The sequence below is a fragment of the Podarcis melisellensis genome, assembly GCF_964234715.1.
Source record: "Podarcis melisellensis genome assembly, chromosome: 12".
Lineage (NCBI taxonomy): Eukaryota > Metazoa > Chordata > Lepidosauria > Squamata > Lacertidae > Podarcis > Podarcis melisellensis.
In genome coordinates this window covers 8,126,948-8,271,126 of record NC_138544.1, presented here as the reverse complement: position 1 = coordinate 8,271,126, position 144,179 = coordinate 8,126,948, and positions in this window count along the sequence as shown.

Below are 144,179 nucleotides of genomic sequence, written 5' to 3'. Positions count from 1 at the left end.
CTGACTTTCGGCAATTGACTCAAAAATGGTGCCAAACGGTTGCAAATGCTCCCTAGAAGGCTTTGGCGGTCGAAACCGAAGGCTTTTTATCATAGGAAAAGAAATCAGGCCTCGCCAACTTAGCCGGCAGAAAAATATTTTTTTTGAAAAAATCCCTAAGAAAATATCACAATTTCATCAAAAATCTGACTTTTGGCAATTGACTCAAACGTGGTGTCGAACGGTTGCAAATGCTCCCCTGACGGGTTTGGCGGTCGAAACAGAAGGCTTTTTATCACAGGAAAAGAAATAAGCCCTCAACCACTTAACCGGCAGAAAAATATTTTTTTGAAAAAATCCCTAAGCCCCGGGGTCACAATTTCATAAAAAACCTGACTTTTGGCAATTCACTCAAAAATGGTGCCAAACGGCTGCAAATGCTCTAAGCCACAAGCCCTAAGGTCACAATTTCATCAAAAACCTGACTTTCGGCAATTGACTCAAAAATGGTGCCAAACGGTTGTAAAGTGTGTTCTCATTAAAGGAGAGCATGGGTTGCGGATGGGACCAAACAAGACACCCTCATGGTTATCAGGCAAGTTAGGATCAAGGGCTTGGATCAGATTGGTGGATGTTGTTACTGGGGTAAAATTGATGTTGCCAATTTTAGGGGTGGGATCAGAGGTTATTTAAGCAAGGTCCACAGCTTGTTCTTTCTCTTTCGCTGTGGACACCGGATCTCCCGTCCGCCCTCCCTTGCTTGGGCTTCGCTTGACCTTGCTATGCCTGTCATGGGGTCGTTCGCATTGGTGCGGGGGCCTGGTAGGAATTTTTCCTTTTGGCTGATTAGTGTGTGCCAATTGGGTTTTGCCTACTGCGTAGCAAATCGTCACAACTTGTAAGGTTGGCGGTTAGGCATTGGTTAAAATTGGTTGGTGGAGGGGTATGGATTGGCTGTGCCTGCCCCTCCAATGCTGCTGCTGCACGGGTATTCTGTTAAAGGAATTCTGGAGCTTACCATCCCCTTCGTCCAAACCCTTGGTGCAGGGTGCGGGCCGCGTATGTTCCAAGGAGCATGTGGGGATTAGCTGAGGGTCTGTGTCGCAGCTCCAGTTGACCCTGATCTTGTTCCTCCGCACTGACTAGGGAGTCAGTGCTGTCCCCCAAGGCGGGGGGGGGGTGCAGCTAGTCATAACGAATGCCTAAGCAACCACTCACAATTTGTATGATAATAAAGTTGTGGCCAAAATTATGCCAAAAACCTTAAACAAAAATAATGCGTGATGTGTGGGTTATTGGGTTGGGGTGTCTTGGGGACCTCAGCACGCAAATGCTCCCCTGAAAGGTTTGGCAGTCGAAACAGAAGCCTTTTTATCACAGGACACAAAATCAGCCCTCAACAAATTAACCGTCAGAAAAATATTTTTTTGAAAAAATCCGGAAAAATTGTGATCCCCGGGGTCACAATTTCATCAAAACTCTGACTTTCGGCAATTGACTCAAAAATGGTGCCAAACGGTTGCAAATGCTCCCCTGAAAGGTTTGGCGGTCGAAAGAAAAGTCTTTTTATTGCAGGAAAAGAAATCAGCCCTCGACAACTTAACCGGCAGAAAAATATTTTTTTGAAAAAATCCCTAAGCCCCGGGGTCACAATTTCATCGAAATTTTACTTTTGGCAATTGACTCAAAAATGATGCCAAACGGTTGCAAATGCTCCCCTGAAAGGTTTGGCGGCCGAAACAGAAGGTTTTTCATCACAGGAAAAGAAATCAGCCCTTGACAACTTAAACGGCAGAAAAATATATTTTTGAAAAAATCCCTAACCCCTGGGGTCACAATTTCATCAAAACTCTGACTTTCGGCAATTCACTCAAAAAATGGTGCCAAACGGTTGCTAATGTTCCCGTGAAAGGTTTGGCGGTCGAAACAGAAGCCTTTTTATCACCGTACAGAAAATCAGACCTCGACAACTTAACCGGCAGAAAAATATTTTTTTTTAAAAAAAATCCCTAAGCCCCGGGACATTTGGCAATTCACTCAAAAATGGTGCCAAACGGTTGCAAATGCTCCCCTGAAAGGTTTGGCGGTCGAAACAGAAGCCTTTTTATCACAGGACACAAAATCAGCCGTCAACAAATTAACCGTCAGAAAAAGATTTTTTTGAAAAAATCCCTAAGCCCCGGGATCACAATTTCATCAAAACTCTGACTTTCGGCAATTGAGTCAAAAATGGTGCCAAACGGTTGCAAATGCTCCCCTGAAAGGTTTGGCGGTCGAAACAGAAGCCTTTTTATCACAGGACACAAAATCAGCCGTCAACAAATTAACCGTCAGAAAAAGATTTTTTTGAAAAAATCCCTAAGCCCCGGGGTCACAATTTCATCAAAACTCTGACTTTCGGCAATTGAGTCAAAAATGGTGCCAAACGGTTGCAAATGCTCCCCTGAAAGGTTTGGCGGTCGAAACAGAAGGCTTTTTATCACAGGAAAAGAAATAAGCCCTCGACAACTTAACCGGCAGAAAAATATTTTTTTGAAAAAATCCCTAACCCCTGGGGTCACAATTTCATCAAAACTCTGACTTTCGGCAATTCCCTCAAAAATGGTGCCAAACGGTTGCTAATGTTCCCGTGAAAGGTTTGGCGGTCGAAACAGAAGCCTTTTTATCACCGTACAGAAAATCAGACCTCGACAACTTAACCGGCAGAAAAATATTTTTAAAAAAAAAATCCCTAAGCCCCGAGACATTTGGCAATTCACTCAAAAATGGTGCCAAACGGTTGCAAACGCTCCCCTGAAAGGTTTGGCGGTCGAAACAGAAGCCTTTTTATCACAGGACACAAAATCAGCCCTCAACAAATTAACCGTCAGAAAAAGATTTTTTTGAAAAAATCCCTAAGCCCCGGTGTCACAATTTCATCAAAACTCTGACTTTCGGCAATTGAGTCAAAAATGGTGCCAAACGGTTGCAAATGCTCCTCTGAAAGGTTTGGCGATCGAAACAGAAGTCTTTTTATGACAGGAAAAGAAATCATCCCTCGACAACTTAACAGGCAGAAAAAGATATTTTTGAAAAAATCCCTAAGCCCCGGGGTCACAATTTCATCAAAACTCTGACTTTTGGCAATTGACTCAAAAATGATGCCAAACGGTTGCAAATGCTCCCCTGAAAGGTTTGGCGGTCGAAACAGAAGTCTTTTTATCACGAGAAAAGAAATCAGCCCTCGACCACTTAAACGGCAGAAAAATATTTTTTTGAAAAAATACCTAAGCCCCGGGGTCACAATTTCATCAAAAATCTGACTTTCGGCAATAGACTCAGAAATGGTGACCAACGGTTGCAAATGCTCCTCTGAAAGGTTTGGCGGTCGAAATAGATGTCTTTTTATCACAGGAAAAGAATTCAGCCCTCGACAACTTTACCGGCAGAAAAATATTTTTTTGAAAAAATCCCTAAGCCCCGGGGTCACAATTTCATCAAAAATCTGACTTTCGGCAATTGACTCAAAAATGGTGCAAAAAGGTTGAAAATGCTCCTCTGAAAGGTTGGCGGTCGAAATAGATGTCTTTTTATCACAGGAAAAGAAATCAGCCATCGACAACTTTACCGGCAGAAAAATATTTTTTTGAAAAAATCCCTAAGCCCCGGGGTCACAATTTCGTCAAAAATCTGACTTTCGGCAATTGACTCCGAAATGGTGCCCAACGGTTGCCAATGCTCCTCTGAAAGGTTTGGCGGTCGAAACCGAAGTCTTTTTATTACAGGAAAAGAAATCAGCCCTCGACAACTTTACCAGCAGAAAAATATTTTTTTGAAAAAATCCCTAAGCCCCGCCCGGGGTCACAATTTCATCAAAAATCTGACTTTCTGCAATTGACTCCGAAATGGTGCCCAACGGTTGCAAATGCTCCTCTGAAAGGTTTGGCGGTCGAAATAGATGTCTTTTTATCACAGGAAAAGAAATCAGCCCTCGACAACTTTACCGGCAGAAAAATATTTTTTTGAAAAAATCCCTAAGCCCCGGGGTCACAATTTCATCAAAAATCTGACTTTCGGCAATTGACTCAGAAATGGTGCCCAACGGTTGCAAATGCTCCCCTGAAAAGTTTGGCGGTCGAAAGAGAATGCTTTTTATCACAGGAAAAGAAATCATCCCTCGACAACTTAACCGGCAGAAAGATACTTTTTTGAAAAAATCCCTAAGCCCCGGGGTCACAATTTCATCAAAACTTTGACTTTCGGCAATTGACTCAGAAATGGTGCCCAACGGTTGCAAATGCTCCCCTGAAAGGTTTGACGGTCGAAATAGATGTCTTTTTATCACAGGAAAAGAATTCAGCCATCGACAACTTTACTGGCAGAAAAATATTTTTTTGAAAAAATCCCTAAGCCCCGGGGTCACAATTTCGTCAAAAATCTGACTTTCGGCAATTGATTCCGAAATGGTTCCCAACGGTTGCCAATGCTCCTCTGAAAGGTTTGGCGGTCGAAACCGAAGTCTTTTTATTACAGGAAAAGAAATCAGCCCTCGACAACTTTACCGGCAGAAAAATATTTTTTTGAAAAAATCCCTAAGCCCCGCCCGGGGTCACAATTTCATCAAAAATCTGACTTTCTGCAATTGACTCCGAAATGGTGCCCAACGGTTGCAAATGCTCCTCTGAAAGGTTTGGCGGTCGAAATAGATGTCTTTTTATCACAGGAAAAGAAATCAGCCCTCGACAACTTTACCGGCAGAAAAATATTTTTTTGAAAAAGTCCCTAAGCCCTGGGGTCACAATTTCATCAAAAATCTGACTTTCGTCAATTGACTCCGAAATGGTGCCCAACGGTTGCCAATGCTCCTCTGAAAGGTTTGGCGGTCGAAAGAGAAGTCTTTTTATCACAGGAAAAGAAATCAGCCCTCGACAACTTTACCGGAAGAAAAATATTTTTTTGAAAAAATCCCTAAGCCCCGGGGTCACAATTTCATCAAAAATCAGACTTTCGGCAATTGACTCAAAAATAGTGCAAAAAGGTTGCAAATGCTCCTCTGAAAGGTTTGGCGGTCGAAACAGAAGTCTTTTTATTACAGGAAAAGAAATCAGCCCTCGACAACTTTACCGGCAGAAAAATTTTTTTTTGAAAAAATCCCTAAGCCCCGGGGTCACAATTTCATCAAAAATCTGACTTTCAGCAATTGACTCCGAAATGGTGACCAACGGTTGCAAATGCTCCTCTGAAAGGTTTGGCGGTCGAAATAGATGTCTTTTTATCACAGGAAAAGAATTCTGCCCTCGACAACTTTACCGGCAGAAAAATATTTTTTTGAAAAAATCTCTAAGCCCCGGGATCACAATTTCGTCAAAAATCTGACTTTCGGCAATTGACTCCGAAATGGTGCCCAACGGTTGCCAATGCTCCTCTGAAAGGTTTGGTGGTCGAAACCGAAGTCTTTTTATTACAGGAAAAGAAATCAGCCCTCGACAACTTTACCGGCAGAAAAATATTTTTTTGAAAAAATCCCTAAGCCCCGCCCGGGGTCACAATTTCATCAAAAATCTGACTTTCTGCAATTGACTCCGAAATGGTGCCCAACGGTTGCAAATGCTCCTCTGAAAGCTTTGGCGGTCGAAATAGATGTCTTTTTATCACAGGAAAAGAAATCAGCCCTCGACAACTTAACCGGCAGAAAAAGATTTTTTTGAAAAAATCCCTAAGCCCCGGGGTCACAATTTCATCAAAAATCTGACTTTCGGCAATTGACTCAGAAATTGTGCCCAACGGTTGCAAATGCTCCTCTGAAAGGTTTGGCGGTCGAAATAGATGTCTTTTTATCACAGGAAAAGAAATCAGCCCTCGACAACTTTACCGGCAGAAAAATATTTTTTTGAAAAAATCCCTAAGACCCGGGGTCACAATTTCATCAAAAATCTGACTTTCGGCAATTGACTCAAAAATGGTGCAAAAAGGTTGAAAATGCTCCTCTGAAAGGTTTGGCGGTCGAAATAGATGTCTTTTTATCACAGGAAAAGAAATCAGCCCTCGACAACTTTACCGGCAGAAAAATATTTTTTTGAAAAAGTCCCTAAGCCCTGGGGTCACAATTTCATCAAAAATCTGACTTTCGTCAATTGACTCCGAAATGGTGCCCAACGGTTGCCAATGCTCCTCTGAAAGGTTTGGCGGTCGAAAGAGAAGTCTTTTTATCACAGGAAAAGAAATCAGCCCTCGACAACTTTACCGGCAGAAAAATATTTTTTTGAAAAAATCCCTAAGCCCTGGGGTCACAATTTCATCAAAAATCAGACTTTCGGCAATTGACTCAAAAATAGTGCAAAAAGGTTGCAAATGCTCCTCTGAAAGGTTTGGCGGTCGAAACAGAAGTCTTTTTATTACAGGAAAAGAAATCAGCCCTCGACAACTTTACCGGCAGAAAAATATTTTTTTGAAAAAATCCCTAAGCCCCGGGGTCACAATTTCATCAAAAATCTGACTTTCAGCAATTGACTCCGAAATGGTGACCAACGGTTGCAAATGCTCCTCTGAAAGGTTTGGCGGTCGAAATAGATGTCTTTTTATCACAGGAAAAGAATTCTGCCCTCGACAACTTTACCGGCAGAAAAATATTTTTTTGAAAAAATCCCTAAGCCCCGGGGTCACAATTTCATCAAAAATCTGACTTTCTGCAATTGACTCCGAAATGGTGTCCAACGGTTGCAAATGCTCCTCTGAAAGGTTTGGCGGTCGAAATAGATGTCTTTTTATCACAGGAAAAGTAATCAGCCCTCGACAACTTAACCGGCAGAAAAATATTTTTTTGAAAAAATCCCTAAGCCCCGGGGTCACAATTTCATCAAAAATCTGACTTTCAGCAATTGACTCCGAAATGGTGACCAACGGTTGCAAATGCTCCTCTGAAAGGTTTGGCGGTCGAAATAGATGTCTTTTTATCACAGGAAAAGAAATCAGCCCTCGACAACTTTACCGGCAGAAAAATATTTTTTTGAAAAAAGCCCTAAGCCCCGGGGTCACAATTTCATCAAAAATCTGACTTTCGGCAATTGACTCAAAAATGGTGCAAAAAGGTTGAAAATGCTCCTCTGAAAGGTTTGGCGGTCGAAACAGAAGTCTTTTTATCACAGGAAAAGATATCAGCCGTCGAGAACTTTAACGGCAGAAAAAGATTTTTTTGAAAAAATCCCTAAGCCCCGGGGTCACAATTTCATCAAAAATCTGACTTTCGGTAATTGAATCAAAAATGGTGTAAAAAGGTAGAAAATGCTCCTCTGAAAGGTTTGGCGATCGAAATAGATGTCTTTTTATCACAGGAAAAGAAATCAGCCCTTGACAACTTTACCGGCGGAAAAATATTTTTTTGAAAAAATCCCTAAGCCCCGGGGTCACAATTTCATCAAAAATCTGACTTTCGGCAATTGACTCAAAAATAGTGCAAAAAGGTTGCAAATGCTCCTCTGAAAGGTTTGGCGGTCGAAACAGAAGTCTTTTTATTACAGGAAAAGAAATCAGCCCTCGACAACTTTACCGGCAGAAAAATATTTTTTTGAAAAAATACCTAAGCCCCGGGGTCACAATTTCATCAAAAATCTGACTTTCGGCAATTGACTCCGAAATGGTGCCCAACGGTTGCAAATGCTCCTCTGAAAGGTTTGGCGGTCGAAACAGAAGTCTTTTTATCACAGGAAAAGAAATCAGCCCTCGACAACTTTACCGGCAGAAAAATATTTTTTTGAAAAAAGCCCTAAGCCCCGGGGTCACAATTTCATCAAAAATCTGACTTTCGGCAATTGACTCAAAAATGGTGCAAAAAGGTTGAAAATGCTCCTCTGAAAGGTTTGGCGGTCGAAACAGAAGTCTTTTTATCACAGGAAAAGATATCAGCCGTCGAGAACTTTAACGGCAGAAAAAGATTTTTTTGAAAAAATCCCTAAGCCCCGGGGTCACAATTTCATCAAAAATCTGACTTTCGGTAATTGAATCAAAAATGGTGCAAAAAGGTAGAAAATGCTCCTCTGAAAGGTTTGGCGATCGAAATAGATGTCTTTTTATCACAGGAAAAGAAATCAGCCCTTGACAACTTTACCGGCGGAAAAATATTTTTTTGAAAAAATCCCTAAGCCCCGGGGTCACAATTTCATCAAAAATCTGACTTTCGGCAATTGACTCAAAAATAGTGCAAAAAGGTTGCAAATGCTCCTCTGAAAGGTTTGGCGGTCGAAACAGAAGTCTTTTTATTACAGGAAAAGAAATCAGCCCTCGACAACTTTACCGGCAGAAAAATATTTTTTTGAAAAAATACCTAAGCCCCGGGGTCACAATTTCATCAAAAATCTGACTTTCGGCAATTGACTCAGAAATTGTGCCCAACGGTTGCAAATGCTCCTCTGAAAGGTTTGGCGGTCGAAATAGATGTCTTTTTATCACAGGAAAAGAAATCAGCCCTTGACAACTTTAACGGCGGAAAAATATTTTTTTGAAAAAATCCCTAAGCCCCGCCCAGGGTCACAATTTCATCAAAAATCTGACTTTCGGTAATTGACTCAAAAATGGTGCAAGAAGGTTGAAAATGCTCCTCTGAAAGGTTTGGCGGTCGAAATAGATGTCTTTTTATCACAGGAAAAGAAATCAGCCCTCGACAACTTTACCGGCAGAAAAATATTTTTTTGAAAAAATCCCTAAGCCCCGCCCAGGGTCACAATTTCATCAAAAATCTGACTTTCAGCAATTGACTCCGAAATGGTGACCAACGGTTGCAAATGCTCCTCTGAAAGGTTTGGCGGTCGAAATAGATGTCTTTTTATTACAGGAAAAGAAATCAGCCCTCGACAACTTTACCGGCGGAAAAATATTTTTTTGAAAAAATCCCTAAGCCCCGGGGTCACAATTTCATCAAAAATCTGACTTTCGGCAATTGACTCAAAAATGGTGCAAAAAGGTTGAAAATGCTCCTCTGAAAGGTTTGGCGGTCGAAATAGATGTCTTTTTATCACAGGAAAAGAAATCAGCCCTCGACAACTTTACCGGCAGAAAAATATTTTTTTGAAAAAATCCCTAAGCCCCGGGGTCACAATTTCATCAAAAATCTGACTTTCGGCAATTGACTCAGAAATGGTGACCAACGGTTGCCAATGCTCCTCTGAAAGGTTTGGCGGTCGAAACCGAAGTCTTTTTATTACAGGAAAAGAAATCAGCCCTCGACAACTTTACCGGCAGAAAAATATTTTTTTGAAAAAGTCCCTAAGCCCTGGGGTCACAATTTCATCAAAAATCTGACTTTCGTCAATTGACTCCGAAATGGTGCCCAACGGTTGCCAATGCTCCTCTGAAAGGTTTGGCGGTCGAAACAGAAGTCTTTTTATTACAGGAAAAGAAATCAGCCCTCGACAACTTTACCGGCATAAAAATATTTTTTTGAAAAGATCCCTAAGCCCCGGGGTCACAATTTCATCAAAAATCTGACTTTCGGCAATTGACTCAAAAATGGTGCAAAAAGGTTGAAAATGCTCCTCTGAAAGGTTTGGTGGTCGAAACAGAAGTCTTTTTATCACAGGAAAAGATATCAGCCGTCGAGAACTTTAACGGCAGAAAAAGATTTTTTTGAAAAAATGCCTAAGCCCCGGAGTCACAATTTCATCAAAAATCTGACTTTCGGAAATTGAATCAAAAATGGTGCAAAAAGGTAGAAAATGCTCCTCTGAAAGGTTTGGCGATCGAAATAGATGTCTTTTTATCACAGGAAAAGAAATCAGCCCTTGACAACTTTACCGGCGGAAAAATATTTTTTTGAAAAAATCCCTAAGGCCCGGGGTCACAATTTCATCAAAAATCTGACTTTCGGCAATTGACTCAAAAATAGTGCAAAAAGGTTGCAAATGCTCCTCTGAAAGGTTTGGCGGTCGAAACAGAAGTCTTTTTATTACAGGAAAAGAAATCAGCCCTCGACAACTTTACCGGCAGAAAAATATTTTTTTGAAAAAATCTCTAAGCCCCGGGGTTACAATTTCATCAAAAATCTGACTTTCTGCAATTGACTCCGAAATGGTGCCCAACGGTTGCAAATGCTCCTCTGAAAGGTTTGGCGGTCGAAATAGATGTCTTTTTATCACAGGAAAAGAAATCAGCCGTCGACAACTTTAACGGCGGAAAAATTTTTTTTTGAAAAAATCCCTAAGCCCCGGCGTCACAATTTCGTCAAAAATCTGACTTTCAGCAATTGACTCCGAAATGGTGACCAACGGTTGCAAATGCTCCTCTGAAAGGTTTGGCGGTCGAAATAGATGTCTTTTTATCACAGGAAAAGAATTCAGCCCTCGACAACTTTACCGGCAGAAAAATATTTTTTTGAAAAAATCCCTAAGCCCCGGCGTCACAATTTCGTCAAAAATCTGACTTTCGGCAATTGACTCAAAAATGGTGCAAAAAGGTTGAAAATGCTCCTCTGAAAGGTTTGGCGGTCGAAATAGATGTCTTTTTATCACAGGAAAAGAAATCAGCCCTCGACAACTTTACCGGCAGAAAAATATTTTTTTGAAAAAATCCCTAAGCCCCGGGGTCACAATTTCATCAAAAATCTGACTTTCGGCAATTGACTCAGAAATTGTGCGCAACGGTTGCCAATGCTCCTCTGAAAGGTTTGGCGGTCGAAACCGAAGTCTTTTTATTACAGGAAAAGAAATCAGCCCTCGACAACTTTACCGGCAGAAAAATATTTTTTTGAAAAAGTCCCTAAGCCCTGGGGTCACAATTTCATCAAAAATCTGACTTTCAGCAATTGACTCCGAAATGGTGCCCAACGGTTGCCAATGCTCCTCTGAAAGGTTTGGCGGTCGAAACAGAAGTCTTTTTATTACAGGAAAAGAAATCAGCCCTCGACAACTTTACCGGCAGAAAAATATTTTTTTGAAAAGATCCCTAAGCCCCGGGGTCACAATTTCATCAAAAATCTGACATTCGGCAATTGACTCAAAAATGGTGCAAAAAGGTTGAAAATGCTCCTCTGAAAGGTTTGGCGGTCGAAACAGAAGTCTTTTTATCACAGGAAAAGATATCAGCCGTCGAGAACTTTAACGGCAGAAAAAGATTTTTTTGAAAAAATCCCTAAGCCCCGGGGTCACAATTTCATCAAAAATCTGACTTTCGGAAATTGAATCAAAAATGGTGCAAAAAGGTAGAAAATGCTCCTCTGAAAGGTTTGGCGATCGAAATAGATGTCTTTTTATCACAGGAAAAGAAATCAGCCCTTGACAACTTTACCGGCGGAAAAATATTTTTTTGAAAAAATCCCTAAGGCCCGGGGTCACAATTTCATCAAAAATCTGACTTTCGGCAATTGACTCAAAAATAGTGCAAAAAGGTTGCAAATGCTCCTCTGAAAGGTTTGGCGGTCGAAACAGAAGTCTTTTTATTACAGGAAAAGAAATCAGCCCTCGACAACTTTACCGGCAGAAAAATATTTTTTTGAAAAAATACCTCAGCCCCGGGGTCACAATTTCATCAAAAATCTGACTTTCGGCAATTGACTCCGAAATGGTGCCCAACGGTTGCAAATGCTCCTCTGAAAGGTTTGGCGGTCGAAATAGATGTCTTTTTATCACAGGAAAAGAAATCAGCCGTCGACAACTTTAACGGCGGAAAAATATTTTTTTGAAAAAATCCCTAAGCCCCGCCCAGGGTCACAATTTCATCAAAAATCTGACTTTCGGTAATTGACTCAAAAATGGTGCAAGAAGGTTGAAAATGCTCCTCTGAAAGGTTTGGCGGTCGAAATAGATGTCTTTTTATCACAGGAAAAGAAATCAGCCCTCGACAACTTTACCGGCAGAAAAATATTTTTTTGAAAAAATCCCTAAGCCCCGCCCAGGGTCACAATTTCATCAAAAATCTGACTTTCAGCAATTGACTCCGAAATGGTGACCAACGGTTGCAAATGCTCCTCTGAAAGGTTTGGCGGTCGAAATAGATGTCTTTTTATTACAGGAAAAGAAATCAGCCCTCGACAACTTTACCGGCGGAAAAATATTTTTTTGAAAAAATCCCTAAGCCCCGGGGTCACAATTTCATCAAAAATCTGACTTTCGGCAATTGACTCAAAAATGGTGCAAAAAGGTTGAAAATGCTCCTCTGAAAGGTTTGGCGGTCGAAATAGATGTCTTTTTATCACAGGAAAAGAAATCAGCCCTCGACAACTTTACCGGCAGAAAAATATTTTTTTGAAAAAATCCCTAAGCCCCGGGGTCACAATTTCATCAAAAATCTGACTTTCGGCAATTGACTCAGAAATGGTGACCAACGGTTGCCAATGCTCCTCTGAAAGGTTTGGCGGTCGAAACCGAAGTCTTTTTATTACAGGAAAAGAAATCAGCCCTCGACAACTTTACCGGCAGAAAAATATTTTTTTGAAAAAGTCCCTAAGCCCTGGGGTCACAATTTCATCAAAAATCTGACTTTCGTCAATTGACTCCGAAATGGTGCCCAACGGTTGCCAATGCTCCTCTGAAAGGTTTGGCGGTCGAAACAGAAGTCTTTTTATTACAGGAAAAGAAATCAGCCCTCGACAACTTTACCGGCATAAAAATATTTTTTTGAAAAGATCCCTAAGCCCCGGGGTCACAATTTCATCAAAAATCTGACTTTCGGCAATTGACTCAAAAATGGTGCAAAAAGGTTGAAAATGCTCCTCTGAAAGGTTTGGTGGTCGAAACAGAAGTCTTTTTATCACAGGAAAAGATATCAGCCGTCGAGAACTTTAACGGCAGAAAAAGATTTTTTTGAAAAAATGCCTAAGCCCCGGAGTCACAATTTCATCAAAAATCTGACTTTCGGAAATTGAATCAAAAATGGTGCAAAAAGGTAGAAAATGCTCCTCTGAAAGGTTTGGCGATCGAAATAGATGTCTTTTTATCACAGGAAAAGAAATCAGCCCTTGACAACTTTACCGGCGGAAAAATATTTTTTTGAAAAAATCCCTAAGGCCCGGGGTCACAATTTCATCAAAAATCTGACTTTCGGCAATTGACTCAAAAATAGTGCAAAAAGGTTGCAAATGCTCCTCTGAAAGGTTTGGCGGTCGAAACAGAAGTCTTTTTATTACAGGAAAAGAAATCAGCCCTCGACAACTTTACCGGCAGAAAAATATTTTTTTGAAAAAATCTCTAAGCCCCGGGGTTACAATTTCATCAAAAATCTGACTTTCTGCAATTGACTCCGAAATGGTGCCCAACGGTTGCAAATGCTCCTCTGAAAGGTTTGGCGGTCGAAATAGATGTCTTTTTATCACAGGAAAAGAAATCAGCCGTCGACAACTTTAACGGCGGAAAAATTTTTTTTTGAAAAAATCCCTAAGCCCCGGCGTCACAATTTCGTCAAAAATCTGACTTTCAGCAATTGACTCCGAAATGGTGACCAACGGTTGCAAATGCTCCTCTGAAAGGTTTGGCGGTCGAAATAGATGTCTTTTTATCACAGGAAAAGAATTCAGCCCTCGACAACTTTACCGGCAGAAAAATATTTTTTTGAAAAAATCCCTAAGCCCCGGCGTCACAATTTCGTCAAAAATCTGACTTTCGGCAATTGACTCAAAAATGGTGCAAAAAGGTTGAAAATGCTCCTCTGAAAGGTTTGGCGGTCGAAATAGATGTCTTTTTATCACAGGAAAAGAAATCAGCCCTCGACAACTTTACCGGCAGAAAAATATTTTTTTGAAAAAATCCCTAAGCCCCGGGGTCACAATTTCATCAAAAATCTGACTTTCGGCAATTGACTCAGAAATTGTGCGCAACGGTTGCCAATGCTCCTCTGAAAGGTTTGGCGGTCGAAACCGAAGTCTTTTTATTACAGGAAAAGAAATCAGCCCTCGACAACTTTACCGGCAGAAAAATATTTTTTTGAAAAAGTCCCTAAGCCCTGGGGTCACAATTTCATCAAAAATCTGACTTTCAGCAATTGACTCCGAAATGGTGCCCAACGGTTGCCAATGCTCCTCTGAAAGGTTTGGCGGTCGAAACAGAAGTCTTTTTATTACAGGAAAAGAAATCAGCCCTCGACAACTTTACCGGCAGAAAAATATTTTTTTGAAAAGATCCCTAAGCCCCGGGGTCACAATTTCATCAAAAATCTGACATTCGGCAATTGACTCAAAAATGGTGCAAAAAGGTTGAAAATGCTCCTCTGAAAGGTTTGGCGGTCGAAACAGAAGTCTTTTTATCACAGGAAAAGATATCAGCCGTCGAGAACTTTAACGGCAGAAAAAGATTTTTTTGAAAAAATCCCTAAGCCCCGGGGTCACAATTTCATCAAAAATCTGACTTTCGGAAATTGAATCAAAAATGGTGCAAAAAGGTAGAAAATGCTCCTCTGAAAGGTTTGGCGATCGAAATAGATGTCTTTTTATCACAGGAAAAGAAATCAGCCCTTGACAACTTTACCGGCGGAAAAATATTTTTTTGAAAAAATCCCTAAGGCCCGGGGTCACAATTTCATCAAAAATCTGACTTTCGGCAATTGACTCAAAAATAGTGCAAAAAGGTTGCAAATGCTCCTCTGAAAGGTTTGGCGGTCGAAACAGAAGTCTTTTTATTACAGGAAAAGAAATCAGCCCTCGACAACTTTACCGGCAGAAAAATATTTTTTTGAAAAAATACCTCAGCCCCGGGGTCACAATTTCATCAAAAATCTGACTTTCGGCAATTGACTCCGAAATGGTGCCCAACGGTTGCAAATGCTCCTCTGAAAGGTTTGGCGGTCGAAATAGATGTCTTTTTATCACAGGAAAAGAAATCAGCCCTCGACAACTTTAACGGCGGAAAAATATTTTTTTGAAAAAATCCCTAAGCCCCGCCCAGGGTCACAATTTCATCAAAAATCTGACTTTCGGTAATTGACTCAAAAATGGTGCAAGAAGGTTGAAAATGCTCCTCTGAAAGGTTTGGCGGTCGAAATAGATGTCTTTTTATCACAGGAAAAGAAATCAGCCCTCGACAACTTTACCGGCAGAAAAATATTTTTTTGAAAAAATCCCTAAGCCCCGCCCAGGGTCACAATTTCATCAAAAATCTGACTTTCAGCAATTGACTCCGAAATGGTGACCAACGGTTGCAAATGCTCCTCTGAAAGGTTTGGCGGTCGAAATAGATGTCTTTTTATTACAGGAAAAGAAATCAGCCCTCGACAACTTTACCGGCGGAAAAATATTTTTTTGAAAAAATCCCTAAGCCCCGGGGTCACAATTTCATCAAAAATCTGACTTTCGGCAATTGACTCAAAAATGGTGCAAAAAGGTTGAAAATGCTCCTCTGAAAGGTTTGGCGGTCGAAATAGATGTCTTTTTATCACAGGAAAAGAAATCAGCCCTCGACAACTTTACCGGCAGAAAAATATTTTTTTGAAAAAATCCCTAAGCCCCGGGGTCACAATTTCATCAAAAATCTGACTTTCGGCAATTGACTCAGAAATGGTGACCAACGGTTGCCAATGCTCCTCTGAAAGGTTTGGCGGTCGAAACCGAAGTCTTTTTATTACAGGAAAAGAAATCAGCCCTCGACAACTTTACCGGCAGAAAAATATTTTTTTGAAAAAGTCCCTAAGCCCTGGGGTCACAATTTCATCAAAAATCTGACTTTCGTCAATTGACTCCGAAATGGTGCCCAACGGTTGCCAATGCTCCTCTGAAAGGTTTGGCGGTCGAAACAGAAGTCTTTTTATTACAGGAAAAGAAATCAGCCCTCGACAACTTTACCGGCATAAAAATATTTTTTTGAAAAGATCCCTAAGCCCCGGGGTCACAATTTCATCAAAAATCTGACTTTCGGCAATTGACTCAAAAATGGTGCAAAAAGGTTGAAAATGCTCCTCTGAAAGGTTTGGTGGTCGAAACAGAAGTCTTTTTATCACAGGAAAAGATATCAGCCGTCGAGAACTTTAACGGCAGAAAAAGATTTTTTTGAAAAAATGCCTAAGCCCCGGAGTCACAATTTCATCAAAAATCTGACTTTCGGAAATTGAATCAAAAATGGTGCAAAAAGGTAGAAAATGCTCCTCTGAAAGGTTTGGCGATCGAAATAGATGTCTTTTTATCACAGGAAAAGAAATCAGCCCTTGACAACTTTACCGGCGGAAAAATATTTTTTTGAAAAAATCCCTAAGGCCCGGGGTCACAATTTCATCAAAAATCTGACTTTCGGCAATTGACTCAAAAATAGTGCAAAAAGGTTGCAAATGCTCCTCTGAAAGGTTTGGCGGTCGAAACAGAAGTCTTTTTATTACAGGAAAAGAAATCAGCCCTCGACAACTTTACCGGCAGAAAAATATTTTTTTGAAAAAATCTCTAAGCCCCGGGGTCACAATTTCATCAAAAATCTGACTTTCTGCAATTGACTCCGAAATGGTGCCCAACGGTTGCAAATGCTCCTCTGAAAGGTTTGGCGGTCGAAATAGATGTCTTTTTATCACAGGAAAAGAAATCAGCCGTCGACAACTTTAACGGCGGAAAAATTTTTTTTTGAAAAAATCCCTAAGCCCCGCCCAGGGTCACAATTTCATCAAAAATCTGACTTTCAGCAATTGACTCCGAAATGGTGACCAACGGTTGCAAATGCTCCTCTGAAAGGTTTGGCGGTCGAAATAGATGTCTTTTTATCACAGGAAAAGAATTCAGCCCTCGACAACTTTACCGGCGGAAAAATATTTTTTTGAAAAAATCCCTAAGCCCCGGCGTCACAATTTCGTCAAAAATCTGACTTTCGGCAATTGACTCAAAAATGGTGCAAAAAGGTTGAAAATGCTCCTCTGAAAGGTTTGGCGGTCGAAATAGATGTCTTTTTATCACAGGAAAAGAAATCAGCCCTCGACAACTTTACCGGCAGAAAAATATTTTTTTGAAAAAATCCCTAAGCCCCGGGGTCACAATTTCATCAAAAATCTGACTTTCGGCAATTGACTCAGAAATTGTGCGCAACGGTTGCCAATGCTCCTCTGAAAGGTTTGGCGGTCGAAACCGAAGTCTTTTTATTACAGGAAAAGAAATCAGCCCTCGACAACTTTACCGGCAGAAAAATATTTTTTTGAAAAAGTCCCTAAGCCCTGGGGTCACAATTTCATCAAAAATCTGACTTTCAGCAATTGACTCCGAAATGGTGCCCAACGGTTGCCAATGCTCCTCTGAAAGGTTTGGCGGTCGAAACAGAAGTCTTTTTATTACAGGAAAAGAAATCAGCCCTCGACAACTTTACCGGCAGAAAAATATTTTTTTGAAAAGATCCCTAAGCCCCGGGGTCACAATTTCATCAAAAATCTGACATTCGGCAATTGACTCAAAAATGGTGCAAAAAGGTTGAAAATGCTCCTCTGAAAGGTTTGGCGGTCGAAACAGAAGTCTTTTTATCACAGGAAAAGATATCAGCCGTCGAGAACTTTAACGGCAGAAAAAGATTTTTTTGAAAAAATCCCTAAGCCCCGGGGTCACAATTTCATCAAAAATCTGACTTTCGGAAATTGAATCAAAAATGGTGCAAAAAGGTAGAAAATGCTCCTCTGAAAGGTTTGGCGATCGAAATAGATGTCTTTTTATCACAGGAAAAGAAATCAGCCCTTGACAACTTTACCGGCGGAAAAATATTTTTTTGAAAAAATCCCTAAGGCCCGGGGTCACAATTTCATCAAAAATCTGACTTTCGGCAATTGACTCAAAAATAGTGCAAAAAGGTTGCAAATGCTCCTCTGAAAGGTTTGGCGGTCGAAACAGAAGTCTTTTTATTACAGGAAAAGAAATCAGCCCTCGACAACTTTACCGACAGAAAAATATTTTTTTGAAAAAATCCCTAAGCCCCGGGGTCACAATTTCATCAAAAATCTGACTTTCGGCAATTGACTCCGAAATGGTGTCCAACGGTTGCAAATGCTCCTCTGAAAGGTTTGGCGGTCGAAATAGATGTCTTTTTATCACAGGAAAAGAAATCAGCCCTCGACAACTTTAACGGCGGAAAAATATTTTTTTGAAAAAATCCCTAAGCCCCCGGGGTCACAATTTCATCAAAAATCTGACTTTTGGTAATTGACTCAGAAATGGTGCCCAACGGTTGCAAATGCTCCTCTGAAAGGTTTGGCGGTCGAAATAGATGTCTTTTTATCACAGGAAAAGAATTCAGCCCTCGACAACTTTACCGGCGGAAAAATATTTTTTTGAAAAAATCCCTAAGCCCCGCCCGGGGTCACAATTTCATCAAAAATCTGACTTTCAGCAATTGAATCCGAAATGGTGACCAACGGTTGCAAATGCTCCTCTGAAAGGTTTGGCGGTCGAAATAGATGTCTTTTTATCACAGGAAAAGAATTCAGCCCTCGACAACTTTACCGGCAGAAAAATATTTTTTTGAAAAAATCCCTAAGCCCCGGGGTCACAATTTCATCAAAAATCTGACTTTCTGCAATTGACTCCGAAATGGTGCCCAACGGTTGCACATGCTCCTCTGAAAGGTTTGGCGGTCGCAATAGATGTCTTTTTATCACAGGAAAAGCAATCAGCCCTCGACAACTTTACCGGCAGAAAAATATTTTTTTGAAAAAATCTCTAAGCCCCGGGGTCACAATTTCGTCAAAAATCTGACTTTCGGCAATTGACTCCGAAATGGTGCCCAACGGTTGCCAATGCTCCTCTGAAAGGTTTGGCGGTCGAAACCGAAGTCTTTTTATTACAGGAAAAGAAATCAGCCCTCGACAACTTTACCGGCAGAAAAATATTTTTTTGAAAAAATCCCTAAGCCCCGGGGTCACAATTTCATCAAAAATCTGACTTTCGGCAATTGACTCCGAAATGGTGCAAAAAGGTTGAAAATGCTCCTCTGAAAGGTTTGGCGGTCGAAATAGATGTCTTTTTATCACAGGAAAAGAAATCAGCCCTTGACAACTTTACCGGCGGAAAAATATTTTTTTGAAAAAATCCCTAAGCCCCGGGGTCACAATTTCATCAAAAATCTGACTTTCGGCAATTGACTCAAAAATGGTGCAAAAAGGTTGAAAATGCTCCTCTGAAAGGTTTGGCGGTCGAAATAGATGTCTTTTTATCACAGGAAAAGAAATCAGCCCTCGACAACTTTACCAGCAGAAAAATATTTTTTTGAAAAAATCCCTAAGCCCCGGGGTCACAATTTCATCAAAAATCTGACTTTCGGCAATTGACTCAGAAATGGTGACCAACGGTTGCCAATGCTCCTCTGAAAGGTTTGGCGGTCGAAACCGAAGTCTTTTTATCACAGGAAAAGATATCAGCCGTCGAGAACTTTAACGGCAGAAAAAGATTTTTTTGAAAAAATCCCTAAGCCCCGGGGTCACAATTTCATCAAAAATCTGACTTTCGGAAATTGAATCAAAAATGGTGCAAAAAGGTAGAAAATGCTCCTCTGAAAGGTTTGGCGATCGAAATAGATGTCTTTTTATCACAGGAAAAGAAATCAGCCCTTGACAACTTTACCGGCGGAAAAATATTTTTTTGAAAAAATCCCTAAGCCCCGGGGTCACAATTTCATCAAAAATCTGACTTTCGGCAATTGACTCAAAAATAGTGCAAAAAGGTTGCAAATGCTCCTCTGAAAGGTTTGGCGGTCGAAACAGAAGTCTTTTTATTACAGGAAAAGAAATCAGCCCTCGACAACTTTACCGACAGAAAAATATTTTTTTGAAAAAATCCCTAAGCCCCGGGGTCACAATTTCATCAAAAATCTGACTTTCAGCAATTGACTCCGAAATGGTGCCCAACGGTTGCCAATGCTCCTCTGAAAGGTTTGGCGGTCGAAACAGAAGTCTTTTTATTACAGGAAAAGAAATCAGCCCTCGACAACTTTACCGGCATAAAAATATTTTTTTGAAAAGATCCCTAAGCCCCGGGGTCACAATTTCATCAAAAATCTGACATTCGGCAATTGACTCAAAAATGGTGCAAAAAGGTTGAAAATGCTCCTCTGAAAGGTTTGGCGGTCGAAACAGAAGTCTTTTTATCACAGGAAAAGATATCAGCCGTCGAGAACTTTAACGGCAGAAAAAGATTTTTTTGAAAAAATCCCTAAGCCCCGGGGTCACAATTTCATCAAAAATCTGACTTTCGGAAATTGAATCAAAAATGGTGCAAAAAGGTAGAAAATGCTCCTCTGAAAGGTTTGGCGATCGAAATAGATGTCTTTTTATCACAGGAAAAGAAATTAGCCCTTGACAACTTTACCGGCGGAAAAATATTTTTTTGAAAAAATCCCTAAGCCCCGGGGTCACAATTTCATCAAAAATCTGACTTTCGGCAATTGACTCAAAAATAGTGCAAAAAGGTTGCAAATGCTCCTCTGAAAGGTTTGGCGGTCGAAACAGAAGTCTTTTTATTACAGGAAAAGAAATCAGCCCTCGACAACTTTACCGACAGAAAAATATTTTTTTGAAAAAATCCCTAAGCCCCGGGGTCACAATTTCATCAAAAATCTGACTTTCGGCAATTGACTCCGAAATGGTGTCCAACGGTTGCAAATGCTCCTCTGAAAGGTTTGGCGGTCGAAATAGATGTCTTTTTATCACAGGAAAAGAAATCAGCCCTCGACAACTTTAACGGCGGAAAAATATTTTTTTGAAAAAATCCCTAAGCCCCCGGGGTCACAATTTCATCAAAAATCTGACTTTCGGTAATTGACTCAGAAATGGTGCCCAACGGTTGCAAATGCTCCTCTGAAAGGTTTGGCGGTCGAAATAGATGTCTTTTTATCACAGGAAAAGAATTCAGCCCTCGACAACTTTACCGGCGGAAAAATATTTTTTTGAAAAAATCCCTAAGCCCCGCCCGGGGTCACAATTTCATCAAAAATCTGACTTTCAGCAATTGAATCCGAAATGGTGACCAACGGTTGCAAATGCTCCTCTGAAAGGTTTGGCGGTCGAAATAGATGTCTTTTTATCACAGGAAAAGAATTCAGCCCTCGACAACTTTACCGGCAGAAAAATATTTTTTTGAAAAAATCCCTAAGCCCCGGGGTCACAATTTCATCAAAAATCTGACTTTCTGCAATTGACTCCGAAATGGTGCCCAACGGTTGCACATGCTCCTCTGAAAGGTTTGGCGGTCGCAATAGATGTCTTTTTATCACAGGAAAAGCAATCAGCCCTCGACAACTTTACCGGCAGAAAAATATTTTTTTGAAAAAATCTCTAAGCCCCGGGGTCACAATTTCGTCAAAAAGCTGACTTTCGGCAATTGACTCCGAAATGGTGCCCAACGGTTGCCAATGCTCCTCTGAAAGGTTTGGCGGTCGAAACCGAAGTCGTTTTATTACAGGAAAAGAAATCAGCCCTCGACAACTTTACCGGCAGAAAAATATTTTTTTGAAAAAATCCCTAAGCCCCGGGGTCACAATTTCATCAAAAATCTGACTTTCGGCAATTGACTCCGAAATGGTGCAAAAAGGTTGAAAATGCTCCTCTGAAAGGTTTGGCGGTCGAAATAGATGTCTTTTTATCACAGGAAAAGAAATCAGCCCTTGACAACTTTACCGGCGGAAAAATATTTTTTTGAAAAAATCCCTAAGCCCCGGGGTCACAATTTCATCAAAAATCTGACTTTCGGCAATTGACTCCGAAATGGTGCCCAACGGTTGCAAATGCTCCTCTGAAAGGTTTGGCGGTCGAAACAGAAGTCTTTTTATCACAGGAAAAGATATCAGCCGTCGAGAACTTTAACGGCAGAAAAAGATTTTTTTGAAAAAATCCCTAAGCCCCGGGGTCACAATTTCATCAAAAATCTGACTTTCGGCAATTGACTCCGAAACGGTGCTCAACGGTTGCAAATGCTCCTCTGAAAGGTTTGGCGGTCGAAACAGAAGTCTTTTTATTACAGGAAAAGAAATCAGCCCTCGACAACTTTACCGGCGGAAAAATATTTTTTTGAAAAAATCCCTAAGCCCCGGGGTCACAATTTCATCAAAAATCTGACTTTCGGCAATTGACTCAAAAATGGTGCAAAAAGGTTGAAAATGCTCCTCTGAAAGGTTTGGCGGTCGAAATAGATGTCTTTTTATCACAGGAAAAGAAATCAGCCCTCGACAACTTTACCGGCAGAAAAATATTTTTTTGAAAAAATCCCTAAGCCCCGGGGTCACCATTTCATCAAAAATCTGACTTTCGGCAATTGACTCCGAAATGGTGCCCAACGGTTGCAAATGCTCCTCTGAAAGGTTTGGCGGTCGAAACAGAAGTCTTTTTATCACAGGAAAAGATATCAGCCGTCGAGAACTTTAACGGCAGAAAAATATTTTTTTGAAAAAATCCCTAAGCCCCCGGGGTCACAATTTCATCAAAAATCTGACTTTCGGTAATTGACTCAGAAATGGTGCCCAACGGTTGCAAATGCTCCTCTGAAAGGTTTGGCGGTCGAAATAGATGTCTTTTTATCACAGGAAAAGAATTCAGCCCTCGACAACTTTACCGGCGGAAAAATATTTTTTTGAAAAAATCCCTAAGCCCCGCCCGGGGTCACAATTTCATCAAAAATCTGACTTTCAGCAATTGAATCCGAAATGGTGACCAACGGTTGCAAATGCTCCTCTGAAAGGTTTGGCGGTCGAAATAGATGTCTTTTTATCACAGGAAAAGAATTCAGCCCTCGACAACTTTACCGGCAGAAAAATATTTTTTTGAAAAAATCCCTAAGCCCCGGGGTCACAATTTCATCAAAAATCTGACTTTCTGCAATTGACTCCGAAATGGTGCCCAACGGTTGCACATGCTCCTCTGAAAGGTTTGGCGGTCGCAATAGATGTCTTTTTATCACAGGAAAAGCAATCAGCCCTCGACAACTTTACCGGCAGAAAAATATTTTTTTGAAAAAATCTCTAAGCCCCGGGGTCACAATTTCGTCAAAAATCTGACGTTCGGCAATTGACTCCGAAATGGTGCCCAACGGTTGCCAATGCTCCTCTGAAAGGTTTGGCGGTCGAAACCGAAGTCTTTTTATTACAGGAAAAGAAATCTGCCCTCGACAACTTTACCGGCAGAAAAATATTTTTTTGAAAAAATCCCTAAGCCCCGGGGTCACAATTTCATCAAAAATCTGACTTTCGGCAATTGACTCCGAAATGGTGCAAAAAGGTTGAAAATGCTCCTCTGAAAGGTTTGGCGGTCGAAATAGATGTCTTTTTATCACAGGAAAAGAAATCAGCCCTTGACAACTTTACCGGCGGAAAAATATTTTTTTGAAAAAATCCCTAAGCCCCGGGGTCACAATTTCATCAAAAATCTGACTTTCGGCAATTGACTCCGAAATGGTGCCCAACGGTTGCAAATGCTCCTCTGAAAGGTTTGGCGGTCGAAACAGAAGTCTTTTTATCACAGGAAAAGATATCAGCCGTCGAGAACTTTAACGGCAGAAAAAGATTTTTTTGAAAAAATCCCTAAGCCCCGGGGTCACAATTTCATCAAAAATCTGACTTTCAGCAATTGACTCCGAAACGGTGCCCAACGGTTGCAAATGCTCCTCTGAAAGGTTTGGCGGTCGAAACAGAAGTCTTTTTATTACAGGAAAAGAAATCAGCCCTCGACAACTTTACCGGCGGAAAAATATTTTTTTGAAAAAATCCCTAAGCCCCGGGGTCACAATTTCATCAAAAATCTGACTTTCGGCAATTGACTCAAAAATGGTGCAAAAAGGTTGAAAATGCTCCTCTGAAAGTTTGGCGGTCGAAATAGATGTCTTTTTATCACAGGAAAAGAAATCAGCCCTCGACAACTTTACCGGCAGAAAAATATTTTTTTGAAAAAATCCCTAAGCCCCGGGGTCACAATTTCATCAAAAATCTGACTTTCGGCAATTGACTCCGAAATGGTGCCCAACGGTTGCAAATGCTCCTCTGAAAGGTTTGGCGGTCGAAACAGAAGTCTTTTTATCACAGGAAAAGATATCAGCCGTCGAGAACTTTAACGGCAGAAAAAGATTTTTTTGAAAAAATCCCTAAGCCCCGGGGTCACAATTTCATCAAAAATCTGACTTTCGGCAATTGACTCCGAAACGGTGCCCAACGGTTGCAAATGCTCCTCTGAAAGGTTTGGCAGTCGAAACAGAAGTCTTTTTATTACAGGAAAAGAAATCAGCCCTCGACAACTTTACCGGCGGAAAAATATTTTTTTGAAAAAATCCCTAAGCCCCGGGGTCACAATTTCATCAAAAATCTGACTTTCGGCAATTGACTCAAAAATGGTGCAAAAAGGTTGAAAATGCTCCTCTGAAAGGTTTGGCGGTCGAAATAGATGTCTTTTTATCACAGGAAAAGAAATCAGCCCTCGACAACTTTACCGGCAGAAAAATATTTTTTTGAAAAAATCCCTAAGCCCCGGGGTCACAATTTCATCAAAAATCTGACTTTCGGCAATTGACTCAGAAACGGTGACCAACGGTTGCCAATGCTCCTCTGAAAGGTTTGGCGGTCGAAACCGAAGTCTTTTTATTACAGGAAAAGAAATCAGCCCTCGACAACTTTACCGGCAGAAAAATATTTTTTTGAAAAAATCCCTAAGCCCCGGGGTCACAATTTCATCAAAAATCTGACTTTCGGCAATTGACTCAAAAATAGTGCAAAAAGGTTGCAAATGCTCCTCTGAAAGGTTTGGCGGTCGAAACAGAAGTCTTTTTATTACAGGAAAAGAAATCAGCCCTCGACAACTTTACCGACAGAAAAATATTTTTTTAAAAAAATCCCTAAGCCCCGGGGTCACAATTTCATCAAAAATCTGACTTTCGGCAATTGACTCCGAAATGGTGTCCAACGGTTGCAAATGCTCCTCTGAAAGGTTTGGCGGTCGAAATAGATGTCTTTTTATCACAGGAAAAGAATTCAGCCCTCGACAACTTTACCGGCGGAAAAATATTTTTTTGAAAAAATCCCTAAGCCCCGCCCGGGGTCACAATTTCATCAAAAATCTGACTTTCAGCAATTGAATCCGAAATGGTGACCAACGGTTGCAAATGCTCCTCTGAAAGGTTTGGCGGTCGAAATAGATGTCTTTTTATCACAGGAAAAGAATTCAGCCCTCGACAACTTTACCGGCAGAAAAATATTTTTTTGAAAAAATCCCTAAGCCCCGGGGTCACAATTTCATCAAAAATCTGACTTTCTGCAATTGACTCCGAAATGGTGCCCAACGGTTGCACATGCTCCTCTGAAAGGTTTGGCGGTCGAAATAGATGTCTTTTTATCACAGGAAAAGCAATCAGCCCTCGACAACTTTACCGGCAGAAAAATATTTTTTTGAAAAAATCTCTAAGCCCCGGGGTCACAATTTCGTCAAAAATCTGACTTTCGGCAATTGACTCCGAAATGGTGCCCAACGGTTGCCAATGCTCCTCTGAAAGGTTTGGCGGTCGAAACCGAAGTCTTTTTATTACAGGAAAAGAAATCAGCCCTCGACAACTTTACCGGCAGAAAAATATTTTTTTAAAAAAATCCCTAAGCCCCGGGGTCACAATTTCATCAAAAATCTGACTTTCGGCAATTGACTCCGAAACGGTGCCCAACGGTTGCAAATGCTCCTCTGAAAGGTTTGGCGGTCGAAATAGATGTCTTTTTATCACAGGAAAAGAAATCAGCCCTCGACAACTTTACCGGCAGAAAAATATTTTTTTGAAAAAATCCCTAAGCCCCGGGGTCACAATTTCATCAAAAATCTGACTTTCGGCAATTGACTCCGAAATGGTGCCCAACGGTTGCAAATGCTCCTCTGAAAGGTTTGGCGGTCGAAACAGAAGTCTTTTTATCACAGGAAAAGATATCAGCCGTCGAGAACTTTAACGGCAGAAAAAGATTTTTTTGAAAAAATCCCTAAGCCCCGGGGTCACAATTTCATCAAAAATCTGACTTTCGGCAATTGACTCCGAAACGGTGCCCAACGGTTGCAAATGCTCCTCTGAAAGGTTTGGCGGTCGAAACAGAAGTCTTTTTATTACAGGAAAAGAAATCAGCCCTCGACAACTTTACCGGCGGAAAAATATTTTTTTGAAAAAATCCCTAAGCCCCGGGGTCACAATTTCATCAAAAATCTGACTTTCGGCAATTGACTCAAAAATGGTGCAAAAAGGTTGAAAATGCTCCTCTGAAAGGTTTGGCGGTCGAAATAGATGTCTTTTTATCACAGGAAAAGAAATCAGCCCTCGACAACTTTACCGGCAGAAAAATATTTTTTTGAAAAAATCCCTAAGCCCCGGGGTCACAATTTCATCAAAAATCTGACTTTCGGCAATTGACTCAAAAATAGTGCAAAAAGGTTGCAAATGCTCCTCTGAAAGGTTTGGCGGTCGAAACAGAAGTCTTTTTATTACAGGAAAAGAAATCAGCCCTCGACAACTTTACCGACAGAAAAATATTTTTTTAAAAAAATCCCTAAGCCCCGGGGTCACAATTTCATCAAAAATCTGACTTTCGGCAATTGACTCCGAAATGGTGTCCAACGGTTGCAAATGCTCCTCTGAAAGGTTTGGCGGTCGAAATAGATGTCTTTTTATCACAGGAAAAGAATTCAGCCCTCGACAACTTTACCGGCGGAAAAATATTTTTTTGAAAAAATCCCTAAGCCCCGCCCGGGGTCACAATTTCATCAAAAATCTGACTTTCAGCAATTGAATCCGAAATGGTGACCAACGGTTGCAAATGCTCCTCTGAAAGGTTTGGCGGTCGAAATAGATGTCTTTTTATCACAGGAAAAGAATTCAGCCCTCGACAACTTTACCGGCAGAAAAATATTTTTTTGAAAAAATCCCTAAGCCCCGGGGTCACAATTTCATCAAAAATCTGACTTTCTGCAATTGACTCCGAAATGGTGCCCAACGGTTGCACATGCTCCTCTGAAAGGTTTGGCGGTCGAAATAGATGTCTTTTTATCACAGGAAAAGCAATCAGCCCTCGACAACTTTACCGGCAGAAAAATATTTTTTTGAAAAAATCTCTAAGCCCCGGGGTCACAATTTCATCAAAAATCTGACTTTCGGCAATTGACTCCGAAATGGTGCCCAACGGTTGCCAATGCTCCTCTGAAAGGTTTGGCGGTCGAAACCGAAGTCTTTTTATTACAGGAAAAGAAATCAGCCCTCGACAACTTTACCGGCAGAAAAATATTTTTTTAAAAAAATCCCTAAGCCCCGGGGTCACAATTTCATCAAAAATCTGACTTTCGGTAATTGACTCCGAAATGGTGTCCAACGGTTGCAAATGCTCCTCTGAAAGGTTTGGCGGTCGAAATAGATGTCTTTTTATCACAGGAAAAGAATTCAGCCCTCGACAACTTTACCGGCGGAAAAATATTTTTTTGAAAAAATCCCTAAGCCCCGCCCGGGGTCACAATTTCATCAAAAATCTGACTTTCAGCAATTGAATCCGAAATGGTGACCAACGGTTGCAAATGCTCCTCTGAAAGGTTTGGCGGTCGAAATAGATGTCTTTTTATCACAGGAAAAGAATTCAGCCCTCGACAACTTTACCGGCAGAAAAATATTTTTTTGAAAAAATCCCTAAGCCCCGGGGTCACAATTTCATCAAAAATCTGACTTTCTGCAATTGACTCCGAAATGGTGCCCAACGGTTGCACATGCTCCTCTGAAAGGTTTGGCGGTCGAAATAGATGTCTTTTTATCACAGGAAAAGCAATCAGCCCTCGACAACTTTACCGGCAGAAAAATATTTTTTTGAAAAAATCTCTAAGCCCCGGGGTCACAATTTCATCAAAAATCTGACTTTCTGCAATTGACTCCGAAATGGTGCCCAACGGTTGCACATGCTCCTCTGAAAGGTTTGGCGTTCGCAATAGATGTCTTTTTATCACAGGAAAAGCAATCAGCCCTCGACAACTTTACCGGCAGAAAAATATTTTTTTGAAAAAATCTCTAAGCCCCGGGGTCACAATTTCGTCCAAAATCTGACTTTCGGCAATTGACTCCGAAATGGTGCCCAACGGTTGCCAATGCTCCTCTGAAAGGTTTGGCGGTCGAAACCGAAGTCTTTTTATTACAGGAAAAGAAATCAGCCCTCGACAACTTTACCGGCGGAAAAATATTTTTTTGAAAAAATCCCTAAGCCCCGGGGTCACAATTTCATCAAAAATCTGACTTTCGGCAATTGAGTCAAAAATGGTGCAAAAATGTTGAAAATGCTCCTCTGAAAGGTTTGGCGGTCGAAATAGATGTCTTTTTATCACAGGAAAAGAAATCAGCCCTCGACAACTTTACCGGCAGAAAAATATTTTTTTGAAAAAATCTCTAAGCCCCGGGGGCACAATTTCATCAAAAATCTGACTTTCGGCAATTGACTCAGAAATGGTGACCAACGGTTGCCAATGCTCCTCTGAAAGGTTTGGCGGTCGAAACCGAAGTCTTTTTATTACAGGAAAAGAAATCAGCCCTCGACAACTTTAACGGCGGAAAAATATTTTTTTGAAAAAATCCCTAAGCCCCGGGGTCACAATTTCATCAAAAATCTGACTTTCGTCAATTGACTCCGAAATGGTGCCCAACGGTTGCCAATGCTCCTCTGAAAGGTTTGGCGGTCGAAATAGATGTCTTTTTATCACAGGAAAAGAATTCAGCCCTCGACAACTTTACCGGCAGAAAAATATTTTTTTGAAAAAATCTCTAAGCCCCGGGGTCACAATTTCATCAAAAATCTGACTTTCGGCAATTGACTCCGAAATGGTGCCCAACAGTTGCCAATGCTCCTCTGAAAGGTTTGGCGGTCGAAACCGAAGTCTTTTTATTACAGGAAAAGAAATCAGCCCTCGACAACTTTACCGGCAGAAAAATATTTTTTTGAAAAAATCCCTAAGCCCCGGGGTCACAATTTCATCAAAAATCTGACTTTCGGAAATTGAATCAAAAATGGTGCAAAAAGGTAGAAAATGCTCCTCTGAAAGGTTTGGCGATCGAAATAGATGTCTTTTTATCACAGGAAAAGAAATCAGCCCTTGACAACTTTACCGGCGGAAAAATATTTTTTTGAAAAAATCCCTAAGCCCCGGGGTCACAATTTCATCAAAAATCTGACTTTCGGCAATTGACTCAAAAATAGTGCAAAAAGGTTGCAAATGCTCCTCTGAAAGGTTTGGCGGTCGAAACAGAAGTCTTTTTATTACAGGAAAAGAAATCAGCCCTCGACAACTTTACCGGCAGAAAAATATTTTTTTGAAAAAATCCCTAAGCCCCGGGGTCACAATTTCATCAAAAATCTGACTTTCGGCAATTGACTCAGAAATTGTGCCCAACGGTTGCAAATGCTCCTCTGAAAGGTTTGGCGGTCGAAATAGATGTCTTTTTATCACAGGAAAAGAAATCAGCCCTCGACAACTTTAACGGCGGAAAAATATTTTTTTGAAAAAATCCCTAAGCCCCGGGGTCACAATTTCATCAAAAATCTGACTTTCGGTAATTGACTCAGAAATGGTGCCCAACGGTTGCAAATGCTCCTCTGAAAGGTTTGGCGGTCGAAATAGATGTCTTTTTATCACAGGAAAAGAAATCAGCCCTCGACAACTTTACCGGCGGAAAAATATTTTTTTGAAAAAATCCCTAAGCCCCGCCCGGGGTCACAATTTCATCAAAAATCTGACTGTCTGCAATTGACTCCGAAATGGTCCCAACGGTTGCAAATGCTCCTCTGAAAGGTTTGGCGTTCGAAACAGAAGTCTTTTTATTACAGGAAAAGAAATCAGCCCTCGACAACTTTACCGGCAGAAAAATATTTTTTTGAAAAAATCCCTAAGCCCCGGGGTCACAATTTCATCAAAAATCTGACTTTCGGCAATTGACTCAGAAATGGTGCCCAACGGTTGCAAATGCTTCTTTGAAAGGTTTGGCGGTCGAAACAGAAGTCTTTTTATTACAGGAAAAGAAATCAGCCCTCGACAACTTTACCGGCAGAAAAAGATTTTTTTGAAAAAATCCCTAAGCCCCGGGGTCACAATTTCATCAAAAATCTGACTTTCGGCAATTGACTCAAAAATGGTGCAAAAAAGTTGAAAATGCTCCTCTGAAAGGTTTGGCGGTCGAAATAGATGTCTTTTTATCACAGGAATAGAAATCAGCCCTCGACAACTTTACCGGCGGAAAAATATTTTTTTGAAAAAATCCCTAAGCCCCGGGGTCACAATTTCATCAAAAATCTGACTTTCGGCAATTGACTCAGACATTGTGCCCAACGGTTGCAAACGCTCCTCTGAAAGGTTTGGCCGTCGAAACAGAAGTCTTTTTATCAGAGGAAAGGAAATCAGCCCTCGACAACTTTACCGGCAGAAAAATATTTGTTTGAAAAAATCCCTAAGCCCCGGGGTCACAATTTCATCAAAAATCTGACTTTCGGCAATTGACTCCGAAATGGTGCCCAACGGTTGCAAATGCTCCTCTGAAAGGTTTGGCGGTCGAAACAGAAGTCTTTTTATTAGAGGAAAAGAAATCAGCCCTCGAAAACTTTACCGGCAGAAAAATATTTTTTTGAAAAAATCCCTAAGCCCCGGGGTCACAATTTCATCAAAAATCTGACTTTCGGCAATTGACTCAGAAATGGTGCCCAACGGTTGCAAATGCTCCTCAGAAAGCTTTGGCGGTCGAAACAGAAGTCTTTTTATCACAGGAAAAGAAATCAGCCCTCGACAACTTTACCGGCGGAAAAATATTTTTTTGAAAAAATCCCAAAGCCCCGGGGTCACAATTTCATCAAAAATCTGACTTTCGGCAATTGACTCAGAAATTGTGCCCAACGGTTGCATACGCTCCTCTGAAAGGTTTGGCCGTCGAAACAGAAGTCTTTTTATCAGAGGAAAAGAAATCAGCCCTCGACAACTTTACCGGCAGAAAAATATTTTTTTGAAAAAATCCCTAAGCCCCGGGGTCACAATTTCGTCAAAAATCTGACTTTCGGGAATTGACTCAGAAATGGTGACCAACGGTTGCCAATGCTCCTCTGAAAGGTTTGGCGGTCGAAACAGAAGTCTTTTTATTACAGGAAAAGAAATCAGCCATCGACAACTTTACCGGCAGAAAAATATTTTTTTGAAAAAATCCCTAAGCCCCGGGGTCACAATTTCATCAAAAATCTGACTTTCTTCAATTGACTCCGAAATGGTGCCCAATGGTTGCAAATGCTCCTCTGAAAGGTTTGCCGTTCGAAACAGAAGTCTTTGTATTACAGGAAAAGAAATCAGCCCTCGACAACTTTACCGGCAGAAAAAAATTTTTTTAAAAAAAATTCCTAAGCCCCGTAAAAATAGAGCCCAACGGTTGCAAATGCTCCTTGAAAGGTTTGGCGGTCGAAACAGAAGTCTTTTTATTACAGGAAAAGAAATCAGCCCTCGACAACTTTACCGGCAGAAAAATATTTTTTTGAAAAAATCCCTAAGCCCCGGGGTCACAATTACATCAAAAATCTGACTTTCGGCAATTGACTCAGAAATGGTGCCCAACGGTTGCAAATGCTCCTCTGAAAGGTTTTGCAGTCGAAACAGAAGTCTTTTTATTACAGGAAAAGAAATCAGCCCTCGACAACTTTACCGGCAGAAAAATATTTTTTTGAAAAAATCCCTAAGCCCCGGGGTCACAATTACATCAAAAATCTGACTTTCGGCAATTGACTCAGAAATGGTGCCCAACGGTTGCAAATGCTCCTCTGAAAGGTTTGGCGGTCGAAACAGAAGTCTTTTTATTAGAGGAAAAGAAATCAGCCCTCGAAAACTTTACCGGCAGAAAAATATTTTTTTGAAAAAATCCCTAAGCCCCGGGGTCACAATTTCATCAAAAATCTGACTTTCGGCAATTGACTCAGAAATGGTGCCCAACGGTTGCAAATGCTCCTCAGAAAGCTTTGGCGGTCGAAACAGAAGTCTTTTTATCACAGGAAAAGAAATCAGCCCTCGACAACTTTACCGGCGGAAAAATATTTTTTTGAAAAAATCCCAAAGCCCCGGGGTCACAATTTCATCAAAAATCTGACTTTCGGCAATTGACTCAGAAATTGTGCCCAACGGTTGCATACGCTCCTCTGAAAGGTTTGGCCGTCGAAACAGAAGTCTTTTTATCAGAGGAAAAGAAATCAGCCCTCGACAACTTTACCGGCAGAAAAATATTTTTTTGAAAAAATCCCTAAGCCCCGGGGTCACAATTTCGTCAAAAATCTGACTTTCGGGAATTGACTCAGAAATGGTGACCAACGGTTGCCAATGCTCCTCTGAAAGGTTTGGCGGTCGAAACAGAAGTCTTTTTATTACAGGAAAAGAAATCAGCCATCGACAACTTTACCGGCAGAAAAATATTTTTTTGAAAAAATCCCTAAGCCCCGGGGTCACAATTTCATCAAAAATCTGACTTTCTTCAATTGACTCCGAAATGGTGCCCAATGGTTGCAAATGCTCCTCTGAAAGGTTTGCCGTTCGAAACAGAAGTCTTTGTATTACAGGAAAAGAAATCAGCCCTCGACAACTTTACCGGCAGAAAAAAATTTTTTTAAAAAAAATTCCTAAGCCCCGTAAAAATAGAGCCCAACGGTTGCAAATGCTCCTTGAAAGGTTTGGCGGTCGAAACAGAAGTCTTTTTATTACAGGAAAAGAAATCAGCCCTCGACAACTTTACCGGCAGAAAAATATTTTTTTGAAAAAATCCCTAAGCCCCGGGGTCACAATTTCATCAAAAATCTTTCTTTCGGCAATTGACTCAGAAATGGTGCCCAACGGTTGCAAATGCTCCTCTGAAAGGTTTGACAGTCCAAACAGAAGTCTTTTTATTACAGGAAAAGAAATCAGCCCTCGACAACTTTACCGGCAGAAAAATATTTTTTTGAAAAAATCCCTAAGCCCCGGGGTCACAATTACATCAAAAATCTGACTTTCGGCAATTGACTCAGAAATGGTGCCCAACGGTTGCAAATGCTCCTCTGAAAGGTTTTGCAGTCGAAACAGAAGTCTTTTTATTACAGGAAAAGAAATCAGCCGTCGACAACTTTACCGGCAGAAAAATATTTTTTTGAAAAAATCCCTAAGCCCCGGGGTCACAATTACATCAAAAATCTGACTTTCGGCAATTGACTCAGAAATGGTGCCCAACGGTTGCAAATGCTCCTCTGAAAGGTTTTGCGGTCGAAACAGAAGTCTTTTTATTACAGGAAAAGAAATCAGCCGTCGACAACTTTACCGGCAGAAAAATATTTTTTTGAAAAAATCCCTAAGCCCCGGGGTCACAATTTCATCAAAAATCTGACTTTCGGCAATTGTCTCAGAAATGGTGACCAACGGTTGCCAATGCTCCTCTGAAAGGTTTGGCGGTCGAAACAGAAGTCTTTTTATCACAGGAATAGAAATCAGCCCTCGACAACTTTACCGGCGGAAAAATATTTTTTTGAAAAAATCCCAAAGCCCCGGGGTCACAATTTCATCAAAAATCTGACTTTCGGCAATTGAGTCAAAAATGGTGCAAAAATGTTGAAAATGCTCCTCTGAAAGGTTTGGCGGTCGAAATAGATGTCTTTTTATCACAGGAAAAGAAATCAGCCCTCGACAACTTTACCGGCAGAAAAATATTTTTTTGAAAAAATCTCTAAGCCCCGGGGGCACAATTTCATCAAAAATCTGACTTTCGGCAATTGACTCAGAAATGGTGACCAACGGTTGCCAATGCTCCTCTGAAAGGTTTGGCGGTCGAAACCGAAGTCTTTTTATTACAGGAAAAGAAATCAGCCCTCGACAACTTTAACGGCGGAAAAATATTTTTTTGAAAAAATCCCTAAGCCCCGGGGTCACAATTTCATCAAAAATCTGACTTTCGTCAATTGACTCCGAAATGGTGCCCAACGGTTGCCAATGCTCCTCTGAAAGGTTTGGCGGTCGAAATAGATGTCTTTTTATCACAGGAAAAGAATTCAGCCCTCGACAACTTTACCGGCAGAAAAATATTTTTTTGAAAAAATCTCTAAGCCCCGGGGTCACAATTTCATCAAAAATCTGACTTTCGGCAATTGACTCAGAAATGGTGCAAAAAGGTTGAAAATGCTCCTCTGAAAGGTTTGGCGGTCGAAATAGATGTCTTTTTATCACAGGAAAAGCAATCAGCCCTCGACAACTTTACCGGCAGAAAAATATTTTTTTGAAAAAATCTCTAAGCCCCGGGGTCACAATTTCGTCAAAAATCTGACTTTCGGCAATTGACTCCGAAATGGTGCCCAACGGTTGCCAATGCTCCTCTGAAAGGTTTGGCGGTCGAAGCCGAAATCTTTTTATTACAGGAAAAAAATCAGCCCTCGACAACTTTACCGGCAGAAAAATATTTTTTTGAAAAAATCTCTAAGCCCCGGGGTCACAATTTCGTCAAAAATCTGACTTTCGGCAATTGACTCCGAAATGGTGCCCAACAGTTGCCAATGCTCCTCTGAAAGGTTTGGCGGTCGAAACCGAAGTCTTTTTATTACAGGAAAAGAAATCAGCCCTCGACAACTTTACCGGCAGAAAAATATTTTTTTGAAAAAATCCCTAAGCCCCGGGGTCACAATTTCATCAAAAATCTGACTTTCGGAAATTGAATCAAAAATGGTGCAAAAAGGTAGAAAATGCTCCTCTGAAAGGTTTGGCGATCGAAATAGATGTCTTTTTATCACAGGAAAAGAAATCAGCCCTTGACAACTTTACCGGCGGAAAAATATTTTTTTGAAAAAATCCCTAAGCCCCGGGGTCACAATTTCATCAAAAATCTGACTTTCGGCAATTGACTCAAAAATAGTGCAAAAAGGTTGCAAATGCTCCTCTGAAAGGTTTGGCGGTCGAAACAGAAGTCTTTTTATTACAGGAAAAGAAATCAGCCCTCGACAACTTTACCGGCAGAAAAATATTTTTTTGAAAAAATCCCTAAGCCCCGGGGTCACAATTTCATCAAAAATCTGACTTTCGGCAATTGACTCAGAAATTGTGCCCAACGGTTGCAAATGCTCCTCTGAAAGGTTTGGCGGTCGAAATAGATGTCTTTTTATCACAGGAAAAGAAATCAGCCCTCGACAACTTTAACGGCGGAAAAATATTTTTTTGAAAAAATCCCTAAGCCCCGGGGTCACAATTTCATCAAAAATCTGACTTTCGGTAATTGACTCAGAAATGGTGCCCAACGGTTGCAAATGCTCCTCTGAAAGGTTTGGCGGTCGAAATAGATGTCTTTTTATCACAGGAAAAGAAATCAGCCCTCGACAACTTTACCGGCGGAAAAATATTTTTTTGAAAAAATCCCTAAGCCCCGCCCGGGGTCACAATTTCATCAAAAATCTGACTGTCTGCAATTGACTCCGAAATGGTCCCAACGGTTGCAAATGCTCCTCTGAAAGGTTTGGCGTTCGAAACAGAAGTCTTTTTATTACAGGAAAAGAAATCAGCCCTCGACAACTTTACCGGCAGAAAAATATTTTTTTGAAAAAATCCCTAAGCCCCGCCCGGGGTCACAATTTCATCAAAAATCTGACTTTCGGCAATTGACTCAGAAATGGTGCCCAACGGTTGCAAATGCTTCTTTGAAAGGTTTGGCGGTCGAAACAGAAGTCTTTTTATTACAGGAAAAGAAATCAGCCCTCGACAACTTTACCGGCAGAAAAAGATTTTTTTGAAAAAATCCCTAAGCCCCGGGGTCACAATTTCATCAAAAATCTGACTTTCGGCAATTGACTCAAAAATGGTGCAAAAAAGTTGAAAATGCTCCTCTGAAAGGTTTGGCGGTCGAAATAGATGTCTTTTTATCACAGGAATAGAAATCAGCCCTCGACAACTTTACCGGCGGAAAAATATTTTTTTGAAAAAATCCCTAAGCCCCGGGGTCACAATTTCATCAAAAATCTGACTTTCGGCAATTGACTCAGACATTGTGCCCAACGGTTGCAAACGCTCCTCTGAAAGGTTTGGCCGTCGAAACAGAAGTCTTTTTATCAGAGGAAAGGAAATCAGCCCTCGACAACTTTACCGGCAGAAAAATATTTGTTTGAAAAAATCCCTAAGCCCCGGGGTCACAATTTCATCAAAAATCTGACTTTCGGCAATTGACTCCGAAATGGTGCCCAACGGTTGCAAATGCTCCTCTGAAAGGTTTGGCGGTCGAAACAGAAGTCTTTTTATTAGAGGAAAAGAAATCAGCCCTCGAAAACTTTACCGGCAGAAAAATATTTTTTTGAAAAAATCCCTAAGCCCCGGGGTCACAATTTCATCAAAAATCTGACTTTCGGCAATTGACTCAGAAATGGTGCCCAACGGTTGCAAATGCTCCTCAGAAAGCTTTGGCGGTCGAAACAGAAGTCTTTTTATCACAGGAAAAGAAATCAGCCCTCGACAACTTTACCGGCGGAAAAATATTTTTTTGAAAAAATCCCAAAGCCCCGGGGTCACAATTTCATCAAAAATCTGACTTTCGGCAATTGACTCAGAAATTGTGCCCAACGGTTGCATACGCTCCTCTGAAAGGTTTGGCCGTCGAAACAGAAGTCTTTTTATCAGAGGAAAAGAAATCAGCCCTCGACAACTTTACCGGCAGAAAAATATTTTTTTGAAAAAATCCCTAAGCCCCGGGGTCACAATTTCGTCAAAAATCTGACTTTCGGGAATTGACTCAGAAATGGTGACCAACGGTTGCCAATGCTCCTCTGAAAGGTTTGGCGGTCGAAACAGAAGTCTTTTTATTACAGGAAAAGAAATCAGCCATCGACAACTTTACCGGCAGAAAAATATTTTTTTGAAAAAATCCCTAAGCCCCGGGGTCACAATTTCATCAAAAATCTGACTTTCTTCAATTGACTCCGAAATGGTGCCCAATGGTTGCAAATGCTCCTCTGAAAGGTTTGCCGTTCGAAACAGAAGTCTTTGTATTACAGGAAAAGAAATCAGCCCTCGACAACTTTACCGGCAGAAAAAAATTTTTTAAAAAAAATTCCTAAGCCCCGTAAAAATAGAGCCCAACGGTTGCAAATGCTCCTTGAAAGGTTTGGCGGTCGAAACAGAAGTCTTTTTATTACAGGAAAAGAAATCAGCCCTCGACAACTTTACCGGCAGAAAAATATTTTTTTGAAAAAATCCCTAAGCCCCGGGGTCACAATTTCATCAAAAATCTTTCTTTCGGCAATTGACTCAGAAATGGTGCCCAACGGTTGCAAATGCTCCTCTGAAAGGTTTGACAGTCCAAACAGAAGTCTTTTTATTACAGGAAAAGAAATCAGCCCTCGACAACTTTACCGGCAGAAAAATATTTTTTTGAAAAAATCCCTAAGCCCCGGGGTCACAATTACATCAAAAATCTGACTTTCGGCAATTGACTCAGAAATGGTGCCCAACGGTTGCAAATGCTCCTCTGAAAGGTTTTGCAGTCGAAACAGAAGTCTTTTTATTACAGGAAAAGAAATCAGCCCTCGACAACTTTACCGGCAGAAAAATATTTTTTTGAAAAAATCCCTAAGCCCCGGGGTCACAATTACATCAAAAATCTGACTTTCGGCAATTGACTCAGAAATGGTGCCCAACGGTTGCAAATGCTCCTCTGAAAGGTTTGGCGGTCGAAACAGAAGTCTTTTTATTAGAGGAAAAGAAATCAGCCCTCGAAAACTTTACCGGCAGAAAAATATTTTTTTGAAAAAATCCCTAAGCCCCGGGGTCACAATTTCATCAAAAATCTGACTTTCGGCAATTGACTCAGAAATGGTGACCAACGGTTGCCAATGCTCCTCTGAAAGGTTTGGCGGTCGAAACAGAAGTCTTTTTATTACAGGAAAAGAAATCAGCCATCGACAACTTTACCGGCAGAAAAATATTTTTTTGAAAAAATCCCTAAGCCCCGGGGTCACAATTTCATCAAAAATCTGACTTTCTTCAATTGACTCCGAAATGGTGCCCAATGGTTGCAAATGCTCCTCTGAAAGGTTTGCCGTTCGAAACAGAAGTCTTTGTATTACAGGAAAAGAAATCAGCCCTCGACAACTTTACCGGCAGAAAAAAATTTTTTTTAAAAAAATTCCTAAGCCCCGTAAAAATAGAGCCCAACGGTTGCAAATGCTCCTTGAAAGGTTTGGCGGTCGAAACAGAAGTCTTTTTATTACAGGAAAAGAAATCAGCCCTCGACAACTTTACCGGCAGAAAAATATTTTTTTGAAAAAATCCCTAAGCCCCGGGGTCACAATTTCATCAAAAATCTTTCTTTCGGCAATTGACTCAGAAATGGTGCCCAACGGTTGCAAATGCTCCTCTGAAAGGTTTGACAGTCCAAACAGAAGTCTTTTTATTACAGGAAAAGAAATCAGCCCTCGACAACTTTACCGGCAGAAAAATATTTTTTTGAAAAAATCCCTAAGCCCCGGGGTCACAATTACATCAAAAATCTGCCTTTCGGCAATTGACTCAGAAATGGTGCCCAACGGTTGCAAATGCTCCTCTGAAAGGTTTTGCAGTCGAAACAGAAGTCTTTTTATTACAGGAAAAGAAATCAGCCGTCGACAACTTTACCGGCAGAAAAATATTTTTTTGAAAAAATCCCTAAGCCCCGGGGTCACAATTACATCAAAAATCTGACTTTCGGCAATTGACTCAGAAATGGTGCCCAACGGTTGCAAATGCTCCTCTGAAAGGTTTTGCGGTCGAAACAGAAGTCTTTTTATTACAGGAAAAGAAATCAGCCGTCGACAACTTTACCGGCAGAAAAATATTTTTTTGAAAAAATCCCTAAGCCCCGGGGTCACAATTTCATCAAAAATCTGACTTTCGGCAATTGTCTCAGAAATGGTGACCAACGGTTGCCAATGCTCCTCTGAAAGGTTTGGCGGTCGAAACAGAAGTCTTTTTATCACAGGAATAGAAATCAGCCCTCGACAACTTTACCGGCGGAAAAATATTTTTTTGAAAAAATCCCAAAGCCCCGGGGTCACAATTTCATCAAAAATCTGACTTTCGGCAATTGACTCAGAAATTGTGCCCAACGGTTGCAAACGCTCCTCTGAAAGGTTTGGCCGTCGAAACAGAAGTCTTTTTATCAGAGGAAAAGAAATCAGCCCTCGACAACTTTACCAGCAGAAAAATATTTTTTTGAAAAAATTCCTAAGCCCCGGGTCACAATTTCATCAAAAATCTGACTTTCGGCAATTGACTCCGAAATGGTGCCCAACGGTTGCAAATGCTCCTCTGAAAGTTTTGCCGTTCGAAACAGAAGTCTTTGTATTACAGGAAAAGAAATCAGCCCTCGACAACTTTACCGGCAGAAAAATATTTTTTTGAAAAAATCCCTAAGCCCCGGGGTCACAATTTCATCAAAAATCTGACTTTCGGCAATTGACTCAAAAATGGTGCAAAAAGGTTGAAAATGCTCCTCTGAAAGGTTTGGCGGTCGAAACAGAAGTCTTTTTATCACAGGAAAAGAAATCAGCCGTCGAAAACTTTACCGGCAGAAAAATATTTTTTTGAAAAAATCCCTAAGCCCCGGGGTCACAATTTCATCAAAAATCTGACTTTCGGCAATTGACTCAGAAATGGTGCCCAACGGTTGCAAATGCTCCTCAGAAAGCTTTGGCGGTCGAAACAGAAGTCTTTTTATCACAGGAAAAGAAATCAGCCCTCGACAACTTTACCGGCGGAAAAATATTTTTTTGAAAAAATCCCAAAGCCCCGGGGTCACAATTTCATCAAAAATCTGACTTTCGGCAATTGACTCAGAAATTGTGCCCAACGGTTGCATACGCTCCTCTGAAAGGTTTGGCCGTCGAAACAGAAGTCTTTTTATCAGAGGAAAAGAAATCAGCCCTCGACAACTTTACCGGCAGAAAAATATTTTTTTGAAAAAATCCCTAAGCCCCGGGGTCACAATTTCGTCAAAAATCTGACTTTCGGGAATTGACTCAGAAATGGTGACCAACGGTTGCCAATGCTCCTCTGAAAGGTTTGGCGGTCGAAACAGAAGTCTTTTTATTACAGGAAAAGAAATCAGCCATCGACAACTTTACCGGCAGAAAAATATTTTTTTGAAAAAATCCCTAAGCCCCGGGGTCACAATTTCATCAAAAATCTGACTTTCTTCAATTGACTCCGAAATGGTGCCCAATGGTTGCAAATGCTCCTCTGAAAGGTTTGCCGTTCGAAACAGAAGTCTTTGTATTACAGGAAAAGAAATCAGCCCTCGACAACTTTACCGGCAGAAAAAAATTTTTTAAAAAAAATTCCTAAGCCCCGTAAAAATAGAGCCCAACGGTTGCAAATGCTCCTTGAAAGGTTTGGCGGTCGAAACAGAAGTCTTTTTATTACAGGAAAAGAAATCAGCCCTCGACAACTTTACCGGCAGAAAAATATTTTTTTGAAAAAATCCCTAAGCCCCGGGGTCACAATTTCATCAAAAATCTTTCTTTCGGCAATTGACTCAGAAATGGTGCCCAACGGTTGCAAATGCTCCTCTGAAAGGTTTGACAGTCCAAACAGAAGTCTTTTTATTACAGGAAAAGAAATCAGCCCTCGACAACTTTACCGGCAGAAAAATATTTTTTTGAAAAAATCCCTAAGCCCCGGGGTCACAATTACATCAAAAATCTGACTTTCGGCAATTGACTCAGAAATGGTGCCCAACGGTTGCAAATGCTCCTCTGAAAGGTTTTGCAGTCGAAACAGAAGTCTTTTTATTACAGGAAAAGAAATCAGCCCTCGACAACTTTACCGGCAGAAAAATATTTTTTTGAAAAAATCCCTAAGCCCCGGGGTCACAATTACATCAAAAATCTGACTTTCGGCAATTGACTCAGAAATGGTGCCCAACGGTTGCAAATGCTCCTCTGAAAGGTTTGGCGGTCGAAACAGAAGTCTTTTTATTAGAGGAAAAGAAATCAGCCCTCGAAAACTTTACCGGCAGAAAAATATTTTTTTGAAAAAATCCCTAAGCCCCGGGGTCACAATTTCATCAAAAATCTGACTTTCGGCAATTGACTCAGAAATGGTGACCAACGGTTGCCAATGCTCCTCTGAAAGGTTTGGCGGTCGAAACAGAAGTCTTTTTATTACAGGAAAAGAAATCAGCCATCGACAACTTTACCGGCAGAAAAATATTTTTTTGAAAAAATCCCTAAGCCCCGGGGTCACAATTTCATCAAAAATCTGACTTTCTTCAATTGACTCCGAAATGGTGCCCAATGGTTGCAAATGCTCCTCTGAAAGGTTTGCCGTTCGAAACAGAAGTCTTTGTATTACAGGAAAAGAAATCAGCCCTCGACAACTTTACCGGCAGAAAAAAATTTTTTTTAAAAAAATTCCTAAGCCCCGTAAAAATAGAGCCCAACGGTTGCAAATGCTCCTTGAAAGGTTTGGCGGTCGAAACAGAAGTCTTTTTATTACAGGAAAAGAAATCAGCCCTCGACAACTTTACCGGCAGAAAAATATTTTTTTGAAAAAATCCCTAAGCCCCGGGGTCACAATTTCATCAAAAATCTTTCTTTCGGCAATTGACTCAGAAATGGTGCCCAACGGTTGCAAATGCTCCTCTGAAAGGTTTGACAGTCCAAACAGAAGTCTTTTTATTACAGGAAAAGAAATCAGCCCTCGACAACTTTACCGGCAGAAAAATATTTTTTTGAAAAAATCCCTAAGCCCCGGGGTCACAATTACATCAAAAATCTGCCTTTCGGCAATTGACTCAGAAATGGTGCCCAACGGTTGCAAATGCTCCTCTGAAAGGTTTTGCAGTCGAAACAGAAGTCTTTTTATTACAGGAAAAGAAATCAGCCGTCGACAACTTTACCGGCAGAAAAATATTTTTTTGAAAAAATCCCTAAGCCCCGGGGTCACAATTACATCAAAAATCTGACTTTCGGCAATTGACTCAGAAATGGTGCCCAACGGTTGCAAATGCTCCTCTGAAAGGTTTTGCGGTCGAAACAGAAGTCTTTTTATTACAGGAAAAGAAATCAGCCGTCGACAACTTTACCGGCAGAAAAATATTTTTTTGAAAAAATCCCTAAGCCCCGGGGTCACAATTTCATCAAAAATCTGACTTTCGGCAATTGTCTCAGAAATGGTGACCAACGGTTGCCAATGCTCCTCTGAAAGGTTTGGCGGTCGAAACAGAAGTCTTTTTATCACAGGAATAGAAATCAGCCCTCGACAACTTTACCGGCGGAAAAATATTTTTTTGAAAAAATCCCAAAGCCCCGGGGTCACAATTTCATCAAAAATCTGACTTTCGGCAATTGACTCAGAAATTGTGCCCAACGGTTGCAAACGCTCCTCTGAAAGGTTTGGCCGTCGAAACAGAAGTCTTTTTATCAGAGGAAAAGAAATCAGCCCTCGACAACTTTACCAGCAGAAAAATATTTTTTTGAAAAAATTCCTAAGCCCCGGGTCACAATTTCATCAAAAATCTGACTTTCGGCAATTGACTCCGAAATGGTGCCCAACGGTTGCAAATGCTCCTCTGAAAGTTTTGCCGTTCGAAACAGAAGTCTTTGTATTACAGGAAAAGAAATCAGCCCTCGACAACTTTACCGGCAGAAAAATATTTTTTTGAAAAAATCCCTAAGCCCCGGGGTCACAATTTCATCAAAAATCTGACTTTCGGCAATTGACTCAAAAATGGTGCAAAAAGGTTGAAAATGCTCCTCTGAAAGGTTTGGCGGTCGAAACAGAAGTCTTTTTATCACAGGAAAAGAAATCAGCCGTCGAAAACTTTACCGGCAGAAAAATATTTTTTTGAAAAAATCCCTAAGCCCCGGGGTCACAATTTCATCAAAAATCTGACTTTCGTCAATTGACTCCGAAATGGTCCCAACGGTTGCAAATGCTCCTCTGAATGGTTTGGCGGTCGAAACAGAAGTCTTTTTATTACAGGAAAAGAAATCAGCCCTGAACAACTTTACCGGCAGAAAAATATTTTTTTGAAAAAATCCCTAAGCCCCGGGGTCACAATTTCATCAAAAATCTGACTTTCGGCAATTGACTCAAAAATGGTGCCGAATGGATGCAAATGCTCCTCTGAAAGGTTTGCCGGTCGAAATAGATGTCTTTTTATCACAGGAAAAGAAATCAGCCCTCGACAACTTTACCGGCAGAAAAAAATTTTTTTTGAAAAAATCCCTAAGCCCCGTAAAAATAGAGCCCAACGGTTGCAAATGCTCCTTGAAAGGTTTGGCGGTCGAAACAGAAGTCTTTTTATTACAGGAAAAGAAATCAGCCCTCGACAACTTTACCGGCAGAAAAATATTTTTTTGAAAAAATCCCTAAGCCCCGGGGTCACAATTTCATCAAAAATCTTTCTTTCGGCAATTGACTCAGAAATGGTGCCCAACGGTTGCAAATGCTCCTCTGAAAGGTTTGGCGGTCGAAACAGAAGTCTTTTTATTACAGGAAAAGAAATCAGCCCTCGACAACTTTACCGGCAGAAAAATATTTTTTTGAAAAAATCCCTAAGCCCCGGGGTCACAATTACATCAAAAATCTGACTTTCGGCAATTGACTCAGAAATGGTGCCCAACGGTTGCAAATGCTCCTCTGAAAGGTTTTGCAGTCGAAACAGAAGTCTTTTTATTACAGGAAAAGAAATCAGCCGTCGACAACTTTACCGGCAGAAAAATATTTTTTTGAAAAAATCCCTAAGCCCCGGGGTCACAATTACATCAAAAATCTGACTTTCGGCAATTGACTCAGAAATGGTGCCCAACGGTTGCAAATGCTCCTCTGAAAGGTTTTGCGGTCGAAACAGAAGTCTTTTTATTACAGGAAAAGAAATCAGCCGTCGACAACTTTACCGGCAGAAAAATATTTTTTTGAAAAAATCCCTAAGCCCCGGGGTCACAATTTCATCAAAAATCTGACTTTCGGCAATTGTCTCAGAAATGGTGACCAACGGTTGCCAATGCTCCTCTGAAAGGTTTGGCGGTCGAAACAGAAGTCTTTTTATCACAGGAATAGAAATCAGCCCTCGACAACTTTACCGGCGGAAAAATATTTTTTTGAAAAAATCCCAAAGCCCCGGGGTCACAATTTCATCAAAAATCTGACTTTCGGCAATTGACTCAGAAATTGTGCCCAACGGTTGCAAACGCTCCTCTGAAAGGTTTGGCTGTCGAAACAGAAGTCTTTTTATCAGAGGAAAAGAAATCAGCCCTCGACAACTTTACCAGCAGAAAAATATTTTTTTGAAAAAATTCCTAAGCCCCGGGTCACAATTTCATCAAAAATCTGACTTTCGGCAATTGACTCCGAAATGGTGCCCAACGGTTGCAAATGCTCCTCTGAAAGTTTTGCCGTTCGAAACAGAAGTCTTTGTATTACAGGAAAAGAAATCAGCCCTCGACAACTTTACCGGCAGAAAAATATTTTTTTGAAAAAATCCCTAAGCCCCGGGGTCACAATTTCATCAAAAATCTGACTTTCGGCAATTGACTCAAAAATGGTGCAAAAAGGTTGAAAATGCTCCTCTGAAAGGTTTGGCGGTCGAAACAGAAGTCTTTTTATCACAGGAAAAGAAATCAGCCGTCGACAACTTTACCGGCAGAAAAATATTTTTTTGAAAAAATCCCTAAGCCCCGGGGTCACAATTTCATCAAAAATCTGACTTTCGTCAATTGACTCCGAAATGGTCCCAACGGTTGCAAATGCTCCTCTGAATGGTTTGGCGGTCGAAACAGAAGTCTTTTTATTACAGGAAAAGAAATCAGCCCTGAACAACTTTACCGGCAGAAAAATATTTTTTTGAAAAAATCCCTAAGCCCCGGGGTCACAATTTCATCAAAAATCTGACTTTCGGCAATTGACTCAAAAATGGTGCCGAATGGATGCAAATGCTCCTCTGAAAGGTTTGCCGGTCGAAATAGATGTCTTTTTATCACAGGAAAAGAAATCAGCCCTCGACAACTTTACCGGCAGAAAAAATTTTTTTTTGAAAAAATCCCTAAGCCCCGTAAAAATAGAGCCCAACGGTTGCAAATGCTCCTTGAAAGGTTTGGTGGTCGAAACAGAAGTCTTTTTATTACAGGAAAAGAAATCAGCCCTCGACAACTTTACCGGCAGAAAAATATTTTTTTGAAAAAATCCCTAAGCCCCGGGGTCACAATTTCATCAAAAATCTTTCTTTCGGCAATTGACTCAGAAATGGTGCCCAACGGTTGCAAATGCTCCTCTGAAAGGTTTGGCGGTCGAAACAGAAGTCTTTTTATTACAGGAAAAGAAATCAGCCCTCGACAACTTTACCGGCAGAAAAATATTTTTTTGAAAAAATCCCTAAGCCCCGGGGTCACAATTTCATCAAAAATCTGACTTTCGGCAATTGACTCAAAAATGGTGCAAAAAGGTTGCAAATGCTCCTCTGAAAGGTTTGGCGGTCGAAACAGAAGTCTTTTTATCACAGGAAAAGAAATCAGCCCTCGACAACTTTACCGGCAGAAAAATATTTTTTTGAAAAAATCCCTAAGCCCCGGGGTCACAATTTCATCAAAAATCTGACTTTCGGCAATTGACTCAGAAATGGTGCCCAACGGTTGCAAATGCTCCTCTGAAAGGTTTGACAGTCCAAACAGAAGTCTTTTTATTACAGGAAAAGAAATCAGCCCTCGACAACTTTACCGGCAGAAAAATATTTTTTTGAAAAAATCCCTAAGCCCCGGGGTCACAATTTCATCAAAAATCTGACTTTCGGCAATTGACTAAAAAATGGTGCAAAAAGGTTGCAAGTGCTCCTCTGAAAGGTTTGGCGGTCGAAACAGAAGTCTTTTTATTACAGGAAAAGAAATCAGCTCTCGACAACTTTACCGGCAGAAAAATATTTTTTTGAAAAAATCCCTAAGCCCCGGGGTCACAGTTTCATCAAAAATCTTTCTTTCGGCAATTGACTCCGAAATGCTGCCCAACGGTTGAAAATGCTCCTCTGAAAGGTTTTGCGGTCGAAACAGAAGTCTTTTTATTACAGGAAAAGAAATCAGCCGTCGACAACTTTACCGGCAGAAAAATATTTTTTTGAAAAAATCCCTAAGCCCCGGGGTCACAATTTCATCAAAAATCTGACTTTCGGCAATTGTCTCAGAAATGGTTACCAACGGTTGGCAATGCTCCTCTGAAAGGTTTGGCGGTCGAAACAGAAGGATTTTATCACAGGAAAAGAAATCAGCCCTCGACAACTTTACCGGCAGAAAAATATATTTTGAAAAAAATCCCTAAGCCCCGGGGTCACAATTTCATCAAAAATCTGACTTTCGGCAATTGACTCCGAAATGGTGCCCAACGGTTGCAAATGCTCCTCTGAAAGGTTTGGCGGTCGAAACAGAAGTCTTTTTATCACAGGAAAAGAAATCAGCCCTCGACAACTTTACCGGCAGAAAAATATTTTTTGGAAAAAATCCATAAGCCCCGCCGGGGTCACAATTTCATCAAAAATCTGACTTTTGGCAATTGACTCAGAAATGGTGCCCAACGGTTGCAAATGCTCCTCTGAAAGGTTTGGCGGTCGAAACAGAAGTCTTTTTATTACAGGAAAAGAAATCAGCCCTCGACAACTTTACCGGCAGAAAAATATTTTTTTGAAAAAATCCCTAAGCCCCGGGGTCACAATTTCATCAAAAATCTGACTTTCGGCAATTGACTCAAAAATGGTGCAAAAAGGTTGCAAATGCTCCTCTGAAAGGTTTGGCGGTCGAAACAGAAGTCTTTTTATCACAGGAAAAGAAATCAGCCCTCGACAACTTTACCGGCAGAAAAATATTTTTTTGAAAAAATCCCTAAGCCCCGGGGTCACAATTTCATCAAAAATCTGACTTTCTGCAATTGACTCCGAAATGGTCCCAAAGGTTGCTAATGCTCCTCTGAAAGGTTTGGCGGTCGAAACAGAAGTCTTTTTATCACAGGAAAAGAAATCAGCCCTCGACAACTTTACCGGCAGAAAAATATTTTTTTGAAAAAATCCCTAAGCCCCGGGGTCACAGTTTCATCAAAAATCTGACTTTCGGCAATTGACTCAAAAATGGTGCAAAAAGGTTGAAAATGCTCCTCTGAAAGGTTTGGCGGTCGAAACAGAAGTCTTTTTATCACAGGAAAAGAAATCAGCCCTCGACAACTTTACCGGCAGAAAAATATTTTTTGAAAAAATCCCTAAGCCCTGGGGTCACAATTTCATCAAAAATCTGACTTTCGGCAATTGACTCAGAAATGGTGCCCAACGGTTGCAAATGCTCCTCTGAAAGTTTTGGCGGTCGAAATAGATGTCTTTTTATCACAGGAAAAGAATTCAGCCCTCGACAACTTTACCGGCGGAAAAATATTTTTTTGAAAAAATCCCTAAGGCCCGGGGTCACAATTTCATCAAAAATCTGACTTTCTGCAATTGACTCCGAAATGGTGCCCAACGGTTGCAAATGCTCCTCTGAAAGGTTTGGCGGTCGAAATAGATGTCTTTTTATCACAGGAAAAGAAATCAGCCCTCGACAACTTTACCGGCGGAAAAATATTTTTTTGAAAAAATCCCTAAGCCCCGGGGTCACAATTTCATCAAAAATCTGACTTTCGGCAATTGACTCCGAAATGGTGCCCAACGGTTGCAAATGCTCCTCTGAAAGGTTTGGCGGTCGAAACAGAAGTCTTTTTATTACAGAAAAAGAAATCAGCCCTCGACAACTTTACCGGCAGAAAAATATTTTTTTGAAAAAATCCCTAAGCCCCGGGGTCACAATTTCATCAAAAATCTGACATTCGGCAATTGACTCAAAAATGGTGCAAAAAGGTTGAAAATGCTCCTCTGAAAGGTGGTCAAAATAGATGTCTTTTTATCACAGGAAAGAAATCAGCCCTCGACAACTTTACCGGCAGAAAAATATTTTTTTGAAAAAATCCCTAAGCCCCGGGGTCACAATTTCATCAAAAATCTGACTTTCGGTAACTGACTCAGAAATGGTGCCCAACGGATGCAAATGCTCCTCTGAAAGTTTTGGCGGTCGAAATAGATGTCTTTTTATCACAGGAAAAGAATTCAGCCCTCGACAACTTTACCGGCGGAAAAATATTTTTTTGAAAAAATCCCTAAGGCCCGGGGTCACAATTTCATCAAAAATCTGACTTTCTGCAATTGACTCCGAAATGGTGCCCAACGGTTGCAAATGCTCCTCTGAAAGGTTTGGCGGTCGAAATAGATGTCTTTTTATCACAGGAAAAGAAATCAGCCCTCGACAACTTTACCGGCGGAAAAATATTTTTTTGAAAAAATCCCTAAGCCCCGGGGTCACAATTTCATCAAAAATCTGACTTTCGGCAATTGACTCCGAAATGGTGCCCAACGGTTGCAAATGCTCCTCTGAAAGGTTTGGCGGTCGAAACAGAAGTCTTTTTATTACAGGAAAAGAAATCAGCCCTCGACAACTTTACCGGCAGAAAAATATTTTTTTGAAAAAATCCCTAAGCCCCGGGGTCACAATTTCATCAAAAATCTGACTTTCGGCAATTGACTCAAAAATGGTGCAGAAAGGTTGAAAATGCTCCTCTGAAAGGTTTGGCGGTCGAAATAGATGTCTTTTTATCACAGGAAAAGAAATCTGCCCTTGACAACTTTACCGGCGGAAAAATATTTTTTTGAAAAAATCCCTAAGCCCCGGGGTCACAATTTCATCAATAATCTGACTTTCGGCAATTGACTCCGAAATGGTGCCCAACGGTTGCAAATGCTCCTCTGAAAGGTTTGGCGGTCGAAATACATGTCTTTTTATCACAGGAAAAGAAATCAGCCCTTGACAACTTTACCGGGGGGAAAATATTTTTTTGAAAAAATCCCTAAGCCCCGGGGTCACAATTTCATCAAAAATCTGACTTTCGGCAATTGACTCCGAAATGGTGCCCAACGGTTGCAAATGCTCCTCTGAAAGGTTTGGCGGTCGAAACAGAAGTCTTTTTATTACAGAAAAAGAAATCAGCCCTCGACAACTTTACCGGCAGAAAAATATTTTTTTGAAAAAATCCCTAAGCCCCGGGGTCACAATTTCATCAAAAATCTGACTTTCGGCAATTGACTCAAAAATGGTGCAAAAAGGTTGAAAATGCTCCTCTGAAAGGTTTGGCGGTCGAAACAGAAGTCTTTTTATCACAGGAAAAGAAATCAGCCCTTGACAACTTTTCCGGCGGAAAAATATTTTTTTGAAAAAATCCCTAAGCCCCGGGGTCACAATTTCATCAAAAATCTGACTTTCGGCAATTGACTCAGAAATTGTGCCCAACGGTTGCAAATGCTCCTCTGAAAGGTTTGACAGTCCAAACAGAAGTCTTTTTATTACAGGAAAAGAAATCAGCCCTCGACAACTTTACCGGCAGAAAAATATTTTTTTGAAAAAATCCCTAAGCCCCGGGGTCACAATTTCATCAAAAATCTGACTTTCGGCAATTGACTAAAAAATGGTGCAAAAAGGTTGCAAGTGCTCCTCTGAAAGGTTTGGCGGTCGAAACAGAAGTCTTTTTATTACAGGAAAAGAAATCAGCTCTCGACAACTTTACCGGCAGAAAAATATTTTTTTGAAAAAATCTCTAAGCCCCGGGGTCACAGTTTCATCAAAAATCTTTCTTTCGGCAATTGACTCCGAAATGGTGCCCAACGGTTGCAAATGCTCCTCTGAAAGGTTTGGCGGTCGAAACAGAAACCTTTTAATTACAGGAAAAGAAATCAGCCCTCGACAACTTTACCGGCAGAAAAATATTTTTTTGAAAAAATCCCTAAGCCCCGGGATCACAGTTTCATCAAAAATCTGACTTTCGGCAATTGACTCAAAAATGGTGCAAAAAGGTTGAAAATGCTCCTCTGAAAGGTTTGGCGGTCGAAACAGAAGTCTTTTTATCACAGGAAAAGAAATCAGCCCTCGACAACTTTACCGGCAGAAAAATATTTTTTTGAAAAAATCCCTAAGCCCCGGGGTCACAATTACATCAAAAATCTGACTTTCGGCAATTGACTCAGAAATGGTGCCCAACGGTTGCAAATGCTCCTCTGAAAGGTGGTCAAAATAGATGTCTTTTTATCACAGGAAAAGAAATCAGCCCTCGACAACTTTACCGGCAGAAAAATATTTTTTTGAAAAAATCCCTAAGCCCCGGGGTCACAATTTCATCAAAAATCTGACTTTCGGTAACTGACTCAGAAATGGTGCCCAACGGATGCAAATGCTCCTCTGAAAGTTTTGGCGGTCGAAATAGATGTCTTTTTATCACAGGAAAAGAATTCAGCCCTCGACAACTTTACCGGCGGAAAAATATTTTTTTGAAAAAATCCCTAAGGCCCGGGGTCACAATTTCATCAAAAATCTGACTTTCTGCAATTGACTCCGAAATGGTGCCCAACGGTTGCAAATGCTCCTCTGAAAGGTTTGGCGGTCGAAATAGATGTCTTTTTATCACAGGAAAAGAAATCAGCCCTCGACAACTTTACCGGCGGAAAAATATTTTTTTGAAAAAATCCCTAAGCCCCGGGGTCACAATTTCATCAAAAATCTGACTTTCGGCAATTGACTCCGAAATGGTGCCCAACGGTTGCAAATGCTCCTCTGAAAGGTTTGGCGGTCGAAACAGAAGTCTTTTTATTACAGAAAAAGAAATCAGCCCTCGACAACTTTACCGGCAGAAAAATATTTTTTTGAAAAAATCCCTAAGCCCCGGGGTCACAATTTCATCAAAAATCTGACATTCGGCAATTGACTCAAAAATGGTGCAAAAAGGTTGAAAATGCTCCTCTGAAAGGTGGTCAAAATAGATGTCTTTTTATCACAGGAAAGAAATCAGCCCTCGACAACTTTACCGGCAGAAAAATATTTTTTTGAAAAAATCCCTAAGCCCCGGGGTCACAATTTCATCAAAAATCTGACTTTCGGTAACTGACTCAGAAATGGTGCCCAACGGATGCAAATGCTCCTCTGAAAGTTTTGGCGGTTGAAATAGATGTCTTTTTATCACAGGAAAAGAATTCAGCCCTCAACAACTTTACCGGCGGAAAAATATTTTTTTGAAAAAATCCCTAAGGCCCGGGGTCACAATTTCATCAAAAATCTGACTTTCTGCAATTGACTCCGAAATGGTGCCCAACGGTTGCAAATGCTCCTCTGAAAGGTTTGGCGGTCGAAATAGATGTCTTTTTATCACAGGAAAAGAAATCAGCCCTCGACAACTTTACCGGCGGAAAAATATTTTTTTGAAAAAATCCCTAAGCCCCGGGGTCACAATTTCATCAAAAATCTGACTTTCGGCAATTGACTCCGAAATGGTGCCCAACGGTTGCAAATGCTCCTCTGAAAGGTTTGGCGGTCGAAACAGAAGTCTTTTTATTACAGGAAAAGAAATCAGCCCTCGACAACTTTACCGGCAGAAAAATATTTTTTTGAAAAAATCCCTAAGCCCCGGGGTCACAATTTCATCAAAAATCTGACTTTCGGCAATTGACTCAAAAATGGTGCAGAAAGGTTGAAAATGCTCCTCTGAAAGGTTTGGCGGTCGAAATAGATGTCTTTTTATCACAGGAAAAGAAATCTGCCCTTGACAACTTTACCGGCGGAAAAATATTTTTTTGAAAAAATCCCTAAGCCCCGGGGTCACAATTTCATCAATAATCTGACTTTCGGCAATTGACTCCGAAATGGTGCCCAACGGTTGCAAATGCTCCTCTGAAAGGTTTGGCGGTCGAAATACATGTCTTTTTATCACAGGAAAAGAAATCAGCCCTTGACAACTTTACCGGGGGGAAAATATTTTTTTGAAAAAATCCCTAAGCCCCGGGGTCACAATTTCATCAAAAATCTGACTTTCGGCAATTGACTCCGAAATGGTGCCCAACGGTTGCAAATGCTCCTCTGAAAGGTTTGGCGGTCGAAACAGAAGTCTTTTTATTACAGAAAAAGAAATCAGCCCTCGACAACTTTACCGGCAGAAAAATATTTTTTTGAAAAAATCCCTAAGCCCCGGGGTCACAATTTCATCAAAAATCTGACTTTCGGCAATTGACTCAAAAATGGTGCAAAAAGGTTGAAAATGCTCCTCTGAAAGGTTTGGCGGTCGAAACAGAAGTCTTTTTATCACAGGAAAAGAAATCAGCCCTTGACAACTTTTCCGGCGGAAAAATATTTTTTTGAAAAAATCCCTAAGCCCCGGGGTCACAATTTCATCAAAAATCTGACTTTCGGCAATTGACTCAGAAATTGTGCCCAACGGTTGCAAATGCTCCTCTGAAAGGTTTGACAGTCCAAACAGAAGTCTTTTTATTACAGGAAAAGAAATCAGCCCTCGACAACTTTACCGGCAGAAAAATATTTTTTTGAAAAAATCCCTAAGCCCCGGGGTCACAATTTCATCAAAAATCTGACTTTCGGCAATTGACTAAAAAATGGTGCAAAAAGGTTGCAAGTGCTCCTCTGAAAGGTTTGGCGGTCGAAACAGAAGTCTTTTTATTACAGGAAAAGAAATCAGCTCTCGACAACTTTACCGGCAGAAAAATATTTTTTTGAAAAAATCTCTAAGCCCCGGGGTCACAGTTTCATCAAAAATCTTTCTTTCGGCAATTGACTCCGAAATGGTGCCCAACGGTTGCAAATGCTCCTCTGAAAGGTTTGGCGGTCGAAACAGAAACCTTTTAATTACAGGAAAAGAAATCAGCCCTCGACAACTTTACCGGCAGAAAAATATTTTTTTGAAAAAATCCCTAAGCCCCGGGATCACAGTTTCATCAAAAATCTGACTTTCGGCAATTGACTCAAAAATGGTGCAAAAAGGTTGAAAATGCTCCTCTGAAAGGTTTGGCGGTCGAAACAGAAGTCTTTTTATCACAGGAAAAGAAATCAGCCCTCGACAACTTTACCGGCAGAAAAATATTTTTTTGAAAAAATCCCTAAGCCCCGGGGTCACAATTACATCAAAAATCTGACTTTCGGCAATTGACTCAGAAATGGTGCCCAACGGTTGCAAATGCTCCTCTGAAAGGTGGTCAAAATAGATGTCTTTTTATCACAGGAAAAGAAATCAGCCCTCGACAACTTTACCGGCAGAAAAATATTTTTTTGAAAAAATCCCTAAGCCCCGGGGTCACAATTTCATCAAAAATCTGACTTTCGGTAACTGACTCAGAAATGGTGCCCAACGGATGCAAATGCTCCTCTGAAAGTTTTGGCGGTCGAAATAGATGTCTTTTTATCACAGGAAAAGAATTCAGCCCTCGACAACTTTACCGGCGGAAAAATATTTTTTTGAAAAAATCCCTAAGGCCCGGGGTCACAATTTCATCAAAAATCTGACTTTCTGCAATTGACTCCGAAATGGTGCCCAACGGTTGCAAATGCTCCTCTGAAAGGTTTGGCGGTCGAAATAGATGTCTTTTTATCACAGGAAAAGAAATCAGCCCTCGACAACTTTACCGGCGGAAAAATATTTTTTTGAAAAAATCCCTAAGCCCCGGGGTCACAATTTCATCAAAAATCTGACTTTCGGCAATTGACTCCGAAATGGTGCCCAACGGTTGCAAATGCTCCTCTGAAAGGTTTGGCGGTCGAAACAGAAGTCTTTTTATTACAGGAAAAGAAATCAGCCCTCGACAACTTTACCGGCAGAAAAATATTTTTTTGAAAAAATCCCTAAGCCCCGGGGTCACAATTTCATCAAAAATCTGACTTTCGGCAATTGACTAAAAAATGGTGCAAAAAGGTTGCAAGTGCTCCTCTGAAAGGTTTGGCGGTCGAAACAGAAGTCTTTTTATTACAGGAAAAGAAATCAGCTCTCGACAACTTTACCGGCAGAAAAATATTTTTTTGAAAAAATCTCTAAGCCCCGGGGTCACAGTTTCATCAAAAATCTTTCTTTCGGCAATTGACTCCGAAATGGTGCCCAACGGTTGCAAATGCTCCTCTGAAAGGTTTGGCGGTCGAAACAGAAACCTTTTAATTACAGGAAAAGAAATCAGCCCTCGACAACTTTACCGGCAGAAAAATATTTTTTTGAAAAAATCCCTAAGCCCCGGGATCACAGTTTCATCAAAAATCTGACTTTCGGCAATTGACTCAAAAATGGTGCAAAAAGGTTGAAAATGCTCCTCTGAAAGGTTTGGCGGTCGAAACAGAAGTCTTTTTATCACAGGAAAAGAAATCAGCCCTCGACAACTTTACCGGCAGAAAAATATTTTTTTGAAAAAATCCCTAAGCCCCGGGGTCACAATTACATCAAAAATCTGACTTTCGGCAATTGACTCAGAAATGGTGCCCAACGGTTGCAAATGCTCCTCTGAAAGGTGGTCAAAATAGATGTCTTTTTATCACAGGAAAAGAAATCAGCCCTCGACAACTTTACCGGCAGAAAAATATTTTTTTGAAAAAATCCCTAAGCCCCGGGGTCACAATTTCATCAAAAATCTGACTTTCGGTAACTGACTCAGAAATGGTGCCCAACGGATGCAAATGCTCCTCTGAAAGTTTTGGCGGTCGAAATAGATGTCTTTTTATCACAGGAAAAGAATTCAGCCCTCGACAACTTTACCGGCGGAAAAATATTTTTTTGAAAAAATCCCTAAGGCCCGGGGTCACAATTTCATCAAAAATCTGACTTTCTGCAATTGACTCCGAAATGGTGCCCAACGGTTGCAAATGCTCCTCTGAAAGGTTTGGCGGTCGAAATAGATGTCTTTTTATCACAGGAAAAGAAATCAGCCCTCGACAACTTTACCGGCGGAAAAATATTTTTTTGAAAAAATCCCTAAGCCCCGGGGTCACAATTTCATCAAAAATCTGACTTTCGGCAATTGACTCCGAAATGGTGCCCAACGGTTGCAAATGCTCCTCTGAAAGGTTTGGCGGTCGAAACAGAAGTCTTTTTATTACAGGAAAAGAAATCAGCCCTCGACAACTTTACCGGCAGAAAAATATTTTTTTGAAAAAATCCCTAAGCCCCGGGGTCACAATTTCATCAAAAATCTGACTTTCGGCAATTGACTCAAAAATGGTGCAAAAAGGTTGAAAATGCTCCTCTGAAAGGTTTGGCGGTCGAAATAGATGTCTTTTTATCACAGGAAAAGAAATCTGCCCTTGACAACTTTACCGGCGGAAAAATATTTTTTTGAAAAAATCCCTAAGCCCCGGGGTCACAATTTCATCAAAAATCTGACTTTCGGCAATTGACTCCGAAATGGTGCCCAACGGTTGCAAATGCTCCTCTGAAAGGTTTGGCGGTCGAAATACATGTCTTTTTATCACAGGAAAAGAAATCAGCCCTTGACAACTTTACCGGCGGAAAAATATTTTTTTAAAAAAATCCCTAAGCCCCGGGGTCACAATTTCATCAAAAATCTGACTTTCGGCAATTGACTCAGAAATGGTGCCCAACGGTTGCAAATGCTCCTCTGAAAGGTTTGGCGGTCGAAACAGAAGTCTTTTTATTACAGGAAAAGAAATCAGCCCTCGACAACTTTACCGGCAGAAAAATATTTTTTTGAAAAAATCCCTAAGCCCCGGGGTCACAATTTCATCAAAAATCTGACTTTCGGCAATTGACTCAAAAATGGTGCAAAAAGGTTGAAAATGCTCCTCTGAAAGGTTTGGCGGTCGAAACAGAAGTCTTTTTATCACAGGAAAAGAAATCAGCCCTTGACAACTTTTCCGGCGGAAAAATATTTTTTTGAAAAAATCCCTAAGGCCCGGGGTCACAATTTCATCAAAAATCTGACTTTCGGCAATTGACTCAGAAATTGTGCCCAACGGTTGCAAATGCTCCTCTGAAAGGGTTGACAGTCCAAACAGAAGTCTTTTTATTACAGGAAAAGAAATCAGCCCTCGACAACTTTACCGGCAGAAAAATATTTTTTTGAAAAAATCCCTAAGCCCCGGGGTCACAATTTCATCAAAAATCTGACTTTCGGCAATTGACTAAAAAATGGTGCAAAAAGGTTGCAAGTGCTCCTCTGAAAGGTTTGGCGCTCGAAACAGAAGTCTTTTTATTACAGGAAAAGAAATCAGCTCTCGACAACTTTACCGGCAGAAAAATATTTTTTTGAAAAAATCCCTAAGCCCCGGGGTCACAGTTTCATCAAAAATCTTTCTTTCGGCAATTGACTCCGAAATGGTGCCCAACGGTAGAAAATGCTCCTCTGAAAGGTTTGGCGGTCGAAACAGAAACCTTTTAATTACAGGAAAAGAAATCAGCCCTCGACAACTTTACCGGCAGAAAAATATTTTTTTGAAAAAATCCCTAAGCCCCGGGGTCACAATTACATCAAAAATCTGACTTTCGGCAATTGACTCAGAAATGGTGCCCAACGGTTGCAAATGCTCCTCTGAAAGGTGGTCAAAATAGATGTCTTTTTATCACAGGAAAAGAAATCAGCCCTCGACAACTTTACCGGCAGAAAAATATTTTTTTGAAAAAATCCCTAAGCCCCGGGGTCACAATTTCATCAAAAATCTGACTTTCGGTAACTGACTCAGAAATGGTGCCCAACGGATGCAAATGCTCCTCTGAAAGTTTTGGCGGTCGAAATAGATGTCTTTTTATCACAGGAAAAGAATTCAGCCCTCGACAACTTTACCGGCGGAAAAATATTTTTTTGAAAAAATCCCTAAGCCCCGGGGTCACAATTTCATCAAAAATCTGACTTTCGGCAATTGACTCCGAAATGGTGCCCAACGGTTGCAAATGCTCCTCTGAAAGGTTTGGCGGTCGAAATAGATGTCTTTTTATTACAGGAAAAGAAATCAGCCCTCGACAACTTTACCGGCGGAAAAATATTTTTTTGAAAAAATCCCTAAGCCCCGGGGTCACAATTACATCAAAAATCTGACTTTCGGCAATTGACTCAGAAATGGTGCCCAACGGTTGCAAATGCTCCTCTGAAAGGTGGTCAAAATAGATGTCTTTTTATCACAGGAAAAGAAATCAGCCCTCGACAACTTTACCGGCAGAAAAATATTTTTTTGAAAAAATCCCTAAGCCCCGGGGTCACAATTTCATCAAAAATCTGACTTTCGGTAACTGACTCAGAAATGGTGCCCAACGGATGCAAATGCTCCTCTGAAAGTTTTGGCGGTCGAAATAGATGTCTTTTTATCACAGGAAAAGAATTCAGCCCTCGACAACTTTACCGGCGGAAAAATATTTTTTTGAAAAAATCCCTAAGGCCCGGGGTCACAATTTCATCAAAAATCTGACTTTCTGCAATTGACTCCGAAATGGTGCCCAACGGTTGCAAATGCTCCTCTGAAAGGTTTGGCGGTCGAAATAGATGTCTTTTTATCACAGGAAAAGAAATCAGCCCTCGACAACTTTACCGGCGGAAAAATATTTTTTTGAAAAAATCCCTAAGCCCCGGGGTCACAATTTCATCAAAAATCTGACTTTCGGCAATTGACTCCGAAATGGTGCCCAACGGTTGCAAATGCTCCTCTGAAAGGTTTGGCGGTCGAAACAGAAGTCTTTTTATTACAGGAAAAGAAATCAGCCCTCGACAACTTTACCGGCAGAAAAATATTTTTTTGAAAAAATCCCTAAGCCCCGGGGTCACAATTTCATCAAAAATCTGACTTTCGGCAATTGACTAAAAAATGGTGCAAAAAGGTTGCAAGTGCTCCTCTGAAAGGTTTGGCGGTCGAAACAGAAGTCTTTTTATTACAGGAAAAGAAATCAGCTCTCGACAACTTTACCGGCAGAAAAATATTTTTTTGAAAAAATCTCTAAGCCCCGGGGTCACAGTTTCATCAAAAATCTTTCTTTCGGCAATTGACTCCGAAATGGTGCCCAACGGTTGCAAATGCTCCTCTGAAAGGTTTGGCGGTCGAAACAGAAACCTTTTAATTACAGGAAAAGAAATCAGCCCTCGACAACTTTACCGGCAGAAAAATATTTTTTTGAAAAAATCCCTAAGCCCCGGGATCACAGTTTCATCAAAAATCTGACTTTCGGCAATTGACTCAAAAATGGTGCAAAAAGGTTGAAAATGCTCCTCTGAAAGGTTTGGCGGTCGAAACAGAAGTCTTTTTATCACAGGAAAAGAAATCAGCCCTCGACAACTTTACCGGCAGAAAAATATTTTTTTGAAAAAATCCCTAAGCCCCGGGGTCACAATTACATCAAAAATCTGACTTTCGGCAATTGACTCAGAAATGGTGCCCAACGGTTGCAAATGCTCCTCTGAAAGGTGGTCAAAATAGATGTCTTTTTATCACAGGAAAAGAAATCAGCCCTCGACAACTTTACCGGCAGAAAAATATTTTTTTGAAAAAATCCCTAAGCCCCGGGGTCACAATTTCATCAAAAATCTGACTTTCGGTAACTGACTCAGAAATGGTGCCCAACGGATGCAAATGCTCCTCTGAAAGTTTTGGCGGTCGAAATAGATGTCTTTTTATCACAGGAAAAGAATTCAGCCCTCGACAACTTTACCGGCGGAAAAATATTTTTTTGAAAAAATCCCTAAGGCCCGGGGTCACAATTTCATCAAAAATCTGACTTTCTGCAATTGACTCCGAAATGGTGCCCAACGGTTGCAAATGCTCCTCTGAAAGGTTTGGCGGTCGAAATAGATGTCTTTTTATCACAGGAAAAGAAATCAGCCCTCGACAACTTTACCGGCGGAAAAATATTTTTTTGAAAAAATCCCTAAGCCCCGGGGTCACAATTTCATCAAAAATCTGACTTTCGGCAATTGACTCCGAAATGGTGCCCAACGGTTGCAAATGCTCCTCTGAAAGGTTTGGCGGTCGAAACAGAAGTCTTTTTATTACAGGAAAAGAAATCAGCCCTCGACAACTTTACCGGCAGAAAAATATTTTTTTGAAAAAATCCCTAAGCCCCGGGGTCACAATTTCATCAAAAATCTGACTTTCGGCAATTGACTCAAAAATGGTGCAAAAAGGTTGAAAATGCTCCTCTGAAAGGTTTGGCGGTCGAAATAGATGTCTTTTTATCACAGGAAAAGAAATCTGCCCTTGACAACTTTACCGGCGGAAAAATATTTTTTTGAAAAAATCCCTAAGCCCCGGGGTCACAATTTCATCAAAAATCTGACTTTCGGCAATTGACTCCGAAATGGTGCCCAACGGTTGCAAATGCTCCTCTGAAAGGTTTGGCGGTCGAAATACATGTCTTTTTATCACAGGAAAAGAAATCAGCCCTTGACAACTTTACCGGCGGAAAAATATTTTTTTAAAAAAATCCCTAAGCCCCGGGGTCACAATTTCATCAAAAATCTGACTTTCGGCAATTGACTCAGAAATGGTGCCCAACGGTTGCAAATGCTCCTCTGAAAGGTTTGGCGGTCGAAACAGAAGTCTTTTTATTACAGGAAAAGAAATCAGCCCTCGACAACTTTACCGGCAGAAAAATATTTTTTTGAAAAAATCCCTAAGCCCCGGGGTCACAATTTCATCAAAAATCTGACTTTCGGCAATTGACTCAAAAATGGTGCAAAAAGGTTGAAAATGCTCCTCTGAAAGGTTTGGCGGTCGAAACAGAAGTCTTTTTATCACAGGAAAAGAAATCAGCCCTTGACAACTTTTCCGGCGGAAAAATATTTTTTTGAAAAAATCCCTAAGGCCCGGGGTCACAATTTCATCAAAAATCTGACTTTCGGCAATTGACTCAGAAATTGTGCCCAACGGTTGCAAATGCTCCTCTGAAAGGGTTGACAGTCCAAACAGAAGTCTTTTTATTACAGGAAAAGAAATCAGCCCTCGACAACTTTACCGGCAGAAAAATATTTTTTTGAAAAAATCCCTAAGCCCCGGGGTCACAATTTCATCAAAAATCTGACTTTCGGCAATTGACTAAAAAATGGTGCAAAAAGGTTGCAAGTGCTCCTCTGAAAGGTTTGGCGCTCGAAACAGAAGTCTTTTTATTACAGGAAAAGAAATCAGCTCTCGACAACTTTACCGGCAGAAAAATATTTTTTTGAAAAAATCCCTAAGCCCCGGGGTCACAGTTTCATCAAAAATCTTTCTTTCGGCAATTGACTCCGAAATGGTGCCCAACGGTAGAAAATGCTCCTCTGAAAGGTTTGGCGGTCGAAACAGAAACCTTTTAATTACAGGAAAAGAAATCAGCCCTCGACAACTTTACCGGCAGAAAAATATTTTTTTGAAAAAATCCCTAAGCCCCGGGATCACAGTTTCATCAAAAATCTGACTTTCGGCAATTGACTCAAAAATGGTGCAAAAAGGTTGAAAATGCTCCTCTGAAAGGTTTGGCGGTCGAAACAGAAGTCTTTTTATCACAGGAAAAGAAATCAGCCCTCGACAACTTTACCGGCAGAAAAATATTTTTTTGAAAAAATCCCTAAGCCCCGGGGTCACAATTACATCAAAAATCTGACTTTCGGCAATTGACTCAGAAATGGTGCCCAACGGTTGCAAATGCTCCTCTGAAAGGTTTTGCGGTCGAAACAGAAGTCTTTTTATTACAGGAAAAGAAATCAGCCGTCGACAACTTTACCGGCAGAAAAATATTTTTTTGAAAAAATCCCTAAGCCCCGGGGTCACAATTTCATCAAAAATCTGACTTTCGGCAATTGTCTCAGAAATGGTGACCAACGGTTGCCAATGCTCCTCTGAAAGGTTTGGCGGTCGAAACAGAAGTCTTTTTATCACAGGAAAAGAAATCAGCCCTCGACAACTTTACCGGCAGAAAAATATATTTTGAAAAAAATCCCTAAGCCCCGGGGTCACAATTTCATCAAAAATCTGACTTTCGGCAATTGACTCAGAGATTGTGCCCAACGGTTGCAAATGCTCCTCTGAAAGGTTTGGCGGTCGAAACAGAAGTCTTTTTATGACAGGAAAAGAAATCAGCCCTCGACAACTTTACCGGCAGAAAAATATTTTTTTGAAAAAATCCCTAAGCCCCGGGATCACAATTTCATCAAAAATCTGACTTTCTGCAATTGACTCCGAAATGGTCCCAAAGGTTGCTAATGCTCCTCTGAAAGGTTTGGCGGTCGAAACAGAAGTCTTTTTATCACAGGAAAAGAAATCAGCCCTCGACAACTTTACCGGCAGAAAAATATTTTTTGAAAAAATCCCTAAGCCCTGGGGTCACAATTTCATCAAAAATCTGACTTTCGTCAATTGACTCCGAAATGGTGCCCAACGGTTGCAAATGCTCCTCTGAAAGTTTTGGCGGTCGAAATAGATGTCTTTTTATCACAGGAAAAGAATTCAGCCCTCGACAACTTTACCGGCGGAAAAATATTTTTTTGAAAAAATCCCTAAGGCCCGGGGTCACAATTTCATCAAAAATCTGACTTTCTGCAATTGACTCCGAAATGGTGCCCAACGGTTGCAAATGCTCCTCTGAAAGGTTTGGCGGTCGAAATAGATGTCTTTTTATCACAGGAAAAGAAATCAGCCCTCGACAACTTTACCGGCGGGAAAATATTTTTTTGAAAAAATCCCTAAGCCCCGGGGTCACAATTTCATCAAAAATCTGACTTTCGGCAATTGACTCCAAAATGGTGCCCAACGGTTGCAAATGCTCCTCTGAAAGGTTTGGCGGTCGAAATAGATGTCTTTTTATCACAGGAAAAGAAATCAGCCCTCGACAACTTTACCGGCGGGAAAATATTTTTTTGAAAAAATCCCTAAGCCCCGGGGTCACAATTTCAACAAAAATCTGACTTTCGGCAATTGACTCCGAAATGGTGCCCAACGGTTGCAAATGCTCCTCTGAAAGGTTTGGCGGTCGAAACAGAAGTCTTTTTATTACAGGAAAAGAAATCAGCCCTCGACAACTTTACCGGCAGAAAAATATTTTTTTGAAAAAATCCCTAAGCCCCGGGGTCACAATTTCATCAAAAATCTGACTTTCGGCAATTGACTCAAAAATGGTGCAAAAAGGTTGAAAATGCTCCTCTGAAAGGTTTGGCGGTCGAAATAGATGTCTTTTTATCACAGGAAAAGAAATCTGCCCTTGACAACTTTACCGGCGGAAAAATATTTTTTTGAAAAAATCCCTAAGCCCCGGGGTCACAATTTCATCAAAAATCTGACTTTCGGCAATTGACTCCGAAATGGTGCCCAACGGTTGCAAATGCTCCTCTGAAAGGTGTGGCGGTCGAAATACATTTCTTTTTATCACAGGAAAAGAAATCAGCCCTTGACAACTTTACCGGCGGAAAAATATTTTTTTGAAAAAATCCCTAAGCCCCGGGGTCACAATTTCATCAAAAATCTGACATTCGGCAATTGACTCAAAAATGGTGCAAAAAGGTTGAAAATGCTCCTCTGAAAGGTGGTCAAAATAGATGTCTTTTTATCACAGGAAAAGAAATCAGCCCTCGACAACTTTACCGGCAGAAAAATATTTTTTTGAAAAAATCCCTAAGCCCCGGGGTCACAATTTCATCAAAAATCTGACTTTCGGTAACTGACTCAGAAATGGTGCCCAACGGATGCAAATGCTCCTCTGAAAGTTTTGGCGGTCGAAATAGATGTCTTTTTATCACAGGAAAAGAATTCAGCCCTCGACAACTTTACCGGCGGAAAAATATTTTTTTGAAAAAATCCCTAAGGCCCGGGGTCACAATTTCATCAAAAATCTGACTTTCTGCAATTGACTCCGAAATGGTGCCCAACGGTTGCAAATGCTCCTCTGAAAGGTTTGGCGGTCGAAATAGATGTCTTTTTATCACAGGAAAAGAAATCAGCCCTCGACAACTTTACCGGCGGAAAAATATTTTTTTGAAAAAATCCCTAAGCCCCGGGGTCACAATTTCATCAAAAATCTGACTTTCGGCAATTGACTCCGAAATGGTGCCCAACGGTTGCAAATGCTCCTCTGAAAGGTTTGGCGGTCGAAACAGAAGTCTTTTTATTACAGGAAAAGAAATCAGCCCTCGACAACTTTACCGGCAGAAAAATATTTTTTTGAAAAAATCCCTAAGCCCCGGGGTCACAATTTCATCAAAAATCTGACTTTCGGCAATTGACTCAAAAATGGTGCAAAAAGGTTGAAAATGCTCCTCTGAAAGGTTTGGCGGTCGAAATAGATGTCTTTTTATCACAGGAAAAGAAATCTGCCCTTGACAACTTTACCGGCGGAAAAATATTTTTTTGAAAAAATCCCTAAGCCCCGGGGTCACAATTTCATCAAAAATCTGACTTTCGGCAATTGACTCCGAAATGGTGCCCAACGGTTTCAAATGCTCCTCTGAAAGGTTTGGCGGTCGAAATACATGTCTTTTTATCACAGGAAAAGAAATCAGCCCTTGACAACTTTACCGGCGGAAAAATATTTTTTTGAAAAAATCCCTAAGCCCCGGGGTCACAATTTCATCAAAAATCTGACTTTCGGCAATTGACTCAGAAATGGTGCCCAACGGTTGCAAATGCTCCTCTGAAAGGTTTGGCGGTCGAAACAGAAGTCTTTTTATTACAGAAAAAGAAATCAGCCCTCGACAACTTTACCGGCAGAAAAATATTTTTTTGAAAAAATCCCTAAGCCCCGGGGTCACAATTTCATCAAAAATCTGACTTTCGGCAATTGACTCAAAAATGGTGCAAAAAGGTTGAAAATGCTCCTCTGAAAGGTTTGGCGGTCGAAACAGAAGTCTTTTTATCACAGGAAAAGAAATCAGCCCTTGACAACTTTTCCGGCAGAAAAATATTTTTTTGGAAAAATCCCTAAGCCCCGGGGTCACAATTTCATCAAAAATCTGACTTTCGGCAATTGACTCAGAAATTGTGCCCAACGGTTGCAAATGCTCCTCTGAAAGGTTTGACAGTCCAAACAGAAGTCTTTTTATTACAGGAAAAGAAATCAGCCCTCGACAACTTTACCGGCAGAAAAATATTTCTTTGAAAAAATCCCTAAGCCCCGGGGTCACAATTTCATCAAAAATCTGACTTTCGGCAATTGACTAAAAAATGGTGCAAAAAGGTTGCAAGTGCTCCTCTGAAAGGTTTGGCGGTCGAAACAGAAGTCTTTTTATTACAGGAAAAGAAATCAGCTCTCGACAACTTTACCGGCAGAAAAATATTTTTTTGAAAAAATCCCTAAGCCCCGGGGTCACAGTTTCATCAAAAATCTGACTTTCGGCAATTGACTCAGAAATGGTGCGCAACGGTTGCAAATGCTCCTCTGAAAGGTTTTGCGGTCGAAACAGAAGTCTTTTTATTACAGGAAAAGAAATCAGCCGTCGACAACTTTACCGGCAGAAAAATATTTTTTTGAAAAAATCCCTAAGCCCCGGGGTCACAATTTCATCAAAAATCTGACTTTCGGCAATTGTCTCAGAAATGGTGACCAACGGTTGCCAATGCTCCTCTGAAAGGTTTGGCGGTCGAAACAGAAGTCTTTTTATCACAGGAAAAGAAATCAGCCCTCGACAACTTTACCGGCAGAAAAATATATTTTGAAAAAAATCCCTAAGCCCCGGGGTCACAATTTCATCAAAAATCTGACTTTCGGCAATTGACTCAGAGATTGTGCCCAACGGTTGCAAATGCTCCTCTGAAAGGTTTGGCGGTCGAAACAGAAGTCTTTTTATTACAGGAAAAGAAATCAGCCCTCGACAACTTTACCGGCAGAAAAATATTTTTTTGAAAAAATCCCTAAGCCCCGGGGTCACAATTTCATCAAAAATCTGACTTTCTGCAATTGACTCCGAAATGGTCCCAAAGGTTGCTAATGCTCCTCTGAAAGGTTTGGCGGTCGAAACAGAAGTCTTTTTATCACAGGAAAAGAAATCAGCCCTCGACAACTTTACCGGCAGAAAAATATTTTTTTGAAAAAATCCCTAAGCCCCGGGGTCACAGTTTCATCAAAAATCTGACTTTCGGCAATTGACTCAAAAATGGTGCAAAAAGGTTGAAAATGCTCCTCTGAAAGGTTTGGCGGTCGAAATAGATGTCTTTTTATCACAGGAAAAGAAATCAGCCCTTGACAACTTTACCGGCGGAAAAATATTTTTTTGAAAAAATCCCTAAGCCCCGGGGTCACAATTTCATCAAAAATCTGACTTTCGGCAATTGACTCCGAAATGGTGCCCAACGGTTGCAAATGCTCCTCTGAAAGGTTTGGCGGTCGAAACAGAAGTCTTTTTATTACAGGAAAAGAAATCAGCCCTCGACAACTTTACCGGCAGAAAAATATTTTTTTGAAAAAATCCCTAAGGCCCGGGGTCACAATTTCATCAAAAATCTGACTTTCTGCAATTGACTCCGAAATGGTGCCCAACGGTTGCAAATGCTCCTCTGAAAGGTTTGGCGGTCGAAATAGATGTCTTTTTATCACAGGAAAAGAAATCAGCCCTCGACAACTTTACCGGCGGAAAAATATTTTTTTGAAAAAATCCCTAAGCCCCGGGGTCACAATTTCAACAAAAATCTGACTTTCGGCAATTGACTCCGAAATGGTGCCCAACGGTTGCAAATGCTCCTCTGAAAGGTTTGGCGGTCGAAACAGAAGTCTTTTTATTACAGGAAAAGAAATCAGCCCTCGACAACTTTACCGGCAGAAAAATATTTTTTTGAAAAAATCCCTAAGCCCCGGGGTCACAATTTCATCAAAAATCCGACTTTCGGCAATTGACTCAAAAATGGTGCAAAAAGGTTGAAAATGCTCCTCTGAAAGGTTTGGCGGTCGAAATAGATGTCTTTTTATCACAGGAAAAGAAATCTGCCCTTGACAACTTTACCGGCGGAAAAATATTTTTTTGAAAAAATCCCTAAGCCCCGGGGTCACAATTTCATCAAAAATCTGACTTTCGGCAATTGACTCCGAAATGGTGCCCAACGGTTGCAAATGCTCCTCTGAAAGGTGTGGCGGTCGAAATACATTTCTTTTTATCACAGGAAAAGAAATCAGCCCTTGACAACTTTACCGGCGGAAAAATATTTTTTTGAAAAAATCCCTAAGCCCCGGGGTCACAATTTCATCAAAAATCTGACTTTCGGCAATTGACTCCGAAATGGTGCCCAACGGTTGCAAATGCTCCTCTGAAAGGTTTGGCGGTCGAAACAGAAGTCTTGTTATTACAGAAAAAGAAATCAGCCCTCGACAACTTTACCGGCAGAAAAATATTTTTTTGAAAAAATCCCTAAGCCCCGGGGTCACAATTTCATCAAAAATCTGACTTTGGCAATTGACTAAAAAATGGTGCAAAAAGGTTGCAAATGCTCCTCTGAAAGGTTTGGCGGTCGAAATACATGTCTTTTTATTACAGGAAAAGAAATCAGCCCTCGACAACTTAACCGGCAGAAAAATATTTTTTTGAAAAAATCCCTAAGCCCCGGGGTCACAATTTCATCAAAAATCTGACTTTCGGCAATTGAATCAAAAATGGTGCAAAAAGGTCGAAAATGCTCCTCTGAAAGGTTTGGCGGTCGAAATAGATGTCTTTTGATCACAGGAAAAGAAATCAGCCCTCGACAACTTTACCGGCAGAAAAATATTTTTTTGAAAAAATCCCTAAGCCCCGGGGTCACAATTTCATCAAAAATCTGACTTTCGGCAATTGACTCAGAAATTGTGCCCAACGGTTGCAAATGCTCCTCTGAAAGGTTTGGCGGTCGAAACAGAAGTCTTTTTATTACACGAAAAGAAATCAGCCCTCGACAACTTTACCGGCAGAAAAATATTTTTTTGAAAAAAATCCCTAAGCCCCGGGGTCACAATTTCATCAAAAATCTGACTGTCTGCAATTGATTCCGAAATGGTCCCAACGGTTTCAAATGCTCCTTTGAAAGGTTTGGCGGTCGGAACAGAAGTATTTTTATTACAGGAAAAGAAATCAGCCCTTGACAACATTACCGGCAGAAAAATATTTCTTTGAAAAAATCCCTAAGCCCCGGGGTCACAATTTCATCAAAAATCTGACTTTCGGCAATTGACTCAGAAATGGGGCAAAAAGGTTGCAAATGCTCCTCTGAAAGGTTTGGCGGTCGAAACAGAAGTCTTTTTATCACAGGAAAAGAAATCAGCCCTCGACAACTTTCCCGGCGGAAAAATATTTTTTTGAAAAAATCCATAAGCCCCGAGGTCACAATTTCATCAAAAATCTGACTTTCGGCAATTGACTCAGAAATTGTGCCCAACGGTTGCAAATGCTCCTCTGAAAGGTTTGGCGGTCGAAACAGAAGTCTTTTTATTACAGGAAAAGAAATCAGCCCTTGACAACTTTACCGGCAGAAAAATATTTTTTTGAAAAAATCCCTAAGCCCCGGGGTCACAATTTCATCAAAAATCTGACTTTCTGCAATTGACTCCGAAATGGTCCCAACGGTTGAAAATGCTCCTCTGAAAGGTTTGGCGGTCGAAACAGAAGTCTTTTTATCACAGGAAAAGAAATCAGCCCTCGACAACTTAACCGGCAGACAAATATTTTTTTGAAAAAATCCCTAAGCCCCGGGGTCACAATTTCATCAAAAATCTGACTTTCGGCAATTGACTCAGAAATGGTGCCCAACGGTTGCAAATGCTTCTTTGAAAGGTTTGGCGGTCGAAACAGAAGTCTTTTTATTACAGGGGAAAAAATCAGCCCTCGACAACTTTACCGGCAGAAAAATATTTTTTTGAAAAAATCCCTAAGCCCCGGGGTCACAATTTCATCAAAAATCTGACTTTCGGCATTTGACTCAAAAATGGTGCAACAAGGTTGAAAATTCTCCTCTGAAAGGTTTGGCGGTCGAAACAGAAGTCTTTTTATCACAGGAAAAGAAATCAGCCCTTGACAACTTAACCGGCAGAAAAATATTTTTTTGAAAAAATCCCTAAGCCCCGGGGTCACAATTTCATCAAAAATCTGACTTTCGGCAATTGAATAAAAAATGGTGCAAAAAGGTTGCAAATGCACCTCTGAAAGGTTTGGCGGTCGAAATACATGTCTTTTTATTACAGGAAAAGAAATCAGCCCTCGACAACTTAACCGGCAGAAAAATATTTTTTTGAAAAAATCCCTAAGCCCCGGGGTCACAATTTCATCAAAAATCTGACTTTCGGCAATTGAATCAAAAATGGTGCAAAAAGGTCGAAAATGCTCCTCTGAAAGGTTTGGCGGTCGAAATAGATGTCTTTTGATCACAGGAAAAGAAATCAGCCCTCGACAACTTTACCGGCAGAAAAATATTTTTTTGAAAAAATCCCTAAGCCCCAGGGTCACAATTTCATCAAAAATCTGACTTTCGGCAATTGACTCAGAAATTGTGCCCAACAATTGCAAATGCTCCTCTAAAAGGTTTGGCGGTCGAAACAGAAGTCTTTTTATTACAGGAAAAGAAATCAGCCCTCGACAACTTTACCGGCAGAAAAATATTTTTTTGAAAAAAATCCCTAAGCCCCGGGGTCACAATTTCATCAAAAATCTGACTGTCTGCAATTGACTCCGAAATGGTCCCAACGGTTTCAAATGCTCCTTTGAAAGGTTTGGCGGTCGGAACAGAAGTCTATTTATTACATGAAAAGAAATCAGCCCTTGACAACTTTACCGGCAGAAAAATATTTCTTTGAAAAAATCCCTAAGCCCCGGGGTCACAATTTCATCAAAAATCTGACTTTCGGCAATTGACTCAGAAATGCTGCAAAAAGGTTGCAAATGCTCCTCTGAAAGTTTTGGCGGTCGAAACAGAAGTCTTTTTATCACAGGAAAAGAAATCAGCCCTCGACAACTTTCCCGGCGGAAAAATATTTTTTTGAAAAAATCCATAAGCCCCGAGGTCACAATTTCATCAAAAATCTGACTTTCTGCAATTGACTCCGAAATGGTCCCAACGGTTGAAAATGCTCCTCTGAAAGGTTTGGCGGTCGAAACAGAAGTCTTTTTATCACAGGAAAAGAAATCAGCCCTCGACAACTTTACCGGCAGAAAAATATTTTTTTGAAAAAAATCCCTAAGCCCCGGGGTCACAATTTCATCAAAAATCTGACTTTCGGCAATTGACTCAGAAATGGTGCCCAACGGTTGCAAATGCTTCTTTGAAAGGTTTGGCGGTCGAAACAGAAGTCTTTTTATTACAGGGAAAAAAATCAGCCCTCGACAACTTTACCGGCAGAAAAATATTTTTTTGAAAAAATCCCTAAGCCCCGGGGTCACAATTTCATCAAAAATCTGACTTTCGGCAATTGACTCAAAAATGGTGCAACAAGGTTGAAAATGCTCCTCTGAAAGGTTTGGCGGTCGAAACAGAAGTCTTTTTATCACAGGAAAAGAAATCAGCCCTTGACAACTTAACCGGCAGAAAAATATTTTTTTGAAAAAATCCCTAAGCCCCGGGGTCACAATTTCATCTAAAATCTGAATTTCGGCAATTGACTCAGAAATTGTGCCCAACGGTTGCAAATGCTCTTCTGAAAGGTTTGGCGGTCGAAATAGAAGTCTTTTTATCACAGGAAAAGAATTCAGCCCTCGACAACTTTTCCGGCGGAAAAATATTTTTTTTAAAAAAATCCCTAAGCCCCGGGGTCACAATTTCATCAAAAATCTGACTTTCGGCAATTGACTCAGAAATTGTGCCCAACGGTTGCAAATGCTCCTCTGAAAGTTTTGGCGGTCGAAACAGAAGTCTTTTTATTACAGGAAAAGAAATCAGCCCTCGACAACTTAACCGGCAGAAAAATATTTTTTTGAAAAAATCCCTAAGCCCCGGGGTCACAATTTCATCAAAAATCTGACTTTCGGCAATTGACTCAGAAATGGTGCCCAACGGTTGCAAATGCTTCTTTGAAAGGTTTGGCGGTCGAAACAGAAGTCTTTTTATTACAGGGGAAAAAATCAGCCCTCGACAACTTTACCGGCAGAAAAATATTTTTTTGAAAAAATCCCTAAGCCCCGGGATCACAATTTCATCAAAAATCTGACTTTCGGCAATTGACTCAAAAATGGTGCAACAAGGTTGAAAATGCTCCTCTGAAAGGTTTGGCGGTCGAAACAGAAGTCTTTTTATCACAGGAAAAGAAATCAGCCCTTGACAACTTAACCGGCAGAAAAATATTTTTTTGAAAAAATCCCTAAGCCCCGGGGTCACAATTTCATCTAAAATCTGAATTTCGGCAATTGACTCAGAAATTGTGCCCAACGGTTGCAAATGCTCTTCTGAAAGGTTTGGCGGTCGAAATAGAAGTCTTTTTATCACAGGAAAAGAATTCAGCCCTCGACAACTTTTCCGGCGGAAAAATATTTTTTTGAAAAAATCCCTAAGCCCCGGGGTCACAATTTCATCAAAAATCTGACTTTCGGCAATTGACTCAGAAATTGTGCCCAACGATTGCAAATGCTCCTCTGAAAGTTTTGGCGGTCGAAACAGAAGTCTTTTTATTACAGGAAAAGAAATCAGCCCTCGACAACTTAACCGGCAGAAAAATATTTTTTTGAAAAAATCCCTAAGCCCCGGGGTCACAATTTCATCAAAAATCTGACTTTCGGCAATTGACTCAGAAATGGTGCCCAACGGTTGCAAATGCTTCTTTGAAAGGTTTGGCGGTCGAAACAGAAGTCTTTTTATTACAGGGAAAAAAATCAGCCCTCGACAACTTTACCGGCAGAAAAATATTTTTTTGAAAAAATCCCTAAGCCCCGGGGTCACAATTTCATCAAAAATCTGACTTTCGGCAATTGACTCAAAAATGGTGCAAGAAGGTTGAAAATGCTCCTCTGAAAGGTTTGGCGGTCGAAACAGAAGTCTTTTTATCACAGGAAAAGAAATCAGCCCTTGACAACTTAACCGGCAGAAAAATATTTTTTTCAAAAAATCCCTAAGCCCCGGGGTCACAATTTCATCTAAAATCTGAATTTCGGCAATTGACTCAGAAATTGTGCCCAACGGTTGCAAAAGCTCTTCTGAAAGGTTTGGCGGTCGAAATAGAAGTCTTTTCATCACAGAAAAAGAATTCAGCCCTCGACAACTTTACCGGCGGAAAAATATTTTTTTGAAAAAATCCCTAAGGCCCGGGGTCACAATTTCATCAAAAATCTGACTTTCGGCAATTGACTCCGAAATGGTGCCCAACGGTTTCAAATGCTCCTCTGAAAGGTTTGGCGGTCGAAACAGAAGTCTTTTTATTACAGGAAAAGAAATCAGCCCTCGACAACTTTACCGGCAGAAAAATATTTTTCTGAAAATATCCCAAAGCCCCGGGGTCACAATTTCGTCAAAAATCTGACTGCCTGCAATTGACTCTGAAATGGTCGCAACGGTTGCAAATGCTCCTCTGAAAGGTTTGGCGGTCGAAACAGAAGTCTTTTTATTACAGGAAAAGAAATCAGCCCTCGACAACTTTACCGGCAGAAAAATATTTTTTTGAAAAAATCCCTAAGCCCCGGGGTCACAATTTCATCAAAAATCTGACTTTCGGCAATTGACTCAAAAATGGTGCAAAAAGGTTGAAAATTCTCCTCTGAAAGGTTTGGCGGTCGAAATAGATGTCTTTTTATCACAGGAAAAGAAATCAGCCCTTGACAACTTTACCGGCGGAAAAATATTTTTTTGAAAAAATCCCTAAGCCCCGGGGTCACAATTTCATCAAAAATCTGACTTTCGGCAATTGACTCCGAAATGGTGCCCAACGGTTGCAAATGCTCCTCTGAAAGGTTTGGCGGTCGAAACAGAAGTCTTTTTATTACAGGAAAAGAAATCAGCCCTCGACAACTTTACCGGCAGAAAAATATTTTTTTGAAAAAATCCCTAAGCCCCGGGGTCACAATTTCATCAAAAATCTGACTGTCTGCAATTGACTCCGAAATGGTCCCAACGGTTTCAAATGCTCCTTTGAAAGGTATGGCGGTCGGAACAGAAGTCTTTTTATTACAGGAAAAGAAATCAGCCCTTGACAACTTTACCGGCAGAAAAATATTTTTTTGAAAAAATCCCAAAGCCCCGGGGTCACAATTTCATCAAAAATCTGACTTTCGGCAATTGACTCCGAAATGGTGCCCAACGGTTTCAAATGCTCCTCTGAAAGGTTTGGCGGTCGAAACAGAAGTCTTTTTATTACAGGAAAAGAAATCAGCCCTCGACAACTTTACCGGCAGAAAAATATTTTTTTGAAAAAATCCCTAAGCCCCGGGGTCACAATTTCATCAAAAATCTGACTTTCGGCAATTGAATCAAAAATGGTGCAAAAAGGTTGCAAATGCTCCTCTGAAAGGTTTGGCGGTCGAAATAGATGTCTTTTGATCACAGGAAAAGAAATCAGCCCTCGACAACTTTACCGGCAGAAAAATATTTTTTTGAAAAAATCCCTAAGCCCCAGGGTCACAATTTCATCAAAAATCTGACTTTCGGCAATTGACTCAGAAATTGTGCCCAACAATTGCAAATGCTCCTCTAAAAGGTTTGGCGGTCGAAACAGAAGTCTTTTTATTACAGGAAAAGAAATCAGCCCTCGACAACTTTCACGGCAGAAAAATATTTTTTTGAAAAAATCCCTAAGCCCCGGGGTCACAATTTCATTAAAAATCTGACTTTCGGCAATTGACTCAAAAATGGTGCAAAAAGGTTGAAAATTCTCCTCTGAAAGGTTTGGCGGTCGAAATAGATGTCTTTTTATCACAGGAAAAGAAATCAGCCCTTGACAACTTTACCGGCGGAAAAATATTTTTTTGAAAAAATCCCTAAGCCCCGGGGTCACAATTTCATCAAAAATCTGACTTTCGGCAATTGACTCCGAAATGGTGCCCAACGGTTGCAAATGCTCCTCTGAAAGGTTTGGCGGTCGAAACAGAAGTCTTTTTATTACAGGAAAAGAAATCAGCCCTCGACAACTTTACCGGCAGAAAAATATTTTTTTGAAAAAATCCCTAAGCCCCGGGGTCACAATTTCATCAAAAATCTGACTGTCTGCAATTGACTCCGAAATGGTCCCAACGGTTTCAAATGCTCCTTTGAAAGGTATGGCGGTCGGAACAGAAGTCTTTTTATTACAGGAAAAGAAATCAGCCCTTGACAACTTTACCGGCAGAAAAATATTTTTTTGAAAAAATCCCAAAGCCCCGGGGTCACAATTTCATCAAAAATCTGACTTTCGGCAATTGACTCCGAAATGGTGCCCATCGGTTGCAAATGCTCCTCTGAAAGGTTTGGCGGTCGAAACAGAAGTCTTTTTATTACAGGAAAAGAAATCAGCCCTCGACAACTTTACCGGCAGAAAAATATTTTTCTGAAAATATCCCAAAGCCCCGGGGTCACAATTTCGTCAAAAATCTGACTTTCGGCAATTGACTCCGAAATGGTGCCCAACGGTTTCAAATGCTCCTCTGAAAGGTTTGGCGGTCGAAACAGAAGTCTTTTTATTACAGGAAAAGAAATCAGCCCTCGACAACTTTACCGGCAGAAAAATATTTTTTTGAAAAAATCCCTAAGCCCCGGGGTCACAATTTCATCAAAAATCTGACTTTCGGCAATTGACTCAGAAATGGTGCCTAACGGTTGCAAATGCTCCTCTGAAAGGTTTGGCGGTCGAAACAGAAGTCTTTTTATTACAGGAAAAGAAATCAGCCCTCGACAACTTTACCGGCAGAAAAATATTTTTTTGAAAAAATCCCTAAGCCCCGGGGTCACAATTTCATCAAAAATCTGACTTTCGGCAATTGAATCAAAAATGGTGCAAAAAGGTCGAAAATGCTCCTCTGAAAGGTTTGGCGGTCGAAATAGATGTCTTTTTATCACAGGAAAAGAAATCAGCCTTCGACAACTTTACCGGCAGAAAAATATTTTTTTGAAAAAAATCCCTAAGCCCCGTGGTCACAATTTCATCAAAAATCTGACTTTCGGCAATTGACTCAGAAATTGTGCCCAACGGTTGCAAATGCTCCTCTGAAAGGTTTGGCGGTCGAAACAGAAGTCTTTTTATTACAGGAAAAGAAATCAGCCCTCGACAACTTTACCGGCAGAAAAATATTTTTTTGAAAAAAATCCCTAAGCCCCGGGGTCACAATTTCATCAAAAATCTGACTTTCGTCAATTGACTCAGAAATGGTGCAAAAAGGTTGCAAATGCTCCTCTGAAAGGTTTGGCGGTCGAAACAGAAGTCTTTTTATTACAGGAAAAGAAATCAGCCCTCGACAACTTTACCGGCAGAAAAATATTTTTTTGAAAAAATCCCTAAGCCCCGGGGTCACAATTTCATCAAAAATCTGACTTTCGGCAATTGACTCAAAAATGGTGCAAAAAGGTTGAAAATGCTCCTCTGAAAGGTTTGGCGGTCGAAATAGATGTCTTTTTATCACAGGAAAAGAAATCAGCCCTTGACAACTTTTCCGGCGGAAAAATATTTTTTTGAAAAAATCCCTAAGCCCCGGGGTCACAATTTCATCAAAAATCTGACTTTCGGCAATTGACTCAGAAATTGTGCCCAACGGTTGCAAATGCTCCTCTGAAAGTTTTGGCGGTCGAAACAGAAGTCTTTTTATTACAGGAAAAGAAATCAGCCCTCGACAACTTTACCGGCAGAAAAATATTTTTTTGAAAAAATCCCTAAGCCCCGGGGTTACAATTTCATCAAAAATCTGACTTTCGGCAATTGAATCAAAAATGGTGCAAAAAGGTCGAAAATGCTCCTCTGAATGGTTTGGCGGTCGAAATAGATGTCTTTTTATCACAGGAAAAGAAATCAGCCCTCGACAACTTTACCGGCAGAAAAATATTTTTTTGAAAAAATTCCCAAAGCCACGGGGTCACAATTTCATCAAAAATCTGACTTTCGGCAATTGACTCAGAAATTGTGCCCAACGGTTGCAAATGCTCCTCTGAAAGGTTTGGCGGTCGAAACAGAAGTCTTTTTATTACAGGAAAAGAAATCAGCCCTCGACAACTTTACCGGCAGAAAAATATTTTTTTGAAAAAAATCCCTAAGCCCCGGGGCACAATTTCATCAAAAATCTGACTGTCTGCAATTGACTCCGAAATGGTCCCAACGGTTGAAAATGCTCCTCTGAAAGGTTTGGCGGTCGAAACAGAAGTCTTTTTATCACAGGAAAAGAAATCAGCCCTCGACAACTTAACCGGCAGAAAAATGTTTTTTTGAAAAAATCCCTAAGCCCCGGGGTCACAATTTCATCAAAAATCTGACTTTCGGCAATTGACTCAGAAATGGTGCCCAATGGTTGCAAATGCTTCTTTGAAAGGTTTGGCGGTCGAAACAGAAGTCTTTTTATTATAGGAGAAAAAATCAGCCCTCGACAACTTTTCCGGCGGAAAAATATTTTTTTGAAAAAATCCCTAAGCCCCGGGGTCACAATTTCATCAAAAATCTGACTTTCGGCAATTGACTCAGAAATTGTGCCCAACGGTTGCAAATGCTCCTCTGAAAGTTTTGGCGGTCGAAACAGAAGTCTTTTTATTACAGGAAAAGAAATCAGCCCTCGACAACTTTACCGGCAGAAAAATATTTTTTTGAAAAAATCCCTAAGCCCCGGGGTCACAATTTCATCAAAAATCTGACTTTCTGCAATTGACTCCGAAATGGTCCCAACGGTTGAAAATGCTCCTCTGAAAGGTTTGGCGGTCGAAACAGAAGTCTTTTTATCACAGGAAAAGAAATCAGCCCTCGACAACTTTCCCGGCGGAAAAATATTTTTTTGAAAAAATCCATAAGCCCCGGGGTCACAATTTCATCAAAAATCTGACTTTCGGCAATTGACTCAAAAATGGTGCAAAAAGGTTGAAAATGCTCCTCTGAAAGGTTTGGCGGTCGAAATAGATGTCTTTTTATCACAGGAAAAGAAATCAGCCCTTGACAACTTTACCGGCGGAAAAATATTTTTTTGAAAAAATCCCTAAGCCCCGGGGTCACAATTTCATCAAAAATCTGACTTTCGGCAATTGACTCCGAAATGGTGCCCAACGGTTGCAAATGCTCCTCTGAAAGGTTTGGCGGTCGAAACAGAAGTCTTTTTATTACAGGAAAAGAAATCAGCCCTCGACAACTTTACCGGCAGAAAAATATTTTTTTGAAAAAATCCCTAAGCCCCGGGGTCACAATTTCATCAAAAATCTGACTTTCGGCAATTGACTCAAAAATGGTGCAAAAAGGTTGAAAATGCTCCTCTGAAAGGTTTGGCGGTCGAAATAGATGTCTTTTTATCACAGGAAAAGAAATCAGCCCTTGACAACTTTTCCGGCGGAAAAATATTTTTTTGCAAAAATCCCTAAGCCCCGGGGTCACAATTTCATCAAAAATCTGACTTTCGGCAATTGACTCAGAAATTGTGCCCAACGGTTGCAAATGCTCCTCTGAAAGTTTTGGCGGTCGAAACAGAAGTCTTTTTATTACAGGAAAAGAAATCAGCCCTTGACAACTTTACCGGCAGAAAAATATTTTTTTGAAAAAATCCCAAAGCCCCGGGGTCACAATTTCATCAAAAATCTGACTTTCGGCAATTGACTCAGAAATGGTGCAAAAAGTTGCAAATGCTCCTCTGAAAGGTTTGGCGGTCGAAACAGAAGTCTTTTTATCACAGGAAAGAAATCAGCCCTCGACAACTTTCCCGGCGGAAAAATATTTTTTTGAAAAAATCCATAAGCCCCGGGGTCACAATTTCATCAAAAATCTGACTTTCTGCAATTGACTCCGAAATGGTCCCAACGGTTGAAAATGCTCCTCTGAAAGGTTTGGCGGTCGAAACAGAAGTCTTTTTATCACAGGAAAAGAAATCAGCCCTCGACAACTTAACCGGCAGAAAAATATTTTTTTGAAAAAATCCCTAAGCCCCGGGGTCACAATTTCATCAAAAATCTGACTTTCGGCAATTGACTCAGAAATGGTGCCCAACGATTGCAAATGCTTCTTTGAAAGGTTTGGCGGTCGAAACAGAAGTCTTTTTATTACAGGGAAAAAAATCAGCCCTCGACAACTTTACCGGCAGAAAAATATTTTTTTGAAAAAATCCCTAAGCCCCGGGGTCACAATTTCATCAAAAATCTGACTTTCGGCAATTGACTCAGAAATGGTGCCCAACGATTGCAAATGCTTCTTTGAAAGGTTTGGCGGTCGAAACAGAAGTCTTTTTATTACAGGGAAAAAAATCAGCCCTCGACAACTTTACCGGCAGAAAAATATTTTTTTGAAAAAATCCATAAGCCCCGGGGTCACAATTTCATCTAAAATCTGACTTTCGGCAATTGACTCAGAAATTGTGCCCAACGGTTGCAAATGCTCTTCTGAAAGGTTTGGCGGTCGAAATAGAAGTCTTTTTATCACAGGAAAAGAATTCAGCCCTCGACAACTTTACCGGCGGAAAAATATTTTTTTGAAAAAATCCCTAATGCCCGGGGTCACAATTTCATCAAAAATCTGACTTTCTGCAATTGACTCCGAAATGGTGCCCAACGGTTGCAAATGCTCCTCTGAAAGGTTTGGCGGTCGAAATAGATGTCTTTTTATCACAGGAAAAGAAATCAGCCCTCGACAACTTTACCGGCGGAAAAATATTTTTTTGAAAAAATCCCTAAGCCCTGGGGTCACAATTTCATCAAAAATCTGACTTTCGGCAATTGACTCCGAAATGGTGCCCAACGGTTGCAAACGCTCCTCTGAAAGGTTTGGCGGTCGAAATACATGTCTTTTTATCACAGGAAAAGAAATCAGCCCTTGACAACTGTACCGGCGGAAAAATATTTTTTTGAAAAAATCCCTAAGCCCCGGGGTCACAATTTCATCAAAAATCTGACTTTCGGCAATTGACTCCGAAATGGTCCCAACGGTTGCAAATGCTCCTCTGAAAGGTTTGGCGGTCGAAACAGAAGTCTTTTTATTACAGGAAAAGAAATCAGCCCTCGACAACTTTACCGGCAGAAAAATATTTTTTTGAAAAAATCCCTAAGCCCCGGGGTCACAATTTCATCAAAAATCTGACTTTCGGCAATTGACTCAAAAATGGTGCAAAAAGGTTGAAAATGCTCCTCTGAAAGGTTTGGCGGTCGAAATAGATGTCTTTTTATCACAGGAAAAGAAATCAGCCCTCGACAACTTAACCGGCAGAAAAATATTTTTTTGAAAAAATCCCTAAGCCCCGGGGTCACAATTTCATCAAAAATCTGACTTTCGGCAATTGACTCAGAAATGGTGCCCAATGGTTGCAAATGCTTCTTTGAAAGGTTTGGCGGTCGAAACAGAAGTCTTTTTATTACAGAAAAAGAAATCAGCCCTTGACAACTTTTCCGGCGGAAAAATATTTTTTTGAAAAAATCCCTAAGCCCCGGGGTCACAATTTCATCAAAAATCTGACTTTCGGCAATTGACTCAGAAATGGTGCCCAACGGTTGCAAATGCTCCTCTGAAAGTTTTGGCGGTCGAAACAGAAGTATTTTTATTACAGGAAAAGAAATCAGCCCTCGACAACTTTACCGGCAGAAAAATATTTTTTTGAAAAAATCCCTAAGCCCCGGGGTCACAATTTCATCAAAAATCTGACTGTCTGCAATTGACTCCAAAATGGTCCCAACGGTTTCAAATGCTCCTTTGAAAGGTTTGGCGGTCGGAACAGAAGTCTTTTTATTACAGGAAAAGAAATCAGCCCTTGACAACTTTACCGGCAGAAAAATATTTTTTTGAAAAAATCCCTAAGCCCCGGGGTCACAATTTCATCAAAAATCTGACTTTCGGCAATTGACTCCGAAATGGTGCCCATCGGTTGCAAATGCTCCTCTGAAAGGTTTGGCGGTCGAAACAGAAGTCTTTTTATCACAGGAAAAGAAATCAGCCCTCGACAACTTTCCCAGCGGAAAAATATTTTTTTGAAAAAATCCATAAGCCCCGGGGTCACAATTTCATCAAAAATCTGACTTTCGGCAATTGACTCCGAAATGGTGCCCAACGGTTGCAAATGCTCCTCTGAAAGGTTTGGCGGTCGAAACAGAAGTCTTTTTATTACAGGAAAAGAAATCAGCCCTCGACAACTTTACCGGCAGAAAAATATTTTTTTGAAAAAATCCCTAAGGCCCGGGGTCACAATTTCATCAAAAATCTGACTGTCTGCAATTGACTCCGAAATGGTCCCAACGGTTTCAAATGCTCCTTTGAAAGGTATGGCGGTCGGAACAGAAGTCTTTTTATTACAGGAAAAGAAATCAGCCCTTGACAACTTTACCGGCAGAAAAATATTTTTTTGAAAAAATCCCAAAGCCCCGGGGTCACAATTTCATCAAAAATCTGACTTTCGGCAATTGACTCCGAAATGGTGCCCATCGGTTGCAAATGCTCCTCTGAAAGGTTTGGCGGTCGAAACAGAAGTCTTTTTATTACAGGAAAAGAAATCAGCCCTCGACAACTTTACCGGCAGAAAAATATTTTTCTGAAAATATCCCAAAGCCCCGGGGTCACAATTTCGTCAAAAATCTGACTTTCGGCAATTGACTCAGAAATTGTGCCCAACGGTTGCAAATGCTCCTCTGAAAGGTTTGGCGGTCGAAACAGAAGTCTTTTTATTACAGGAAAAGAAATCAGCCCTCGACAACTTTACCGGCAGAAAAATATTTTTTTGAAAAAATCCCTAAGCCCCGGGGTCACAATTTCATCAAAAATCTGACTTTCGGCAATTGACTCAGAAATGGTGCCTAACGGTTGCAAATGCTCCTCTGAAAGGTTTGGCGGTCGAAACAGAAGTCTTTTTATTACAGGAAAAGAAATCAGCCCTCGACAACTTTACCGGCAGAAAAATATTTTTTTGAAAAAATCCCTAAGCCCCGGGGTCACAATTTCATCAAAAATCTGACTTTCGGCAATTGAATCAAAAATGGTGCAAAAAGGTCGAAAATGCTCCTCTGAAAGGTTTGGCGGTCGAAATAGATGTCTTTTTATCACAGGAAAAGAAATCAGCCTTCGACAACTTTACCCGCAGAAAAATATTTTTTTGAAAAAAATCCCTAAGCCCCGGGGTCACAATTTCATCAAAAATCTGACTTTCGGCAATTGACTCAGAAATTGTGCCCAACGGTTGCAAATGCTCCTATGAAAGGTTTGGCGGTCGAAACAGAAGTCTTTTTATTACAGGAAAAGAAATCAGCCCTCGACAACTTTACCGGCAGAAAAATATTTTTTTGAAAAAAATCCCTAAGCCCCGGGGTCACAATTTCATCAAAAATCTGACTTTCGTCAATTGACTCAGAAATGGTGCAAAAAGGTTGCAAATGCTCCTCTGAAAGGTTTGGCGGTCGAAACAGAAGTCTTTTTATTACAGGAAAAGAAATCAGCCCTCGACAACTTTACCGGCAGAAAAATATTTTTTTGAAAAAATCCCAAAGCCCCGGGGTCACAATTTCATCAAAAATCTGACTTTCGGCAATTGACTCCGAAATGGTGCCCATCGGTTGCAAATGCTCCTCTGAAAGGTTTGGCGGTCGAAACAGAAGTCTTTTTATTACAGGAAAAGAAATCAGCCCTCGACAACTTTACCGGCAGAAAAATATTTTTCTGAAAATATCCCAAAGCCCCGGGGTCACAATTTCGTCAAAAATCTGACTTTCGGCAATTGACTCAGAAATTGTGCCCAACGGTTGCAAATGCTCCTCTGAAAGGTTTGGCGGTCGAAACAGAAGTCTTTTTATTACAGGAAAAGAAATCAGCCCTCGACAACTTTACCGGCAGAAAAATATTTTTTTGAAAAAATCCCTAAGCCCCGGGGTCACAATTTCATCAAAAATCTGACTTTCGGCAATTGACTCAGAAATGGTGCCTAACGGTTGCAAATGCTCCTCTGAAAGGTTTGGCGGTCGAAACAGAAGTCTTTTTATTACAGGAAAAGAAATCAGCCCTCGACAACTTTACCGGCAGAAAAATATTTTTTTGAAAAAATCCCTAAGCCCCGGGGTCACAATTTCATCAAAAATCTGACTTTCGGCAATTGAATCAAAAATGGTGCAAAAAGGTCGAAAATGCTCCTCTGAAAGGTTTGGCGGTCGAAATAGATGTCTTTTTATCACAGGAAAAGAAATCAGCCTTCGACAACTTTACCCGCAGAAAAATATTTTTTTGAAAAAAATCCCTAAGCCCCGGGGTCACAATTTCATCAAAAATCTGACTTTCGGCAATTGACTCAGAAATTGTGCCCAACGGTTGCAAATGCTCCTCTGAAAGGTTTGGCGGTCGAAACAGAAGTCTTTTTATTACAGGAAAAGAAATCAGCCCTCAACAACTTTACCGGCAGAAAAATATTTTTTTGAAAAAAATCCCTAAGCCCCGGGGTCACAATTTCATCAAAAATCTGACTTTCGTCAATTGACTCAGAAATGGTGCAAAAAGGTTGCAAATGCTCCTCTGAAAGGTTTGGCGGTCGAAACAGAAGTCTTTTTATTACAGGAAAAGAAATCAGCCCTCGACAACTTTACCGGCAGAAAAATATTTTTTTGAAAAAATCCCTAAGCCCCGGGGTCACAATTTCATCAAAAATCTGACTTTCGGCAATTGACTCAAAAATGGTGCAAAAAGGTTGAAAATGCTCCTCTGAAAGGTTTGGCGGTCGAAATAGATGTCTTTTTATCACAGGAAAAGAAATCAGCCCTTGACAACTTTTCCGGCGGAAAAATATTTTTTTGAAAAAATCCCTAAGCCCCGGGGTCACAATTTCATCAAAAATCTGACTTTCGGCAATTGACTCAGAAATTGTGCCCAACGGTTGCAAATGCTCCTCTGAAAGGTTTGGCGGTCGAAACAGAAGTCTTTTTATTACAGGAAAAGAAATCAGCCCTCGACAACTTTACCGGCAGAAAAATATTTTTTTGAAAAAATCCCTAAGCCCCGGGGTTACAATTTCATCAAAAATCTGACTTTCGGCAATTGAATCAAAAATGGTGCAAAAAGGTCGAAAATGCTCCTCTGAATGGTTTGGCGGTCGAAATAGATGTCTTTTTATCACAGGAAAAGAAATCAGCCCTCGACAACTTTACCGGCAGAAAAATATTTTTTTGAAAAAATTCCCTAAGCCACGGGGTCACAATTTCATCAAAAATCTGACTTTCGGCAATTGACTCAGAAATTGTGCAAAAAGGTTGAAAATTCTCCTCTGAAAGGTTTGGCGGTCGAAATAGATGTCTTTTTATCACAGGAAAAGAAATCAGCCCTTGACAACTTTACCGGCGGAAAAATATTTTTTTGAAAAAATCCCTAAGCCCCGGGGTCACAATTTCATCAAAAATCTGACTTTCGGCAATTGACTCCGAAATGGTGCCCAACGGTTGCAAATGCTCCTCTGAAAGGTTTGGCGGTCGAAACAGAAGTCTTTTTATTACAGGAAAAGAAATCAGCCCTCGACAACTTTACCGGCAGAAAAATATTTTTTTGAAAAAATCCCTAAGCCCCGGGGTCACAATTTCATCAAAAATCTGACTGTCTGCAATTGACTCCGAAATGGTCCCAACGGTTTCAAATGCTCCTTTGAAAGGTATGGCGGTCGGAACAGAAGTCTTTTTATTACAGGAAAAGAAATCAGCCCTTGACAACTTTACCGGCAGAAAAATATTTTTTTGAAAAAATCCCAAAGCCCCGGGGTCACAATTTCATCAAAAATCTGACTTTCGGCAATTGACTCCGAAATGGTGCCCATCGGTTGCAAATGCTCCTCTGAAAGGTTTGGCGGTCGAAACAGAAGTCTTTTTATCACAGGAAAAGAAATCAGCCCTCGACATCTTTCCCGGCGGAAAAATATTTTTTTGAAAAAATCCCAAAGCCCCGGGGTCACAATTTCATCAAAAATCTGACTTTCGGCAATTGACTCCGAAATGGTGCCCAACGGTTTCAAATGCTCCTCTGAAAGGTTTGGCGGTTGAAACAGAAGTCTTTTTATTACAGGAAAAGAAATCAGCCCTCGACAACTTTACCGGCAGAAAAATATTTTTTTGAAAAAATCCCTAAGCCCCGGGGTCACAATTTCATCAAAAATCTGACTTTCGGCAATTGAATCAAAAATGGTGCAAAAAGGTTGCAAATGCTCCTCTGAAAGGTTTGGCGGTCGAAATACATGTCTTTTTATCACAGGAAAAGAAATCAGCCGTCGACAACTTAACCGGCAGAAAAATATTTTTTTGAAAAAAATCCATAAGCCCCGGGGTCATAATTTCATCAAAAATCTGACTTTCGGCAATTGACTCAGAAATGGTGCCTAACGGTTGCAAATGCTCCTCTGAAAGGTTTGAGCGGTCGAAACAGAAGTCTTTTTATTACAGGAAAAGAAATCAGCCCTCGACAACTTTACCGGCAGAAAAATATTTTTTTGAAAAAATCCCTAAGCCCCGGGGTCACAATTTCATTAAAAATCTGACTTTCGGCAATTGACTCAAAAATGGTGCAAAAAGGTTGAAAATTCTCCTCTGAAAGGTTTGGCGGTCGAAATAGATGTCTTTTTATCACAGGAAAAGAAATCAGCCCTTGACAACTTTACCGGCGGAAAAATATTTTTTTGAAAAAATCCCTAAGCCCCGGGGTCACAATTTCATCAAAAATCTGACTTTCGGCAATTGACTCCGAAATGGTGCCCAACGGTTGCAAATGCTCCTCTGAAAGGTTTGGCGGTCGAAACAGAAGTCTTTTTATTACAGGAAAAGAAATCAGCCCTCGACAACTTTACCGGCAGAAAAATATTTTTTTGAAAAAATCCCTAAGCCCCGGGGTCACAATTTCATCAAAAATCTGACTGTCTGCAATTGACTCCGAAATGGTCCCAACGGTTTCAAATGCTCCTTTGAAAGGTATGGCGGTCGGAACAGAAGTCTTTTTATTACAGGAAAAGAAATCAGCCCTTGACAACTTTACCGGCAGAAAAATATTTTTTTGAAAAAATCCCAAAGCCCCGGGGTCACAATTTCATCAAAAATCTGACTTTCGGCAATTGACTCCGAAATGGTGCCCATCGGTTGCAAATGCTCCTCTGAAAGGTTTGGCGGTCGAAACAGAAGTCTTTTTATTACAGGAAAAGAAATCAGCCCTCGACAACTTTACCGGCAGAAAAATATTTTTCTGAAAATATCCCAAAGCCCCGGGGTCACAATTTCGTCAAAAATCTGACTTTCGGCAATTGACTCAGAAATTGTGCCCAACGGTTGCAAATGCTCCTCTGAAAGGTTTGGCGGTCGAAACAGAAGTCTTTTTATTACAGGAAAAGAAATCAGCCCTCGACAACTTTACCGGCAGAAAAATATTTTTTTGAAAAAATCCCTAAGCCCCGGGGTCACAATTTCATCAAAAATCTGACTTTCGGCAATTGACTCAGAAATGGTGCCTAACGGTTGCAAATGCTCCTCTGAAAGGTTTGGCGGTCGAAACAGAAGTCTTTTTATTACAGGAAAAGAAATCAGCCCTCGACAACTTTACCGGCAGAAAAATATTTTTTTGAAAAAATCCCTAAGCCCCGGGGTCACAATTTCATCAAAAATCTGACTTTCGGCAATTGAATCAAAAATGGTGCAAAAAGGTCGAAAATGCTCCTCTGAAAGGTTTGGCGGTCGAAATAGATGTCTTTTTATCACAGGAAAAGAAATCAGCCTTCGACAACTTTACCGGCAGAAAAATTTTTTTTTGAAAAAAATCCCTAAGCCCCGGGGTCACAATTTCATCAAAAATCTGACTTTCGGCAATTGACTCAGAAATTGTGCCCAACGGTTGCAAATGCTCCTCTGAAAGGTTTGGCGGTCGAAACAGAAGTCTTTTTATTACAGGAAAAGAAATCAGCCCTCGACAACTTTACCGGCAGAAAAATATTTTTTTGAAAAAAATCCCTAAGCCCCGGGGTCACAATTTCATCAAAAATCTGACTTTCGTCAATTGACTCAGAAATGGTGCAAAAAGGTTGCAAATGCTCCTCTGAAAGGTTTGGCGGTCGAAACAGAAGTCTTTTTATTACAGGAAAAGAAATCAGCCCTCGACAACTTTACCGGCAGAAAAATATTTTTTTGAAAAAATCCCTAAGCCCCGGGGTCACAATTTCATCAAAAATCTGACTTTCGGCAATTGACTCAAAAATGGTGCAAAAAGGTTGAAAATGCTCCTCTGAAAGGTTTGGCGGTCGAAATAGATGTCTTTTTATCACAGGAAAAGAAATCAGCCCTTGACAACTTTTCCGGCGGAAAAATATTTTTTTGAAAAAATCCCTAAGCCCCGGGGTCACAATTTCATCAAAAATCTGACTTTCGGCAATTGACTCAGAAATTGTGCCCAACGGTTGCAAATGCTCCTCTGAAAGTTTTGGCGGTCGAAACAGAAGTCTTTTTATTACAGGAAAAGAAATCAGCCCTCGACAACTTTACCGGCAGAAAAATATTTTTTTGAAAAAATCCCTAAGCCCCGGGGTTACAATTTCATCAAAAATCTGACTTTCGGCAATTGAATCAAAAATGGTGCAAAAAGGTCGAAAATGCTCCTCTGAATGGTTTGGCGGTCGAAATAGATGTCTTTTTATCACAGGAAAAGAAATCAGCCCTCGACAACTTTACCGGCAGAAAAATATTTTTTTGAAAAAAATCCCTAAGCCCCGGGGCACAATTTCATCAAAAATCTGACTGTCTGCAATTGACTCCGAAATGGTCCCAACGGTTGAAAATGCTCCTCTGAAAGGTTTGGCGGTCGAAACAGAAGTCTTTTTATCACAGGAAAAGAAATCAGCCCTCGACAACTTAACCGGCAGAAAAATGTTTTTTTGAAAAAATCCCTAAGCCCCGGGGTCACAATTTCATCAAAAATCTGACTTTCGGCAATTGACTCAGAAATGGTGCCCAATGGTTGCAAATGCTTCTTTGAAAGGTTTGGCGGTCGAAACAGAAGTCTTTTTATTATAGGAGAAAAAATCAGCCCTCGACAACTTTTCCGGCGGAAAAATATTTTTTTGAAAAAATCCCTAAGCCCCGGGGTCACAATTTCATCAAAAATCTGACTTTCGGCAATTGACTCAGAAATTGTGCCCAACGGTTGCAAATGCTCCTCTGAAAGTTTTGGCGGTCGAAACAGAAGTCTTTTTATTACAGGAAAAGAAATCAGCCCTCGACAACTTTACCGGCAGAAAAATATTTTTTTGAAAAAATCCCTAAGCCCCGGGGTCACAATTTCATCAAAAATCTGACTGTCTGCAATTGACTCCAAAATGGTCCCAACGGTTTCAAATGCTCCTTTGAAAGGTTTGGCGGTCGGAACAGAAGTCTTTTTATTACAGGAAAAGAAATCAGCCCTCGACAACTTTACCGGCAGAAAAATATTTTTTTGAAAAAATCCCTAAGCCCCGGGGTCACAATTTCATCAAAAATCTGACTTTCTGCAATTGACTCCGAAATGGTCCCAACGGTTGAAAATGCTCCTCTGAAAGGTTTGGCGGTCGAAACAGAAGTCTTTTTATCACAGGAAAAGAAATCAGCCCTCGACAACTTTCCCGGCGGAAAAATATTTTTTTGAAAAAATCCATAAGCCCCGGGGTCACAATTTCATCAAAAATCTGACTTTCGGCAATTGACTCAAAAATGGTGCAAAAAGGTTGAAAATGCTCCTCTGAAAGGTTTGGCGGTCGAAATAGATGTCTTTTTATCACAGGAAAAGAAATCAGCCCTTGACAACTTTACCGGCGGAAAAATATTTTTTTGAAAAAATCCCTAAGCCCCGGGGTCACAATTTCATCAAAAATCTGACTTTCGGCAATTGACTCCGAAATGGTGCCCAACGGTTGCAAATGCTCCTCTGAAAGGTTTGGCGGTCGAAACAGAAGTCTTTTTATTACAGGAAAAGAAATCAGCCCTCGACAACTTTACCGGCAGAAAAATATTTTTTTGAAAAAATCCCTAAGCCCCGGGGTCACAATTTCATCAAAAATCTGACTTTCGGCAATTGACTCAAAAATGGTGCAAAAAGGTTGAAAATGCTCCTCTGAAAGGTTTGGCGGTCGAAATAGATGTCTTTTTATCACAGGAAAAGAAATCAGCCCTTGACAACTTTTCCGGCGGAAAAATATTTTTTTGCAAAAATCCCTAAGCCCCGGGGTCACAATTTCATCAAAAATCTGACTTTCGGTAATTGACTCAGAAATTGTGCCCAACGGTTGCAAATGCTCCTCTGAAAGTTTTGGCGGTCGAAACAGAAGTCTTTTTATTACAGGAAAAGAAATCAGCCCTCGACAACTTTACCGGCAGAAAAATATTTTTTTGAAAAAATCCCTAAGCCCCGGGGTCACAATTTCATCAAAAATCTGACTGTCTGCAATTGACTCCGAAATGGTCCCAACGGTTTCAAATGCTCCTTTGAAAGGTTTGGCGGTCGGAACAGAAGTCTTTTTATTACAGGAAAAGAAATCAGCCCTTGACAACTTTACCGGCAGAAAAATATTTTTTTGAAAAAATCCCAAAGCCCCGGGGTCACAATTTCATCAAAAATCTGACTTTCGGCAATTGACTCAGAAATGGTGCAAAAAGGTTGCAAATGCTCCTCTGAAAGGTTTGGCGGTCGAAACAGAAGTCTTTTTATCACAGGAAAAGAAATCAGCCCTCGACAACTTTCCCGGCGGAAAAATATTTTTTTGAAAAAATCCATAAGCCCCGGGGTCACAATTTCATCAAAAATCTGACTTTCTGCAATTGACTCCGAAATGGTCCCAACGGTTGAAAATGCTCCTCTGAAAGGTTTGGCGGTCGAAACAGAAGTCTTTTTATCACAGGAAAAGAAATCAGCCCTCGACAACTTAACCGGCAGAAAAATATTTTTTTGAAAAAATCCCTAAGCCCCGGGGTCACAATTTCATCAAAAATCTGACTTTCGGCAATTGACTCAGAAAGGGTGCCCAACGATTGCAAATGCTTCTTTGAAAGGTTTGTCGGTCGAAACAGAAGTCTTTTTATTACAGGGAAAAAAATCAGCCCTCGACAACTTTACCGGCAGAAAAATATTTTTTTGAAAAAATCCCTAAGCCCCGGGGTCACAATTTCATCAAAAATCTGACTTTCGGCAATTGACTCAAAAATGGTGCAACAAGGTTGAAAATGCTCCTCTGAAAGGTTTGGCGGTCGAAACAGAAGTCTTTTTATCACAGGAAAAGAAATCAGCCCTTGACAACTTAACCGGCAGAAAAATATTTTTTTGAAAAAATCCATAAGCCCCGGGGTCACAATTTCATCTAAAATCTGAATTTCGGCAATTGACTCAGAAATTGTGCCCAACGGTTGCAAATGCTCTTCTGAAAGGTTTGGCGGTCGAAATAGAAGTCTTTTTATCACAGGAAAAGAATTCAGCCCTCGACAACTTTACCGGCGGAAAAATATTTTTTTGAAAAAATCCCTAATGCCCGGGGTCACAATTTCATCAAAAATCTGACTTTCTGCAATTGACTCCGAAATGGTGCCCAACGGTTGCAAATGCTCCTCTGAAAGGTTTGGCGGTCGAAATAGATGTCTTTTTATCACAGGAAAAGAAATCAGCCCTCGACAACTTTACCGGCGGAAAAATATTTTTTTGAAAAAATCCCTAAGCCCTGGGGTCACAATTTCATCAAAAATCTGACTTTCGGCAATTGACTCCGAAATGGTGCCCAACGGTTGCAAACGCTCCTCTGAAAGGTTTGGCGGTCGAAATACATGTCTTTTTATCACAGGAAAAGAAATCAGCCCTTGACAACTGTACCGGCGGAAAAATATTTTTTTGAAAAAATCCCTAAGCCCCGGGGTCACAATTTCATCAAAAATCTGACTTTCGGCAATTGACTCCGAAATGGTCCCAACGGTTGCAAATGCTCCTCTGAAAGGTTTGGCGGTCGAAACAGAAGTCTTTTTATTACAGGAAAAGAAATCAGCCCTCGACAACTTTACCGGCAGAAAAATATTTTTTTGAAAAAATCCCTAAGCCCCGGGGTCACAATTTCATCAAAAATCTGACTTTCGGCAATTGACTCAAAAATGGTGCAAAAAGGTTGAAAATGCTCCTCTGAAAGGTTTGGCGGTCGAAATAGATGTCTTTTTATCACAGGAAAAGAAATCAGCCCTCGACAACTTAACCGGCAGAAAAATATTTTTTTGAAAAAATCCCTAAGCCCCGGGGTCACAATTTCATCAAAAATCTGACTTTCGGCAATTGACTCAGAAATGGTGCCCAATGGTTGCAAATGCTTCTTTGAAAGGTTTGGCGGTCGAAACAGAAGTCTTTTTATTACAGAAAAAGAAATCAGCCCTTGACAACTTTTCCGGCGGAAAAATATTTTTTTGAAAAAATCCCTAAGCCCCGGGGTCACAATTTCATCAAAAATCTGACTTTCGGCAATTGACTCAGAAATGGTGCCCAACGGTTGCAAATGCTCCTCTGAAAGTTTTGGCGGTCGAAACAGAAGTCTTTTTATTACAGGAAAAGAAATCAGCCCTCGACAACTTTACCGGCAGAAAAATATTTTTTTGAAAAAATCCCTAAGCCCCGGGGTCACAATTTCATCAAAAATCTGACTGTCTGCAATTGACTCCAAAATGGTCCCAACGGTTTCAAATGCTCCTTTGAAAGGTTTGGCGGTCGGAACAGAAGTCTTTTTATTACAGGAAAAGAAATCAGCCCTTGACAACTTTACCGGCAGAAAAATATTTTTTTGAAAAAATCCCTAAGCCCCGGGGTCACAATTTCATCAAAAATCTGACTTTCGGCAATTGACTCCGAAATGGTGCCCATCGGTTGCAAATGCTCCTCTGAAAGGTTTGGCGGTCGAAACAGAAGTCTTTTTATCACAGGAAAAGAAATCAGCCCTCGACAACTTTCCCAGCGGAAAAATATTTTTTTGAAAAAATCCATAAGCCCCGGGGTCACAATTTCATCAAAAATCTGACTTTCGGCAATTGACTCCGAAATGGTGCCCAACGGTTGCAAATGCTCCTCTGAAAGGTTTGGCGGTCGAAACAGAAGTCTTTTTATTACAGGAAAAGAAATCAGCCCTCGACAACTTTACCGGCAGAAAAATATTTTTTTGAAAAAATCCCTAAGCCCCGGGGTCACAATTTCATCAAAAATCTGACTGTCTGCAATTGACTCCGAAATGGTCCCAACGGTTTCAAATGCTCCTCTGAAAGTTTTGGCGGTCGAAACAGAAGTCTTTTTATTACAGGAAAAGAAATCAGCCCTCGACAACTTTACCGGCAGAAAAATATTTTTTTGAAAAAATCCCTAAGCCCCGGGGTCACAATTTCATCAAAAATCTGACTGTCTGCAATTGACTCCAAAATGGTCCCAACGGTTTCAAATGCTCCTTTGAAAGGTTTGGCGGTCGGAACAGAAGTCTTTTTATTACAGGAAAAGAAATCAGCCCTTGACAACTTTACCGGCAGAAAAATATTTTTTTGAAAAAATCCCTAAGCCCCGGGGTCACAATTTCATCAAAAATCTGACTTTCGGCAATTGACTCCGAAATGGTGCCCATCGGTTGCAAATGCTCCTCTGAAAGGTTTGGCGGTCGAAACAGAAGTCTTTTTATCACAGGAAAAGAAATCAGCCCTCGACAACTTTCCCAGCGGAAAAATATTTTTTTGAAAAAATCCATAAGCCCCGGGGTCACAATTTCATCAAAAATCTGACTTTCGGCAATTGACTCCGAAATGGTGCCCAACGGTTGCAAATGCTCCTCTGAAAGGTTTGGCGGTCGAAACAGAAGTCTTTTTATTACAGGAAAAGAAATCAGCCCTCGACAACTTTACCGGCAGAAAAATATTTTTTTGAAAAAATCCCTAAGCCCCGGGGTCACAATTTCATCAAAAATCTGACTGTCTGCAATTGACTCCGAAATGGTCCCAACGGTTTCAAATGCTCCTTTGAAAGGTATGGCGGTCGGAACAGAAGTCTTTTTATTACAGGAAAAGAAATCAGCCCTTGACAACTTTACCGGCAGAAAAATATTTTTTTGAAAAAATCCCAAAGCCCCGGGGTCACAATTTCATCAAAAATCTGACTTTCGGCAATTGACTCCGAAATGGTGCCCATCGGTTGCAAATGCTCCTCTGAAAGGTTTGGCGGTCGAAACAGAAGTCTTTTTATTACAGGAAAAGAAATCAGCCCTCGACAACTTTACCGGCAGAAAAATATTTTTCTGAAAATATCCCAAAGCCCCGGGGTCACAATTTCGTCAAAAATCTGACTTTCGGCAATTGACTCAGAAATTGTGCCCAACGGTTGCAAATGCTCCTCTGAAAGGTTTGGCGGTCGAAACAGAAGTCTTTTTATTACAGGAAAAGAAATCAGCCCTCGACAACTTTACCGGCAGAAAAATTTTTTTTTGAAAAAATCCCTAAGCCCCGGGGTCACAATTTCATCAAAAATCTGACTTTCGGCAATTGACTCAGAAATGGTGCCTAACGGTTGCAAATGCTCCTCTGAAAGGTTTGGCGGTCGAAACAGAAGTCTTTTTATCACAGGAAAAGAAATCAGCCCTCGACAACTTTACCGGCAGAAAAATATTTTTTTGAAAAAATCCCTAAGCCCCGGGGTCACAATTTCATCAAAAATCTGACTTTCGGCAATTGAATCAAAAATGGTGCAAAAAGGTCGAAAATGCTCCTCTGAAAGGTTTGGCGGTCGAAATAGATGTCTTTTTATCACAGGAAAAGAAATCAGCCTTCGACAACTTTACCGGCAGAAAAATATTTTTTTGAAAAAAATCCCTAAGCCCCGGGGTCACAATTTCATCAAAAATCTGACTTTCGGCAATTGACTCAGAAATTGTGCCCAACGGTTGCAAATGCTCCTCTGAAAGGTTTGGCGGTCGAAACAGAAGTCTTTTTATTACAGGAAAAGAAATCAGCCCTCGACAACTTTACCGGCAGAAAAATATTTTTTTGAAAAAAATCCCTAAGCCCCGGGGTCACAATTTCATCAAAAATCTGACTTTCGTCAATTGACTCAGAAATGGTGCAAAAAGGTTGCAAATGCTCCTCTGAAAGGTTTGGCGGTCGAAACAGAAGTCTTTTTATTACAGGAAAAGAAATCAGCCCTCGACAACTTTACCGGCAGAAAAATATTTTTTTGAAAAAATCCCTAAGCCCCGGGGTCACAATTTCATCAAAAATCTGACTTTCGTCAATTGACTCAGAAATGGTGCAAAAAGGTTGCAAATGCTCCTCTGAAAGGTTTGGCGGTCGAAACAGAAGTCTTTTTATTACAGGAAAAGAAATCAGCCCTCGACAACTTTACCGGCAGAAAAATATTTTTTTGAAAAAATCCCTAAGCCCCGGGGTCACAATTTCATCAAAAATCTGACTTTCGGCAATTGACTCAAAAATGGTGCAAAAAGGTTGAAAATGCTCCTCTGAAAGGTTTGGCGGTCGAAATAGATGTCTTTTTATCACACGAAAAGAAATCAGCCCTTGACAACTTTTCCGGCGGAAAAATATTTTTTTGAAAAAATCCCTAAGCCCCGGGGTCACAATTTCATCAAAAATCTGACTTTCGGCAATTGACTCAGAAATTGTGCCCAACGGTTGCAAATGCTCCTCTGAAAGTTTTGGCGGTCGAAACAGAAGTCTTTTTATTACAGGAAAAGAAATCAGCCCTCGACAACTTTACCGGCAGAAAAATATTTTTTTGAAAAAATCCCTAAGCCCCGGGGTCACAATTTCATCAAAAATCTGACTTGCTGCAATTGACTCCAAAATGGTCCCAACGGTTTCAAATGCTCCTTTGAAAGGTTTGGCGGTCGGAACAGAAGTCTTTTTATTACAGGAAAAGAAATCAGCCCTCGACAACTTTACCGGCAGAAAAATATTTTTTTGAAAAAATCCCTAAGCCCCGGGGTCACAATTTCATCAAAAATCTGACTTTCTGCTATTGACTTCGAAATGGTCCCAACGGTTGAAAATGCTCCTCTGAAAGGTTTGGCGGTCGAAACAGAAGTCTTTTTATCACAGGAAAAGAAATCAGCCCTCGACAACTTTCCCGGCGAAAAAAATATTTTTTTGAAAAAATCCATAAGCCCCGGGGTCACAATTTCATCAAAAATCTGACTTTCGGCAATTGACTCAAAAATGGTGCAAAAAGGTTGAAAATGCTCCTCTGAAAGGTTTGGCGGTCGAAATAGATGTCTTTTTATCACAGGAAAAGAAATCAGCCCTTGACAACTTTACCGGCGGAAAAATATTTTTTTGAAAAAATCCCTAAGCCCCGGGGTCACAATTTCATCAAAAATCTGACTTTCGGCAATTGACTCCGAAATGGTGCCCAACGGTTGCAAATGCTCCTCTGAAAGGTTTGGCGGTCGAAACAGAAGTCTTTTTATTACAGGAAAAGAAATCAGCCCTCGACAACTTTACCGGCAGAAAAATATTTTTTTGAAAAAATCCCTAAGCCCCGGGGTCACAATTTCATCAAAAATCTGACTGTCTGCAATTGACTCCGAAATGGTGCCCAACGATTGCAAATGCTCCTTTGAAAGGTTTGGCGGTCGGAACAGAAGTCTTTTTATTACAGGAAAAGAAATCAGCCCTTGACAACTTTACCGGCAGAAAAATATTTTTTTGAAAAAATCCCTAAGCCCCGGGGTCACAATTTCATCAAAAATCTGACTTTCGGCAATTGACTCAAAAATGGTGCAACAAGGTTGAAAATGCTCCTCTGAAAGGTTTGGCGGTCGAAACAGAAGTCTTTTTATCAAAGGAAAAGAAATCAGCCCTTGACAACTTAACCGGCAGAAAAATATTTTTTTGAAAAAATCCATAAGCCCCGGGGTCACAATTTCATCTAAAATCTGAATTTCGGCAATTGACTCAGAAATTGTGCCCAACGGTTGCAAATGCTCTTCTGAAAGGTTTGGCGGTCGAAATAGAAGTCTTTTTATCACAGGAAAAGAATTCAGCCCTCGACAACTTTACCGGCGGAAAAATATTTTTTTGAAAAAATCCCTAATGCCCGGGGTCACAATTTCATCAAAAATCTGACTTTCTGCAATTGACTCCGAAATGGTGCCCAACGGTTGCAAATGCTCCTCTGAAAGGTTTGGCGGTCGAAATAGATGTCTTTTTATCACAGGAAAAGAAATCAGCCCTCGACAACTTTACCGGCGGAAAAATATTTTTTTGAAAAAATCCCTAAGCCCTGGGGTCACAATTTCATCAAAAATCTGACTTTCGGCAATTGACTCCGAAATGGTGCCCAACGGTTGCAAACGCTCCTCTGAAAGGTTTGGCGGTCGAAATACATGTCTTTTTATCACAGGAAAAGAAATCAGCCCTTGACAACTGTACCGGCGGAAAAATATTTTTTTGAAAAAATCCCTAAGCCCCGGGGTCACAATTTCATCAAAAATCTGACTTTCGGCAATTGACTCCGAAATGGTCCCAACGGTTGCAAATGCTCCTCTGAAAGGTTTGGCGGTCGAAACAGAAGTCTTTTTATTACAGGAAAAGAAATCAGCCCTCGACAACTTTACCGGCAGAAAAATATTTTTTTGAAAAAATCCCTAAGCCCCGGGGTCACAATTTCATCAAAAATCTGACTTTCGGCAATTGACTCAAAAATGGTGCAAAAAGGTTGAAAATGCTCCTCTGAAAGGTTTGGCGGTCGAAATAGATGTCTTTTTATCACAGGAAAAGAAATCAGCCCTCGACAACTTAACCGGCAGAAAAATATTTTTTTGAAAAAATCCCTAAGCCCCGGGGTCACAATTTCATCAAAAATCTGACTTTCGGCAATTGACTCAGAAATGGTGCCCAATGGTTGCAAATGCTTCTTTGAAAGGTTTGGCGGTCGAAACAGAAGTCTTTTTATTACAGAAAAAGAAATCAGCCCTTGACAACTTTTCCGGCGGAAAAATATTTTTTTGAAAAAATCCCTAAGCCCCGGGGTCACAATTTCATCAAAAATCTGACTTTCGGCAATTGACTCAGAAATGGTGCAAAAAGGTTGCAAATGCTCCTCTGAAAGTTTTGGCGGTCGAAACAGAAGTCTTTTTATCACAGGAAAAGAAATCAGCCCTCGACAACTTTCCCAGCGGAAAAATATTTTTTTGAAAAAATCCATAAGCCCCGGGGTCACAATTTCATCAAAAATCTGACTTTCGGCAATTGACTCAGAAATTGTGCCCAACGGTTGCAAATGCTCCTCTGAAAGGTTTGGCGGTCGAAACAGAAGTCTTTTTATTACAGGAAAAGAAATCAGCCCTCGACAACTTTACCGGCAGAAAAATATTTTTTTGAAAAAATCCCTAAGCCCCGGGGTCACAATTTCATCAAAAATCTGACTTTCGGCAATTGACTCCGAAATGGTGCCCAACGGTTGCAAATGCTCCTCTGAAAGTTTTGGCGGTCGAAACAGAAGTCTTTTTATTACAGGAAAAGAAATCAGCCCTCGACAACTTTACCGGCAGAAAAATATTTTTTTGAAAAAATCCCTAAGCCCCGGGGTCACAATTTCATCAAAAATCTGACTTTCGGCAATTGACTCCGAAATGGTGCCCAACAGTTGCAAATGCTCCTCTGAAAGTTTTGGCGGTCGAAACAGAAGTCTTTTTATTACAGGAAAAGAAATCAGCCCTCGACAACTTTACCGGCAGAAAAATATTTTTTTGAAAAAATCCCTAAGCCCCGGGGTCACAATTTCATCAAAAATCTGACTTTCGGCAATTGACTCAGAAATGGTGCCCAACGGTTGCAAATGCTCCTCTGAAAGTTTTGGCGGTCGAAACAGAAGTCTTTTTATCACAGGAAAAGAAATCAGCCCTCGACAACTTTACCGGCAGAAAAATATTTTTTTGAAAAAATTCCCTAAGCCCCGGGGTCACAATTTCATCAAAAATCTGACTTTCGGCAATTGACTCAAAAATGGTGCAACAAGGTTGAAAATGCTCCTCTGAAAGGTTTGGCGGTCGAAACAGAAGTCTTTTTATCACAGGAAAAGAAATCAGCCCTTGACAACTTAACCGGCAGAAAAATATTTTTTTGAAAAAATCCCTAAGCCCCGGGGTCACAATTTCATCTAAAATCTGAATTTCGGCAATTGACTCAGAAATTGTGCCCAACGGTTGCAAATGCTCTTCTGAAAGGTTTGGCGGTCGAAATAGAAGTCTTTTTATCACAGGAAAAGAATTCAGCCATCGACAACTTTACCGGCGGAAAAATATCTTTTTGAAAAAATCCCTAAGCCCCGGGGTCACAATTTCATCAAAAATCTGACTGTCTGCAATTGACTCCGAAATGGTCCCAACGGTTTCAAATGCTCCTTTGAAAGGTTTGGCGGTCGGAACAGAAGTCTTTTTATTACAGGAAAAGAAATCAGCCCTTGACAACTTTACCGGCAGAAAAATATTTTTTTGAAAAAATCCCTAAGCCCCGGGGTCACGATTTCATCAAAAATCTGACTTTCGGCAATTGACTCAGAAATGGTGCAAAAAGGTTGCAAATGCTCCTCTGAAAGTTTTGGCGGTCGAAATAGAAGTCTTTTTATCACAGGAAAAGAATTCAGCCATCGACAACTTTACCGGCGGAAAAATATCTTTTTGAAAAAATCCCTAAGCCCCGGGGTCACAATTTCATCAAAAATCTGACTGTCTGCAATTGACTCCGAAATGGTCCCAACGGTTTCAAATGCTCCTTTGAAAGGTTTGGCGGTCGGAACAGAAGTCTTTTTATTACAGGAAAAGAAATCAGCCCTTGACAACTTTACCAGCAGAAAAATATTTTTTTGAAAAAATCCCTAAGCCCCGGGGTCACGATTTCATCAAAAATCTGACTTTCGGCAATTGACTCAGAAATGGTGCAAAAAGGTTGCAAATGCTCCTCTGAAAGGTTTGGCGGTCGAAACAGAAGTCTTTTTATCACAGGAAAAGAAATCAGCCCTCGACAACTTTACCGGCAGAAAAATTTTTTTTTGAAAAAATCCCTAAGCCCCGGGGTCACAATTTCATCAAAAATCTGACTGTCTGCAATTGACTCCGAAATGGTCCCAACGGTTTCAAATGCTCCTTTGAAAGGTTTGGCGGTCGGAACAGAAGTCTTTTTATTACAGGAAAAGAAATCAGCCCTTGACAACTTTACCGGCAGAAAAATATTTTTTTGAAAAAATCCCTAAGCCCCGGGGTCACGATTTCATCAAAAATCTGACTTTCGGCAATTGACTCAGAAATGGTGCAAAAAGGTTGCAAATGCTCCTCTGAAAGTTTTGGCGGTCGAAATAGAAGTCTTTTTATCACAGGAAAAGAATTCAGCCATCGACAACTTTACCGGCGGAAAAATATCTTTTTGAAAAAATCCCTAAGCCCCGGGGTCACAATTTCATCAAAAATCTGACTGTCTGCAATTGACTCCGAAATGGTCCCAACGGTTTCAAATGCTCCTTTGAAAGGTTTGGCGGTCGGAACAGAAGTCTTTTTATTACAGGAAAAGAAATCAGCCCTTGACAACTTTACCGGCAGAAAAATATTTTTTTGAAAAAATCCCTAAGCCCCGGGGTCACGATTTCATCAAAAATCTGACTTTCGGCAATTGACTCAGAAATGGTGCAAAAAGGTTGCAAATGCTCCTCTGAAAGGTTTGGCGGTCGAAACAGAAGTCTTTTTATCACAGGAAAAGAAATCAGCCCTCGACAACTTTACCGGCAGAAAATTTTTTTTTTGAAAAAATCCCTAAGCCCCGGGGTCACAATTTCATCAAAAATCTGACTTTCGGCAATTGACTCAGAAATGGTGCCCAACGATTGCAAATGCTTCTTTGAAAGGTTTGGCGGTCGAAACAGAAGTCTTTTTATTACAGGGAAAAAAATCAGCCCTCGACAACTTTACCGGCAGAAAAATATTTTTTTGAAAAAATCCCTAAGCCCCGGGGTCACAATTTCATCAAAAATCTGACTTTCGGCAATTGACTCAAAAATGGTGCAACAAGGTTGAAAATGCTCCTCTGAAAGGTTTGGCGGTCGAAACAGAAGTCTTTTTATCACAGGAAAAGAAATCAGCCCTTGACAACTTAACCGGCAGAAAAATATTTTTTTGAAAAAATCCCTAAGCCCCGGGGTCACAATTTCATCTAAAATCTGAATTTCGGCAATTGACTCAGAAATTGTGCCCAACGGTTGCAAATGCTCTTCTGAAAGGTTTGGCGGTCGAAACAGAAGTCTTTTTATTACAGGGAAAAAAATCAGCCCTCGACAACTTTACCGGCAGAAAAATATTTTTTTGAAAAAATCCCTAAGCCCCGGGGTCACAATTTCATCAAAAATCTGACTGTCTGCAATTGACTCCAAAATGGTCCCAACGGTTTCAAATGCTCCTTTGAAAGGTTTGGCGGTCGGAACAGAAGTCTTTTTATTACAGGAAAAGAAATCAGCCCTTGACAACTTTACCGGCAGAAAAATATTTTTTTGAAAAAATCCCTAAGCCCCGGGGTCACAATTTCATCAAAAATCTGACTTTCGGCAATTGACTCCGAAATGGTGCCCATCGGTTGCAAATGCTCCTCTGAAAGGTTTGGCGGTCGAAACAGAAGTCTTTTTATCACAGGAAAAGAAATCAGCCCTCGACAACTTTCCCGGCGGAAAAATATTTTTTTGAAAAAATCCCTAAGCCCCGGGGTCACAATTTCATCAAAAATCTGACTTTCGGCAATTGACTCAAAAATGGTGCAAAAAGGTTGAAAATGCTCCTCTGAAAGGTTTGGCGGTCGAAATAGATGTCTTTTTATCACAGGAAAAGAAATCAGCCCTCGACAACTTTACCGGCGGAAAAATATTTTTTTGAAAAAATCCCTAAGCCCCGGGGTCACAATTTCATCAAAAATCTGACTTTCGGCAATTGACTCCGAAATGGTGCCCAACGGTTGCAAATGCTCCTCTGAAAGTTTTGGCGGTCGAAACAGAAGTCTTTTTATTACAGGAAAAGAAATCAGCCCTCGACAACTTTACCGGCAGAAAAATATTTTTTTGAAAAAATCCCTAAGCCCCGGGGTCACAATTTCATCAAAAATCTGACTTTCGGCAATTGACTCAGAAATTGTGCCCAACGGTTGCAAATGCTCCTCTGAAAGGTTTGGCGGTCGAAACAGAAGTCTTTTTATTACAGGAAAAGAAATCAGCCCTCGACAACTTTACCGGCAGAAAAATATTTTTTTGAAAAAATCCCTAAGCCCCGGGGTCACAATTTCATCAAAAATCTGACTTTCGGCAATTGACTCAGAAATGGTGCCCAACGATTGCAAATGCTTCTTTGAAAGGTTTGGCGGTCGAAACAGAAGTCTTTTTATTACAGGGGAAAAAATCAGCCCTCGACAACTTTACCGGCAGAAAAAATTTTTTTTGAAAAAATCCCTAAGCCCCGGGGTCACAATTTCATCAAAAATCTGACTTTCGGCAATTGACTCAAAAATGGTGCAACAAGGTTGAAAATGCTCCTCTGAAAGGTTTGGCGGTCGAAACAGAAGTCTTTTTATCACAGGAAAAGAAATCAGCCCTTGACAACTTAACCGGCAGAAAAATATTTTTTTGAAAAAATCCCTAAGCCCCGGGGTCACAATTTCATCTAAAATCTGAATTTCGGCAATTGACTCAGAAATTGTGCCCAACGGTTGCAAATGCTCTTCTGAAAGGTTTGGCGGTCGAAATAGAAGTCTTTTTATCACAGGAAAAGAATTCAGCCATCGACAACTTTACCGGCGGAAAAATATCTTTTTGAAAAAATCCCTAAGCCCCGGGGTCACAATTTCATCAAAAATCTGACTGTCTGCAATTGACTCCGAAATGGTCCCAACGGTTTCAAATGCTCCTTTGAAAGGTTTGGCGGTCGGAACAGAAGTCTTTTTATTACAGGAAAAGAAATCAGCCCTTGACAACTTTACCGGCAGAAAAATATTTTTTTGAAAAAATCCCTAAGCCCCGGGGTCACGATTTCATCAAAAATCTGACTTTCGGCAATTGACTCAGAAATGGTGCAAAAAGGTTGCAAATGCTCCTCTGAAAGGTTTGGCGGTCGAAACAGAATTCTTTTTATCACAGGAAAAGAAATCAGCCCTCGACAACTTTCCCGGCGGAAAAATATTTTTTTGAAAAAATCCATAAGCCCCGGGGTCACAATTTCATCAAAAATCTGACTTTCGGCAATTGACTCAGAAATTGTGCCCAACGGTTGCAAATGCTCCTCTGAAAGGTTTGGCGGTCGAAACAGAAGTCTTTTTATTACAGGAAAAGAAATCAGCCCTCGACAACTTTACCGGCAGAAAAATATTTTTTTGAAAAAATCCCTAAGCCCCGGGGTCACAATTTCATCAAAAATCTGACTTTCTGCAATTGACTCCGAAATGGTCCCAAAGGTTGAAAATGCTCCTCTGAAAGGTTTGGCGGTCGAAACAGAAGTCTTTTTATCACAGGAAAAGAAATCAGCCCTCGACAACTTTACCGGCAGAAAATTTTTTTTTTGAAAAAATCCCTAAGCCCCGGGGTCACAATTTCATCAAAAATCTGACTTTCGGCAATTGACTCAGAAATGGTGCCCAACGATTGCAAATGCTTCTTTGAAAGGTTTGGCGGTCGAAACAGAAGTCTTTTTATTACAGGGAAAAAAATCAGCCCTCGACAACTTTACCGGCAGAAAAATATTTTTTTGAAAAAATCCCTAAGCCCCGGGGTCACAATTTCATCAAAAATCTGACTTTCGGCAATTGACTCAAAAATGGTGCAACAAGGTTGAAAATGCTCCTCTGAAAGGTTTGGCGGTCGAAACAGAAGTCTTTTTATCACAGGAAAAGAAATCAGCCCTTGACAACTTAACCGGCAGAAAAATATTTTTTTGAAAAAATCCCTAAGCCCCGGGGTCACAATTTCATCTAAAATCTGAATTTCGGCAATTGACTCAGAAATTGTGCCCAACGGTTGCAAATGCTCTTCTGAAAGGTTTGGCGGTCGAAATAGAAGTCTTTTTATCACAGGAAAAGAATTCAGCCATCGACAACTTTACCGGCGGAAAAATATCTTTTTGAAAAAATCCCTAACGCCCGGGGTCACAATTTCATCAAAAATCTGACTTTCTGCAATTGACTCCGAAATGGTGCCCAACGGTTGCAAATGCTCCTCTGAAAGGTTTGGCGGTCGAAATAGATGTCTTTTTATCACAGGAAAAGAAATCAGCCCTCGACAACTTTACCGGCGGAAAAATATTTTTTTGAAAAAATCCCTAAGCCCTGGGGTCACAATTTCATCAAAAATCTGACTTTCGGCAATTGACTCCGAAATGGTGCCCAACGGTTGCAAACGCTCCTCTGAAAGGTTTGGCGGTCGAAATACATGTCTTTTTATCACAGGAAAAGAAATCAGCCCTTGACAACTGTACCGGCGGAAAAATATTTTTTTGAAAAATCCCTAAGCCCCGGGGTCACAATTTCATCAAAAATCTGACTTTCGGCAATTGACTCCGAAATGGTCCCAACGGTTGCAAATGCTCCTCTGAAAGGTTTGGCGGTCGAAACAGAAGTCTTTTTATTACAGGAAAAGAAATCAGCCCTCGACAACTTTACCGGCAGAAAAATATTTTTTTGAAAAAATCCCTAAGCCCCGGGGTCACAATTTCATCAAAAATCTGACTTTCGGCAATTGACTCAAAAATGGTGCAAAAAGGTTGAAAATGCTCCTCTGAAAGGTTTGGCGGTCGAAATACATGTCTTTTTATTACAGGAAAAGAAATCAGCCCTCGACAACTTAACCGGCGGAAAAATATTTTTTTGAAAAAATCCCTAAGCCCCGGGGTCACAATTTCATCAAAAATCTGACTGTCTGCAATTGACTCCAAAATGGTCCCAACGGTTTCAAATGCTCCTTTGAAAGGTTTGGCGGTCGGAACAGAAGTCTTTTTATTACAGGAAAAGAAATCAGCCCTTGACAACTTTACCGGCAGAAAAATATTTTTTTGAAAAAATCCCTAAGCCCCGGGGTCACAATTTCATCAAAAATCTGACTTTCGGCAATTGACTCCGAAATGGTGCCCATCGGTTGCAAATGCTCCTCTGAAAGGTTTGGCGGTCGAAACAGAAGTCTTTTTATCACAGGAAAAGAAATCAGCCCTCGACAACTTTCCCGGCGGAAAAATATTTTTTTGAAAAAATCCCTAAGCCCCGGGGTCACAATTTCATCAAAAATCTGACTTTCGGCAATTGACTCAAAAATGGTGCAAAAAGGTTGAAAATGCTCCTCTGAAAGGTTTGGCGGTCGAAATAGATGTCTTTTTATCACAGGAAAAGAAATCAGCCCTCGACAACTTTACCGGCGGAAAAATATTTTTTTGAAAAAATCCCTAAGCCCCGGGGTCACAATTTCATCAAAAATCTGACTTTCGGCAATTGACTCCGAAATGGTGCCCAACGGTTGCAAATGCTCCTCTGAAAGTTTTGGCGGTCGAAACAGAAGTCTTTTTATTACAGGAAAAGAAATCAGCCCTCGACAACTTTACCGGCAGAAAAATATTTTTTTGAAAAAATCCCTAAGCCCCGGGGTCACAATTTCATCAAAAATCTGACTGTCTGCAATTGACTCCGAAATGGTCCCAACGGTTTCAAATGCTCCTTTGAAAGGTTTGGCGGTCGGAACAGAAGTCTTTTTATTACAGGAAAAGAAATCAGCCCTTGACAACTTCACCGGCAGAAAAATATTTTTTTGAAAAAATCCCTAAGCCCCGGGGTCACGATTTCATCAAAAATCTGACTTTCGGCAATTGACTCAGAAATGGTGCAAAAAGGTTGCAAATGCTCCTCTGAAAGGTTTGGCGGTCGAAACAGAATTCTTTTTATCACAGGAAAAGAAATCAGCCCTCGACAACTTTCCCGGCAGAAAAATATTTTTTTGAAAAAATCCATAAGCCCCGGGGTCACAATTTCATCAAAAATCTGACTTTCGGCAATTGACTCAGAAATTGTGCCCAACGGTTGCAAATGCTCCTCTGAAAGGTTTGGCGGTCGAAACAGAAGTCTTTTTATTACAGGAAAAGAAATCAGCCCTCGACAACTTTACCGGCAGAAAAATATTTTTTTGAAAAAATCCCTAAGCCCCGGGGTCACAATTTCATCAAAAATCTGACTTTCGGCAATTGACTCAGAAATGGTGCCCAACGATTGCAAATGCTTCTTTGAAAGGTTTGGCGGTCGAAACAGAAGTCTTTTTATTACAGGGAAAAAAATCAGCCCTCGACAACTTTACCGGCAGAAAATTTTTTTTTTGAAAAAATCCCTAAGCCCCGGGGTCACAATTTCATCAAAAATCTGACTTTCGGCAATTGACTCAAAAATGGTGCAACAAGGTTGAAAATGCTCCTCTGAAAGGTTTGGCGGTCGAAACAGAAGTCTTTTTATCACAGGAAAAGAAATCAGCCCTTGACAACTTAACCGGCAGAAAAATATTTTTTTGAAAAAATCCCTAAGCCCCGGGGTCACAATTTCATCTAAAATCTGAATTTCGGCAATTGACTCAGAAATTGTGCCCAACGGTTGCAAATGCTCTTCTGAAAGGTTTGGCGGTCGAAATAGAAGTCTTTTTATCACAGGAAAAGAATTCAGCCATCGACAACTTTACCGGCGGAAAAATATCTTTTTGAAAAAATCCCTAAGCCCCGGGGTCACAATTTCATCAAAAATCTGACTGTCTGCAATTGACTCCGAAATGGTCCCAACGGTTTCAAATGCTCCTTTGAAAGGTTTGGCGGTCGGAACAGAAGTCTTTTTATTACAGGAAAAGAAATCAGCCCTTGACAACTTTACCGGCAGAAAAATATTTTTTTGAAAAAATCCCTAAGCCCCGGGGTCACGATTTCATCAAAAATCTGACTTTCGGCAATTGACTCAGAAATGGTGCAAAAAGGTTGCAAATGCTCCTCTGAAAGGTTTGGCGGTCGAAACAGAATTCTTTTTATCACAGGAAAAGAAATCAGCCCTCGACAACTTTCCCGGCGGAAAAATATATTTTTGAAAAAATCCATAAGCCCCGGGGTCACAATTTCATCAAAAATCTGACTTTCGGCAATTGACTCAGAAATTGTGCCCAACGGTTGCAAATGCTCCTCTGAAAGGTTTGGCGGTCGAAACAGAAGTCTTTTTATTACAGGAAAAGAAATCAGCCCTCGACAACTTTACCGGCAGAAAAATATTTTTTTGAAAAAATCCCTAAGCCCCGGGGTCACAATTTCATCAAAAATCTGACTTTCGGCAATTGACTCCGAAATGGTCCCAAAGGTTGAAAATGCTCCTCTGAAAGGTTTGGCGGTCGAAACAGAAGTCTTTTTATCACAGGAAAAGAAATCAGCCCTCGACAACTTTACCGGCAGAAAATTTTTTTTTTGAAAAAATCCCTAAGCCCCGGGGTCACAATTTCATCAAAAATCTGACTTTCGGCAATTGACTCAGAAATGGTGCCCAACGATTGCAAATGCTTCTTTGAAAGGTTTGGCGGTCGAAACAGAAGTCTTTTTATTACAGGGAAAAAAATCAGCCCTCGACAACTTTACCGGCAGAAAAATATTTTTTTGAAAAAATCCCTAAGCCCCGGGGTCACAATTTCATCAAAAATCTGACTTTCGGCAATTGACTCAAAAATGGTGCAACAAGGTTGAAAATGCTCCTCTGAAAGGTTTGGCGGTCGAAACAGAAGTCTTTTTATCACAGGAAAAGAAATCAGCCCTTGACAACTTAACCGGCAGAAAAATATTTTTTTGAAAAAATCCCTAAGCCCCGGGGTCACAATTTCATCTAAAATCTGAATTTCGGCAATTGACTCAGAAATTGTGCCCAACGGTTGCAAATGCTCTTCTGAAAGGTTTGGCGGTCGAAATAGAAGTCTTTTTATCACAGGAAAAGAATTCAGCCATCGACAACTTTACCGGCGGAAAAATATCTTTTTGAAAAAATCCCTAACGCCCGGGGTCACAATTTCATCAAAAATCTGACTTTCTGCAATTGACTCCGAAATGGTGCCCAACGGTTGCAAATGCTCCTCTGAAAGGTTTGGCGGTCGAAATAGATGTCTTTTTATCACAGGAAAAGAAATCAGCCCTCGACAACTTTACCGGCGGAAAAATATTTTTTTGAAAAAATCCCTAAGCCCTGGGGTCACAATTTCATCAAAAATCTGACTTTCGGCAATTGACTCCGAAATGGTGCCCAACGGTTGCAAACGCTCCTCTGAAAGGTTTGGCGGTCGAAATACATGTCTTTTTATCACAGGAAAAGAAATCAGCCCTTGACAACTGTACCGGCGGAAAAATATTTTTTTGAAAAATCCCTAAGCCCCGGGGTCACAATTTCATCAAAAATCTGACTTTCGGCAATTGACTCCGAAATGGTCCCAACGGTTGCAAATGCTCCTCTGAAAGGTTTGGCGGTCGAAACAGAAGTCTTTTTATTACAGGAAAAGAAATCAGCCCTCGACAACTTTACCGGCAGAAAAATATTTTTTTGAAAAAATCCCTAAGCCCCGGGGTCACAATTTCATCAAAAATCTGACTTTCGGCAATTGACTCAAAAATGGTGCAAAAAGGTTGAAAATGCTCCTCTGAAAGGTTTGGCGGTCGAAATAGATGTCTTTTTATCACAGGAAAAGAAATCAGCCCTCGACAACTTTACCGGCGGAAAAATATTTTTTTGAAAAAATCCCTAAGCCCCGGGGTCACAATTTCATCAAAAATCTGACTTTCGGCAATTGACTCCGAAATGGTGCCCAACGGTTGCAAATGCTCCTCTGAAAGTTTTGGCGGTCGAAACAGAAGTCTTTTTATTACAGGAAAAGAAATCAGCCCTCGACAACTTTACCGGCAGAAAAATATTTTTTTGAAAAAATCCCTAAGCCCCGGGGTCACAATTTCATCAAAAATCTGACTGTCTGCAATTGACTCCGAAATGGTCCCAACGGTTTCAAATGCTCCTTTGAAAGGTTTGGCGGTCGGAACAGAAGTCTTTTTATTACAGGAAAAGAAATCAGCCCTTGACAACTTTACCGGCAGAAAAATATTTTTTTGAAAAAATCCCTAAGCCCCGGGGTCACGATTTCATCAAAAATCTGACTTTCGGCAATTGACTCAGAAATGGTGCAAAAAGGTTGCAAATGCTCCTCTGAAAGGTTTGGCGGTCGAAACAGAATTCTTTTTATCACAGGAAAAGAAATCAGCCCTCGACAACTTTCCCGGCGGAAAAATATTTTTTTGAAAAAATCCATAAGCCCCGGGGTCACAATTTCATCAAAAATCTGACTTTCGGCAATTGACTCAGAAATTGTGCCCAACGGTTGCAAATGCTCCTCTGAAAGGTTTGGCGGTCGAAACAGAAGTCTTTTTATTACAGGAAAAGAAATCAGCCCTCGACAACTTTACCGGCAGAAAAATATTTTTTTGAAAAAATCCCTAAGCCCCGGGGTCACAATTTCATCAAAAATCTGACTTTCGGCAATTGACTCAGAAATGGTGCCCAACGATTGCAAATGCTTCTTTGAAAGGTTTGGCGGTCGAAACAGAAGTCTTTTTATTACAGGGAAAAAAATCAGCCCTCGACAACTTTACCGGCAGAAAATTTTTTTTTTGAAAAAATCCCTAAGCCCCGGGGTCACAATTTCATCAAAAATCTGACTTTCGGCAATTGACTCAAAAATGGTGCAACAAGGTTGAAAATGCTCCTCTGAAAGGTTTGGCGGTCGAAACAGAAGTCTTTTTATCACAGGAAAAGAAATCAGCCCTTGACAACTTAACCGGCAGAAAAATATTTTTTTGAAAAAATCCCTAAGCCCCGGGGTCACAATTTCATCTAAAATCTGAATTTCGGCAATTGACTCAGAAATTGTGCCCAACGGTTGCAAATGCTCTTCTGAAAGGTTTGGCGGTCGAAATAGAAGTCTTTTTATCACAGGAAAAGAATTCAGCCATCGACAACTTTACCGGCGGAAAAATATCTTTTTGAAAAAATCCCTAAGCCCCGGGGTCACAATTTCATCAAAAATCTGACTGTCTGCAATTGACTCCGAAATGGTCCCAACGGTTTCAAATGCTCCTTTGAAAGGTTTGGCGGTCGGAACAGAAGTCTTTTTATTACAGGAAAAGAAATCAGCCCTTGACAACTTTACCGGCAGAAAAATATTTTTTTGAAAAAATCCCTAAGCCCCGGGGTCACGATTTCATCAAAAATCTGACTTTCGGCAATTGACTCAGAAATGGTGCAAAAAGGTTGCAAATGCTCCTCTGAAAGGTTTGGCGGTCGAAACAGAATTCTTTTTATCACAGGAAAAGAAATCAGCCCTCGACAACTTTCCCGGCGGAAAAATATTTTTTTGAAAAAATCCATAAGCCCCGGGGTCACAATTTCATCAAAAATCTGACTTTCGGCAATTGACTCAGAAATTGTGCCCAACGGTTGCAAATGCTCCTCTGAAAGGTTTGGCGGTCGAAACAGAAGTCTTTTTATTACAGGAAAAGAAATCAGCCCTCGACAACTTTACCGGCAGAAAAATATTTTTTTGAAAAAATCCCTAAGCCCCGGGGTCACAATTTCATCAAAAATCTGACTTTCTGCAATTGACTCCGAAATGGTCCCAAAGGTTGAAAATGCTCCTCTGAAAGGTTTGGCGGTCGAAACAGAAGTCTTTTTATCACAGGAAAAGAAATCAGCCCTCGACAACTTTACCGGCAGAAAATTTTTTTTTTGAAAAAATCCCTAAGCCCCGGGGTCACAATTTCATCAAAAATCTGACTTTCGGCAATTGACTCAGAAATGGTGCCCAACGATTGCAAATGCTTCTTTGAAAGGTTTGGCGGTCGAAACAGAAGTCTTTTTATTACAGGGAAAAAAATCAGCCCTCGACAACTTTACCGGCAGAAAAATATTTTTTTGAAAAAATCCCTAAGCCCCGGGGTCACAATTTCATCAAAAATCTGACTTTCGGCAATTGACTCAAAAATGGTGCAACAAGGTTGAAAATGCTCCTCTGAAAGGTTTGGCGGTCGAAACAGAAGTCTTTTTATCACAGGAAAAGAAATCAGCCCTTGACAACTTAACCGGCAGAAAAATATTTTTTTGAAAAAATCCCTAAGCCCCGGGGTCACAATTTCATCTAAAATCTGAATTTCGGCAATTGACTCAGAAATTGTGCCCAACGGTTGCAAATGCTCTTCTGAAAGGTTTGGCGGTCGAAATAGAAGTCTTTTTATCACAGGAAAAGAATTCAGCCATCGACAACTTTACCGGCGGAAAAATATCTTTTTGAAAAAATCCCTAACGCCCGGGGTCACAATTTCATCAAAAATCTGACTTTCTGCAATTGACTCCGAAATGGTGCCCAACGGTTGCAAATGCTCCTCTGAAAGGTTTGGCGGTCGAAATAGATGTCTTTTTATCACAGGAAAAGAAATCAGCCCTCGACAACTTTACCGGCGGAAAAATATTTTTTTGAAAAAATCCCTAAGCCCTGGGGTCACAATTTCATCAAAAATCTGACTTTCGGCAATTGACTCCGAAATGGTGCCCAACGGTTGCAAACGCTCCTCTGAAAGGTTTGGCGGTCGAAATACATGTCTTTTTATCACAGGAAAAGAAATCAGCCCTTGACAACTGTACCGGCGGAAAAATATTTTTTTGAAAAATCCCTAAGCCCCGGGGTCACAATTTCATCAAAAATCTGACTTTCGGCAATTGACTCCGAAATGGTCCCAACGGTTGCAAATGCTCCTCTGAAAGGTTTGGCGGTCGAAACAGAAGTCTTTTTATTACAGGAAAAGAAATCAGCCCTCGACAACTTTACCGGCAGAAAAATATTTTTTTGAAAAAATCCCTAAGCCCCGGGGTCACAATTTCATCAAAAATCTGACTTTCGGCAATTGACTCAAAAATGGTGCAAAAAGGTTGAAAATGCTCCTCTGAAAGGTTTGGCGGTCGAAATACATGTCTTTTTATTACAGGAAAAGAAATCAGCCCTCGACAACTTAACCGGCAGAAAAATATTTTTTTGAAAAAATCCCTAAGCCCCGGGGTCACAATTTCATCAAAAATCTGACTTTCGGCAATTGAATCAAAAATGGTGCAAAAAGGTCGAAAATGCTCCTCTGAAAGGTTTGGCGGTCGAAATAGATGTCTTTTTATCACAGGAAAAGAAATCAGCCCTCGACAACTTTACCGGCAGAAAAATATTTTTTTGAAAAAATCCCTAAGCCCCGGGGTCACAATTTCATCAAAAATCTGACTGTCTGCAATTGACTCCGAAATGGTCCCAACGGTTTCAAATGCTTCTTTGAAAGGTTTGGCGGTCGAAACAGAAGTCTTTTTATTACAGGAAAAGAAATCAGCCCTCGACAACTTCACCGGCGGAAAAATATTTTTTTGAAAAAATCCCTAAGCCCCGGAGTCACAATTTCATCAAAAATCTGACTTTCGGCAATTGAATCAGAAATTGTGCCCAACGGTTGCAAATGCTCCTCTGAAAGGTTTGGCGGTCGAAACAGAAGTCTTTTTATTACAGGAAAAGAAATCAGCCCTCAACAACTTTACCGGCAGAAAAATATTTTTTTGAAAAAATCCCTAAGCCCCGGGGTCACAATTTCATCAAAAATCTGACTTTCTGCAATTGACTCCGAAATGGTGCCCAACGGTTGCAAATGCTCCTCTGAAAGGTTTGGCGGTCGAAACAGAAGTCTTTTTATCACAGGAAAAGAAATCAGCCCTCGACAACTTTACCGGCAGAAAAATATTTTTTTGAAAAAATCCCTAAGCCCCGGGGTCACAATTTCATCAAAAATCTGACTTTCGGCAATTGACTCAAAAATGGTGCAAAAAGGTTGAAAATGCTCCTCTGAAAGGTTTGGCGGTCGAAATAGATGTCTTTTTATCACAGGAATAGAAATCAGCCCTCGACAACTTTACCGGCGGAAAAATATTTTTTTGAAAATATCCCAAAGCCCCGGGGTCACAATTTCATCAAAAATCTGACTTTCGGCAATTGACTCAGAAATGGTGCCCAACGATTGCAAATGCTTGTTTGAAAGGTTTGGCGGTCGAAACAGAAGTCTTTTTATTACAGGGAAAAAAATCAGCCCTCGACAACTTTACCGGCAGAAAAATATTTTTTTGAAAAAATCCCTAAGCCCCGGGGTCACAATTTCATCAAAAATCTGACTTTCGGCAATTGACTCAAAAATGGTGCAACAAGGTTGAAAATGCTCCTCTGAAAGGTTTGGCGGTCGAAACAGAAGTCTTTTTATCACAGGAAAAGAAATCAGCCCTTGACAACTTAACCGGCAGAAAAATATTTTTTTGAAAAAATCCCTAAGCCCCGGGGTCACAATTTCATCTAAAATCTGAATTTCGGCAATTGACTCAGAAATTGTGCCCAACGGTTGCAAATGCTCTTCTGAAAGGTTTGGCGGTCGAAATAGAAGTCTTTTTATCACAGGAAAAGAATTCAGCCATCGACAACTTTACCGGCGGAAAAATATCTTTTTGAAAAAATCCCTAACGCCCGGGGTCACAATTTCATCAAAAATCTGACTTTCTGCAATTGACTCCGAAATGGTGCCCAACGGTTGCAAATGCTCCTCTGAAAGGTTTGGCGGTCGAAATAGATGTCTTTTTATCACAGGAAAAGAAATCAGCCCTCGACAACTTTACCGGCGGAAAAATATTTTTTTGAAAAAATCCCTAAGCCCTGGGGTCACAATTTCATCAAAAATCTGACTTTCGGCAATTGACTCCGAAATGGTGCCCAACGGTTGCAAACGCTCCTCTGAAAGGTTTGGCGGTCGAAATACATGTCTTTTTATCACAGGAAAAGAAATCAGCCCTTGACAACTGTACCGGCGGAAAAATATTTTTTTGAAAAATCCCTAAGCCCCGGGGTCACAATTTCATCAAAAATCTGACTTTCGGCAATTGACTCCGAAATGGTCCCAACGGTTGCAAATGCTCCTCTGAAAGGTTTGGCGGTCGAAACAGAAGTCTTTTTATTACAGGAAAAGAAATCAGCCCTCGACAACTTTACCGGCAGAAAAATATTTTTTTGAAAATATCCCTAAGCCCCGGGGTCACAATTTCATCAAAAATCTGACTTTCGGCAATTGACTCAAAAATGGTGCAAAAAGGTTGAAAATGCTCCTCTGAAAGGTTTGGCGGTCGAAATACATGTCTTTTTATTACAGGAAAAGAAATCAGCCCTCGACAACTTAACCGGCAGAAAAATATTTTTTTGAAAAAATCCCTAAGCCCCGGGGTCACAATTTCATCAAAAATCTGACTTTCGGCAATTGAATCAAAAATGGTGCAAAAAGGTCGAAAATGCTCCTCTGAAAGGTTTGGCGGTCGAAATAGATGTCTTTTTATCACAGGAAAAGAAATCAGCCCTCGACAACTTTACCGGCAGAAAAATATTTTTTTGAAAAAATCCCTAAGCCCCGGGGTCACAATTTCATCAAAAATCTGACTGTCTGCAATTGACTCCGAAATGGTCCCAACGGTTTCAAATGCTTCTTTGAAAGGTTTGGCGGTCGAAACAGAAGTCTTTTTATTACAGGAAAAGAAATCAGCCCTCGACAACTTCACCGGCGGAAAAATATTTTTTTGAAAAAATCCCTAAGCCCCGGGGTCACAATTTCATCAAAAATCTGACTTTCGGCAATTGACTCAGAAATTGTGCCCAACGGTTGCAAATGCTCCTCTGAAAGGTTTGGCGGTCGAAACAGAAGTCTTTTTATTACAGGAAAAGAAATCAGCCCTCAACAACTTTACCGGCAGAAAAATATTTTTTTGAAAAAATCCCTAAGCCCCGGGGTCACAATTTCATCAAAAATCTGACTTTCTGCAATTGACTCCGAAATGGTCCCAACGGTTGCAAATGCTCCTCTGAAAGGTTTGGCGGTCGAAACAGAAGTCTTTTTATCACAGGAAAAGAAATCAGCCCTCGACAACTTTACCGGCAGAAAAATATTTTTTTGAAAAAATCCCTAAGCCCCGGGGTCACAATTTCATCAAAAATCTGACTTTCGGCAATTGACTCAAAAATGGTGCAAAAAGGTTGAAAATGCTCCTCTGAAAGGTTTGGCGGTCGAAATAGATGTCTTTTTATCACAGGAATAGAAATCAGCCCTCGACAACTTTACCGGCGGAAAAATATTTTTTTGAAAATATCCCAAAGCCCCGGGGTCACAATTTCATCAAAAATCTGACTTTCGGCAATTGACTCAGAAATTGTGCCCAACGGTTGCAAACGCTCCTCTGAAAGGTTTGGCCGTCGAAACAGAAGTCTTTTTATTACAGGAAAAGAAATCAGCCCTCGACAACTTTTCCGGCGGAAAAATATTTTTTTGAAAAAATCCCTAAGCCCCGGGGTCACAATTTCGTCAAAAATCTGACTTTCAGCAATTGACTCAGAAATTGTGACCAACGGTTGCAAATGCTCCTCTGAAAGTTTTGGCGGTCGAAACAGAAGTCTTTTTATTACAGGAAAAGAAATCAGCCCTGGACAACTTTACCGGCAGAAAAATATTTTTTTGAAAAAATCCCTAAGCCCCGGGGTCACAATTTCATCAAAAATATGACTTTCGGCAATTGACTAAAAAATGGTGCAAAAAGGTTGAAAATGCTCCTCTGAAAGGTTTGGCGGTCAAAATACATGTGTTTTTATCACAGGAAAAGAAATCAGCCATCGACAACTTAACCGGCAGAAAAATATTTTTTTGAAAAAAATCCATAAGCCCCGGGGTCATAATTTCATCAAAAATCTGACTTTCGGCAATTGACTCAGAAATGGTGCCTAACGGTTGCAAATGCTCCTCTGAAAGGTTTGGCGGTCGAAACAGAAGTCTTTTTATTACAGGAAAAGAAATCAGCCCTCGACAACTTTACCGGCTGAAAAATATGTTTTTGAAAAAATCCCTAAGCCCCGGGGTCACAATTTCATCAAAAATCTGACTTTCGGCAATTGAATCAAAAATGGTGTAAAAAGGTCGAAAATGCTCCTCTGAAAGTTTTGGCGGTCGAAATAGATGTCTTTTTATCACAGGAAAAGAAATCAGCCCTCGACAACTTTACCGGCAGAAAAATATTTTTTTGAAAAAAATCCCTAAGCCCCGGGGTCACAATTTCATCAAAAATCTGACTTTCGGCAATTGACTCAGAAATTGTGCCCAACGGTTGCAAATGCTCCTCTGAAAGGTTTGGCGGTCGAAACAGAAGTCTTTTTATTACAGGAAAAGAAATCAGCCCTCGACAACTTTACCGGCAGAAAAATATTTTTTTGAAAAAAATCCCTAAGCCCCGGGGTCACAATTTCATGAAAAATCTGACATTCGTCAATTGACTCAGAAATGGTGCAAAAAGGTTGCAAATGCTCCTCTGAAAGGTTTGGCGGTCGAAACAGAAGTCTTTTTATTACAGGAAAAGAAATCAGCCCTCGACAACTTTACCGGCAGAAAAATATTTTTTTGAAAAAATCCCTAAGCCCCGGGGTCACAATTTCATCAAAAATCTGACTTTCGGCAATTGACTCAAAAATGGTGCAAAAAGGTTGAAAATGCTCCTCTGAAAGGTTTGGCGGTCGAAATAGATGTCTTTTTATCACAGGAAAAGAAATCAGCCCTTGACAACTTTACCGGCGGAAAAATATTTTTTTGAAAAAATCCCTAAGCCCCGGGGTCACAATTTCATCAAAAATCTGACTTTCGGCAATTGACTCCGAAATGGTGCCCAACGGTTGCAAATGCTCCTCTTAAAGGTTTGGCGGTCGAAACAGAAGTCTTTTTATTACAGGAAAAGAAATCAGCCCTCGACAACTTTACCGGCAGAAAAATATTTTTTTGAAAAAATCCCTAAGCCCCGGGGTCACAATTTCATCAAAAATCTGACTTTCGGCAATTGACTCAAAAATGGTGCAAAAAGGTAGAAAATGCTCCTCTGAAAGGTTTGGCGGTCGAAATAGATGTCTTTTTATCACAGGAAAAGAAATCAGCCCTTGACAACTTTTCCGGCGGAAAAATATTTTTTTGAAAAAATCCCTAAGCCCCGGGGTCACAATTTCATCAAAAATCTGACTTTCGGCAATTGACTCAGAAATGGTCCCAACGGTTGCAAATGCTTCTTTGAAAGGTTTGGCGGTCGAAACAGAAGTCTTTTTATTATAGGGGAAAAAATCAGCCCTCGACAACTTTACCGGCAGAAAAATATTTTTTTGAAAAAATCCCTAAGCCCCGGGGTCACAATTTCATCAAAAATCTGACTTTCGGCAATTGACTCAAAAATGGTGCAACAAGGTTGAAAATGCTCCTCTGAAATGTTTGGCCGTCGAAACAGAAGTCTTTTTATCACAGGAAAAGAAATCAGCCCTTGACAACTTAACCGGCAGAAAAATATTTTTTTGAAAAAATCCATAAGCCCCGGGGTCACAATTTCATCAAAAATCTGACTTTCGGCAATTGACTAAAAAATGGTGCAAAAAGGTTGCAAATGCTCCTCTGAAAGGTTTGGCGGTCGAAATAGAAGTCTTTTTATTACAGGAAAAGAAATCAGCCCTCGACAACTTTACCGGCAGAAAAATATTTTTTTGAAAAAGTCCCTAAGCCCCGGGGTCACAATTTCATCAAAAATCTGACTTTCGGCAATTGAATCAAAAATGTTGCAAAAAGGTCGAAAATGCTCCTCTGAAAGGTTTGGAGGTCGAAATAGATGTCTTTTTATCACAGGAAAAGAAATCAGCCCTCGACAACTTTACCGGCAGAAAAATATTTTTTTGAAAAAAATCCCTAAGCCCCGGGGCACAATTTCATCAAAAATCTGACTGTCTGCAATTGACTCCGAAATGGTCCCAACGGTTGAAAATGCTCCTCTGAAAGGTTTGGCGGTCGAAACAGAAGTCTTTTTATCACAGGAAAAGAAATCAGCCCTCGACAACTTAACCGGCAGAAAAATATTTTTTTGAAAAAATCCCTAAGCCCCGGGGTCACAATTTCATCAAAAATCTGACTTTCGGCAATTGACTCAGAAATGGTGCCCAACGGTTGCAAATGCTTCTTTGAAAGGTTTGGCGGTCGAAACAGAAGTCTTTTTATTATAGGGGAAAAAATCAGCCCTCGACAACTTTACCAGCAGAAAAATATTTTTTTGAAAAAATCCCTAAGCCCCGGGGTCACAATTTCATCAAAAATCTGACTTTCGGCAATTGACTCAAAAATGGTGCAACAAGGTTGAAAATGCTCCTCTGAAATGTTTGGCGGTCGAAACAGAAGTCTTTTTATCACAGGAAAAGAAATCAGCCCTTGACAACTTAACCGGCAGAAAAATATTTTTTTGAAAAAATCCATAAGCCCCGGGGTCACAATTTCATCAAAAATCTGAATTTCGGCAATTGACTAAAAAATGGTGCAAAAAGGTTGCAAATGCTCCTCTGAAAGGTTTGGCGGTCGAAATAGAAGTCTTTTTATTACAGGAAAAGAAATCAGCCCTCGACAACTTTACCGGCAGAAAAATATTTTTTTGAAAAAGTCCCTAAGCCCCGGGGTCACAATTTCATCTAAAATCTGACTTTCGGCAATTGACTCAAAAATGGTGCAAAATGGTTGAAAATGCTCCTCTGAAAGGTTTGGCGGTCGAAATAGATGTCTTTTTATCACAGGAATAGAAATCAGGCCTCGACAACTTAACTGGCAGAGAAATATTTTTTTGAAAAAATCCCTAAGCCCCGGGGTCACAATTTCATCAAAAATCTGACTTTCTGCAATTGACTCCGATATTGTGCCAAACGGTTGCAAATGCTCCTCTGAAAGGTTTGCCAGTCCAAACAGAAGTCTTTTTATTACAGGAAAAGAAATCAGCCCTCAACAACTTAACCGGCAGAAAAATATTTTTTTGAAAAAATCCCTAAGCCCCGGGGTCACAATTTCGTCAAAAATCTGACTTTCGTCAATTGACTCCGAAATGGTGCCCAACGGTTGCAAATGCTCCTCTGAAAGGTTTGGCGGTCGAAACAGAAGTCTTTTTATTACAGGAAAAGAAATCAGCCCTCGACAACTTTACCGGCAGAAAAATATTTTTTTGAAAAAATCCCTAAGCCCCGGGGTCACAATTTCATCAAAAATCTGACTTTCGGCAATTGACTCAAAAATGGTGCAAAAAGGTTGAAAATGCTCCTCTGAAAGGTTTGGCGGTCGAAATAGATGTCTTTTTATCACAGGAAAAGAAATCAGCCCTTGACAACTTTACCGGCGGAAAAATATTTTTTTGAAAAAATCCCTAAGCCCCGGGGTCACAATTTCATCAAAAATCTGACTTTCGGCAATTGACTCCGAAATGGTGCCCATCGGTTGCAAATGCTCCTCTGAAAGGTTTGGCGGTCGAAACAGAAGTCTTTTTATTACAGGAAAAGAAATCAGCCCTCGACAACTTTACCGGCAGAAAAATATTTTTTTGAAAAAATCCCTAAGCCCCGGGGTCACAATTTCATCAAAAATCTGACTTTCGGCAATTGACTCAAAAATGGTGCAAAAAGGTTGAAAATGCTCCTCTGAAAGGTTTGGCGGTCGAAATAGATGTCTTTTTATCACAGGAAAAGAAATCAGCCCTTGACAACTTTTCCGGCGGAAAAATATTTTTTTGAAAAAATCCCTAAGCCCCGGGGTCACAATTTCATCAAAAATCTGACTTTCGGCAATTGACTCAGAAATTGTGCCCAACGGTTGCAAATGCTCCTCTGAAAGTTTTGGCGGTCGAAACAGAAGTCTTTTTATTACAGGAAAAGAAATCAGCCCTCGACAACTTTACCGGCAGAAAAATATTTTTTTGAAAAAATCCCTAAGCCCCGGGGTCACAATTTCATCAAAAATCTGACTTTCGGCAATTGACTCAAAAATGGTGCAAAAAGGTTGCAAATGCTCCTCTGAAAGGTTTGGCGGTCGAAATACATGTCTTTTTATCACAGGAAAAGAAATCAGCCCTTGACAACTTTTCTTGCGGAAAAATATTTTTTTGAAAAAATCCCTAAGCCCCGGGGTCACAATTTCATCAAAAATCTGACTTTCGGCAATTGACTCCGAAATGGTGCCCAACGGTTGCAAATGCTCCTCTGAAAGTTTTGGCGGTCGAAACAGAAGTCTTTTTATTACAGGAAAAGAAATCAGCCCTCGACAACTTTACCGGCAGAAAAATATTTTTTTGAAAAAATCCCTAAGCCCCGGGGTCACAATTTCATCAAAAATCTGACTTTCGGCAATTGACTAAAAAATGGTGCAAAAAGGTTGCAAATGCTCCTCTGAAAGGTTTGGCGGTCGAAATACATGTCTTTTTATCACAGGAAAAGAAATCAGCCCTTGACAACTTTTCCGGCGGAAAAATATTTTTTTGAAAAAATCCCTAAGCCCCGGGGTCACAATTTCATCAAAAATCTGACTTTCGGCAATTGACTCCGAAATGGTGCCCAACGGTTGCAAATGCTCCTCTGAAAGTTTTGGCGGTCGAAACAGAAGTCTTTTTATTACAGGAAAAGAAATCAGCCCTCGACAACTTTACCGGCAGAAAAATATTTTTTTGAAAAAATCCCTAAGCCCCGGGGTCACAATTTCATCAAAAATCTGACTTTCGGCAATTAACTCAGAAATTGTGCCCAACGGTTGCAAATGCTCCTCTGAAAGGTTTGGCGGTCGAAACAGAAGTCTTTTTATTACAGGAAAAGAAATCAGCCCTCGACAACTTTACCGGCAGAAAAATATTTTTTTGAAAAAAATCCCTAAGCCCCGGGGTCACAATTTCATGAAAAATCTGACATTCGTCAATTGACTCAGAAATGGTTCAAAAAGGTTGCAAATGCTCCTCTGAAAGGTTTGGCGGTCGAAACAGAAGTCTTTTTATTACAGGAAAAGAAATCAGCCCTCGACAACTTTACCGGCAGAAAAATATTTTTTTGAAAAAATCCCTAAGCCCCGGGGTCACAATTTCATCAAAAATCTGACTTTCGGCAATTGACTCAAAAATGGTGCAAAAAGGTAGAAAATGCTCCTCTGAAAGGTTTGGCGGTCGAAATAGATGTCTTTTTATCACAGGAAAAGAAATCAGCCCTTGACAACTTTACCGGCGGAAAAATATTTTTTTGAAAAAATCCCTAAGTCATCAAAAATCTGACTTTCGGCAATTGACTCCGAAATGGTGCCCAACGGTTGCAAATGCTCCTCTGAAAGGTTTGGCGGTCGAAACAGAAGTCTTTTTATTACAGGAAAAGAAATCAGCCCTCGACAACTTTACCGGCAGAAAAATATTTTTTTGAAAAAATCCCTAAGCCCCGGGGTCACAATTTCATCAAAAATCTGACTTTCGGCAATTGACTCAAAAATGGTGCAAAAAGGTAGAAAATGCTCCTCTGAAAGGTTTGGCGGTCGAAATAGATGTCTTTTTATCACAGGAAAAGAAATCAGCCCTTGACAACTTTTCCGGCGGAAAAATATTTTTTTGAAAAAATCCCTAAGCCCCGGGGTCACAATTTCATCAAAAATCTGACTTTCGGCAATTGACTCAGAAATTGTGCCCAACGGTTGCAAATGCTCCTCTGAAAGTTTTGGCGGTCGAAACAGAAGTCTTTTTATTACAGGAAAAGAAATCAGCCCTCGACAACTTTACCGGCAGAAAAATATTTTTTTGAAAAAATCCCTAAGCCCCGGGGTCACAATTTCATCAAAAATCTGGCTTTCGGCAATTGACTCAAAAATGGTGCAAAAAGGTAGAAAATGCTCCTCTGAAAGGTTTGGCGGTCGAAATAGATGTCTTTTTATCACAGGAAAAGAAATCAGCCCTTGACAACTTTTCCGGCGGAAAAATATTTTTTTGAAAAAATCCCTAAGCCCCGGGGTCACAATTTCATCAAAAATCTGACTTTCGGCAATTGACTCAGAAATTGTGCCCAACGGTTGCAAATGCTCCTCTGAAAGTTTTGGCGGTCGAAACAGAAGTCTTTTTATTACAGGAAAAGAAATCAGCCCTCGACAACTTTACCGGCAGAAAAATATTTTTTTGAAAAAATCCCTAAGCCCCGGGGTCACAATTTCGTCAAAAATCTGACTTTCGTCAATTGACTCCGAAATGGTGCCCAACGGTTGCAAATGCTCCTCTGAAAGGTTTGGCGGTCGAAACAGAAGTCTTTTTATTACAGGAAAAGAAATCAGCCCTCGACAACTTTACCGGCAGAAAAATATTTTTTGGAAAAAATCCCTAAGCCCCGGGGTCACAATTTCATCAAAAATCTGACTTTCGGCAATTGACTCAAAAATGGTGCAAAAAGGTTGAAAATGCTCCTCTGAAAGGTTTGGCGGTCGAAATAGATGTCTTTTTATCACAGGAAAAGAAATCAGCCCTTGACAACTTTACCGGCGGAAAAATATTTTTTTGAAAAAATCCCTAAGCCCCGGGGTCACAATTTCATCAAAAATCTGACTTTCGGCAATTGACTCCGAAATGGTGCCCATCGGTTGCAAATGCTCCTCTGAAAGGTTTGGCGGTCGAAACAGAAGTCTTTTTATTACAGGAAAAGAAATCAGCCCTCGACAACTTTACCGGCAGAAAAATATTTTTTTGAAAAAATCCCTAAGCCCCGGGGTCACAATTTCATCAAAAATCTGACTTTCGGCAATTGACTCAAAAATGGTGCAAAAAGGTTGAAAATGCTCCTCTGAAAGGTTTGGCGGTCGAAATAGATGTCTTTTTATCACAGGAAAAGAAATCAGCCCTTGACAACTTTTCCGGCGGAAAAATATTTTTTTGAAAAAATCCCTAAGCCCCGGGGTCACAATTTCATCAAAAATCTGACTTTCGGCAATTGACTCAGAAATTGTGCCCAACGGTTGCAAATGCTCCTCTGAAAGTTTTGGCGGTCGAAACAGAAGTCTTTTTATTACAGGAAAAGAAATCAGCCCTCGACAACTTTACCGGCAGAAAAATATTTTTTTGAAAAAATCCCTAAGCCCCGGGGTCACAATTTCATCAAAAATCTGACTTTCGGCAATTGACTCAAAAATGGTGCAAAAAGGTTGCAAATGCTCCTCTGAAAGGTTTGGCGGTCGAAATACATGTCTTTTTATCACAGGAAAAGAAATCAGCCCTTGACAACTTTTCTTGCGGAAAAATATTTTTTTGAAAAAATCCCTAAGCCCCGGGGTCACAATTTCATCAAAAATCTGACTTTCGGCAATTGACTCCGAAATGGTGCCCAACGGTTGCAAATGCTCCTCTGAAAGTTTTGGCGGTCGAAACAGAAGTCTTTTTATTACAGGAAAAGAAATCAGCCCTCGACAACTTTACCGGCAGAAAAATATTTTTTTGAAAAAATCCCTAAGCCCCGGGGTCACAATTTCATCAAAAATCTGACTTTCGGCAATTGACTAAAAAATGGTGCAAAAAGGTTGCAAATGCTCCTCTGAAAGGTTTGGCGGTCGAAATACATGTCTTTTTATCACAGGAAAAGAAATCAGCCCTTGACAACTTTTCCGGCGGAAAAATATTTTTTTGAAAAAATCCCTAAGCCCCGGGGTCACAATTTCATCAAAAATCTGACTTTCGGCAATTGACTCCGAAATGGTGCCCAACGGTTGCAAATGCTCCTCTGAAAGTTTTGGCGGTCGAAACAGAAGTCTTTTTATTACAGGAAAAGAAATCAGCCCTCGACAACTTTACCGGCAGAAAAATATTTTTTTGAAAAAATCCCTAAGCCCCGGGGTCACAATTTCATCAAAAATCTGACTTTCGGCAATTAACTCAGAAATTGTGCCCAACGGTTGCAAATGCTCCTCTGAAAGGTTTGGCGGTCGAAACAGAAGTCTTTTTATTACAGGAAAAGAAATCAGCCCTCGACAACTTTACCGGCAGAAAAATATTTTTTTGAAAAAAATCCCTAAGCCCCGGGGTCACAATTTCATGAAAAATCTGACATTCGTCAATTGACTCAGAAATGGTGCAAAAAGGTTGCAAATGCTCCTCTGAAAGGTTTGGCGGTCGAAACAGAAGTCTTTTTATTACAGGAAAAGAAATCAGCCCTCGACAACTTTACCGGCAGAAAAATATTTTTTTGAAAAAATCCCTAAGCCCCGGGGTCACAATTTCATCAAAAATCTGACTTTCTGCAATTGACTCCGAAATGGTCCCAAAGGTTGAAAATGCTCCTCTGAAAGGTTTGGCGGTCGAAACAGAAGTCTTTTTATCACAGGAAAAGAAATCAGCCCTTGACAACTTTACCGGCGGAAAAATATTTTTTTGAAAAAATCCCTAAGCCCCGGGGTCACAATTTCATCAAAAATCTGACTTTCGGCAATTGACTCCGAAATGGTGCCCAACGGTTGCAAATGCTCCTCTGAAAGGTTTGGCGGTCGAAACAGAAGTCTTTTTATTACAGGAAAAGAAATCAGCCCTCGACAACTTTACCGGCAGAAAAATATTTTTTTGAAAAAATCCCTAAGCCCCGGGGTCACAATTTCATCAAAAATCTGACTTTCGGCAATTGACTCAAAAATGGTGCAAAAAGGTAGAAAATGCTCCTCTGAAAGGTTTGGCGGTCGAAATAGATGTCTTTTTATCACAGGAAAAGAAATCAGCCCTTGACAACTTTTCCGGCGGAAAAATATTTTTTTGAAAAAATCCCTAAGCCCCGGGGTCACAATTTCATCAAAAATCTGACTTTCGGCAATTGACTCAGAAATTGTGCCCAACGGTTGCAAATGCTCCTCTGAAAGTTTTGGCGGTCGAAACAGAAGTCTTTTTATTACAGGAAAAGAAATCAGCCCTCGACAACTTTACCGGCAGAAAAATATTTTTTTGAAAAAATCCCTAAGCCCCGGGGTCACAATTTCATCAAAAATCTGACTTTCGGCAATTGACTCAAAAATGGTGCAAAAAGGTAGAAAATGCTCCTCTGAAAGGTTTGGCGGTCGAAATAGATGTCTTTTTGTCACAGGAAAAGAAATCAGCCCTTGACAACTTTTCCGGCGGAAAAATATTTTTTTGAAAAAATCCCTAAGCCCCGGGGTCACAATTTCATCAAAAATCTGACTTTCGGCAATTGACTCAGAAATTGTGCCCAACGGTTGCAAATGCTCCTCTGAAAGTTTTGGCGGTCGAAACAGAAGTCTTTTTATTACAGGAAAAGAAATCAGCCCTGGACAACTTTACCGGCAGAAAAATATTTTTTTGAAAAAATCCCTAAGCCCCGGGGTCACAATTTCATCAAAAATATGACTTTCGGCAATTGACTAAAAAATGGTGCAAAAAGGTTGAAAATGCTCCTCTGAAAGGTTTGGCGGTCAAAATACATGTGTTTTTATCACAGGAAAAGAAATCAGCCATCGACAACTTAACCGGCAGAAAAATATTTTTTTGAAAAAAATCCATAAGCCCCGGGGTCATAATTTCATCAAAAATCTGACTTTCGGCAATTGACTCAGAAATGGTGCCTAACGGTTGCAAATGCTCCTCTGAAAGGTTTGGCGGTCGAAACAGAAGTCTTTTTATTACAGGAAAAGAAATCAGCCCTCGACAACTTTACCGGCTGAAAAATATGTTTTTGAAAAAATCCCTAAGCCCCGGGGTCACAATTTCATCAAAAATCTGACTTTCGGCAATTGAATCAAAAATGGTGTAAAAAGGTCGAAAATGCTCCTCTGAAAGTTTTGGCGGTCGAAATAGATGTCTTTTTATCACAGGAAAAGAAATCAGCCCTCGACAACTTTACCGGCAGAAAAATATTTTTTTGAAAAAAATCCCTAAGCCCCGGGGTCACAATTTCATCAAAAATCTGACTTTCGGCAATTGACTCAGAAATTGTGCCCAACGGTTGCAAATGCTCCTCTGAAAGGTTTGGCGGTCGAAACAGAAGTCTTTTTATTACAGGAAAAGAAATCAGCCCTCGACAACTTTACCGGCAGAAAAATATTTTTTTGAAAAAAATCCCTAAGCCCCGGGGTCACAATTTCATGAAAAATCTGACATTCGTCAATTGACTCAGAAATGGTGCAAAAAGGTTGCAAATGCTCCTCTGAAAGGTTTGGCGGTCGAAACAGAAGTCTTTTTATTACAGGAAAAGAAATCAGCCCTCGACAACTTTACCGGCAGAAAAATATTTTTTTGAAAAAATCCCTAAGCCCCGGGGTCACAATTTCATCAAAAATCTGACTTTCGGCAATTGACTCAAAAATGGTGCAAAAAGGTTGAAAATGCTCCTCTGAAAGGTTTGGCGGTCGAAATAGATGTCTTTTTATCACAGGAAAAGAAATCAGCCCTTGACAACTTTACCGGCGGAAAAATATTTTTTTGAAAAAATCCCTAAGCCCCGGGGTCACAATTTCATCAAAAATCTGACTTTCGGCAATTGACTCCGAAATGGTGCCCAACGGTTGCAAATGCTCCTCTTAAAGGTTTGGCGGTCGAAACAGAAGTCTTTTTATTACAGGAAAAGAAATCAGCCCTCGACAACTTTACCGGCAGAAAAATATTTTTTTGAAAAAATCCCTAAGCCCCGGGGTCACAATTTCATCAAAAATCTGACTTTCGGCAATTGACTCAAAAATGGTGCAAAAAGGTAGAAAATGCTCCTCTGAAAGGTTTGGCGGTCGAAATAGATGTCTTTTTATCACAGGAAAAGAAATCAGCCCTTGACAACTTTTCCGGCGGAAAAATATTTTTTTGAAAAAATCCCTAAGCCCCGGGGTCACAATTTCATCAAAAATCTGACTTTCGGCAATTGACTCAGAAATGGTCCCAACGGTTGCAAATGCTTCTTTGAAAGGTTTGGCGGTCGAAACAGAAGTCTTTTTATTATAGGGGAAAAAATCAGCCCTCGACAACTTTACCGGCAGAAAAATATTTTTTTGAAAAAATCCCTAAGCCCCGGGGTCACAATTTCATCAAAAATCTGACTTTCGGCAATTGACTCAAAAATGGTGCAACAAGGTTGAAAATGCTCCTCTGAAATGTTTGGCCGTCGAAACAGAAGTCTTTTTATCACAGGAAAAGAAATCAGCCCTTGACAACTTAACCGGCAGAAAAATATTTTTTTGAAAAAATCCATAAGCCCCGGGGTCACAATTTCATCAAAAATCTGACTTTCGGCAATTGACTAAAAAATGGTGCAAAAAGGTTGCAAATGCTCCTCTGAAAGGTTTGGCGGTCGAAATAGAAGTCTTTTTATTACAGGAAAAGAAATCAGCCCTCGACAACTTTACCGGCAGAAAAATATTTTTTTGAAAAAGTCCCTAAGCCCCGGGGTCACAATTTCATCAAAAATCTGACTTTCGGCAATTGAATCAAAAATGTTGCAAAAAGGTCGAAAATGCTCCTCTGAAAGGTTTGGAGGTCGAAATAGATGTCTTTTTATCACAGGAAAAGAAATCAGCCCTCGACAACTTTACCGGCAGAAAAATATTTTTTTGAAAAAAATCCCTAAGCCCCGGGGCACAATTTCATCAAAAATCTGACTGTCTGCAATTGACTCCGAAATGGTCCCAACGGTTGAAAATGCTCCTCTGAAAGGTTTGGCGGTCGAAACAGAAGTCTTTTTATCACAGGAAAAGAAATCAGCCCTCGACAACTTAACCGGCAGAAAAATATTTTTTTGAAAAAATCCCTAAGCCCCGGGGTCACAATTTCATCAAAAATCTGACTTTCGGCAATTGACTCAGAAATGGTGCCCAACGGTTGCAAATGCTTCTTTGAAAGGTTTGGCGGTCGAAACAGAAGTCTTTTTATTATAGGGGAAAAAATCAGCCCTCGACAACTTTACCAGCAGAAAAATATTTTTTTGAAAAAATCCCTAAGCCCCGGGGTCACAATTTCATCAAAAATCTGACTTTCGGCAATTGACTCAAAAATGGTGCAACAAGGTTGAAAATGCTCCTCTGAAATGTTTGGCGGTCGAAACAGAAGTCTTTTTATCACAGGAAAAGAAATCAGCCCTTGACAACTTAACCGGCAGAAAAATATTTTTTTGAAAAAATCCATAAGCCCCGGGGTCACAATTTCATCAAAAATCTGAATTTCGGCAATTGACTAAAAAATGGTGCAAAAAGGTTGCAAATGCTCCTCTGAAAGGTTTGGCGGTCGAAATAGAAGTCTTTTTATTACAGGAAAAGAAATCAGCCCTCGACAACTTTACCGGCAGAAAAATATTTTTTTGAAAAAGTCCCTAAGCCCCGGGGTCACAATTTCATCTAAAATCTGACTTTCGGCAATTGACTCAAAAATGGTGCAAAATGGTTGAAAATGCTCCTCTGAAAGGTTTGGCGGTCGAAATAGATGTCTTTTTATCACAGGAATAGAAATCAGGCCTCGACAACTTAACTGGCAGAGAAATATTTTTTTGAAAAAATCCCTAAGCCCCGGGGTCACAATTTCATCAAAAATCTGACTTTCTGCAATTGACTCCGATATTGTGCCAAACGGTTGCAAATGCTCCTCTGAAAGGTTTGCCAGTCCAAACAGAAGTCTTTTTATTACAGGAAAAGAAATCAGCCCTCAACAACTTAACCGGCAGAAAAATATTTTTTTGAAAAAATCCCTAAGCCCCGGGGTCACAATTTCGTCAAAAATCTGACTTTCGTCAATTGACTCCGAAATGGTGCCCAACGGTTGCAAATGCTCCTCTGAAAGGTTTGGCGGTCGAAACAGAAGTCTTTTTATTACAGGAAAAGAAATCAGCCCTCGACAACTTTACCGGCAGAAAAATATTTTTTTGAAAAAATCCCTAAGCCCCGGGGTCACAATTTCATCAAAAATCTGACTTTCGGCAATTGACTCAAAAATGGTGCAAAAAGGTTGAAAATGCTCCTCTGAAAGGTTTGGCGGTCGAAATAGATGTCTTTTTATCACAGGAAAAGAAATCAGCCCTTGACAACTTTACCGGCGGAAAAATATTTTTTTGAAAAAATCCCTAAGCCCCGGGGTCACAATTTCATCAAAAATCTGACTTTCGGCAATTGACTCCGAAATGGTGCCCATCGGTTGCAAATGCTCCTCTGAAAGGTTTGGCGGTCGAAACAGAAGTCTTTTTATTACAGGAAAAGAAATCAGCCCTCGACAACTTTACCGGCAGAAAAATATTTTTTTGAAAAAATCCCTAAGCCCCGGGGTCACAATTTCATCAAAAATCTGACTTTCGGCAATTGACTCAAAAATGGTGCAAAAAGGTTGAAAATGCTCCTCTGAAAGGTTTGGCGGTCGAAATAGATGTCTTTTTATCACAGGAAAAGAAATCAGCCCTTGACAACTTTTCCGGCGGAAAAATATTTTTTTGAAAAAATCCCTAAGCCCCGGGGTCACAATTTCATCAAAAATCTGACTTTCGGCAATTGACTCAGAAATTGTGCCCAACGGTTGCAAATGCTCCTCTGAAAGTTTTGGCGGTCGAAACAGAAGTCTTTTTATTACAGGAAAAGAAATCAGCCCTCGACAACTTTACCGGCAGAAAAATATTTTTTTGAAAAAATCCCTAAGCCCCGGGGTCACAATTTCATCAAAAATCTGACTTTCGGCAATTGACTCAAAAATGGTGCAAAAAGGTTGCAAATGCTCCTCTGAAAGGTTTGGCGGTCGAAATACATGTCTTTTTATCACAGGAAAAGAAATCAGCCCTTGACAACTTTTCTTGCGGAAAAATATTTTTTTGAAAAAATCCCTAAGCCCCGGGGTCACAATTTCATCAAAAATCTGACTTTCGGCAATTGACTCCGAAATGGTGCCCAACGGTTGCAAATGCTCCTCTGAAAGTTTTGGCGGTCGAAACAGAAGTCTTTTTATTACAGGAAAAGAAATCAGCCCTCGACAACTTTACCGGCAGAAAAATATTTTTTTGAAAAAATCCCTAAGCCCCGGGGTCACAATTTCATCAAAAATCTGACTTTCGGCAATTGACTAAAAAATGGTGCAAAAAGGTTGCAAATGCTCCTCTGAAAGGTTTGGCGGTCGAAATACATGTCTTTTTATCACAGGAAAAGAAATCAGCCCTTGACAACTTTTCCGGCGGAAAAATATTTTTTTGAAAAAATCCCTAAGCCCCGGGGTCACAATTTCATCAAAAATCTGACTTTCGGCAATTGACTCCGAAATGGTGCCCAACGGTTGCAAATGCTCCTCTGAAAGTTTTGGCGGTCGAAACAGAAGTCTTTTTATTACAGGAAAAGAAATCAGCCCTCGACAACTTTACCGGCAGAAAAATATTTTTTTGAAAAAATCCCTAAGCCCCGGGGTCACAATTTCATCAAAAATCTGACTTTCGGCAATTAACTCAGAAATTGTGCCCAACGGTTGCAAATGCTCCTCTGAAAGGTTTGGCGGTCGAAACAGAAGTCTTTTTATTACAGGAAAAGAAATCAGCCCTCGACAACTTTACCGGCAGAAAAATATTTTTTTGAAAAAAATCCCTAAGCCCCGGGGTCACAATTTCATGAAAAATCTGACATTCGTCAATTGACTCAGAAATGGTTCAAAAAGGTTGCAAATGCTCCTCTGAAAGGTTTGGCGGTCGAAACAGAAGTCTTTTTATTACAGGAAAAGAAATCAGCCCTCGACAACTTTACCGGCAGAAAAATATTTTTTTGAAAAAATCCCTAAGCCCCGGGGTCACAATTTCATCAAAAATCTGACTTTCGGCAATTGACTCAAAAATGGTGCAAAAAGGTAGAAAATGCTCCTCTGAAAGGTTTGGCGGTCGAAATAGATGTCTTTTTATCACAGGAAAAGAAATCAGCCCTTGACAACTTTACCGGCGGAAAAATATTTTTTTGAAAAAATCCCTAAGTCATCAAAAATCTGACTTTCGGCAATTGACTCCGAAATGGTGCCCAACGGTTGCAAATGCTCCTCTGAAAGGTTTGGCGGTCGAAACAGAAGTCTTTTTATTACAGGAAAAGAAATCAGCCCTCGACAACTTTACCGGCAGAAAAATATTTTTTTGAAAAAATCCCTAAGCCCCGGGGTCACAATTTCATCAAAAATCTGACTTTCGGCAATTGACTCAAAAATGGTGCAAAAAGGTAGAAAATGCTCCTCTGAAAGGTTTGGCGGTCGAAATAGATGTCTTTTTATCACAGGAAAAGAAATCAGCCCTTGACAACTTTTCCGGCGGAAAAATATTTTTTTGAAAAAATCCCTAAGCCCCGGGGTCACAATTTCATCAAAAATCTGACTTTCGGCAATTGACTCAGAAATTGTGCCCAACGGTTGCAAATGCTCCTCTGAAAGTTTTGGCGGTCGAAACAGAAGTCTTTTTATTACAGGAAAAGAAATCAGCCCTCGACAACTTTACCGGCAGAAAAATATTTTTTTGAAAAAATCCCTAAGCCCCGGGGTCACAATTTCATCAAAAATCTGGCTTTCGGCAATTGACTCAAAAATGGTGCAAAAAGGTAGAAAATGCTCCTCTGAAAGGTTTGGCGGTCGAAATAGATGTCTTTTTATCACAGGAAAAGAAATCAGCCCTTGACAACTTTTCCGGCGGAAAAATATTTTTTTGAAAAAATCCCTAAGCCCCGGGGTCACAATTTCATCAAAAATCTGACTTTCGGCAATTGACTCAGAAATTGTGCCCAACGGTTGCAAATGCTCCTCTGAAAGTTTTGGCGGTCGAAACAGAAGTCTTTTTATTACAGGAAAAGAAATCAGCCCTCGACAACTTTACCGGCAGAAAAATATTTTTTTGAAAATATCCCTAAGCCCCGGGGTCACAATTTCGTCAAAAATCTGACTTTCGTCAATTGACTCCGAAATGGTGCCCAACGGTTGCAAATGCTCCTCTGAAAGGTTTGGCGGTCGAAACAGAAGTCTTTTTATTACAGGAAAAGAAATCAGCCCTCGACAACTTTACCGGCAGAAAAATATTTTTTGGAAAAAATCCCTAAGCCCCGGGGTCACAATTTCATCAAAAATCTGACTTTCGGCAATTGACTCAAAAATGGTGCAAAAAGGTTGAAAATGCTCCTCTGAAAGGTTTGGCGGTCGAAATAGATGTCTTTTTATCACAGGAAAAGAAATCAGCCCTTGACAACTTTACCGGCGGAAAAATATTTTTTTGAAAAAATCCCTAAGCCCCGGGGTCACAATTTCATCAAAAATCTGACTTTCGGCAATTGACTCCGAAATGGTGCCCATCGGTTGCAAATGCTCCTCTGAAAGGTTTGGCGGTCGAAACAGAAGTCTTTTTATTACAGGAAAAGAAATCAGCCCTCGACAACTTTACCGGCAGAAAAATATTTTTTTGAAAAAATCCCTAAGCCCCGGGGTCACAATTTCATCAAAAATCTGACTTTCGGCAATTGACTCAAAAATGGTGCAAAAAGGTTGAAAATGCTCCTCTGAAAGGTTTGGCGGTCGAAATAGATGTCTTTTTATCACAGGAAAAGAAATCAGCCCTTGACAACTTTTCCGGCGGAAAAATATTTTTTTGAAAAAATCCCTAAGCCCCGGGGTCACAATTTCATCAAAAATCTGACTTTCGGCAATTGACTCAGAAATTGTGCCCAACGGTTGCAAATGCTCCTCTGAAAGTTTTGGCGGTCGAAACAGAAGTCTTTTTATTACAGGAAAAGAAATCAGCCCTCGACAACTTTACCGGCAGAAAAATATTTTTTTGAAAAAATCCCTAAGCCCCGGGGTCACAATTTCATCAAAAATCTGACTTTCGGCAATTGACTCAAAAATGGTGCAAAAAGGTTGCAAATGCTCCTCTGAAAGGTTTGGCGGTCGAAATACATGTCTTTTTATCACAGGAAAAGAAATCAGCCCTTGACAACTTTTCTTGCGGAAAAATATTTTTTTGAAAAAATCCCTAAGCCCCGGGGTCACAATTTCATCAAAAATCTGACTTTCGGCAATTGACTCCGAAATGGTGCCCAACGGTTGCAAATGCTCCTCTGAAAGTTTTGGCGGTCGAAACAGAAGTCTTTTTATTACAGGAAAAGAAATCAGCCCTCGACAACTTTACCGGCAGAAAAATATTTTTTTGAAAAAATCCCTAAGCCCCGGGGTCACAATTTCATCAAAAATCTGACTTTCGGCAATTGACTAAAAAATGGTGCAAAAAGGTTGCAAATGCTCCTCTGAAAGGTTTGGCGGTCGAAATACATGTCTTTTTATCACAGGAAAAGAAATCAGCCCTTGACAACTTTTCCGGCGGAAAAATATTTTTTTGAAAAAATCCCTAAGCCCCGGGGTCACAATTTCATCAAAAATCTGACTTTCGGCAATTGACTCCGAAATGGTGCCCAACGGTTGCAAATGCTCCTCTGAAAGTTTTGGCGGTCGAAACAGAAGTCTTTTTATTACAGGAAAAGAAATCAGCCCTCGACAACTTTACCGGCAGAAAAATATTTTTTTGAAAAAATCCCTAAGCCCCGGGGTCACAATTTCATCAAAAATCTGACTTTCGGCAATTAACTCAGAAATTGTGCCCAACGGTTGCAAATGCTCCTCTGAAAGGTTTGGCGGTCGAAACAGAAGTCTTTTTATTACAGGAAAAGAAATCAGCCCTCGACAACTTTACCGGCAGAAAAATATTTTTTTGAAAAAAATCCCTAAGCCCCGGGGTCACAATTTCATGAAAAATCTGACATTCGTCAATTGACTCAGAAATGGTGCAAAAAGGTTGCAAATGCTCCTCTGAAAGGTTTGGCGGTCGAAACAGAAGTCTTTTTATTACAGGAAAAGAAATCAGCCCTCGACAACTTTACCGGCAGAAAAATATTTTTTTGAAAAAATCCCTAAGCCCCGGGGTCACAATTTCATCAAAAATCTGACTTTCTGCAATTGACTCCGAAATGGTCCCAAAGGTTGAAAATGCTCCTCTGAAAGGTTTGGCGGTCGAAACAGAAGTCTTTTTATCACAGGAAAAGAAATCAGCCCTTGACAACTTTACCGGCGGAAAAATATTTTTTTGAAAAAATCCCTAAGCCCCGGGGTCACAATTTCATCAAAAATCTGACTTTCGGCAATTGACTCCGAAATGGTGCCCAACGGTTGCAAATGCTCCTCTGAAAGGTTTGGCGGTCGAAACAGAAGTCTTTTTATTACAGGAAAAGAAATCAGCCCTCGACAACTTTACCGGCAGAAAAATATTTTTTTGAAAAAATCCCTAAGCCCCGGGGTCACAATTTCATCAAAAATCTGACTTTCGGCAATTGACTCAAAAATGGTGCAAAAAGGTAGAAAATGCTCCTCTGAAAGGTTTGGCGGTCGAAATAGATGTCTTTTTATCACAGGAAAAGAAATCAGCCCTTGACAACTTTTCCGGCGGAAAAATATTTTTTTGAAAAAATCCCTAAGCCCCGGGGTCACAATTTCATCAAAAATCTGACTTTCGGCAATTGACTCAGAAATTGTGCCCAACGGTTGCAAATGCTCCTCTGAAAGTTTTGGCGGTCGAAACAGAAGTCTTTTTATTACAGGAAAAGAAATCAGCCCTCGACAACTTTACCGGCAGAAAAATATTTTTTTGAAAAAATCCCTAAGCCCCGGGGTCACAATTTCATCAAAAATCTGACTTTCGGCAATTGACTCAAAAATGGTGCAAAAAGGTAGAAAATGCTCCTCTGAAAGGTTTGGCGGTCGAAATAGATGTCTTTTTGTCACAGGAAAAGAAATCAGCCCTTGACAACTTTTCCGGCGGAAAAATATTTTTTTGAAAAAATCCCTAAGCCCCGGGGTCACAATTTCATCAAAAATCTGACTTTCGGCAATTGACTCAGAAATTGTGCCCAACGGTTGCAAATGCTCCTCTGAAAGTTTTGGCGGTCGAAACAGAAGTCTTTTTATTACAGGAAAAGAAATCAGCCCTCGACAACTTTACCGGCAGAAAAATATTTTTTTGAAAAAATCCCTAAGCCCCGGGGTCACAATTTCATCAAAAATCTGACTTTCGGCAATTGACTAAAAAATGGTGCAAAAAGGTTGCAAATGCTCCTCTGAAAGGTTTGGCGGTCGAAATACATGTCTTTTTATCACAGGAAAAGAAATCAGCCCTCGACAACTTAACCGGCAGAAAAATATTTTTTTGAAAAAAATCCATATGCCCCGGGGTCATAATTTCATCAAAAATCTGACTTTCGGCAATTGACTCAGAAATGGTGCCTAACGGTTGCAAATGCTCCTCTGAAAGGTTTGGCGGTCGAAACAGAAGTCTTTTTATTACAGGAAAAGAAATCAGCCCTCGACAACTTTACCGGCAGAAAAATATTTTTTTGAAAAAATCCCTAAGCCCCGGGGTCACAATTTCATCAAAAATCTGACTTTCGGCAATTGAATCAAAAATGGTGCAAAAAGGTCGAAAATGCTCCTCTGAAAGGTTTGGCGGTCGAAATAGATGTCTTTTTATCACAGGAAAAGAAATCAGCCCTCGACAACTTTACCGGCAGAAAAATATTTTTTTGAAAAAAATCCCTAAGCCCCGGGGCACAATTTCATCAAAAATCTGACTGTCTGCAATTGACTCCGAAATGGTCCCAACGGTTGAAAATGCTCCTCTGAAAGGTTTGGCGGTCGAAACAGAAGTCTTTTTATCACAGGAAAAGAAATCAGCCCTCGACAACTTAACCGGCAGAAAAATATTTTTTTGAAAAAATCCCTAAGCCCCGGGGTCACAATTTCATCAAAAATCTGACTTTCGGCAATTGACTCAGAAATGGTGCCCAACGGTTGCAAATGCTTCTTTGAAAGGTTTGGCGGTCGAAACAGAAGTCTTTTTATTATAGGGGAAAAAATCAGCCCTCGACAACTTTACCGGCAGAAAAATATTTTTTTGAAAAAATCCCTAAGCCCCGGGGTCACAATTTCATCAAAAATCTGACTTTCGGCAACTGACTCAAAAATGGTGCAACAAGGTTGAAAATGCTCCTCTGAAATGTTTGGCGGTCGAAACAGAAGTCTTTTTATCACAGGAAAAGAAATCAGCCCTTGACAACTTAACCGGCAGAAAAATATTTTTTTGAAAAAATCCATAAGCCCCGGGGTCACAATTTCATCAAAAATCTGACTTTCGGCAATTGACTAAAAAATGGTGCAAAAAGGTTGCAAATGCTCCTCTGAAATGTTTGGCGGTCGAAATAGAAGTCTTTTTATTACAGGAAAAGAAATCAGCCCTCGACAACTTTACGGGCAGAAAAATATTTTTTTGAAAAAGTCCCTAAGCCCCGGGGTCACAATTTCATCAAAAATCTGACTTTCGGCAATTGACTCCGAAATTGTGCCAAACGGTTGCAAATGCTCCTCTGAAAGGTTTGGCGGTCGAAACAGAAGTCTTTTTATTACAGGAAAAGAAATCAGCCCTCGACAACTTTACCGGCAGAAACATATTTTTTTGAAAAAATCCCTAAGCCCCGGGGTCACAATTTCATCAAAAATCTGACTTTCTGCAATTGACTCCGAAATGGTGCCCAACCGTTGCAAATGCTCCTATGAAAGGTTTGGAAGTCGAAATAGATGTCTTTTTATCACAGGAAAAGAAATCAGCCCTCGACAACTTAACCGGCAGAAAAGTATTTTTTTGAAAAAATCCCTAATCCCCGGGGTCACAATTTCATCAAAAATCTGACTTTCTGCAATTGACTCCGAAATGGTGCTGAACGGTTGCAAATGCTCCTCTGAAAGGTTTGGCGGTCGAAATAGATGTCTTTTTATTACAGGAAAAGGCTCCTCTGAAAGGTTTGGCGGTCGAAATAGATGTCTTTTTATCACAGGAAAAGAAATCAGCCCTCGACAACTTTACCGGCAGAAAAATATTTTTTTGAAAAAATCCCGAAGCCCCGGGGTCACAATTTCATCCAAAATCTGACTTTCGGCAATTGACTCCGAAATGGTGCCCAACCGTTGCAAATGCTCCTATGAAAGGTTTGGCGGTCGAAATAGATGTCTTTTTATCACAGGAAAAGAAATCAGCCCTCGACAACTTAACCGGCAGAAAAGTATTTTTTTGAAAAAATCCCTAAGCCCCAGGGTCACAATTTCATCAAAAATCTGACTTTCTGCAATTGACTCCGAAATGGTGCCCAACGGTTGCAAATGCTCCTCTGAAAGGTTTGGCGGTCGAAATAGATGTCTTTTTATCACAGGAAAAGAAATCAGCCCTCGACAACTTTACCGGCAGAAAAATATTTTATGGAAAAAATCCATATGCCCCGGGGTCACAATTTCATCAAAAATCTGACTTTCGGCAATTGACTACAAAATGGTGCAAAAAGGTTGCAAATGCTCCTCTGAAAGGTTTGGCGGTCGAAATACATGTCTTTTTATCACAGGAAAAGAAATCAGCCCTTGACAACTTTTCCGGCGGAAAAATATTTTTTTGAAAAAATCCCTAAGCCCCGGGGTCACAATTTCATCAAAAATCTGACTTTCGGCAATTGACTCCGAAATGGTGCCCAACGGTTGCAAATGCTCCTCTGAAAGTTTTGGCGGTCGAAACAGAAGTCTTTTTATTACAGGAAAAGAAATCAGCCCTCGACAACTTTACCGGCAGAAAAATATTTTTTTGAAAAAATCCCTAAGCCCCGGGGTCACAATTTCATCAAAAATCTGACTTTCGGCAATTGAATCAAAAATGGTGCAAAAAGGTCGAAAATGCTCCTCTGAAAGGTTTGGCAGTCGAAATAGATGTCTTTTTATCACAGGAAAAGAAATCAGCCCTCGACAACTTTACCGGCAGAAAAATATTTTTTTGAAAAAATCCCTAAGCCCCGGGGTCACAATTTCATCAAAAATCTGACTTTCGGCAACTGACTCAAAAATGGTGCAACAAGGTTGAAAATGCTCCTCTGAAATGTTTGGCGGTCGAAACAGAAGTCTTTTTATCACAGGAAAAGAAATCAGCCCTTGACAACTTAACCGGCAGAAAAATATTTTTTTGAAAAAATCCATAAGCCCCGGGGTCACAATTTCATCAAAAATCTGACTTTCGGCAATTGACTAAAAAATGGTGCAAAAAGGTTGCAAATGCTCCTCTGAAATGTTTGGCGGTCGAAATAGAAGTCTTTTTATTACAGGAAAAGAAATCAGCCCTCGACAACTTTACGGGCAGAAAAATATTTTTTTGAAAAAGTCCCTAAGCCCCGGGGTCACAATTTCATCAAAAATCTGACTTTCGGCAATTGACTCCGAAATTGTGCCAAACGGTTGCAAATGCTCCTCTGAAAGGTTTGGCGGTCGAAACAGAAGTCTTTTTATTACAGGAAAAGAAATCAGCCCTCGACAACTTTACCGGCAGAAACATATTTTTTTGAAAAAATCCCTAAGCCCCGGGGTCACAATTTCATCAAAAATCTGACTTTCTGCAATTGACTCCGAAATGGTGCCCAACCGTTGCAAATGCTCCTATGAAAGGTTTGGAAGTCGAAATAGATGTCTTTTTATCACAGGAAAAGAAATCAGCCCTCGACAACTTAACCGGCAGAAAAGTATTTTTTTGAAAAAATCCCTAATCCCCGGGGTCACAATTTCATCAAAAATCTGACTTTCTGCAATTGACTCCGAAATGGTGCTGAACGGTTGCAAATGCTCCTCTGAAAGGTTTGGCGGTCGAAATAGATGTCTTTTTATTACAGGAAAAGGCTCCTCTGAAAGGTTTGGCGGTCGAAATAGATGTCTTTTTATCACAGGAAAAGAAATCAGCCCTCGACAACTTTACCGGCAGAAAAATATTTTTTTGAAAAAATCCCGAAGCCCCGGGGTCACAATTTCATCCAAAATCTGACTTTCGGCAATTGACTCCGAAATGGTGCCCAACCGTTGCAAATGCTCCTATGAAAGGTTTGGCGGTCGAAATAGATGTCTTTTTATCACAGGAAAAGAAATCAGCCCTCGACAACTTAACCGGCAGAAAAGTATTTTTTTGAAAAAATCCCTAAGCCCCAGGGTCACAATTTCATCAAAAATCTGACTTTCTGCAATTGACTCCGAAATGGTGCCCAACGGTTGCAAATGCTCCTCTGAAAGGTTTGGCGGTCGAAATAGATGTCTTTTTATCACAGGAAAAGAAATCAGCCCTCGACAACTTTACCGGCAGAAAAATATTTTATGGAAAAAATCCATATGCCCCGGGGTCACAATTTCATCAAAAATCTGACTTTCGGCAATTGACTACAAAATGGTGCAAAAAGGTTGCAAATGCTCCTCTGAAAGGTTTGGCGGTCGAAATACATGTCTTTTTATCACAGGAAAAGAAATCAGCCCTTGACAACTTTTCCGGCGGAAAAATATTTTTTTGAAAAAATCCCTAAGCCCCGGGGTCACAATTTCATCAAAAATCTGACTTTCGGCAATTGAATCAAAAATGGTGCAAAAAGGTCGAAAATGCTCCTCTGAAAGGTTTGGCAGTCGAAATAGATGTCTTTTTATCACAGGAAAAGAAATCAGCCCTCGACAACTTTACCGGCAGAAAAATTTTTTTTTGAAAAAATCCCTAAGCCCCGGGGTCACAATTTCATCAAAAATCTGACTTTCGGCAATTGACTAAAAAATGGTGCAAAAAGGTTGCAAATGCTCCTCTGAAAGGTTTGGCGGTCGAAATAGAAGTCTTTTTATTACAGGAAAAGAAATCAGCCCTCGACAACTTTACGGGCAGAAAAATATTTTTTTGAAAAAGTCCCTAAGCCCCGGGGTCACAATTTCATCAGAAATCTGACTTTCTGCAATTGACTCCGAAATTGTGCCAAACGGTTGCAAATGCTCCCCTGAAAGGTTTGGCTGTCGAAACAGAAGTCTTTTTATTACAGGAAAAGAAATCAGCCCTCGACAACTTTACCGGCAGAAAAATATTTTTTTGAAAAAATCCCTAAGCCGCGGGGTCACAATTTCATCAAAAATCTGACTTTCGGCAATTGACTCCGAAATTGTGCCAAACGGTTGCAAATGCTCCTCTGAAAGGTTTGGCGGTCGAAACAGAAGTCTTTTTATTACAGGAAAAGAAATCAGCCCTCGACAACTTTACCGGCAGAAACATATTTTTTTGAAAAAATCCCTAAGCCCCGGGGTCACAATTTCATCAAAAATCTGACTTTCTGCAATTGACTCCGAAATGGTGCCCAACCGTTGCAAATGCTCCTATGAAAGGTTTGGCGGTCGAAATAGATGTCTTTTTATCACAGGAAAAGAAATCAGCCCTCGACAACTTTACCGGCAGAAAAATATTTTTTTGAAAAAATCCCGAAGCCCCGGGGTCACAATTTCATCCAAAATCTGACTTTCGGCAATTGACTCCGAAATGGTGCCCAACCGTTGCAAATGCTCCTATGAAAGGTTTGGCGGTCGAAATAGATGTCTTTTTATCACAGGAAAAGAAATCAGCCCTCGACAACTTAACCGGCAGAAAAGTATTTTTTTGAAAAAATCCCTAAGCCCCAGGGTCACAATTTCATCAAAAATCTGACTTTCTGCAATTGACTCCGAAATGGTGCCCAACGGTTGCAAATGCTCCTCTGAAAGGTTTGGCGGTCGAAATAGATGTCTTTTTATCACAGGAAAAGAAATCAGCCCTCGACAACTTTACCGGCAGAAAAATATTTTATGGAAAAAATCCATATGCCCCGGGGTCACAATTTCATCAAAAATCTGACTTTCGGCAATTGACTACAAAATGGTGCAAAAAGGTTGCAAATGCTCCTCTGAAAGGTTTGGCGGTCGAAATACATGTCTTTTTATCACAGGAAAAGAAATCAGCCCTCGACAACTTTACCGGCAGAAAAATATTTTTTTGAAAAAATCCCTAAGCCCCGGGGTCACAATTTCATCAGAAATCTGACTTTCTGCAATTGACTCCGAAATGGTGCCCAACCGTTGCAAATGCTCCTATGAAAGGTTTGGCGGTCGAAATAGATGTCTTTTTATCACAGGAAAAGAAATCAGGCCTCGACAACTTAACCGGCAGAAAAGTATTTTTTTGAAAAAATCCCTAATCCCCGGGGTCACAATTTCATCAAAAATCTGACTTTCTGCAATTGACTCCGAAATGGTGCCGAACGGTTGCAAATGCTCCTCTGAAAGGTTTGGCGGTCGAAATAGATGTCTTTTTATTACAGGAAAAGGCTCCTCTGAAAGGTTTGGCGGTCGAAATAGATGTCTTTTTAACACAGGAAAAGAAATCAGCCCTCGACAACTTTACCGGCAGAAAAATATTTTTTTGAAAAAATCCCGAAGCCCCGGGGTCACAATTTCATCCAAAATCTGACTTTCGGCAATTGACTCCGAAATGGTGCCCAACCATTGCAAATGCTCCTATGAAAGGTTTGGCGGTCGAAATAGATGTCTTTTTATCACAGGAAAAGAAATCAGCCCTCGACAACTTAACCGGCAGAAAAGTATTTTTTTGAAAAAATCCCTAAGCCCCAGGGTCACAATTTCATCAAAAATCTGACTTTCTGCAATTGACTCCGAAATGGTGCCCAACGGTTGCAAATGCTCCTCTGAAAGGTTTGGCGGTCGAAATCGATGTCTTTTTATCACAGGAAAAGAAATCAGCCCTCGACAACTTTACCGGCAGAAAAATATTTTATGGAAAAAATCCCTAAGCCCCGGGGTCACAATTTCATCAAAAATCTGACTTTCGGCAATTGACTCAAAAATGGTGCAAAAACGTTTCAAATGCTCCTCTGAAAGGTTTGGCGGTTGAAAGAGAAGTCTTTTTATCACAGGAAAAGAAATCAGCCCTCGACAACTTTACCGGCAGAAAAATATTTTTTTGAAAAAATCCCTTAGCCCCGGGGTCACAATTTCATCAACTATCTGACTTTCTGTAATTGACTCCAAAATGGTGCCCAACGGTTGCAAATGCTCTTCTGAAAGGTTTGGCGGTCGAAACAGAAGTATTTTTATCACAGGAAAAGAAATCAGCTCTCGACAACTTTACCTGCAGACAAATATTTTTTTGAAAAAATCCCTAAGCCCCGGGGTCACAATTTCATCAAAAATCTGACTTTCGGCAATTGACTCAGAAATGGTGCCCAACGGTTGCAAATGCTCCTCTGAAAGGTTTGGCGGTCGAAACAGAAGTCTTTTTATCACAGGAAAAGAAATCAGCCCTCGACAACTTAACCGGCAGAAAAGTATTTTTTTGAAAAAATCCATAAGCCCCGGGGTCATAATTTCATCAAAAATCTGACTTTCGGCAATTGACTCCGAAATGGTGCCCAACCGTTGCAAATGCTCCTCTGAAAGGTTTGGCGGTCGAAATAGATGTCTTTTTATCACAGGAAAAGAAATCAGCCCTCGACAACTTAACCGGCAGAAAAGTATTTTTTTGAAAAAATCCCTAATCCCCGGGGTCACAATTTCATCAAAAATCTGACTTTCTGCAATTGACTCCGAAATGGTGCCCAACGGTTGCAAATGCTCCTCTGAAAGGTTTGGCGGTCGAAATAGATGTCTTTTTATTACAGGAAAATGCTCCTCTGAAAGGTTTGGCGGTTGAAAGAGAAGTCTTTTTATCACAGGAAAAGAAATCAGCCCTCGACAACTTTACCGGCAGAAAAATATTTTTTTGAAAAAATCCCTAAGCCCCGGGGTCACAATTTCATCAACTATCTGACTTTCTGTAATTGATTCCGAAATGGTGCCCAACGGTTGCAAATGCTCCTCTGAAAGGTTTGGCGGTCGAAACAGAAGTCTTTTTATTACAGGAAAAGAAATCAGCCATCGACAACTTTACCGGCAGAAAAATATTTTTTTGAAAAAATCCCAAAGCCCCGGGGTCACAATTTCATCAAAAATCTGACTTTCGGCAATTGACTCCGAAATGGTGCCCAACGGTTGCAAATGCTCCTCTGAAAGGTTTGGCAGTCGAAATAGATGTCTTTTTATCACAGGAAAAGAAATCAGCCCTCTACAACTTAACTGGCAGAAAAATATTTTTTTGAAAAAATCCATAAGCCCCGGGGTCACAATTTCATCAAAAATCTGAATTTCGGCAATTGACTCAGAAATTGTGCCCAACGGTTGCAAATGCTCCTCTGAAAGGTTTGGCGGTCGAAACAGAAGTCTTTTTATCACAGGAAAAGAAATCAGCCCTCGACAACTTTACCGGCAGAAAAATATTTTTTTCAAAAAATCCCTAAGCCCCGGGGTCACCATTTCATCAACTATCTGACTTTCGGCAATTGACTCAAAAATGGTGCAAAAAGGTTGAAAGTGCTCCTCTGAAAGGTTTGGCGGTCGAAACAGATGTCTTTTGATCACAGGAAAAGAAATCAGCCCTTGACAACTTAACCGGCAGAAAAATATTTTTTTGAAAAAAGCCCTAAGCCCCGGGGTCACAATTTCATCAAAAATCTGACTTTCGGCAATTGGCTCAAAAATGGTGCAAAAAGGTTGAAAGTGCTCCTCTGAAAGGTTTGGCGGTCGAAACAGAAGTCTTTTGATCACAGGAAAAGAAATCAGCCCTCGACAACTTAACCGGCAGAAAAATATTTTTTTGAAAAAATCCCTAAGCCCCGGGGTCATAATTTCATCAAAAATCTGACTTTCGGCAATTGACTCAGAAATTGTGCCCAACGGTTGCAAATGCTCCTCTGAAAGGTTTGGCGGTCGAAACAGAAGTCTTTTTATTACACGAAAAGAAATCAGCCCTCGACAACTTTACCGGCAGAAAAATATTTTTTTGAAAAAATCCCTAAGCCCCGGGGTCACAATTTCATCAAAAATCTGACTTTCTGCAATTGACTCCGAAATGGTCCCAACGGTTGCAAATGCTCCTCTGAAAGGTTTGGCGGTCGAAACAGAAGTCTTTTTATCACAGGAAAAGAAATCAGCCCTCGACAACTTTACCGGCAGAAAAATATTTTTTTGAAAAAATCCCTAAGCCCCGGGGTCACAATTTCATCAACTATCTGACTTTCTGTAACTGATTCCGAAATGGTGCCCAACGGTTGCAAATGCTCCTCTGAAAGGTTTGGCGGTCGAAACAGAAGTCTTTTTATCACAGGAAAAGAAATCAGCTCTCGACAACTTTACCGGCAGAAAAATATTTTTTTGAAAAAATCCTTAAGCCCCGGGGTCACAATTTCATCAAAAATCTGACTTTCGGCAATTGACTCCGAAATTGTGCCAAACGGTTGCAAATGCTCCTCTGAAAGGTTTGGCGGTCGAAACAGAAGTCTTTTTATTACAGGAAAAGAAATCAGCCCTCGACAACTTTACCGGCAGAAAAATATTTTTTTGAAAAAATCCCTAAGCCCCGGGGTCACAATTTCATCCAAAATCTGACTTTCGGCAATTGACTCCGAAATGGTGCCCAACGGTTGCAAATGCACCTCTGAAAGGTTTGGCGGTCGAAAGAGAAGTCTTTTTATCACAGGAAAAGAAATCAGCCCTCGACAACTTTACCGGCAGAAAAATATTTTTTTGAAAAAATCCCCAAGCCCCGGGGTCACAATTTCATCCAAAATCTGACTTTCGGCAATTGACTCCGAAATGGTGCCCAACCGTTGCAAATGCTCCTATGAAAGGTTTGGCGGTCGAAATAGATGTCTTTTTATCACAGGAAAAGAAATCAGCCCTCGACAACTTAACCGGCAGAAAAGTATTTTTTTGAAAAAATCCCTAATCCCCGGGGTCACAATTTCATCAAAAATCTGACTTTCTGCAATTGACTCCGAAATGGTGCCCAACGGTTGCAAATGCTCCTCTGAAAGGTTTGGCGGTCGAAATAGATGTCTTTTTATTACAGGAAAAGGCTCCTCTGAAAGGTTTGGCGGTCGAAATAGATGTCTTTTTATCACAGGAAAAGAAATCAGCCCTCGACAACTTTACCGGCAGAAAAATATTTTTTTGAAAAAATCCCCAAGCCCCGGGGTCACAATTTCATCCAAAATCTGACTTTCGGCAATTGACTCCGAAATGGTGCCCAACCGTTGCAAATGCTCCTATGAAAGGTTTGGCGGTCGAAATAGATGTCTTTTTATCACAGGAAAAGAAATCAGCCCTCGACAACTTAACCGGCAGAAAAGTATTTTTTTGAAAAAATCCCTAAGCCCCGGGGTCACAATTTCATCAAAAATCTGACTTTCTGCAATTGACTCCGAAATGGTGCCGAACGGTTGCAAATGCTCCTCTGAAAGGTTTGGCGGTCGAAATAGATGTCTTTTTATTACAGGAAAAGGCTCCTCTGAAAGGTTTGGCGGTCGAAATAGATGTCTTTTTAACACAGGAAAAGAAATCAGCCCTCGACAACTTTACCGGCAGAAAAATATTTTTTTGAAAAAATCCCGAAGCCCCGGGGTCACAATTTCATCCAAAATCTGACTTTCGGCAATTGACTCCGAAATGGTGCCCAACCGTTGCAAATGCTCCTATGAAAGGTTTGGCGGTCGAAATCGATGTCTTTTTATCACAGGAAAAGAAATCAGCCCTCGACAACTTAACCGGCAGAAAAGTATTTTTTTGAAAAAATCCCTAAGCCCCAGGGTCACAATTTCATCAAAAATCTGACTTTCGGCAATTGACTCAAAAATGGTGCAAAAACGTTTCAAATGCTCCTCTGAAAGGTTTGGCGGTTGAAAGAGAAGTCTTTTTATCACAGGAAAAGAAATCAGCCCTCGACAACTTTACCGGCAGAAAAATATTTTTTTGAAAAAATCCCTAAGCCCCGGGGTCACAATTTCATCAACTATCTGACTTTCTGTAATTGACTCCAAAATGGTGCCCAACGGTTGCAAATGCTCTTCTGAAAGGTTTGGCGGTCGAAACAGAAGTATTTTTATCACAGGAAAAGAAATCAGCTCTCGACAACTTTACCTGCAGACAAATATTTTTTTGAAAAAATCCCTAAGCCCCGGGGTCACAATTTCATCAAAAATCTGACTTTCGGCAATTGACTCAGAAATGGTGCCCAACGGTTGCAAATGCTCCTCTGAAAGGTTTGGCGGTCGAAACAGAAGTCTTTTTATCACAGGAAAAGAAATCAGCCCTCGACAACTTAACCGGCAGAAAAGTATTTTTTTGAAAAAATCCATAAGCCCCGGGGTCATAATTTCATCAAAAATCTGACTTTCGGCAATTGACTCCGAAATGGTGCCCAACCGTTGCAAATGCTCCTCTGAAAGGTTTGGCGGTCGAAATAGATGTCTTTTTATCACAGGAAAAGAAATCAGCCCTCGACAACTTAACCGGCAGAAAAGTATTTTTTTGAAAAAATCCCTAATCCCCGGGGTCACAATTTCATCAAAAATCTGACTTTCTGCAATTGACTCCGAAATGGTGCCCAACGGTTGCAAATGCTCCTCTGAAAGGTTTGGCGGTCGAAATAGATGTCTTTTTATTACAGGAAAATGCTCCTCTGAAAGGTTTGGCGGTTGAAAGAGAAGTCTTTTTATCACAGGAAAAGAAATCAGCCCTCGACAACTTTACCGGCAGAAAAATATTTTTTTGAAAAAATCCCTAAGCCCCGGGGTCACAATTTCATCAACTATCTGACTTTCTGTAATTGATTCCGAAATGGTGCCCAACGGTTGCAAATGCTCCTCTGAAAGGTTTGGCGGTCGAAACAGAAGTCTTTTTATTACAGGAAAAGAAATCAGCCATCGACAACTTTACCGGCAGAAAAATATTTTTTTGAAAAAATCCCAAAGCCCCGGGGTCACAATTTCATCAAAAATCTGACTTTCGGCAATTGACTCCGAAATGGTGCCCAACGGTTGCAAATGCTCCTCTGAAAGGTTTGGCAGTCGAAATAGATGTCTTTTTATCACAGGAAAAGAAATCAGCCCTCTACAACTTAACTGGCAGAAAAAAATTTTTTTGAAAAAATCCATAAGCCCCGGGGTCACAATTTCATCAAAAATCTGAATTTCGGCAATTGACTCAGAAATTGTGCCCAACGGTTGCAAATGCTCCTCTGAAAGGTTTGGCGGTCGAAACAGAAGTCTTTTTATCACAGGAAAAGAAATCAGCCCTCGACAACTTTACCGGCAGAAAAATATTTTTTTCAAAAAATCCCTAAGCCCCGGGGTCACCATTTCATCAACTATCTGACTTTCGGCAATTGACTCAAAAATGGTGCAAAAAGGTTGAAAGTGCTCCTCTGAAAGGTTTGGCGGTCGAAACAGATGTCTTTTGATCACAGGAAAAGAAATCAGCCCTTGACAACTTAACCGGCAGAAAAATATTTTTTTGAAAAAAGCCCTAAGCCCCGGGGTCACAATTTCATCAAAAATCTGACTTTCGGCAATTGGCTCAAAAATGGTGCAAAAAGGTTGAAAGTGCTCCTCTGAAAGGTTTGGCGGTCGAAACAGAAGTCTTTTGATCACAGGAAAAGAAATCAGCCCTCGACAACTTAACCGGCAGAAAAATATTTTTTTGAAAAAATCCCTAAGCCCCGGGGTCATAATTTCATCAAAAATCTGACTTTCGGCAATTGACTCAGAAATTGTGCCCAACGGTTGCAAATGCTCCTCTGAAAGGTTTGGCGGTCGAAACAGAAGTCTTTTTATTACACGAAAAGAAATC